General features: G+C 36.9%; 1 protein-coding gene across 1 annotated transcript; it reads right to left on the reverse strand.

The window, feature by feature from the left end:
- Positions 1-3,146: 3,146 nt before the first annotated feature.
- Positions 3,147-115,180, reverse strand: MAN2A1 (mannosidase alpha class 2A member 1; the record flags this gene model as incomplete). The annotated part of the gene is made up of 22 exons (XM_079548795.1): positions 3,147-3,299; positions 4,175-4,285; positions 9,657-9,851; positions 22,858-22,991; positions 25,476-25,617; positions 26,721-26,854; positions 29,938-30,052; positions 38,138-38,260; positions 38,374-38,610; positions 39,740-39,905; positions 58,746-58,813; positions 61,806-61,920; positions 62,694-62,879; positions 70,274-70,476; positions 72,522-72,699; positions 78,278-78,464; positions 80,436-80,609; positions 83,250-83,377; positions 84,913-85,084; positions 95,287-95,431; positions 102,740-103,000; positions 115,046-115,180. 22 exons carry the CDS (start codon positions 115,178-115,180, stop codon positions 3,147-3,149), a joined length of 3,462 nt encoding a protein of 1,153 aa, XP_079404921.1.
- Between the last annotated feature and the right edge of the window lie 28,999 nt (positions 115,181-144,179).

Raw genomic sequence — 144,179 nt, forward strand, 5'->3', positions numbered from 1 at the left:
TTAATTTCACTGTTTTTTCTAATGGAGTATTTATTTACAAGAACAGCTTTCATTCCATTACTCTCAAATGCTGTAAGTAGTAATAAAATTAATTCAAATTAAACAAAAAATCAGTAATTTTACACTTTATTTTAAATCAGTGCAAGGTTTCTTTTTTGAAGAAAGACATAACCATCACTTTCCTATCTCTTGTAGTAACATGTTTAGATTTCTGAATTTAGTCTCAGCATCTTTCATCAGCAGTGCATCTCAGTACATATAATCCTAATTCTCAAACGCTATTGATGTATGAAACTCCTTACAGTAAACTATGATTACGTTTTGTTTTTAAACTAGTTATTGCTAAGCCATTAAGAACACTGCACACATCTCACAATAACATTATCTTTTATTAGAGATCTTATTTTACATATCCCCATAAGATATAAAACCTTCAAAGAGAAAATATCAAAAACCTTCAATTTAAATCAGTTTGTTTCAGACAACATGAGTAAGTAAAAACAAAGACATTTAAAAGGAATGTAAAAAAAAAAAATCAGTACAGGTATTACTAGTATGGAAAGTAATTACAAGATTTAAATCTTTTAATTTTTTTTTATTCAGCATTGTCTTTAAAACCATCCTGGATGAAAGAAAGGATGTTTGGTTTTCTTAACCAGTAGTTTTACAACCAGCAGTTACAAAATAGAAAAAAACACAAGCTGAAAGGTGAACATGCAGGGAAAAAAACTTCACTGGAATCTCATAGCAAAAAACGTAGTGTGAGGTGATACTGTGAACTGTTGGAAAAAAGAAATTAATAGTCACATTCTGAACCAATTAACATAAAATTTATTTTCAGACTTCAGAGTTTTGACTTAGTTACAGATTTTGGGAATGTCTGAATTCCAGACTGAAGGCTGTTCTGTTGCGACACAAAAAGCAATGCAAAATAAGAGAACAATGACTACATCTCCTGGTTAAGAAAGACACAGGCATCATGATTGTACAGCTGATAACGAAAGGTACAAAGCTATTTTATCTTTTGGAAGCAATTCCAATGGTAAAATACTTCAAAACATTATTGCATCAAAATTTTACCCTTCTGCTTCACAAAACTTGAAATATTTTGAAAGCTCTCTTGCACAGAACAAACAAAAGTCTCTGAAGCATTTTAATTCTAACGATGCAATAAAATAAACATTATGAGAACCTTCTGCTGGCGAGTCTACTGAGCTCTGACTTCCAACAACAACAGAAGTATTTTCAATTACTATAGCTCAGAAAAACTTACAGTACACGTTTATTGCATGAAAACATCAATTTCAGGGATCTGTCTGATTCTTTCATTTGTGGTTAGTGGTTCTTATATTATTGACATAACTTGCACCACATCCTGCTAAGTACATCCACTAACTACAGAATATACAGGAGATTGAATCAAATAGGGCAAATCTATGCAACCCTGATGGAGACCTAACCCATGACAATGCACAACATTTTCTTTTAAGATAGCCTGTAGCTACAAGATATCATCTAATAAATCGTGGATCATAATGATGGTATTAAACACAGTAGGTATTATTAGAGTTAGAAAATAGCACACCTTTTTACCAGTTACAATGACTTTCCATGCAATAGTATTGAAGATAAGCAACGAAGTTTGAAAGGCATAAACGAGATGGAAAAGGTAAGAAGATATACGAAGATTAGTAATTGGGTAACACTCAAGTGTGTGTTTACGTGTGTTAACTGTAAACAGTAGCTCTACTTAGGGAGTATTTCTCACACTTGAATGGCTTCAGCACTAAATATGAATTAGTTAATATGTGGAAATAAAGCTAAAAGTAAGACTCCATTCTTCAGTAATGTGAACATGTGAACACTGGCGATGTAACTGAGGTTACAAGCTTGAAAAATTATGCTTAAAATATAGGCACATGATTCTGAATGCACAGGTCACAGAGTCTGCGACAGGCAAGCACACGTTTTGATGGGTTTGCAAACTATGTCTTGCTTACTATCAACTTTCTGCGTCGAACTGCAATTTCCTTGAAAGCAGCTGAATTTAGATTTTACAGTGATTTTTGTCTGTTTCATACTATGACATCATATTAATACATTCAAATAGTTGCTCGGAATAAGATAGTACAAACTTGGTGCAGGAGGACATAGATCAGAGTGTGGCCAGCATTGTCAAACAGGAGATACACAGCTTAAGTATTATATAAACTACTTTTCCCCAAAAAGCATTAACATAGACACCAAAATTTTAACGAGACATATCAAAAAATAAGGCACATTTATCTTGATATGGTAATCTTGAAATAGAAAACTCACTTCAGAGCACATTGATATCTAAATGAGTTTTATAAAAAATCTTGTAATCATGATAAGCATGGACATTTCTCATCATGTATAATGGAATAATTGCACATATCCCAGTGTGTCAAGTAACAAAAAGGGAATTTTATTAAATGATTCCATTGCAAAATTATTTCGTAGGTTCATGTTTTCCTATTTACATAATTCAGGTGAATGGCAGATGTATTAAAATCTACCATCACTTGTCACAAGTACTGCAGGCTTTCATTTTACCACAATTAAAGATCCCCTTTTCGTTGAGTAAATTGAAATTAATTGTGGAATAATTTGACATTATTGTCATTGATATAAATGATTGCAAATTTTTGGAAATCAGCTAGTAACAAGTACATTTTATTGTGTTTTGTTTCAAAGTTGAATCAGGGCTTTCTACACTGAATTATTTATACATAAATTTATCAGCAATCCGCAAAGAAAGCTGCTTAAAACCCAATCCCCTTCTTATGAAAATTAAAACACCAGAAACATAATTAGCATTTGACCTGAGATTTAATCTGTTGAGAGGTTAACATCCTTATAAATTTCTTCACTTGTTGCACTAATGTGTTAACTTATACTGATGTTGGTATTTTATGGAAAAAAAAAAAAAAAAAAAAAAAAAGTTGCTTGCAACATGGCTTTTCACTGTGTTGGTAAAAAAAAAAAAATAATAATTAGACAATGCATGTTTTTCTCACAGTATCCAGAAGCTGGAATAACAATAATGTGCTTCTTATTGCACGCAAAATTTTGAGGAGATACTTGCAGATTCCTCTTCTCTATCTGAGTATTACATCCAGACTTCATCTTAGTCGAATCCGGAATGTATTTATCTCCATAGAACTCATATTTATTTCACTTATATTTCTGGCATCTGGAGGTGAATGCATCAAAGATAAAGATGCAGGTGTAAGACTTTCCACATGGAATTTGTTAAAGAGTTTATGCACCTTTACCTGCAGAAAAAGAATAAATAAATTAGAAAATACATTAAGTACCTTAAACTTTACTTCAATTTTATCTCCAAAATGCCAGGCAAATACCTTCACAATTATCAGCGCAACAATTGTTGCACCAAAATTACTGACTATTTCTCTAACACCCCAAACTCTATACACTTGATTCAATCTTTTCAGGTAGAGTTTGCTTGCCATATTTCAAAGCAAGTAAGGTAAACCAGAATATTTAAAACATGATCAGAAATACTTGGATTAAAATTCTCCTTGTATCTAAAAAGAAAAAAATATATATCAATTTTTCAACAAATAACTTAAATCTGTTTCAAGATTTGCTGTAAAAAATTTTAGAGATTCTAGAAATTATTATCCAGCCTACTGCCCATGGTATCATTTACAACAAAGATGCATGATGTACACATGATTGCATTTGCAAAACATTCAGATATCTGTATGCTTTATATACTTTAATAAGGAAGTTTTCAAAGTACCAGTCACATGACTTGTAGATAAGTTTAAAAAAACTATTCAAAAGAAAACACTTCAGAATTTTTAAAATAACTCTCTTTGGTAAAGTTGCTCATACTATACCATTCAAAAAGTGTTTGAGAAATACTGCTGTTATATCAAAACTGCACTTGCAGGAAGTCAGTAAGACTAAATTTGATCTAAAAGTTAACTTGCAGATGCTTACATGGTAATTTCCATGCAGCAGTAGCACCACATCCTTACTAAGTGGAAAGTAGATTTCAAGATAAAGTTAGCTATAATTCTGTATTTCTCAAGAAATATCGATTTACACTTCAACAATAATTTACTTTTTTACTGTTATTACAGTACTTGCACAGTAAAACATCCGTAGAATATCAGCATACCTTTCCCTGAGTGGTGGAACAGAGCAGACCCACATCTTTGTTTGAAAACCTACAGTCAAATCCCTTCCTGTGAAGAATCAGAGCAGCTTCATCAGACGGCTCAGTATCTGTCTGCAAACAAACCAGAAGTTACTCAGAAAGTTGCAGAGCCAACAAGACATTTTAAGACCTTGTAAGAGATTGTCATTACCTTAAAATGAGGGAACCACTCACACCTTAAATAATGTTCAGCCTGAACTGAACGCGTTTCTTTTATTGTCTATAAGATTAAACATAAAAATGACTAAATAGCATAGTGATTTTACATACACAGATACTATCAAATGTGAATTTAAGTGGTGAACAAAAAAATTCAGAGCTCAATAAATTCACATGCACAAGAAGACTCAGAATTTAAGTGTATCTATCATAGTTTTACTAATGGGCTTCCCAGGAAAATTATATGGCAAAAACAGAAGAAATCAGAAAGCATATTACAATATGTAAAAGTAATTACAATAGGTAGCTTTAAATACTGTAACTATGTTGTAGCAAATTTTCCTTTTGCAAATCTGCCCCATAAAATCTCACATGGCTTAGAAGTTGTGTGAAACCACACACTAGCATACAAATATTAAACAATTACAGATAAGACATGTGGTGCTCTTGAGCCTCAATAGGCATCACAGAGTAATCCAAAATCTCAAATTTCTGATTTGGGATAAATTTCTAAAATCATTTAGGACAAACAGTCACATAAATACTTGAAGTCAGAATCTTGTTTTGACACGTATTTTTCAGGAAACAGTCATATCCTAGAGAACGGAAAGCTTCCCAGATTGGGAAACTTTTCGTAAATACAGTAAGGCATAACAAAAATATGAACTGTACAGTAAGAGTAACAAATGAAATTCTACTTCTCATTATTGATGCAGATGCAGGCACACTATCTTCACAGCACCCGCAAGTGGCTGCGATGAGTTTTCCCACATGCCACAGGCCGTTTGTTGTATCACTATACTTACCTGTCATTTATTTTCTATCACGTAATTTATTTCATTGTACGTATTTTCTATTTTAGTTCTCCAGCCCTTCATTTTATTAAATATTTAATAAAGTGGTGTAAGTTTTTTTGTTTGTTATTTAAAACCTTGTTTAACTTGAATTGGGCACTGACATTTTTTCCCAGTGATCTCTCTCATAGTCACATTCATTTTTGTTACTTCAATAAGATCTGTTGCCTTGGAGAAGCCTAAGTCAACAAGCGTTAGCCATTTTGTGAAGCTTTATCTCTCTGAGGTGCAACAAACAAGCAGTATCAATAGATTAGGTGTTCAGATCCATATGAAGTTTCTTCTGATAGTGTAGATCTTGGAACAATATCTTCGACAAGTTTCTTTGAAATACAGCATGATATAACTTCACAGTACTACGAATTCAGTTTTAAATGTAATTCAGATAATAAAATGGTAAATTCAGGTTTTTTTTAAGCAAGTTCTCCCTTTAGAACAACAAAAATGTACCCAACAGTACGTGGACCTGAAATATGATAATTTGCAGTAAGATGTTAACGTGTAAAAATGCTGCATAGTTTACAAAACCAAAGCACATCTCAGTTTGAGAAGATCTGCATGAATAACACAGCTTTTAACCACCTAAAATCATACTGTTAATTAATGAAAGATATCCATGGTAAAACGATTTAAACAGGTTTAGTACACCTACTTAATATCTATGGTGGCTGAAAAAGTTCTTACATTGTTTATTGAAACAGCAGCTCCATTTCCAAGATTAAATTAATAATAATGATGCATCAAGATTATTTTCAGTTTCCAACTATGTAATACTTTGTCAGCCACATGGAAAAGTGCTGCACTTAAAAGTAGACATTTTCATGCACACAAAATGTTACTGTCTGAACATCAGATTAGAGATGTATTAAAATTCATACTAAAAAAGCCTGACTTTTGATGGGGTTAACTGATGTTAAGAATGACAAGATAGTAAGAAAGTATCAAAACTTTATCTTCAGTAGAATTATCTTGTAGTCACCTGCATAACAAATACCGTATAACTGACAGTATGAAAATTTCACTTCTTAAGTTTTTAAAATTAAATATTACCTTAATTAAGATTCAAAATGTTTAAAACATAAAGGTAATTAATGGTGCCTTTGGGAAGAGAGCTTTGATAACATAGTACTCATGATTTTACACTTTCTAGGACTTACTATGCACAGAGCATCCATAATCCATTACTAAAAGAGGTGTAAGACTGAGCAAGCTGCCACAGTTTTCACATATACTTTATCTATTCTTATATCAACTAAGGGAATGTATGAGCAAAAATGAACATAACTTATGTCACATATACCCTCTAAATATAGCTATGCTTCCTCTACAAAAACCTGTAACAAATTTCTCAATGTCTAGAAAACATAAACATCCTTAATCTTGCACAACAAAAAGCATTTATATTTGGTATAAGGGGACAAATGCACTCAGTTTTTAAAATCTCAATGTCCTGTCCTGTAGGCAAAATCTTTGCCAAACAAGATATATGGTGTTAGGCTCCTGCATGATGGGATTACACTCAATGGCATTTTTCCCCCCACAGGGGAGGAGAGTTTAAAGCGAAGAATTTCCCTTTTTCTCATTTACGTTTTGATGTATTTTCATGAATTCTAATTTCTACCTTAAATCTTAAATATATATATATTAATCTAGTACCCTTTTATGTGAAATTGTTATGATATCATTTCTTGAAATTCTGCTCCTTGTTTAACAATCAGCACAACAAAGAAAAGGTGATGCGTATTAGTAAATGACTCTTAGTGGAAAGATATGGAGGTACTCCATGACACATCCTGACCCACTCCCAAGACAATATCAAGCTGACTGCCCACTGCTTCTGTTTCATGTGGGCATGAGCAATACAGGCAGGAGCAATGAGAGAATTAATCAAGAGCTACAGAAACATAGGAACAATGGTAAGGGACTCAGGAGCATCTGCTGTTTTCTTGTCAGTCCTTTCAGTCAAAAGGAAAGAAGGACCAGTACTCTTTAATAACCTTATTAGTGACACAGATTGTGGGATTGAATGCAGCCAGAGCAAGTTTGCTGATGACACCAACCTAAGTGGTGTGATTGATGCAGCAGAAGGAAAAGATGTCATCCAAAGACATTTTGATATGAAAGATGGGCTCTTTTGAGCCTTAAAGATACCTAAAGATACCTTCCATGCACAGATGATTCTACGATTCTAGGATCTTTGAGGTTCCTTACAGCCAAGGCCATCCTAAGATCCTACGACATGATTTTACTACACCACTTGGACACCCACAAATCTAAGATTCTAGATGGGATCCATGTAAGGGGGCAAAAAGAGCTGTCACAAGTACCTGCCAAGCCACTTTCAAAAGCGTACCAGCAGTCTCAGTAAGTGGGGAGTTCCCAGAAGATTACAGGTTGCCAAAGTGATGGGCATCTACAGGAACGGCAGGAAGGAGAAATAGGGGATTAACTGGCCTGTCATTGTGATCTTGGAACCAGGGAAGGTCATGGAGCAGACCATCTAAAGTGCTGTCATATGGCATGTGCAGGACAACCAGCTGAACAAAGCCAAACAGCACGAGCTTACGAAAGGCAGGTTCTGCCTGACCAATCTCCTTCTATGAGAAGATGATCTGCTTAGTGGACGAGGGAAAAGTTGTGGGTGTAGCTTACATGGACCTCAGCAAAGCATTTGATACACAGCTTTCTCCTGGAGAGACTGGATGCAGATGCTCCGTCTGCTGGGTAAAGAACAGGCTGGATGGCCAGGCCCAAAGGGTTGTTGTGAATGGGGTTAAATCTGGCTGGCAGCGTGTCACAAGTGCCATTCCTAAGGACTCAGTATTGGCACCGGCTTTGTTTAATACCTTCATCAACCATCCTGTCATTGTTGGGGAGTGGGTGAATCCCCAGCGAGTTTGCCAATGACACCAAGTTGGGCGGCAGTGTTCACCTGTTTGAGGGTGGAAAGGCTCTACACAAGGATCTGGATAGGCTGAGGTTAATGAACTGCATCCAATTTTACGGCATTCTACAAGGCTAACCATTGTGCGCAGCAACTGGCTGTCCAACTTCGCCCGGGTGATAAGGAACAGGACTCAATGAAATGGCCTAAGCTTGCATCATGGAAGGTTTTGACTGGATATCAGGATGAATTTCTTCCCACAAAAAGTGCTTAGGTGCTGCAAGAGGCTGCCCAGAGAAGTGGTGGAGTTGCCATTCTTGGAGGTGTTCAAGAAACATGTGGATCCGGCACTGAGGGACGTGCTTTAGCAGTGGACTTGTGATGTTAGGTGGATAATTGGGTTTGATGATGGCATGGGCCTTTTCCTACGTCAATGATTTTATGACACTTTTTGCAAATTTTTTGTAAAACGTTCAAAAAAAAAAAAAAAGAAAAAGGAAAGAATCACCTACCCACGATCAAGAAAACTGCTTATACATTATCCTACTGCCACTTCTCATTAGGACTTAGGAAGTGCTAGTTAATACACCTCACACTGAGAATCCTAAACAGATGGCATTTCTTTTAAAAAAGCAAGCGTTAGTTGAAGATGCTTTAGAAATATCTCCTTCTGCATGATGTCATATGGCATGGAATACCCCTCTGGTCAGTTTAAGTCAGCTTTCCTGATTCTGTCTCCTCCCAGCCCTTTATTAGTATGAGCTGAGAAACTGGAATGATCTTGGCTCTGTACAACACTGCTTAGCAATAATTATTAACATCAGTGTGCTATCAACATTGTTTTTCTCCTGGAACCAAACCTTATACCAGACACTCTGGTAGAAGTGTCTCTGGTAGAAGAACACAATTCTGTCCCAGCTGAAATTCAGACACTGCCTGGGTTTTCTTTTTAAAACATACCAGAGAACAGTTTCACAAGAAGCCTGGATGGTAGGTAGATATTAGTATAATTAAAAAAGGTCTTGTACTGAAGTCTAAGAATAGTGTAAGAATTTATTCCAGTGGGTGTTAAGATGTGGTAGATTTTCATCAGGTCCACCAAACAGAATCAGGCTTTTTTAAAAGCAAAAACTAGTATACTCAGAGCAAGGTTTACTGAACTGAAATTTAATTCTTAATACAGAAGAGGCTGAAGTATTTGATCTAAGAAACCTTTCTTTGCTCAAACTGCGATCAAATCCATGAAAATACATGCTCTCCAGAGATAGAATAAAGTACTGTGCATTTTAGTACATTGTGAAATAGTAGTTCTTCTATTTCACAATCCTTCATGACCACTGTGTAATCACAGTTCTTGCAGAATTAACAAAAACAAATCATTACAATGTAGTAATAATATATAGAATGTATCAAATACATTATATAATGTATGAAATACATGTATAATACATACAATGTATGAAATTCATAAGCTACTTTCCTAAAGTAAAGCACTTGATTGGACTATATTAATAAGACTGCTGATTAAAAAGCTGCTTGATCTTACCTTTGATTGGACTGTCCTCAGATTAACTATATTCATATCGCAAGGCATAGATGACATGAGTGGAGAAAAAGTATTCAGCATCTCTGGGACACCTGAATCTGCATTTGTCGTCATTGGAATTACAGGATGATTTAAGAAAGAAGACGTCATATGGCTAAGAAGTGAGGGAAAACTGACTGATGCTTTCTCTTCATTCTGTAAAACATAGGAGAAAACAGTTATAGAATCAAGTTACTATACCAATGTCTGAACTTCTAAACCCATTTGCCTTACTAATGATTCCACTAATTTAAGAGGAACTCTTACCCTACAGAATGTCCATTCAATGACTTTTGGAAACTTCTGATCACCTGCAAGTTGCCTTTAGTGGTAGTAGGAGATCCTTCTCATTTACAGATCATTACTATGTCTTTTAAAAGAGTAATCAGATATCTCCTTTTATACCATTATGCAGCTTCTCATGTTAGCAAATTGCTCTCAGTTATTCAATATTTACCTGAATACTGAAACCAAAATACTCTTTTGCAGACTTCCTTTCCTCTATTTCTTATTTTTTCACACTGTGTTCAGATTCACTTGAATCCTATCTCTCACTTTATTTTTATATCTAATATCTTAAAACTGTTTTCTGGAGGAACTTGCAATCTTTGTCTTGATCTATAATGCAGCTTACTTTCAGTGGTTTTATTTCAACACTACGCCAGCAGGAACTGAAGGGAATCCTTGCCTGGCTTTTACTGAACAGTTCTTTGAGTGCTTTTTACACGGCTGCAGAAACTGTATCACAAACACTGAAATGAGTAAGTCCTCATATTCACACCAGCTACTTAAAGCTTTATAAGAATCTGAAAAAGAAACCTAAAAAGTCAATTTCATTCAGTCAAGGAAACACATGAAAACTTATTCTTGCTCTCACTTTTCTTTGTATTCTTCATCACATAAAATTCCTACTTTTTAAAACAGGTGACTTTTAGTGAAGACTTTGCAAAAAGTTTACAGCCTCTTAATCTTTGCCATTTTAAATTTGCATTTTAAGATAGGCTGAAACCATTAAATTAAAAAATAAACAGGAATGCTTAAAGCGAAGGAGATTATCTATCAGTTCATAATGGACAACCATAATAGTAATTCCTATTCTGGAGTGTGCATACATATTAATTTTTTACCTTTGCAGAAGCATTAAATACATCTGACAGTGTAGCAATAGAAAAAATGCCAGAGCTGACTTGATGCAAGTTGATAATTTCTGTTTTGTTGGTGGTTCTTTTCATAGCAATGACTAACAGCAATTTGCTTGTTTGGTAGCTACTAAGCATTGAGGTTAATCTTTTTATGGATGTATGATGGTCCCCAAAATTGCATTCCATAAATTGAAAAAGTTAATAGTTGTAAAGGAGTTCTCCCATGTGCATCATTGCGTTTATCTTCATCTGCTATTTTACTGCATGCTTAATCAGTCTGAAGTCCTTCTGTGATTCTACAGTTACCTTCATTTTGTAAATTATTTTATACAGTTCAGCATCACTGGCAATTTTTTTTAATGTTATTTTCCACTTTTTTGATTAAAATATGAGCAGACTTGCTCAAAATACAATTAAACCTAACAGAAGCCTTCTGTTCAAGTGACTGAATGAACTCCTAAACCCACAAAAAAATATAAACATCTGTGTTTTTTTCAAGTTAAAGAGCACTGTTTGACCTCAAAACAAATGCTGGCTGTTTACTTTTTTCCCCATGCATGTGCTGAAGTCAGTTACAACACTTTATCATCAGTTTTCTTACTATTCTTCAATCATCTTTTTTTTTTTTCTGTAAAAGAACCTGCTTAGCTGTGTCAGACAACTTTAAAAGTAGCATCCTTAAATATCATAAAAATGCCACGTGAATTAGTCAAATAATAAATTCGTCCTAATTCCAGCCGCAACACTGGAGGGCAGGAGAAGACAAAAGCACTGTCCAGCAATCACAGTTGTTTGAGATTAGTTTTTCGTATGCATTTTTTTACTTCAGGCTTGCATACTCCAAAGCATTTCACAACACAGACTTTGCTAGAACTCAAGTTCTTCCATTTCTTCCCCTGGTTTTGACCACTGCCAAACATACACTATAAACACATCAAAGTAAGAGCTGTACGCCTGTTTTTTTCCCCATGTTTTATCTATATGCAAATTTTCACTGTAAGACATCCCACATAGTTGGAGAAGAGCCACAATTCATTACCGAAACAGTACCTGATAACTCATTCAATCAACTAGTACTTTATGAATGGAACTACCGTGCTGAGGTCATCTGACATGTACAGAAGTGAGAATTTACAGAATGCTTCTGTTCCATGTATAGAAAAATACATACCAGACAAGTGTGACATCCGTGAGTTAAAACCTCTCCTAAATCTTCTAAATGTGGAAAATAGGGAAATAACAGGAGACAAATTTGTGTACTGGTTGACTTGAGAGTAATAAAGGGCTCACTGTATAAATATCTGGTGAATTCTGAGCCATGTCTAGGAAAGGTTGACCCTCATGAGGGCTGACAGGTCTAGATATACTGGAGCATTGGACAGTTACTGGTGGCACGAACTTCCACAGAAGTTAAATGCCTGGTGCTGCACCTGGGATAGAGCAATGTGAGATAAAAGCACTCGTGGGAGACAAGTGACTTGAGAGCAACTCAGCAGGAAAGGTCCTGGGGGTGCTGCTAACAGCAGCTCAGCATAAGCAGCAGTGTGCCCTGGCAGTCAGAAAGGAAATACCACATAATGGATTAAACATAGCACAGCCAGCTGGGCAAAAGAAGAGATTCTCCATTGTGCTTAGTGATGCTGCAGCCTCACCTTTAATACTGTGCCGGGCTGCAAAATATGAAAAGTACAAAAATGGTTCTTGAAAGTATCCAGAGGAGCAAAGTTGGTACAGGGCTGGCAGGCATCCCCTGTGAGGAAAGGCTGAGGACACTGGGCTGTCTAGCCTGGAGAAGAGGAGGCCAAGTGCTGATTTCACTATTCTTGGCAGCTTTCTGAGGAGGGGAAGCAGAGGAAGGAGATGGGCTTTGCTCCTGGAAGCTTACAGCAGGACATGCAGGAATGGCACAAAGCAGAGCCAGAGAAGGGTCAGACTGAGAACTGAAACAATTTCTTTATCATGAGGGTGATCAACCTCTGGACCACTCTTCCTAGAGAGGCAGCAGATGTCCCATACCTATCAGTGATAAGGAGGCATTTGCACAATGCCCTTGATAACATGGTTTTAACTAACTTCTGATAGAGCAAATTCTCAGCTACACTACTTTTCAATATAGCTATGCATTTTTGCCAGAAATGAACACAAGCCTGTTCAGCAAGGATCAATGAATGTCAACAGACGCCATTATTTCCACATGGAGGAATTCAATGACCCACCTTTGCTTCACACACACTTCCATGTCAGACACCATACTGCCAGACTTCCTCTGCTGCCATCTGTCACATAGCAACAATATAACAAAATATTGGTGGTCAGGTTTAACTTTTACTGCCATACCACCAACATCTGCCTCTGACATCGTGGGCAAACATAATAAAACAGGAAGCATTACTTTCAGAGCAGCCCTTGTAAATTTTAAAAAAGAAGGTATTTTTTACTGTAAAGATGCAGTAAAATCAGTCTCAGTTGAGAAACCAGAAGAGATGAAAGTAAAGACACTGAAAACTTTCAAGAAGAATATAGGCTGGAGAGAACCATTTACTGTCATGGACAAAGTAGTCAGGGAACTCTGATCAGAAACACAAAGAGTGGCTCTTAACCTCCTAGATTATTGAAGTAACTGAAGATTGCAGGAAAATGACCTTGAGGGACTCTGGCAAATGCAGAATCAGAGCTGAATCAATTTCACTCATCTTTGCTCCTGAAGTGTTTAGATGTTTTATCACAGTCAGAAACATTCAACTTGAGCATTATCAACATTCAAACTTTTAAAAGCTGCACTAAGATGGAGATTTTATGACGCATCTTGTGTTCCCATATCTGGGACGTCAATCTGCACTAACAGAACAGCTGCAGTCAACAGAATGGAGAGTAAAGCAAGTGTCAAAACCTGCCAGAAGACTAAATAAAGGAAAGGGGTTTTATGAACATCACCAAGTTTGCTGTTACAAAAATTCCAGAAGGAACACCTCAAAGCCCAATTCCCTCCCCTATAAGCATTACATTCACAAAAGGATTGGAATTGCCTTCCCTTCTTAATCAAATGATATAACATTTAAATAGGACTCTGTAGAAATACAAAGAAGGGAAGGCTTTTTTCCTGTAAACAGAGCAGATTTGTAAGAACAGTTACTCTGCATAAACATTTGCTGTGTGTGTAGTTTCCAGCAGTACTCTGCTGATGCCATGTCAGGTTGGACGTGAAGAAAAATTTCTGCTGAGAAAGAACACTGAGGTATTGGAACAGCCTGACCAAAGAGTGGCAGTCACTGTCCCTGGAAGTTTTCAAGAAAGCGGCAGATCTTGCACTAAGTGACATGGTCTAGAGCGGCCATAAGCATGGGTTGATGGCTGGACTAGATGATCTTACTGGCCTTTCCAATCTCACCGATTCTAGAAGATACTGTCCCACAGATTCCATCTAATCAAAGTACTGTTCTCTCAGAACTGACATTGTTTCCTCAACTTCAGTGAAACAATGTTCAACAGTCAAAGTTTGGAACTGAGCTCCACTGGCAGCTTTGTAAACATTAGATATTGGCAAGATTCTGACAAATGCCACTGATACAGCTGGCTTAATTGCTTCTAATCAAACTAAATACTGCTTTTTAGAACTACCTTGTAGCACGTTCACATACAATTATCTGATTGGAAACAATCGCTCTGAAATTTAACCCTGCAATGATTTTACAAAGATGTACACAAATCCTCATATTGGTTCTTTCTTTGTCATCAGAAGTAAGTTGGATAATTCTGAATTCTCAGATTCATTGGAAAAACAAAACAACAACAACAACTACTACAACAACAACATAACAATAAAGCAAAACAGACTCCAATATAACACTATGTTACAGTGTGCAACAAATCCTAAAGATGGCCTCATCTCTAGCATGCGCCCTTATAGCATACAAGAGCTATTCTATCAATAAAAGAAGAATGGAACACATTAAGAAAAGTCTCAAACACTTTTCTGTTAAGAGTTTGAATCGAGGAACTGGGGTCTTTAATTAGAGGGGAAAAAAACACTAATTAAACTCTTCAGAAATCACTTAGTAATTGAATGGAAGAATGAACAGAATAGAATACAGTAAAACTGAAACAGCTGATAATTGGACTTCAAACTGAGCTAAAAGAGAAACAATTAACTTTTCAAAAGGCAAGTAATCTTAAATTTCCTATGCAAAAAATTAAGGAAAGCAAGCCAGGGCAGACAGAATATCAAATCACAAATCTTGATTATTCAGTTTTCCCTTAGATACTTCTCTACGAAGAACAGCGCAAATGTGGAAAGATATTTCCACACAAATAAAAACTCTAAAACTACACCAGCATCCACACAATCTGACTGAGCTGCTGAAATGTGGATAGTGATTTGGATCTCAGTGCATTCCAATAAAATCTAGAAAGAAATAGAATTCTGTGCCTGCAAAATGAAGGAATGCAGAAAAAACTTGTACTATTCCTGAAAGGAAATACCCCTTCACTTCTTTTCACGTTGTGTGAAGAAACAAATTTTATTAACTTTCATAGACTATGAAAATTCACTGGCAGCAGAAGAATGTTCCTGAGCTGGAAAATACAATCTGTGAAGTAAAAAGACTCTTCAGAGCATTTCTAGTTACAAAACAAAGACAGGCAATGCTATTAAATATTTCTCCATCATAACCTAGCAACGGACAGAAACTGAGATGGTCAGCTAAAGAATCTAAGGCTTCTCAAAGAAAAACGAGGAAAGAAAAATTTGTTTTTCTGTGAAATTCAAAGACTAACAATCTGTTTCTGGTCAGCTGAGATACTGCCTCTATGTAGGAAACTATACGGGTGATATCATAATAACATGTTTATAGGCATAATGACAGACAATATCATTGACTGTATCAATATGGCAAAAATCCATGACAGTTAAGTACTCTGCTTTATCTTTAAAATACATACATTACAAAGCAAAAAAAAAAAAAACACAACCTTGAATCCTTACCTACGTAAAGTGTTCTCCATTTGAAAAGTGTCTGTAAACTGGAAGAATGAAAAGATTATGCAAACTTCCTACACATTGCCCTGTAGCTCCCAACTTTGTATGAAAATTCAGATTTTCTTTGGAACTGATTTTATTTGAATTCATTACTCAAGCACTAACCTGTTTCATCTTTACAGTAGGCTATACATGCAAGATGGCCTGGATGTAAAAATCTGATGCACTTTCTTTAAACTTATACAAAATTGCACAAAAAAAAAAGATCATGTCAAGTTCTGATTTCACTAGAAGTCATTCAGATATGGATGTACAGCTTTCCTTTCCTTTCCATCTCTGTCTAGAACTACAATTTACTGTGCCTATAAAAACTAGTGTTTTTGAGAAGGCAATAAGAATATTACATGGAGTTTACACTGATAGTGGAACAAACAGCAATTAGACACTAATCCAGACTAGATAAAAGGATCTTGCATGTTTACATACTTACACCGATCTTCCTTCTGAAGTAATTACATTATTCACAGTTTTGAATTATCCATTTGTGAAAAGCATATTCAGATCTTCCTCAGCCTACAATGAATCTCCAAACTTTCATCTACTTCAAAAGCAGGAAGTAACAGAAAAAACTTTTTTTCTTCTGAGATGAATAACCCCTTTTCAGTGACAAAGAGTACTGGCCATATTTGGCGAATGCAACCACACATTGAAGAAAACACTGTCCATCACTTCTAGCAGTTTTCACCCTTGCCAGTGGTAGTACAGATACACTACAATTGAGTAAAAATCAGACAAGGAGATAAGACCTTCCTTGATTTTGGAACGGTTAAGATCTTGAGATTAAGATTGCTCTTCAGCTGAGCAATATGCAAATACTTATAAAAGAACAGGTCATCTAGATTGAATTATGCTCTTAGAAAAATCTGGATAAACTGCCATCACAAGTATCAGCCAGGAACTTGACTTCTGAACACGAAGCTGTCCTGAAATCTTATGAAGCCTCTGAACAAGGATACTAATGCAGATTATTTTCTGCTATAGTAAAGCACTATGTCTTTCCTGAAATCTTGGGGGACAAAAATTCTTGCTTAATTTAGTAACATGTTTCAAGACTTTTTAAGGATCATGCTAGGTCTTTACCTGTGAGAATGGAATATTTTCACTATATTTACTTGGAGGGTACACTAAAAATACAAGCTGAAAGGGGTCCCTGAAGATTCATTATAAATGACACAAAAATTATGAGGGTCTGTTAGGTACCCATGAGGGTACTTTGTCCTCAGGAAATTTATTTTTCCCAAGCCATTAGAGTCAAACTTGCTGGTCTCTAAGACCACTCTTATCCTAGTTCAAAAGACTGCTATGGTCCTGTTTTCCCACTCCAAGCAGAAGCAAGGCCTGTACCCTCAACAGGCACACACAAACACACCACTTACTTGGCTAGCCACACAAATGAAAACAGAGCCTTCAACAGAACCCACAGAGCACTCAAACATAAACAGAATAGACCTGACTTGATCCTACAGCTGATGAGGCCTAGAGTTCACTGGTGAAACATCATCACTGTATTAACTTAATATCCACTGATGCTCAATAGTGTGGACTTTAAGTCTGTCTGATATCCAGGCTTGAATCTTAGGCTTCTTAACCACTCACTATATAGAGACTTTACATCGTTTCTGGTACAAGCTCCTTACACATCAGCTTCAAGTTTGCTAGCAGTTCACATGCACACACAGAATAAGGGTCTTCCCACTACCTGGCAGCTAGTACTGTTGGTTTTTTTCTCTTAGTCTCATGGTCTTTTTCTCCATCACTTAACCAGTAGATCCCTTACTTGTTCCTTAGACTGATCTGAAACTGTCTAACTGTTCTCATAGGCTCAGAGTAAATGATGCACTCACACAGAAATAGGATTGTCTGTAGCAACCAAGCACGCACCCTTTTATTCCCCTTTTCCATCTAATTCCTGTGAAGAACACAGTTCTTCCCCTCCCCAAATCCCTCAAGTCTGGCATACTTACAGGCAATCACCTCCTTAGTCTTAATAAAGTGATTTCTGCTGAATCATGCTGTTGAAATTCACACCAGTAAGAAACTAAGTGACCTTCAGCGGTCTCAAGAGTAGCCAATTCAGTGTTCCACATTACTCCCTAACTAGGTTCCTGGGGTTGCTGTCATTTTTTGCTGGTCCCTTGATCACTGTAAGGTCCTCGTGTTTAATTAATCTTTAGTCAGATGCCATAATGTCAATCACATTCTATAAACGGATTATTTGCCGAACAGCTACAAAAGAGCAAAAAAATGACCAGAAGCATACTATAACTCTTAGTGGTTGACAAGTATGAAGTCATCCATAACGCTGCACAAAAAGTATTATAACACACATTTTGAGCAATGAAAGAATTTTATACTTCATTCATAGTCTCTCCCTCCAATTTGATATATTTTATATTACTCTTAATGTTTGTGTTTTCCAGTAATGGTGCAAGAGTAAGAAGAATTGACTTAATATCCAAAGAATTAATGCATGCCAGAGATGTGGAAGGGACACTGTGCAAGATACTGCTTCCAGTTGACTGGGATGAACTTCTGCTGTCCCAGAGGATGACAGAACACAAATCAGAAATTTTCTGGAGTTGTGCTATGATGAGGAAGTAGCTTGCCAAAGTGATTATGATGACGATGATTATGATTATGATTATGAGAAGAATAATATAGATCAGTATGTACTATTTTTATCTCCAGTGAAGCTATCTGCACCAGAAATTTGCTGCTGATGGGAATTTCTTCATGTTGATAGAAACTACCTGTTCCACCTGCAAACAGATCATACCATTAGGATTTATATTACTTGAGAATATAAGGAAAAGAAGCCTGACTTACAGCATCTCTCTTTCCTTAACAAAGAACTCTGTTCTACCATAAGAACTTGGAGAGCAAATGACCTGGTCATCCTAGAACATGACATACGGCAAAGTTTAGATTTCAAATTGCACCAACTCAGAGTAACCTTCAAAGAGACATACTTTCCTACTTTGGCCAATTACATTGGCTAGGAATGGAGAAACGAAGCTTTAATACTAAACATACTATTGAAATAAAATACTATCTTTTTGAAAAGAATTGGCAGACGAGTATATACGAAAGAAGATAAATGAAACAACCCAAGAAAATAATATAATTCACTGCAGATGTGTTCATACTGTCATAGTTTTACAATTTTTGTTACTGGTATTTCACATCATAAAATCAGGGAGTTAAAGAATTAATGCTCCAGTTCTGTGGATTGTCAATATTTCCAGGTAACTGGTTCTTAGAAGAGAACTACGTATCCCAGAAGACTTTTACTGTTTTGTTTCCGTTTTCCATTTAGAAGGAAAGATAAAACTGCATCATGAGACTGTCCCTTCTTTTACTGCTCGCCTCTGTAATATGTGCTTCCTAGCTGTCACGCCTTCAGTGTCAGAGTAAGGCCTTTGGTTTTGAACACTCTCTCTCTCATTTTATTTACCAGCTTCATTTCCAATTATATTGTATGACACTGTGTTATCTTGCATTCCACTGTCATACTTAGTAAATTAGTTTTCTCTATTAGCCACTGTTTTTATTTTTAGGCCCATCTCCTTACCTTTTCCCCTTTTTCCCTTCCTCCTCTCCCATGGTGTAGGTCTGTGGGTCCCTCTGCTCCATTAGTTATGGAACTGGGACAAAGCGGCCCAAAACCATTCACAATTACACTTGCTAAAGTATGCTAATGAATAGCAGGGTACAGTAAACAGCTACTACATGAAGTATGTACATGCATTACAGATAGGCACTTCATATAAGAGGCAAATACAACTCAATAATCAGACAAATGGTTATATAATCAGGCATATATTTTCAGAGAAAGTGGTACTGACCATAAGAAAAAAGAACAGCTGTATGTGATGGAGAAAAAAGGAGTTTGATTATATGACTGCCACATATTTGTGATTTTATTAACAGCCTGTAAAACTGTTTCTCTAAAAACCTTCCCCAAATCATAGCAGATTTTTGAGCTACTGGCTCTTTGCTTGAAACTACACTATAAACCCACTTATAAAAGCTGAACAAGTCAAGCTAAGGTACAAAATACCAACATGAAGAAGAACATGTCTGCTTAGAATAGCATCTTTTTCTCCAACAATACAATTGATGAAATAAATATATTACTTCTTCATACAAATTATGTGCCATTCCCATTCTTATACTAATATAAAACATTGAGGCTTGGAAATAAAAAGGCACTAAGGTTTATTTTTAATGAATTTTATAATAAGTATAAGATAAAGGCTATGTTTTCAAAAATAAAGCAGCATTTAGTATTTTGACAGACAGGTACTAATAATTGTGCTCTGTGTCATTTTCAGATAACATAATGATCCCTTTAAAAACAAAATGCATTTGATTCTTCCTGAACAATCTGAGGAAAAGAGGAATGAATATGAGAAGAAAAAAGTCAGAAAGATGTGCAGAGCCAATCAATGCTTGCAAGGACAAAATGAGCATAAGCAGAAAGTTACATCTAGGAGAAAGTGTATCTAGAATTTGTATCAAAGCATATTAATAACACCAACAGAGGGCTCAGAGACAAAGTTAGTAGTAAATCAGATGAATGTAATTGAAAGTGGAATGGGATTTGTCCAGCTCTTGCTATGTACACAGCTTACTTAATGTACAACACTATCAGTTAATACATTTTTTGTAGTATCCAAATTCAGGGCACAGGGCAAAATCACTTAAACTAACCTGACGCCAATTGCATGGAGGTGGTATCAGCATGAATATCTATTACTGGTGAGATGAGCTAAAATTCAACAGACAACATCCAGGAAACACTAGGATTAGGCTACAGCAACTACATTAACGTGATGCACATTTATTTCAGTTCATCTTAAAAAAATTTAATATCCCACACTTCAATTGCATTCCTTCTCCCAAGTAGAGTTTCACAAAGAGCAGAAAGACTCCTACTCCTAAGAACTTTTTTTGAGAAGAGACAGAATTAAATTGGAAACCACTTTAGGAAAAGCCTGTACTGACATAGATGTCAAGTAATCAAAAATCTCTCCTTCCTTCCACTGTTCCTTAAGTAAATAACAAGACAGGTCTTGACAACAAAATTAAGGTCAGTGTATGAGTCACACAGTGCATCCCATCACATACATAAACTACATATAATTTCTCCATAATCTCTTCTGACAGGGCTATTATTAAATGATTCTAACAACCACCTCCTGAGTAACAATGCAGTAAAAATGTATTTGTATATTTTAGAAAACATTGAGACAGGGGAGTACTCCCCCTTCCTTATTTCAAGGCATCTGAAAGTTACAAGAATCAGAAAACGTAACAGATGTTTGAAAATTTTCAAGAATCAGAAAGCTAAAATACTAATGAGGAATTCCAGATCTAACATCAGAAAGATGCAGTTCTGAGTTCAAACTGATGGTCAATCACTATTAACAACCCACTAAATATAAAATAACCCATGTTATTTTGCAGAGCAGTCTGTGTGTGCATACACTAGTTTTCTTTTAGAGGAAAAGTATCAAAGAAGCTCCCTTACAAGTATGCAACAGGTGTGTTACAATGATTAGTCCTTTGAATCATTTTTAAGCCTCTTCTGATATAGAAGTAGATCTGTTTTGAGCAAGGTCAGGACAGTAAGACTTCCGGAGGTACCTATGAAAATATTTTATGATTCTGTGGAAAATAGCTGAACTGCACACAGTGCAGATGCAAGCACCATGGCACTACTGGCACGCTAGTCCGGTAGTCCCCTAATATTACTTGATATATAAAAATTGTTTTCTGTGTCCAGTAATTGTATTTTACTTGCTTCACATTTCAATTTAATTATTTTAATTCAATAATTAATTTACTTAATATTATTACTCTGGGTACTAAAAAGTTTATTGAAGCAGCATAGATCTCTCTGCAGGTCTCTTCTTGCCAAGATGGTAACAACTACTGCTGTCAAAGCTACGTTTCCAGCACTTCAGTGGATCAGCTATTTCCAAACCACACTGGTAACTGTTAGTGTACTACCTACGTTACACAGGATGAGGAACTAGAAAATTATAGCGATATGTGCAACCTGAAAAAAATGTCAATCATGTTGGAAATTAGCTCTAGGCTTGATATTATCAACCTCTCACAGTGCTTGGTGGTATCTACCATAAAGCAGAATTTATTTCCATTTATCTGCATATTAATTAGCACTTCAGTACACAACTACTCATCTTAAGCCATGTGACAACTTCAAAATCTACTCAGTGCTGTCATCATGATTCTACTGTCTCAGTACAAAAATGTACTTTTCATTTTATCCTTTTCTAATTGTAGAAAGGAGAAAAATGGAAAGAACAGTTAACTGAAAAGATTAATATATAAAACACTAAAACAAGATGTACAAGAAAAAAAAGGGGTTTTTTTGTTTCTATTTTCCCAAAACCACAGTGAGCTGAGGAGACTTACTTCTAGATCTAAATATTTCTTGTTAAATTTTATTTCCCAAGAAATTTAAGTTCAGTTTTGTTCCACCCATTCATTCCAAATTATTTTTCACCACTGTTCCAGTTTCATTAAACTTTGATAAGAAAAAGTCTCACTAACTACCAACCTCCTTATGAAGCTTCACGGAAAGATAGAAATAAAAGGTAATTCATATTTGAAGAAACATTCACAACAGTACCTCAGTGATGCACTGAAGTATAAAGTGAACTGTTTAAACTGACTTGCTAGTAACGCAATAAATATACATACAATCTCCAAAACATATAAAACACTTATCACCTCTTATCCAGGTGACAGATAAGGGAGGAAGGCAAGGGTAAGAAAGGAGGTATTTCTGTGATAAATTGTTGAAGATGTAGAGCTTACGGTGAAAATGTGCAAGCAATCTCAGAAAACTCCGTAGAGAAGCTCATTTAAAGTCTTTACTAAACTCACCACTTTCACAACAGAAATAAAAATTCATATCTTAACCAGACAGAAAAATCCAGGCAGTAATTCCTACCACATCTGTCCCATGCCTTCTTTCAAGCAGAAGTCGGAAGACATTAGCTGTAATCTTGTTATCTTGGACACCTTGTCCAAGGCCACGGTTGTCATCCTGCATGAGTCGACGATCCATGATTACTTCCAATTGGCCTGAAAATACAATGTAAAAATTGTAGTGGTAACAGAAGTATGATAGGTTTCTATTAAATGTAGAAAAATATTCTGAAGTATAAATTATAAAAATCACAATTTCTCTTGTTCATATGGAGGATTAATAGCAGATTCAAATTGTTAGGACTGATAATAAGAATACTCTATGATTTTGGCTGTAATCTTCCAAAATTTTAGTGTATAATCCAGTAGAAGGTTTAGTGAAATTTTTAACATAGTTCTCCGCACTGAAATTTCGCATGAAAAACTGTTAACCAGTTCTTGCAACAAATATCAAGAGAAGGATCACCTCAAGTAGCTGCAGAGAGATCCTTTCTATTGGAACATCAGCTAACGCATTGTAAAATGTTTCATCTAATGCTACACAAAACACTGCACTTCTTTTTTTTTAAATTGTTTTAAAGAAAAAGCAGGTAGGCAATACTAATAGTAAATACCATAATATAAACACTTTTTTCACTTGAGGGAAAAAGGAAAATACCAGATGAAAACTAAGTATAAATATCTGAGTTTATACACTGAACTATAGCACTGCCATTGAGAATACCTCTTTTCTCATGATGTTAAATCATAAATACCCTTATGGAAGATAAGTTTATTTGTACATTTGTAACTCCAGAGGGAATGCAGCTCAGGGTATGTAATCGAGGTTATTATACATCTCCTATCTTCCTAAATACTGGTTCCTCCTTTCCCTCAAAAAAATAGCCCAACAAAAGATCAAAAGCAACAGATTTTGTGTACCCAGATCAGAATTTAGATGGAAATTTATAAAAAAACATCATACTTAGAACTGTGAAATAAAGCTAGGATTGTAACTCAATTTAGTAAGTTTTCATAGATTGCAGTATGAACATGGGTTGAAAGACAAATGTAGCATGTCTCTGAAAAAAGCTAGAACCACAGTAAGAGAACAAATACATGATAAATTTTCATTAAAGTCTTCAAAGAATGCTTAGGATATTAAGATCTGAAATGATACAAACAAGTTTCCAGCATTCTTTAAGAAGCTAGGAGGTGACAGGTGACAAAATGCAGCTCATAATTTATAAGGTGATTGTGTACATAACACACAGAACATGTACAGAACATAAAAACAAAATAATCAGCACTGCTTAAGTCAGGTAAAAACCATCTCAAAATTGGGTTGAATAAAAATGATGCTAAAACCTCTGGCTTAAAATGGAATTAGAAGTATTTTGTGAGGCTCCAGGACATAAGTGATTACTGCTACTCCATTAATTACCCATTAGACTGCAGGGAAGGCCATTTCGCAGTGGTAGATGTGATCTAGTTGGAGGTGGTCTTTCTTAGTGCATACAGGACAATCAACTAAATAGTGAATTAGAGCAGAACTGGATGCAACTTATATTGTGAATGATGTTCAACATCTAACATTAAAAGAAAGATTACACATCCAATCCCACAAATGGAAAGAGAGCCAGAAAAGTAGCAATAAAGACATAGCAAATGCATTTTATGGGTTTTGATCAAATCTCTTAGAAGCTGATACTGAAGACTGATAACTGTTCAGTAAGAAATCCAACTCCACACTACTGTGACCGTCTAACAGTATACGAATTAACTGTTTCATAGTAAGAAACTGCCTCTCTAACACAGGAAGAGGAAAAAAATCAGCTGTTCAGAAAAATTCAAATGGTGAGTTATGCCTTGAGACATACTGTCTGCTACTTAAGGCATCCGCTTCAATTGTAATGCTTTTGATTTTTCTTCCAGTACCCTTCAAAAAAATTGTCACAAAACACTGAGCATAGCCAAAGAACTTTCTGCTTCATTTTTGTTCTCTATTAAGGAGTCTCAAATATCCTCAGGAGAAATATGGTGAACACAGTAATTTTTTAAAACATTATTTAATGATAACAAGTGAGATGAATGCATTCATCTTCTTATAGTGGATGCAAAGTAAATATTTTATGTTGCTAACTAGCTCTTGGACCTTAGGTGACATAACAGTTTGCTAAAAACAGTCAGACAATTAAATGATTAATACCACTAAAAAGCATGGAATACATCTTCTGCTCTTTGATTTAACTGGGTTAGGGGAAAAATTTCTTACGTCCTCAACTTGATTAAACCAGTGCTCACAGAAAGACAATTTCTCCCTGATGTTTATCTGTAATACTGCATACAGCACTACCTCAACTCCCTGATTTGAAGAAAGACAGAGGACTTTTCTCTGCATCTTGCAGGCTGCATGCAATTTTGTGATGCATAGACTAAGCTAAAGCACAAATACGGGCTCTATTTCAAACAATTGAGCCTCTGAAGATTTTGTCTTCATCACCTGCTTACTTAATGGAAATATATAAAAACTCAGTCACAGCTGGAGAACCTTATTTATTTTCTTGAAATGAGTAGGTATCCTAATGTAGTAATCTCTGAATGAACTGACTATTTCAGATAACAATGGAAAGATCTTTGTAATATCTATCTCTTACTTACCATTTTTCAAGCTTGCAACACCTAGAGATTGAGCTGAATGAAGTGTCAAACGAAAACCAGAATCTTGGATATAAGTCATTGTAGTCATAGGATAGATATTTGCTTGAAGAGGCAATTTGCTCATCGTCAGTCTGGGCTGGATCTACAGTACATACACAGACTTTGATAAAATATATTTTTTATCCATTTGAATTTCAAAGACATTCTCAGACATCAATCCCATATGTGTTTTAGAAGAAATGATTGACAACCAGCACCAAAGTATCCATTCAACTGTATTATTTAGCTTTTCGGAGATTTGTGGCTAGAACTACCTATTTGGAAATGATAACTTCAATGTACTTTCAGATCAAAGAACACTTTTTCAAAACTGAAAGATTCATCAAGGGGATGTTCAAAAAAAAAAGAAAAAAGAAAAAAAAAAAAGAAAAATCAACTATAGAATGAGAGAAAATATTTTCTCCTGTAGAGAGAGCCAGCAGTGAGTAGATTCAAGATAGCAGAAAAAGCAATTGTTGGTATATAATGGGGACTTACTTAAGCACTGGAGAAATTCCTTTATGGTACATGAAAATGAATAATATTATTAAAATTACTTTCATTTTTAAATATTCACTATCTCTAGCAAAATGCAGCTCTACACACTAACAGGCAGAACAGCAGGCATGCTTTTAGTATATTCACAGTACCAACTTTTAGAAAGGAAAGGTCAGGAAAAGAAAATACACTTTCTTTCGTCTGTGTTTCGAAGTCCAAGAATAACAGTCATACTATTTCATCAGATGTATTACCAATAGTGTGTATCATTACACTCTGAAAACGCACCATCTACTTATTTCTATCACAGCATCAAATATTTGTTCTCTAGGTTATTCTCAGTAACTCTACTGGGAAGTGCGCTTATACTTAGTGTAAGACCAAAGGCCCAAAGCAAATAGGTGAGGGAGAAAAGGCACACAAGATACTAGAAGAACAGCAGAAAGGCTTATTGTGTGTTGCTGTATTAAACTTCTTGTTTTCTAAAGGATACAGAAGTATAGTTAATGAACATTGCAATTTGAAAGAAAACAATTGCTACATCATCTCATCTAAACCAATTTTATAGTAGGGATACACTCTAAAAGTCTTTTCTCTTTTAAGTGATAAAGTTGACTGTAACATGAGCATTTGATTAATATGATTCATTCTTTAAAATTAGTTGAAAACTGAGACCTTAGCCTTTTAGAATTAGTAGAGAATAATTACCTGATATCCATTAAGATCAGTATAGAATCTATTTTGACTGTTTATGTCAGATGAAATTCTCATTGCAAGCTCACGATTATATTCTCCTCTGATATCCACAATATTGGAAACCTCAAGAGACTGGCCTTCCAAACCTAAACGAAAAAAGACGCTTGTCAAAAAACTTAAAATTTTTAAAAGCTATTGCCAGGTATAAGAATTCCAGTGATCACAGAATGTGATACAGTTTTCCTCTACTATTTTTACTTTCATATCTAAATAGGCATTTTAAGTCAGGTCAGTTATGTACTACGTGATACAGAAATGCTTCTAATTCAGTACTCATTAAATAGTCAGTGTGAAACCTTGAACAGAAACAGAACTTGAACAATTAGAATATTCATGATAAGAATCAGTGCAGGTTCTGATAAATCAATAGAAAATACCATGCAACTTTCAATTGTAATAGCTAATATGTTGGAAAAAGGATCGTTCACAGCATCTTGATTGTTTTCTGTTTTAAGCAAAACAAAGAGAATCTTCTAAGGAAAGTGAAAGACAGAAACAAACACTGATATGCTGACAATCAGGATGCAAATCTTTGCTAACGGGTAACAGTAGCCCATTTTATTAAAGGGAAAATTAACTATCTGAACATGCAGACAGATGCTCAATAAGATTTTCCCAGTGTCGTATGCTGAAAGTTGCACACCTCTTCCAAAATCTGACTTTCAAACAGCTTAAGATCACACTTCCTGTAGTTTAGCAGAACTAGGAGCTAAAAAAGGAATGTGCCAAACAGAACAGAAAAATTTCTCTTGACACTCAAGAGATTATACTGTGCTTGCCTGAAAGGTTGTAAACAGAGAATAGTAGAAAGTGACTGATTACTTCAGTCCTTTAGAATTTGAAGATTTAAAACCCTAGCTACTGAATTCTTCCTTTTTTTCAACTGCTGACCGTATGTTAATTCATTCATGGGCAACATCAACATGGTTTGGGTTCCTAAGCAGTCAAATCTTATGCAAAAGGGCAAAACATGTTCACAACAAAATTCCTAGGTTCTTAAGCACACAGAGGTTAGTACAATCTCTTCCTTCCTACCTATATATTTTCCAGTACAGACCGCAATTTTATTTGAGAGTATGTTCCCCAGATAGGTCGTTACTTTAGCAAATTCTTAAACACCCTGAAATTTTCAAGAATAGAATGCTGAATGTGTCTGCATCTTTCAGTTTCTATGTTCTGTGTGTAAAAAAATATAGTCAGGTTTTTGATTTTGCTAGCTGAGATGAGTATTAAAGTCTGTATTTGTTTCCTCATCTTTCTTTCTTAAAACCTGAACTTCACCTTCATTCGTACCAGCAGCTGTTAAAAAGCTAACATTTATCAATGGTGATTATATCACAGTACTAACTGAAAAGTATTTGGTTTTAGGTAAATGTATTTTCCCAGGCCTAGTGTGTGCAAGATGGATCCATATGCTCCACTCTGTTTGATTTTAATCATGGCTTTTTCAAATATTTTGCAATAAGACCATTAAACCACGGACAATGAACAAAGACACAAGATTGCAGCTTACAATTTTAAAATGAATATAGCATGAATTACAGTTAGTTCTCCCACAGTTCATAATTTGAGCTAGTGTGAAAATACAATTATGGAACGTAATAAAATATAAGTAGCCTGATGAAAAAAAAACAAAGTTACACTGATAGCAACGACAGATGCTAATGGAAAGAAAATAAACCATTTAAATTAAAACTTAGAACTTCTGTCAAACTGAATTAGCCAACAGCACCCCTTTCCAAGTAGGTAATTATACTAGGATTACCACGTCTATTTAAAAAGACGAGGGCTTACACACAGGTGCATGTGTATATTTCTGTCCACCTGCTTTTTTACTTCATATATTTACAGAGACTTTAAGATACCTTCCTTAAATAAAGCAATACTACGTAAATAGTTTTCCTTACCAAGCCAATAAAACTGACTTCACTACAACAATGATGTAAAGTCAAAAGGCCATTTCATATGAAGAAATCCACATTAAAAACACATAACAAAAGTAAAGTGAAACTGTATTTAAAAAGTTGTAATCTTTCCTTGTAACAGCTGGAAATATAGTACAGGACATCAATACAATGACTGGATAGGTAATGACATAATTACTGGAAACAGTGTTAGGAATCTCAAATTGCCAAAAAAACAACAACAAAAAAAACTGTAACTAATTAGTGCAGTCTAGATGAGAGAAAAACTTAGGCATTAGGAAATGGCTAGCAAGATTTTCATTGACAGCTCATTTCTTGTGAACTGTGAAAGTGTAACAGTTCCAGCAGGTACTAACGTATTAAAGAAAAAGGAATATTATAAAGAAATGTTATTCCAAAACAACCTCATTCAACACACAAAAGTGATTCATTCAGGTATTTTCTCTCCCCTTTACTACCTTAAACAACCTTTTTATGCAGTTTTCCTTCTTGCTTGACAGTTTAGTTTACTAAAATCCACATATCAAAATAACCTCCTTCAAGCATTTTCAGCAATTCAGTACATTTAGACTAGAGTGTCTTCATCCCTTGACCCTTTTTACATATTGATCATGTAAAATTATCTTGTGCAATCATTTTTCTTCAGAATTTTCAACACATTACAATGTAACATCTTGGACTGTATTCATAAGAGAAGTGATCTAGAGTTTGATCTAGAATTACTCCGCTATTAATGTCAGATAAGTCACCACTCTTTGTGATTTTAGAGAAGACACTGTACCTATGGCAGTAAGTCTGAACCTATGAAGAAAATTAACATATTTTTTTAATTTTTAATCATCACCAAAATATATTATAGAGTTTTTCATTTTCATAACTTATAACTACCTATAGTACTTAGATTGCCCAACAAAGACTAGGAACCCCGTCTTGAGAATCTACCCTGTATAGATTATCTGTATTGATAATATCTATAATACTATCTATATATCTTTATAGATAATATAATATAAATAATACTATCTATATACTGAGAGATCTCCAAGAAATTTTATGTTTAAGCACGTTAGCTTAACGACTAGGAAAAGGCTCACAAAAGGATCATATTCATTGCACTGTACCCAGTTAAGAATTCAATCTGAATGTTTTTGTAACAGGCCAGAAGTTTTATTCACACACAAGACCAGAGTGTTGAAAAACACCAAAAAAAATTCAGTGAGAGAGATCGAGTTTACAGCTCTTACCCTGGACATTATAGAGTCGCGCGGTATGTGTCACATGGTGGAAAAAACATACAACTTCTGAGAAAATTCTTCCATGAGCAACTCTTACAGTAGGTGGATCTGTAAAAATATAAGGCTGAAAAAAAAAAAAAAAAAAAAGGCAAAATTATTTAATTATTTTAAAAATTTGCATAAAATGGTGTGCATAATTTAATTATCTCATAGCTTTTTGGGTTTTTTTTTTTGTCTTTTTTTCTATGGTTGTTTTAAATAACATATTGTGTCCTAAAAATCTGCAAAAAATTAATCATTGGTGGTCATAAATTCACCAAATTTTATTTTATTTATTTAAAATTTTAAGTTGTACTTTTCCTTTATTTGAAATTACGACAACCATCATCACAAATCTTAAAGGTATTCTACAATGATTAATGGATACAAGACCTACAAACACAGTACTATACTACTATAAAATGTACTGTACTACTATAATATCTATGAGCTTAATGATAGCAAAATTATATTTGCTCATCAGCGATCAAATACTACAGTTTCATCACCTACAGAAGATGGAGGGTTTAACTGTCTTCTGCTGGACAACAGTTTACTTTATCAGTGGTACACATCCTATAGGTTCCTTTGCACTGTCTTACAGACCTGCATGCATATCTTTCTGAGAATAGAAGGGGTAATGCAAGTCAAAAGCACCTGCAGTTGCTTTGATTGGGCAGCTCCCTGGAACTCAGGGTAGAACAGGGAAAAGGTAAGAAAAGTCAAGTTAGAGTGTGTTTCCTCTCTCAAAAACTAGCTGAATGGTTATCAAAAGAGTGCAACTACTTAGTCACATCATATGCCGAGACTCAGCTAAGCACAAGTAGTTTAAAAACAGTTGATTTCAAACTAGACTGTATATGCTATATGCTTTAAAAAAGCACAGAAATATAGGAATGCTTGGGTTGGACAGGACCTTAAAGATCATCCAGTTCCAACCCACCTGATGTGGGCACAGAGTTGCCATCCACTGGATCAGGCTGCCCAAGGTCCCATTCAATCTGGCCTTCAACACCTCCTCCAGGGATGGGGCATACACAGTTTCTCTTTACAATCTGTCCCAGTGCTTCACCACCTTCTGACTGAAGAATTTCTTCCTAATATCCAACCTGAATTTACCTTCATTTAATTTAAAACCATTCTCCCTTGTACTATCACTATGAGACCAGATAAAATCAGATCTGTTTTCACCTTATTTATAGGCCCTTTAAATACTGAAAGAGCACAACAACGTCTCTTTGGATCTATCTTCTTCAGGTAAAAAGGTAAAAATAGGCAAAAGGAAAAAAAAAGTAAAAGACAAAATGAATAAAACGAGAATTAAGCAAAAAAAAGAAAAACCAATATTTGTGAAAGTACCAGACAGAAACAGCATTAAAAACATTGTATTTAAAAAAAAAGAAAAAATATATTTGAAAAGTATTCTGATGAATGTCAATAGAAAGCCACTTTCCTTCTACATGCACACTGTTATCAGAAGACAGACAGGGTAATAACTCAAAAGATCAAAAGTATCTTGAGGAAGACAAAAAAAATCACAAGTACATATATATCCATATACAACATGACTCAGAAGAATAATTACAGGTAGATACAGTGCAACATGCTCCTTTGTATATTCACAGAGAAGATTTCATGAAGTACTGCATAAAAAAGAATGCGGAAGAGACTCTCAAAGACTTTCCAGTCACACATTTATCGTTAAAGCTTTAGGAAAAACAAACAAAAAACAACAACAAAAAAACAAGTGTTTAACAAAAATACTGCCAGAGTTTCAAGAAGCAATTCTGCAGCTATCAACTATAGTAATGCTTCATACAACAATCTTGTAGAGGACTCACAGTTTCTCACACTCTGGTAACATATATTATTTCATGAAGAAAGTATTCTTTCCCTATGTTCAACTAAAACCAACATTTTATACAGTTAAGCAGTACAGAAACCCTTATGAGGAAACAAAGCTATTCAACAATTGATATGAGAAAATGCTAGGCAAATTCCAAAGTGTCTTAGTCTGTCAGTACAACAGACCAGATGTCATGAAGAATACATTTGCTAGATCAGTAATAAAGCAGGAGTTAAGTATCAAAGGGGTAAGAAAGCCAGGTGAATTAGTATACTATGATAACAAATGTCTGAAGATCAGGCCTTAGCTAAGAGTATGAGCTAGGTTTTGGATTCTCTTGTCTTGATGAAAAACTGACAAGATCAGCCACTGGAAACTGTGTATCTCCTATTCCCTTTGCAGAAGAGATTGATATCTGTGTTTACCTATCACACAAGCAGAAAAGCCCGACTCATATAAGCTGTGACTACTTCCTCCTAAAACATGTGTTTAGATTAAAACATCATAGAGGAAGAGCATTACTGACAGGAAGGTGGAATAACTAAACGTTCCCAAATCCTCCATGGTGATTAGGGCATGAAGATCCTCAGTTTGGCAAAAAGCCAAGAGAACCACCAGAAAACGAGCTTGAGAAATGTGAGGTCTTCAGGTCAAGCAAATAACCTTACCAATTACTGCAGAGGAGAACACTGATCACATACGCAGCAGTCTGCTGTATACATTCTGTTAGCAAAGTAATACTTAACTTATGGCCTTATTTCTCTGTTTGAAAGAACATTTCTCAGTAGGGCCTATCCCTCCAGCCCTGCAATTTATCTAAAAACAAAACAGTAAAATGAAGAGATGCTATTTGTAGTAAGTCTGTGAACTTACTAAAAGTAGATTTTTTTTTTTTTTAAATTAAAAAAAAACAACAACTGGAGGAATGTTATACCAACTAACCTGATAGCATAAAACACAATGGCAATACTGACAACTACTACCAAAATACCTTGTTCCAATACCAGTAGAAAGCTCAAGTGAGGGAACTGTTTAGCCTGAAGCTCAGGGGAGACCTTATCAATCTCTATAACTACCTAACAGGAGGTTGTGGTGAAGAAGGGTTCAGACTTTTTTCCCAAGTAACTCGTGGAACCAAAAGTTCTCAAGGATGCTTGCTGCTGACTGTTGGGGAAATTGGAAACTTGAACAAGTATGGTACTGAGGGAACAAGGAATACTCCTAATGCATACTTATCACTTAGAAAAGCACTAATCCTAGGAAGAGAATCTTAAGAGCCATCTGGAGGCACACTGCATTCAGAACCTGTAAAGACATAGTGACCAGATTTGCCGTACTGAAAATACTTCAATGAATTAGGCCTTTAAGCAGGGGAACTTTATGCACTGAATGAACAATTAGTCTAGCAGCACTGTAAATTTCCCTAGTGAGATGCACAAAAGCCTGTGAACATATCGTGACTTTGAAAAACAAAGATATATTTGATCTGAAGATTTGAGATGCAAAAATAGGTCTCTTGCTGTTCAGACACTTTCTAAATGAAGGGAACAAACAGCTATAGAACTATTTTCAAAACTCATGTACAGTTTCAAAACTTCATTTCTTAAACAGTTAAAAAGAATAGTTGCCATAATACCCAATTCCCTCAGCTTCCCTGGTATCAGCTTCATTGTCCAAGGCTCAGCAGCCTTCTGTGACAGGTTTTGTTTAGCCATGTTTTTAAAAATGGGATAACAGAATCATGGGTCGATGGACTCAGAAACCATTTTTGAGTACCAATTTTCAAGAGAAATATAACAGCTTGCTTGTGGAAGATGAAAAAATGGTGAGATAGAAATTTAAAGGGAGACTATTTAGAATAGTACGTCGCCACTCCCAGCAGTATCCTAAACTACCCAGAAAGAACTCTGTGTTGAAGTGCCAATGGGAGAGGAATGACTGGATGCTTGCCTGCATATAAAAGTTTACTCGCTTTCATAGAAGTTGGCATGGAACGTTACAGCTTGAAGGCATGAGATATGGCTAGTAAGACTTCTCTGCTGAAGTAAATTCAAGTACTACTAGCCATCTACTACCAACATAAATGTAGCCTATAAATTTCTGGCACAGGACTGGTATAGCACATGACTTTCGCACCAAAAATGTCCAGAGGAAAGCTTCCCAGCAGAGACTCAATCCCTCTTGATACGCTTGAGACTTAAAGCAAGAAGTCAAAACAAAGTCAAGGAAAGTGGCTTCTTAGTAACTTATTACAATTCACATGGCAGTGCACACAAGTGTTTCAGAAAACAAATAAAATGCTATGAATGCTAAGAACTATTTTAAGAAATACATGGTACAAGAGAGACAATAGAAATTTTAATGCTTCAGAAAAACAAAAAAGCACCATATAGGACAGATCTCTAAGTGATATTTGTGATGCTTAAAGGAAATGTTTATCACCAAGGAGAGAAAAGACACTTCAAAGGGAGCTGATACTGGAGTACTGTGAGCATTCTAACTGTCCCTATGCACATTTCATTTCCTGTTATCAGGCATGCAAAAACAGGGAAAGCATTCAGAGACAAGATCTTATGCTTGAGGAATAGGCCTCTACCTGTTTCAGAGGGAAGATCTGAAGAAGGATGCAGAGCAATATTTTAAATGGACAGTCTTTCCATTCATGCAGCAGAACATCCTAATCTGGCTAATACAAATGCAGATATTGTTATCTTTTCCTTGGGCATAAAGACTAAGCAGTTAGATAATGTAGATTCATTTTACCTGACAAGTAAATGCAATAGGTAAGCCTGACAGACATAAAAAAGAATCTGTCATTAAAAAATAGCAATTTTTTAAAAACTAGTAGCAGCAGCTGCTGCTGTAAAAGCTAGAGACTATGATCAGGAAATCAAGTCCAACCAGAGACAAAGCATGGTGAAAAATTCCAGCACTAGAGATCCCGCATGATAAAAATATCTATTATTATAAATTCTGAGAGTATATAAGTATGCAAGGTACATACATATGTGCATAAGCACAGCTGCCTGAGAGAGAATCTCCCAGCTTAGGAATTATCTAAAAAGTCTATTTTATTGAAAAATTATTCTGTAAAGCAAGAAAAAGAACAATTCACATCGATCCCACAAACACTTAGCTCTGACTCTAGGAAAAACCTCTTTGTTCTGTTCCTTACTGATGTTGACCACAGCTTATGAGTAGGTAATCATAAATTGATTTGTGTTAAATACATAAAACAAAATACACTGAATAAGTTTAGCCTGTTTACAGAACAGTGATGTTTCACTGCAGATCAAACAGATGTACAGAGTTCACCATCTTTCACAAAATCACATAAGAAAAACATGTTCAATTCATAAACAGGATATGTTACTGTATATTTGTTGTGATGTGTGACAAAAACGTCCTCTCCTCCAAATCTTAGTAATACTGTCAGTCAGCAAAAATGTCAGCAGCACTGACATTTAAAAACTTAAGATACAGCCTGTATTTTCCCCATTATCTTTTGCTTCTGCTTTACTTTGCAGAAAATACATATGTGCAACATGAGCACGGTGTTATCTCTCTACAGTTGCAAGATAAGAAATTGGTTAGAATGTTGCAGACAGAGGGTTATGGTCAATGGCTACACGGCCTGGTGGAGGCTGGTAATCTTGGGACCAGCACTTTTTAACATCCTTATCAGTGACACAGACGATAGGATTGACAACACTCTCATCAAGTTTGCTGATGACATTTCACTGCACTACTTGGACATCCACAGATCTAAGACTCCAGATGGGATCCATGTAAGGATGCAAAAAGAGCTGTCACTGCCAAGCCAGTTTAAAAAACATACCAGCAGTCTCAGCTAATTGGGGAGGTCCCAGAAGATTACAGGTTGCCAAAGTGATGTGCATCTACAGGAACAGCAGGAAGGAGAAACAGGGAACAACCAGCTGAACAAAGCCAAACAGCACGAGCTTACGAAAGGCAGGTTCTGCCTGACCAATCTCCTTCTATGAGAAGATGATCTGCTTAGTGGACGAGGGAAAAGTTGTGGGTGTAGCTTACATGGACCTCAGCAAAGCATTTGATACACAGCTTTCTCCTGGAGAGACTGGATGCAGATGCTCCGTCTGCTGGGTAAAGAACAGGCTGGATGGCCAGGCCCAAAGGGTTGTTGTGAATGGGGTTAAATCTGGCTGGCAGCGTGTCACAAGTGCCATTCCTAAGGACTCAGTATTGGCACCGGCTTTGTTTAATACCTTCATCAACCATCCTGTCATTGTTGGGGAGTGGGTGAATCCCCAGCGAGTTTGCCAATGACACCAAGTTGGGCGGCAGTGTTCACCTGTTTGAGGGTGGAAAGGCTCTACACAAGGATCTGGATAGGCTGAGGTTAATGAACTGCATCCAATTTTACGGCATTCTACAAGGCTAACCATTGTGCGCAGCAACTGGCTGTCCAACTTCGCCCGGGTGATAAGGAACAGGACTCAATGAAATGGCCTAAGCTTGCATCATGGAAGGTTTTGACTGGATATCAGGATGAATTTCTTCCCACAAAAAGTGCTTAGGTGCTGCAAGAGGCTGCCCAGAGAAGTGGTGGAGTTGCCATTCTTGGAGGTGTTCAAGAAACATGTGGATCCGGCACTGAGGGACGTGCTTTAGCAGTGGACTTGTGATGTTAGGTGGATAATTGGGTTTGATGATGGCATGGGCCTTTTCCTACGTCAATGATTTTATGACACTTTTTGCAAATTTTTTGTAAAACGTTCAAAAAAAAAAAAAAAGAAAAAGGAAAGAATCACCTACCCACGATCAAGAAAACTGCTTATACATTATCCTACTGCCACTTCTCATTAGGACTCAGGAAGTGCTAGTTAATACACCTCACACTGAGAATCCTAAACAGATGGCATTTCTTTTAAGAAAGCAAGCGTTAGTTGAAGATGTTTTAGAAACTACAATAAAATCACACTGTTATTCCCAGTAGGATAATTATTGTTATTAAAATTCTAACCAAATGATCCTGCTTGTATATGGATGAAGTGGAATTTTTTAAAGAATCAAGATTTCATTTTTATTCTACAAAAATCTGAACATACCACACTTTACGTTATGTAAAAATGTAGTTCTATGCCACTGATCATGAAAATCCAGTGTGCATGTTTTTTTCTAGCTGTACTTGTATTCATGTAATACATTTCTCTACTCATGACAGCTTTTAAGCAAAAGACAAAGTAGCACTTAGAATAATATAGTCAAGAGTTTGAAAATATAGCTGATGGAAGATAAAAATTTTTTTTAAAAGTGCTTTTACATATTGTTTGGGTATTTATCAACCAAGATCTATGACATTTGGAATTCAAGATTGAGCCCTGTTGAACATAACGGATACAAACAATTATGTAAATCAAAACTTCCAATTGGCAGATCTTAAACAGAATGTTTCTGTAGATGAGACTGCTAAGGAAAAAGGAAATGAGTCTGACCAGTTCTAGAGTGATTCGTACATAATACAGCAGAATGGTTACCGCTGCGTATTTCCTATAAGGGCCAACTCAAATCTAAATTTATTTCATAAATTTAACTTTAACCTCCCCAAAAGAAAATGTGCAGAGGACATACGTTGCAAACTACCAAGCTTCTTACAGCAGTTCATTATTTTTATTATTTATTTTCTGAAATATCCCCATTCCCATTCCAAAAGTGCTACAATGGATTTCTTTTGGTTAGCTTAAAAGCACTGTAATTTCTGAATTTCCAACTAGAAAACCAGTAGGAATGTAGTTAAAATAGTGATAGGCAACTTGGCACCTTAAACAAAACAGATGCTTGGTTTGCTACTCTCTGTGTATATTCATCAGCTGAAACTTTGCATCTTAACTACTATATTAAGCTACTGCACAAATCTCATTTAAAAAGTGAGCTGGAACTCTGAGCTGGAAGCTTCTCAATCCCCACCAAGAAATCAGGAGAACTGGAAAAGTGCAAATACTGATCAATCAGTATCTCCTATACGTTTCAACGTACAAACTGAAAGTGATCTTACAGACTGAATAGTCACATCCCACTCAATTTCTTGTGAAGTCCAGCATCTTAAATTCTTTAGTGAATCAAATATTTTACAAATTTTTGCACTTTGAAATTAATGCTTTCCTTTTGTTTTTAAATCCAAATTCAAGACTGTAAAGAAGAAAGTCATACCAATAATTTCAATAACTGACATTATTATACACAGTCACACAGATATATCTCAGTGTTAGCAAAACCTATTTACATTTACAGAAGGCTTCAAATTACTACACAACTAGAATCTCAGTGCAAAGAGAAGTTTACCTTGGCGTCTCCGTCTGGTAAGAAGAGATAAGCTCCACTCTTATCACGATTACTGGTAGTTCCATACCAAGCAAACTCCACCTTCATTTGATGGTTTTTACCATCCTCTTTTGTATTTATTTTCTAAGGACAGAGAATCAAGGTTGAAATAGCTTGGCAGAGTTAAGTTTCCACAAAAAAGAACAAAAATTCTTATAAAGATAGCATACAGTGTTTTGAACTGTAATGCAACATACCTCCAGTAATCCAGATGTTCCAGAAAACCATAGTTTCATGTAAGAATTTTCTAAAATTATATTATCCACTGAATTTTGCATCTCTTTTATCTTGAAAAATCTGTCTGGCTTCTCCTGCACACTATCCCTTCCACTCATATATATATTATAGTCCGCTAAAATTGCTTCTGAATTTGGAACTTCCAAAACCTGGTAAACTCCAAGCCCCAAAGGTGGTAGATGTGCCAAGAAAGAGATCTATTGTGAACAAAGAGAAAGCCATTATAATAAAGATGAAAATATCAACTTCTTACAGTAAAGATATGCTCAAAATGACTCCTGTTGCTACAAGTAAATGAATATGAAATTATAACTGGTATTCCAAATTAAAATCTCAAATACATGAAGAATTAACAAACAAAAAGTACCTATTACTGACTTGCTTAATATCAAGATCATTTACACAATGCAATGATTTTGAATATGTGATGTGTAGTTCTGAGTAAATATGCTATTTATCATAGATGTATGTTGCAAATCAACTGAATATGAACCCTACATATAACCAAAAATGCAAGTAAAAATCCAGAAATTTGAATAGGAAATTAAGGCAACTGTCTTATATTTTGTTTCTATTCATTTAGGAATAGAAAGTCACCGAAACAGAAGAGTCACAATCGAAGCTAACCCACTCAAAACAGTTTGTTTAGAGTTTGAATTCCTGATATCTAATCTTTCCTTTTTTTTCTTTATCCTGTCTCAGAAAACAATTCAGAAAAAAATAACTTAATTATCTTTGGTATGTTTCTGCAGTGACAATAGCAACATGAAAGACAAATCATGTTTCAGATAGCCATACGATTTTTATAAGCATGGTATGCAGTCTCTTCTTTATTGCTGGCAAAAATGCTGGTAATGCTGGTGACTATGTTGAAAAAGCATGTTTTGTAGCTGAGAATTTGTTGTATTAAATAATGTTACTCTCTGTATCTGTTGTAGATTCCATAGAAAAAAATAGGAGGCATTACTGTCAGAGTAAGTAGAAGTTCAATAATTTATCAGCTTAACAAAGATTTTAATTTAAATTTTTTTTTTCCTTAGAATGACAGAATTAATGTCACTACCTACAGAAGGGAGAAATAACAATACTTAAACTTCACATTATTACATCTATTTACATTAATGTTTCACTTTATTTTACTGTGGATCTACAGTATCTGTAGATTATATATATATATATATAAAATATATAATAATATATATTTATATATATTATAAATATATATATAATTATATATATATAATATAATATATATTATATTTATATATTATATATATATATATATTTTTTTTTTTTTTTCTTTTTTTTTCACTTAAAGCAGCATACCTGATAGGCTTCATGTGATACTGTAGTTGCTCCATCCCAAACAGCACTAATCTGGACAGTAACAGGTTTTCCCAAAGGAGATAATAATTTAACTCTGGGTGAACTCACGATGACCGAAACCACTGAGAACCTCTCTTGTTCAGTAGGATTATATATCAAAAGATACCTGAAAAAATAAATTCGTCAAATTATATTTGGCAAAGAAGCCTCCCCCTTCAGGTTTAATACTACTACACATAAATTTTACATACAGAGGTTCAAAACAATGTTAGAACAACAGGTACATAGCACAACAAATAAATATGCCAAACAACCAGGAAACAATGGATATTTAACATCAATTCTTGGAAGGTTCCTTCCTTAAAGCTCTTATTTTCCAGATACAAAAACAGTTTTGAAAACACTGTACAATCAGAATAGATGACTTTCACATCTTAACTAATTCTTTATATAAATAGCTGTAAATATTAACATGTAGGTTATTTCAAGTGGATTTTTCAGGCTGAGCTGTTACAATCTTAACTACCCTTAAACATGAATATATCTGATTCAAATTCTTCAAGGAAGCTAGTTTATCTTTGGTATAAAAGAAAGTTCATAATTATTTAAATTATAATTTACCAGAATTCTCTATGAAAACTGAGTGCTTATACACTGTATGAGTGCCAAACCCCAAACCTGCCCATGGTTGGAACTAGATGATCTTTAAGGTCTCTTCCAACCTAAGTCACTGTATAATTCTACAAAATCTTGTTAGGTGAGTACTGAACAAATTATTTGTATGTAATCTTAGGCTTGCTCTTGCATTTTGGCACACCGCTTAGGTTATTAACCAAAATAATTTAACTTGAAGCTGAAAAGAGCAATTGTAAAGCTTTTTTTTTTCCTTATCGCTTCAGATATTGTTAGATACTGAAAAATAAAATGGTACCAGAACATTTGTACCTCACACATTTGTAAAACTATCATTGCATTTCTCATCTTCTCGTTACTAACCTCCAAGAGCATGCAATTTACAATTTTTCCCTGATGTTTCTATCTGTTCATTTCTGTTCATTGTCTCTGACAATAAAAAAACGTTCTTGCCAAAATTTATAATTGCTTCTTCAATACATGTGAGAACCAACAACCTTCTTAATGTTTCCACTGTAAAACAAACTTTACTTCTTCATGAAATCTTATCTTTTCTTGGATTCCACAATACTTCCGTCATAATTATGAAATCCTTCCTTCAAAATTTCTGAAGTAGACTCTCCCTGTTCTCTCTGCCATTTTATATACAAATTTCTCAGGATTTTCTGAATGGTTTTCTTTCTTTTTTCATATCTTCTCTTCCATCATTCTCTGTCATTCTATCATTCTCTTGTATCTTAACTTCAAATTCAATTATCATCTTCAAACTTTAACATCCAAGGAATAAGTTACTTATACATAGCTAAACCCTTTAAACCATTTCCTTCCCCACCTAAGTGAGCTGAGGTGGCTCTCTACACAAGCACCACAGGAAAGAGAGGTCTGCTGGCAGGTTTGATGTAATTTCAGCAAAGCTGGGCAGGCAGTGGGCAGAGAAATACTGAGGTTATACACTGGATATATTGAAATAGCAAGATTTCGGACTGAGAGACAGCAGCAAACCGTTAACAGTTAATGAGGAAGCACAAATTTTAATTCCTCATTTTGAGAGAAAGTACTTATAAGTACAATCTTCACCAAAATTTAATCCACAACTAAACTACAGATGTTATACAGGTGCACAAGGAACCTCGTCCACTCTCCTTCCACGCTGTGCTTTCATTTTGATTTATTACAATATTACTCTAATCTTAACAAATGCAGTTCTGCTCCACTGATACTGAAAATCCTTAAGAACAATGACCTGGCTACCTCTTCCCACTTCGCACTGGCTCCCTCTTTCATCTGCATCAAAATCTGTCTCTTCTTTTCAATCTCACTGTTCAACAATACCACCCTATTATTTCATAACCAGAGGGAAAGCTCAACTTCAACTTCTCAGTTGTTGAATAAACAAAAATCTGAGGCTATAATAGATTTTTTGGTACTAAGATGCTTCAAATAACCTTGTATAAATAGCTTCCCATATTAAAAAAAAAAAAAAAAAAAAAAAGTAAAAAAAATCTGTTTAACTCCTAACTTGAAGCTTCCTGTACTGAATGTATTGAATTACTGAATGTACTGAATTACTGAACTATGACTGCTGTCCAAATCAATTGTTTTCCTTTTATCTAGCCATGGTAAGCTGCCAACTAACACAAAAAGCACACTGGGACAATTTCATGTTGAGGACTCCTAGTAAATGAGACAAGAGTTAATATTATTCTAGGTGAGCTTTTGAAGTCCTTAACAACTTCTGCATGACTTTCTGACAGCCTTCTCTAGAACTGGGTAGGTTATTAATACACTCTTGTTTCACTGAAGATTTTAAACTTTAACATAATTTTTTTTATAATGGTTGTGAAATTAAAAGCCATCTAAAACAAAACTATTCTCAAGTTTAAATGTCCTAGAAGTAAGAAGATCAAAAAAGATTTAAAACAAAAAAAAAACAAAAAAAAACAAACAAACCCAAAAAGATTAGTGAAAGATTTCTTTTTTAAGTACTTTTCACATACTGTGATGGAAGAGCATAAAAATTGTCAGGAACAATACAAATCTAAACAATGCAGCACCAAAGCTCAGAGTATACCATCATTCTCATCTATCAGAACATAATAGAAATACTTTTTCTATACATGGGAAATCTTGTAAGTAAAATTCTAACCTAAATTTACAATTCATTTTCATTTACAATACTACATGACTGCATTAAATGCAAATTACCCACTACATAAATAGGAATTTTATGTGAAAACATTCCCAGCAATTTCCCATATCTTAACAACTGGCATCATATTTCATTTCATATTTTCTGGCAATCAACATATTTCATCTGACTACATGTACTGTTAGATATTTGGATAAAAAGCCTCTTGGGTCAAGTTCTTGTGTTTTACACCCTCTTGAATCAATGTATTTTAAGTGTATTATGTTCTTGTAAAGTGACGCAGCCATAAAAGGTAGTAGTGGTAGGACAGACTTTCAGTAGCAGAAATATAGGAATCTTGTCAAGACAATTTTTTTTTCCAATAACACAGAAGTATTTATACTCAATAAGTTAATAAACATTGTGCATATGTAAAAGCAGTGACAAATACAATTTGTGATATTTCCAAGGTACTATCCAAGGTTTGTTATTAAATAACAATCCACTGCAACTATTTTAAATTCTATATGAAACAAAAAAGCTACGTTTCAGTTAAGCTGTGCCACTACAGAGCACGTCATCCACAAATGCAGCCTATAACTGTTTAATATGTTAAGAGAAACAATGTGACAGTACCTAAAGGTCTTCTACTCCAGATCTGAAGACCACAATGAGAAGTTCCAAAGCAGCAAACTATTATTCAGGCTACTGCTCCTTGGAAACAGCACTGAGGAAACTAACAAACCTCCTATCTTTTGTCAAAATAAAGGCTGGAGACTGAGAAAGAGATCTTCTGGCTTCACCAGGCACAGATCTTGCCTGACCAATCTGGTGGTGTTCTATGATGGAGTGATGGCATCAGTGGACAGGGGAAGGGTGATGGATGTCATCTACCTGGATTTCTGCAAAGCCTTTGACGTGGTCCTTCACCACATCCTGCTCTCTAAATTGGAAAGGTACGGATTTGAAAGATGGACTGTTCAATGGAGTAAAAATTGGTTGGCTGGTCACAGACAAAGGGTTGGGATCAATGGTTCTGTGTCAGGGTGGAAGCCAGTCACAAGCGGTGTCCTTCAGGGGTTGGTCTTGGGACCAGTGCTCTTCAGCACCTTCATCAATGACAGACGATGGCATCGAGTGCACCCTCAGCAAGTTTGCAGATGATACCAAGCTGAGTGGTGCAATGAATACACTGGAGAGAAGGGAAGCATCCAGAGGGACCTGGACAGGCTGGAGAAGTGGGCCCATGAAAACCTTATGAGGTTCAATAAGGCCAAGTGCAAGGTGCTGCACATGGGTCAGGGCAATCCCAGGTATTTACACAGACTGAGCAAAGAACCCCTTGAGAGCAGCCCTGTGGAGAAGGACTTGGGGTCCTGGTGGACAAGAAGCTGGACATGAGCCAGCAGTGTGTGCCTGCAGCCCAGAAGGCCAGCTGTGTTCTGGGCTGCACTAAAAATGGGGTGGCCAGCAGGGAGAGGGAGGTGATTGTCCCCCTCTACTCAGCTCTTGTGAGGCCCCATCTGCAGCACTGCATCCAGGCCTGGGGCCCCCAGCACAGGAAGGACGTGGAGCTCTTGGAACAGGTCCAGAGGAGGGCACTAAGATGATCAGAGGGCTGGAGCACCTCTCCTAAGGAAAGGCTGAGGGAACTGGGATCGTTCAGCTTGGAGAAGAGAAGGCTCCGGGAAGACCTCATTGTGGCCTTCCAGTACTTGAAGGGAGCTTATAAACAGGAAGGGGAGCAGCTGTTTACGAAGGTGGACAGTGACAGGACAAGGGGGAATGGGAATGAGACAGGGGAAATTTAGATTAGATATTAGAAGCAAGATTTTCACTTGTGGGGAAAGAGGTTGGGGTGACACACTGGAACAGGTTGCCCATGGAGGCTGTGGATGCCCCATCCCTGGAGGCATTCAAGGCCAGGCTGGATGTGGCTCTGGGCAGCCTGGCCTGGTGGTTGGCGACCCTGCACATAGCAGAGGGGTTGAAACCAGGTGATCATTGTGGCCCTTTTCAACCCAGGACATTGTACGATTCTACAGTACTTTTAATGCCTACTAAAAAATTCAGAAAAAAAAATTTACTTCAAGAAACACAAGCTAAAGTGATAATCAGCATTTCATTCATTTATTCCAGAAATAAATGAATTCTGAAGTTATTTTAGGATAAACTGTACTGAAGTAAAATTAAATCATGCAATTTTTAACAAATATAACCATGGCCAATTGTTTCACAGAGAGACCATATACTCCATCTGCGCATCAAGAACAGCAGTGGAGTAAACTGCTCTCAGTTTACTCATTCTCAAAAATGAAGAACAGATGGAAACCTGAGCTCTGAATCCTTAATGGAATAAATCTCTGATGTAGAAATATTTGTAATTTCCAAAAAGCAAATTCTGCCACCTGCCTATAAGACATTTTTTGAAAGAAACACCATGAATTTTTTTGATCCTATATTTACCTGGGTCTCTGAAATCCAGAGCGAATATCTTTTATTCTTATATGCATGATTATTTTTCCTAGTTAACATACTATATGGCAATAATAAACTCTTCTCCTAAACATGTACATTCAAGTTTCGAAGAAAATTTTGAATAGTTTATTCTGTACTAAATATTTAAAATTTCACATTTGCTGCGAAATATTTTCACAATCATAGCCAACTCCAATTCCTTTTTCACATACTTAAGTAAATTATCAAGAATATACGTGAAGGAGTTTAGCTATATCTACAGGAAAAATGTGGAAAATGTAGATTTAGATTTCTTAACAACTTTAATCAGTCTTCAAAAAGTCCAGAAAACCTTTTTTTTTTTTTTTTAACCAAAAAGTTACTGTATTTAAAAACCATTAAGAATTGAACTGACTTTCTGGGTTACGGGTTACTTCATCACTGTTTTTCCAGAGCCACTCAAGTTTGCATGCATTTCTGCTATAAAGTAATAAAGGAAGAAAAATAATTATTTCAAAAAGATCAATGTTTTTTTTCCTACAACTCCATCAATTTCTAAACTGAGCTTTAAAAGTACTAAATATTTTACAGTATTTCAAGATATCTTTTAGTCCCAATCAAAACTTATTTAATAAGTGAGCTAACAGTTTCAGAGGAAATAATTCAAAATCTCATATATGAAAAATCATGAGTCCAGTCCAGTTTCAGAAGTCATTTACATCTGACTCATGTTTTGTTTCAAAAAAAATTTCACTCTGTAGGTATTATTGAAAATCTTTTCCCCATCTGCAACACGAATCTGAAATGCAGATTCTTGAAAAACACACCTTTTCCAATTTACATAACAAAAGCAATGAACTATAAGCCTCTCTCTACATATATATCTTAAACTACCATAAATACCATTTGGCTCATAATCTGCTTTTAATTGGCAAACCGAATAAAAACATAAAGAAATCAATTTATCAGATGACTTTGACTTTCAAACTTCTTAAGTCTGCAACAAAATACTGAAGGTATTTTTGCAGAGATATTCTTGGATATCTGTCCAAATTTTGTTACCTATCAAAAAATAATTTTCTTCCTAAATTATATCCAGGAAAGAAAGAAAAAACAGTAACACTCAAATACAGAATAATACAATATCAGAAAGTTGTTTCCATGTTGATTTTACTTTTCTTTCTTTTTTCTTCACAGAAAGGAAAAAAAATATTTCTGTGCCAAACTGTTTCAGCTTAACTACAGAATCACAGAATCACAAGGTTGGAAACGACCTGCAAGATCATCTGGTCCAACCACCCTCCCATTCCTATCACTACCACAAGCTACTAAACCATCTCTCGCAGCTCCTCATCCAGGCGCCTCTTGAACGCTGCCGGGGACGGCGACTCCACCACCTCCCTGGGCAGCCATTCCAGTGCCTGACCATCCTATGAGAGAAAAAGTTTCTCCTAATGTCCAACCTAAACCTCCTCTGGTACAACTTCTGGCTGTTTCCTCGGGTCCTACTATTTGCCTGGGAGAAGAGGCCAGACCCTTTTACATCACAGCCACCCTTCAGGAAGTTGTAGAGCGCAATGAGGTCTCCCCTGAGCCTCCTCTTCTCCACACTGAACAAGCCCAGCTCCCCCAGCCTCTCCTCATAAGATTTGTGCTCCAGACCCCTCACCAGTTTCGTTGCCCTTCTCTGGACACGCTCCAGGGCCTCAATGTCTTTCTTGTAGTGAGGGGCCCAAAACTGAACATAGTACTCAAGGTATGGCCTCACCAGTGCTGAGTACAGGGGATGATCACCTCCCTGCTCCTGCTGGCCACACTATTTCTAATGCAGGCCAGGATGCCGTTGGCCCTCTTGGCCACCTGGGCACACTGTTGGCTCATGTTCAGCCGAGCATCAACCAACACCACCAGGTTCTTTTCCTCTTCACAGTCATCCAGCCACTCTGCCCCAAACCTGTAGCGCTGCATGGGGTTATTATGGCTAAAGTGCAGGACCCGACACTTGGCCTTGTTAAACCTCATCCCATTCACCTCAGCCCAGCATTCCAGCTTATCTGGATCCCTCTGAAGGGCCTCCCTACCCTCAGGCAGATCGACACCACCTCCCAGCTTGGTGTCATCTGCAAACTTACTGAGGGTACACTCGATCCCTTCACCTAAGTCGTCAATGAAGATATTAAACAGGATGGGCCCCAGCACCGACCACTGGGGGACACCATTTGTAACAGGTCTCCAGCTAGACTTCACTCCATTGACCACCACCCATTGAGCACAGCCCTCCAGCCAGTTCCTTATCCAACAGAGGGTAAAACTGTCCAAGCCACGGGCTGCCAGTTTCCACAGAAGGATACTGTGAGAGACCATGTCTCATGTTAAGAGATTTAGGATATTTCCTTTATAAATGCAACTGGATATGGACACATAGGCATGGTATATATGCATCACATATAAGAGGAGAGCAGTAAAGTGACAACCCAGAATTTTCTAGTGCGTTAGGAAATATGCACTGGCATTTCTAAGCAACTAATACTGTTGATAATGTTAGTAGTTATTACTCAGCTGATCAGAAATTTATCTGTCCCCTACAATTACTCAGGCAGCTCTTTCATGAGAAGTAAAGAAACACTCCTCCTTCGTAGTAAATATATCTGTCAAGTGTGAAAATGAAGTCTGCCAGAAGGAAAAGTATTTATTCTAAGCAGGCAACTCACTATGTATTAATGTAGATTTATTTTGCATTACTTTGCAGACACATCAAGGACAGCACTTGTAAGTAGAGCCTTTCTCATTAGAACAACTAGTTCTCAACAAAACCTCTATTTCTCTAGTTGTTCTGATTGATCTAATTAAAGATTGTTTGTACAAAACAGATTAATGACATTATAGCGTACTGGTTACTGCAAAATATGCTGTTTTCTAACTCTGAAGAGTAACCTCAAGAGAAAAAAGACAAATGTATTAATAAAACCTGAATCATTAAATGGCTTGGGTTGGAAGGGATACCAAGGATCATCAAGTTCCAACCCCCTGCCACAGCAGGGCCACCTACCTCCAGATCTGATACTAGACCAGGTTGCCCAGTGCCCCATCCAACCTGGTCTTGAACACCTCCAGAGCATCCATTACCTCTCTGGGCAGCCTGTTCCAGCACCTCACCACTCTCTCAGCAAATAACTTCCCCCTGACAGCCAATCTAAACCTTCCCTCTTTGAGCTTAAGACGATTCCTTTTCTATCATCAGTATCTACCTGAGTAAAAAGCTGATTCCACTTTTTTTTTTATAATCCCCTTTTCAGTATTAGAAAGGCTGCAATGAGATCTCCTCTCAACTTTCCCTTTTCCAGGCTGAACAAACCCAGCTCCCTCAGCCTGTCTTTGTAGTGGAAATGCTCCAGCCCTCCAATTATCTTCATGGCCCTCCTCTGGACTTTCTCCAGCAGCTCCACATCTTTCCCATATTGGGTGCCCCAGACCCGGATGCAGTACTTCAGATGGGTCCCCACAAGGGCAGAGTAAAGAGGGACAATCACCTCCCTGTCCCTGCTGGCTAGCCCTCTTCTGATGGAGCCCAGGATACCATTGGTCTGGAGTTTGCTTCAGTCTGACCTCTTAAAGAGGAATTCAGCAAAACCACATGTGAGAAATGCTGCAGCTACTACTCCAGTAAATGTCCAAAACTGTCTATACTGATCTACAGGTCTATCACCCATTTTGGTGACAGATTTAAAGATTCAATTACTTCAAATTAATCACTTCTACCAAACACCTCTTCCTTTCTTCCGCTGCAATCATAATATAACTGAATGTCTTTCTAACAAACTTCGTTTGTTAAAAGTAAAGTCTCATGTTTCCAATTATTAGTCTGTTGGAGCTTAACAGATGATAGTCATAAAACACTCTGTATGGCTTCTTCAGATTATTGTTCGTTTTCCTGCTAAGCATTCCCATACATTCACTTCTTCACATTTTTAAAATCTAGATACTCCATTCTTGCTGAAGCCTTCATCATCCACAGTGTAACACAGTATTTCTACTTTATTTTACACAAAACATTTCCAGATAAATTACCCAAAAGCAAAATGGCCTTTGACACCATACAAATACTGCTCTCTGAATCTGTGATATTCTTTAATGCGTAGTCTCCTCCTGCTTCCATAATGGCTAGTTGATTAATCTACATTGTTTTTCCATGTGACATGTACTTCCATTTATCTGTTCTATTCAATTGTTTCATTACTAAACTGTTTCCAGTTTAAGAAAGTTTTAAATTCTAATTTCGTATAGATTGTTCCCAGTATGACTTCAAATTTTATATTCTATTGACATTCTATTTTATTAGCATATGATAGATATAAATGAAAGCATTTTGTGATTTTATGATCTAATCAAAATAATTCATTTATTGCTTAGTTTTGGCCTCACTCCCCCCCCCCCCAAAAAAAAAACCAAAAAAAACACAACAACCAAACAACCAAACACGCCCACCCTCTTCTGCTGGATAACAAAGGATATAACTCGAATACACACAACTATGAGTGGTCTGATAAGTTAAGCAAACAGTCTTACCATACACTGCCAGAGAAAAGACAAGTTCCTCTCTCATTCTGATAGCTTCTCAAAGCTTCCGCATTGACTGTAGCCGGTGGAGGATCTAGTAAACAAGCTTACGAGTACAGCTGAGGGAACGTGGATTATTTACCCAAAGAAGGGGAGGCTCTACAACTACGTGAAAGGAGATTGTAGCAAGGTCTATCTCTTCTCCCAAACAACGAACAATAGGAATCAACAAGGAATGACTTCAAGATGTACCAGGAAAGGTTTAGTTTGGAGAAAAGAAAAAAATGTTCACTGAAATGGTTGTGAAGCCTTGGGACAGGCTGCCCAGGGTAATAACTGAGAAGAATAGTTGAGAATCTCAAAAGGCGTTTCAAAGACGTATAGATGTGGTGCTTAGGGAACATGGTTTAGTGGCAGACTTGGCACAGTTAGATTAATTTAACAGTTGGACTTGATGATTTTAGAGGACTTACTCAACCTAAATGAATCTGTGGCCATAAAAAGCCAAAAAATATTTATCAGCTTATTTAACAAGATATGCCTCGTAATGGTGATATGCTCTATATCACATCTATCTGTGCTTCTTGTAAATTTAAGGTTTTGAATTTTAGACTATCAATACTGTTACAAGTACAACAAAAATGAATTCAGATCTCCGCTATAATTCTCATAATCCAATGAAACTCTATGAGAATGTCTTAGATATCTACAATAAAGAAAATAATACGAACAGATTTTTCTCTTCATGAAATGAAACCTGTTTTATGTTTATGATACGATCTTGCAGAAGAACTGGTAGAAACTTGAAATTTCAGACATACAATAGAATTTGAGTTGTTCTCAAAAGGCATAACAACAAGTGAAATTAGAAACCATAGTTCGTAAGTCAACTTTTCAATGCAGAATGAAACTGGTGACACGAAGAGATGCTATCCATAAATTAAGTAATATCACAGTAATTCAGTGGTGAATGAGCTAATGCAAAATTGTTAAAAGTACATTTTCTCAGAAGAAGCCTTAAAGACTGACAGTTCTGATTAACATACAAATAATTAAAAACAGTGATTCTGTGCTTAATAAAAGATTCCAAGATTCTTATCCTGATTTGTGAATACTCCATTAACGCCTTCGTATTGACAAACAAAAAGTCGTTTCTACAGTCATTAACAAGGTAAGAGAGCTCACACACCTGTCAGTTTGTCCTGCAACTATACAGATATATTTACTATACCCACAGCTCATGCAAAAGGCAAAAAATTAAGTAGGCTACAAGTATTTAATCCTCCTACTCTTTCAGAGAATGCAACCGTTGAGTGTCTTTCTAAAGAACAAACTATTGGACACCCTCAAGTAAACAGCACTTAGAATAAACACAGACCACAGCACAGTAAGAACTATAAACTTCGAGAACACACATACACACACAGAAAACCAACATGAACCTAAAACATGACTCGTAAGATTCTGTGTACCTACTACATACGCCAGATACATGTATTTCCTGTGACTTGGATGGATTCTAGTGGCACACGTTACCTAATTTGGAGCACAACACTACTCTCCAATTAAGGATAAAAGGATCAAGTCCAAAGGCACTATTTTAAATTTTTCTTTTACCACAAAGTTGTGAGGTCTGAAGTCCAAGATGGGCTTGAAGCCCCCTGACTTTTTCAGGATCAGGAAGTGCCTTCACTAAAATCCTTTCCTTGTTCTTCTTGTAGTGTAGGCTTTATAAATCTGCATTTAAAAGGGAAAAAAAGTCTGATTCAGAAGAACAGAAAGACTTAATTATGGCATATCACTTCAGACTGTGCCTTGACAGACTTGGACTAACTATAGTACTGCCTCAAAGTAACTCCAATAAAAAGGCTGAAGGGGCCAGAGCCTGGGGGAAGAAAAAAAAGAAATAGCACACAAGTATTAGAACAATCTGGAAAAGAGTGGCTTCTGCTTCCAAAACCCCTCTAGCAATCCAAGTTTTTCACTAGTATTCAGTTCTTTACTAGCATATTCCTTTATAGTGATCACTGGTTATTTGCTTTTGTTGTTTTTTGTTTGTTTGTTTGTTTTGTTGTTGTTGCAGTTTCATTTTTTAAGCTATTATTTTTGGTTTTTAGCCTATTGTTATGTCTCTCATACTGTGCATTCTTTACAGTGTTTTCTATGGAATTCAGAAAATTATTTAACATCTAATTGCAGAATTTTTCTTTTTAATATTTAATGTTAATTATTAAAGGAACTTAAGCATCAAATACAATTATCTGATAAAGATAACTTCACACTACCACTACAACCCAAACAAAAGTTGTTGAAATGCTATACATAACGCTGAAAATACTAGAACAGTTTTGAGAAGCTACAAAGATAAAATACTGGAAAGAGTATCATCTGGTTTTCTGGTCTAACTTTGCAAATGCAATTTCAAGAGACAGTAAACAAGATTACTTGTTGGTGCATCAACAGTAAGAAACTGAAATGCAATGAAAAAATAATGTTTAAATGTTTGAAATATAATTTCTTGAGCATGAACTCAGAGACATGACAGTCAAAACTGAGTTTTGAAAAATAAAGATCAATTCCACAAAGAGCTTCTGAGTGTAAATAACTGCAAATAAAAGCTGCCTTTTTCTTCTCAATAAATAATAAAATTTTTCAACAATTCTCAGTTTTTAAGATACATGCCTTACAACAAAGCAGACCCTCATCCCTTAGTTTATTTGTTTTGCTTCAGAGTTCCCAAATAAAACTTCTAACAAAATGACAGTGCTCCTTCAGGTGCCAGTTTCAAGAAGCCTATGTATAATCCACACAAACAGTAGAATACTCAATACAATAAAAATTGAAATCTCTAAAAAACTCTTGTAACATTATAGGAGTGAGAATTAAGGTGATGTTAACTCTTCCACACCTTTCATCCCCTCTCTGACTGTCAATGAAGAACTTGCCCTTTTTGGTCACAAAGGCTGCTGCACATCTTTATTCCACCTACGAAGCCCAGTGATTTTACCTGCTTTTTATTTTATCTATTTCAAAATTTCTAGGTATTTTTACCTAGACATTTATCTCATGTTGATGTCAACTGATGTTTCACAACTCTGGGTGATGTCTGAGTCACCCTGTGTCAGCTAAGTTCCTCTCTGCTTTTGCACCAGGCTGGTGTTCATAAAAATCTAAACATTTGTTGAGTCAAAATGACCTTGAGTTTATAACATATAGAGTCTGCTAATGGTAACTTCAGGTCACCTGAAATCTAGCAAACTGATCAGATAGCTGAACTCTGAGATTAGGTCTTAAATATATAAAAAAAAAATAATTAGGCTATATTAAGCTTAAGCAGTTTTACCTTAGAAACTAAAAATATAACACCTCGTATATGATCTCAAATGACTTCCTAGTTTCTGGCCTGCTTGTACTACTATGCTAAGAATACAAAAGCTTAATTAAGAGTTATTAACAGAATAAAACTCTCTTAAGGCTTCATTAAATGACCATTCATCCTTCCTACTCTCTCACAGATAACAACACAGAAGTTATAATGAGAACAAAGTTTGATTGTACTGCTATCACTACTTCATCCAATTAAAAATGAAAAGGGTACTGTTTCTTATGGGGAAGAAGAATACCTATTAACAGCATATAAACTCCTACAAATATTTTTGGCTTCATTTTAAATGCTACTGTATTCTTCCTTGTTGTCTTTAAAGATTTCCCACTCCACCACTGATAATTTTAAATATCCTTGTTTCAGCTGTCTTTCCTCCTTCCACCAAATGTTTTAATATTTAACTAGGGATACATAGGAATACATACATGTATATGTACCTTACCTCAGAACTCATGAACGTATATAGTGTAATTAAAATGTATCTGATTTGATTAAAATGTCAAATGCTGTCAGAACATTCTGTCCCTGAAAATACATTTTATAACTATTTAGACTGTAGAAACATGGGAAAAAGAGGTTAAAAAAAAAAACAATCCTCCAAAGTTAAAGTTGCCAGACGAAAGTATTAAAATACTATTCCAATCCATGGTGACCTTCTTAGCTCAGAAAGAAGCTAAGTTGTGTCGTTGCTGAAGCTTCAATCAAATGCATGACATTATGAGACTAGCTTTTCTTATTGTCAACTCATGCCAACAAGATTTCCATTTCAGTTAAATTTGTTCCTGACATCTTCTAACAAAATGCAGCAACTTACATGATGCCAAGTGAGGCTTTCTACAAGCTTTCACTTTAGTACATGCATTTTTTATCATGTATTGTACGTATTAACTCAGCTTTAATTATACAGAATGACAAAATGTTGAGAAAGCAGTGGATAGTCAGCTGAATTCATGAAGAAGCAACTAACCTGCAAAATCTTAAGCTAGAATTAAAAAAAATACTGTACGTGATAGGATGGACATAACTTATGTTCAAACCTTGTCAATTAATATCTGATAACACAGCCTGTTACCAGATACTGAAAGAAGGATAATGGCATAGATTATTTTATCTCCTCAATTTGGAAAAAAAAAAAATAATAATAAGAAATGAACCTTTCTCTCATAAACTGGATATCACTAAAATACTTGGTTCTTTAAAAGATCTTCAAAGAAATCACCGATCAGACTATAAATAGAGTATATCCTGTTCACAAACAATACCCTGCAATTCTCTCCTAGGTTAACCATTTTGTGCCGAACAATTATACTGAAAAATTCAAGCTGACACAGAGAACCAATTCAGGTATTTGGTCATGTACTGCATTAGCATGCAATCCTGTCTCCTGGAAATAAAGTAAACAAATGACTGGGAAATCTTGCCACCCATACTAATATACCCTTCAGCAACAATGTCAACCAAACTGGTGGCAAGAAGTTAATCCTCCCATGACAATCTCTTGACATTTAGAAAACACAACCTCTGGCAGACTTGCCCCAAGAAGCAAGGATTATATTTAAGAACAGCACTCTTCACAGAAGTATAAGGCAAAATCTGAACAGCACATACACAGAAACTGTCCCTAAGGCTTCTTATAGAAACTGTTAATTTCACAACAGAATAAAAGTAGTTCCAAATCTGGTTGGACATTATCTTGAGAAAGCTTTGTTTTCCAGATGGAAGCTACAGTTTTTCAAAAACCATGAAGCTTCTTTTTGTTTATACATTAAACAATCACATCAAGTCTTGCATGCAGAGCATGGCATGAATACCATCAGCTTCAGCTTTATTTGCTTATTTAAAGTAAACTGAAGGATTCTGCCATAGATTAAATAGCATCTCCTTTTGAAAAGAGGAGGTTCTAGGAGGAAAAATAACAACAATGGTTTAAACTTTACTGATTTCCTTTGAATTCCTGAGAGTCTTAATTATCCTGGATTCTCTCATTCAGTCATAAAAACAAGTCGGGAAAGGATCAAAATAAACAGGAAGCCATTTCATGAATTTCCCACAAGGAAAAGAGCAGGTGACAAATCATAGAGAGAGAGCAGCTTTTTGCTAGCCTCACACATTAAAAAAATTAAAGTAAGAGTACACACAGTTCTTTATTTTAAACTATCAAAGAAGTAACAGAAGTTTAAGCTAGCCATGGGAAGTCCATACATTTTAAACAAAACTGAAAAACAAGAAAATGATGTGCCTGCTAAGGAGAAACTAACAAAACATAAAATACATCACATGATAGACCCTAATGAAACCCCAGATCCAGCATGAGAATGTCATACAGGGTGACACTGATCCTAAAACTTTTCAGAACACATCACAGAACCTGCAAGTTTTCATACTACTGATTTTGAAAAGCCTTCCAATCAAAGCAAACTTACTTTTCGCTTCTCCTTAAACCTCCATTTTAATTCCATTGCTCAGTCTTCTTTCACTCAATGACAATATGTTTACTAAATAGACATCTTCGCTGACCATAGCATTAAAGCAGCAAAAAAGCTGTCCAAAAAACCTGTCAGTCCACTAAATCTAGAAGTATTACATTGAGTTCTAGTGTTTCTAAAAGCAACGTCAGAATTAAAAAAATGAACTGTGACACAGCTCTTTCAGTTACGTGTCGTTTCTTTTTTCTTCTATTTGCTTTTCTTCTTTCTTCTGTTCTATTATTCCCGTTGTTTAAGTGGAACAGTACTGAATTAACAGCATCAGCAAAGGTGATTACAAATCTTTTCAACTAAATTCTCATCCAAGTAACCTTGTTCATAAAACACCATTCAAATAGCCATAACTACACAAAGTATTACATAGGTAAGGGGAACAGAAGTGCTGTCAAAATTTTACTTTATTAATATCTAGCATTTAATGAATGTTTCAGAGTTTGGTGGGTTCTTTCCCCTCAGTTCATTAAGTGTTTAAAAGGGGTTTAGCTAATTCACTATGCTATAATTTCAGCACTCAAATGTTTGATCATAGGACCACTTCAGTGCTCCAAAATAGCAGTCACAGTAAAATTTTAAACGCTCCATTCAAAAAAAAAAAAACAAAAAAAAAACAAAAAAAAAACAAAGCTTTTTTTTTTGTTAGATACAGATTCAGAAAAGAGGTGGCAAAAGCAGTCTACAGACAAATGAAATGTACAGGTGAGGTGTAAAATAACACCAAATATACTAGAAGTGACACCTCCTTGGAACTAAGTCAAAAGACACTTCTCATTTACACAACTTGACGGAACTTTGTACCAGAACAATAATGACTGAAAATCAGAACTATTTCTGTTCTGTTTTTCCATGCAATCAAGTTGTACAAGCTCTTGCATGCAGTTTGTCCAACCAGGTTTCTGCCTTTACTTCTGAATTTAGCTATCACGAAAAGTGAGAAGAACTAAGAAATAAAATAAAGACTGGACAAAAAAGAGGCAAAGTATACAACCAGTTACTTTTCTGTTGAACATCAGATTTGAAATTGACAATATCGAGACTAATTAATGAGATTCGAAAGAAAAAAATCTCAGGAGCATTCTATGAAGAATCTATTTCTGTACATCTATTATATGAATCAAAATACTGTAAGAATGATCAATTGAGTATATTTTTGAGATATTTTTAAAGACCTTGACATGGAAATGCAAAACTACAGACAGCTAAATACTCAACCAATTTAAGAGAAATAATATTTCATCAGTTACACTGACCGACCAAACCTCTGTCCTCAGTAACGGCATATTATAACACTGGAAGGGCAAGAAATTTAGAGATTTTATGCTACAGACAGGGACAATAATGATAACAAAACTTCTAACTGAAAAATCAATTGTCTTAGAAATTTCATTATCTGAGTTTTAAACACAGAAATCCTCAATAATAATTTATCAATTTACATTTCAGATTGTATTGGAATAAAACAGCTCCCTAGATAAATCACACAGATAATCATAACATTCATATATATACACAATCAAAAGTTACTGTCTTATCTAACACATCACCTTTCACAACGGTAATAGTATTAATGGAGTTTCAGAATACAATCAGAGATACTAGACTAAGTTCATGTTTAAAAGCATACATATATTCCAATGAAAACCTGAACAGCAGAGGAAACATACAGTACCGTCGTATACTTAAGCATTATTCTAAAGTGCTTCAAAACAGGAAATCATTACAAAAAGGAAGCAGGTTTTCAGGCAGTAATAACAATATTACCTTGTCATTTTTCTCCTGCCATTTACAATTTTTCTTTTATTTTTTTTTAATCTCTGTATTTGATCACTCATTGCTCTGATTACAGGCTGTCTGGAAGGTGAAGGTGAATTATATGACTTCATGGCATCTTCAGAGTATTAGGAAAGTTAAAAATTTGCAAAACTATTCCAACGTCAACTTTTTCTTAGAAAGCTAAGACAAGTTCAGAGCACAACAGTAAAAGATTCCCAGGATAATATCAATTTCATAATAAAGTTTAGCATGCTTATCTTAATGTATAACTACAAATAAAAAAGGAATTACTTGAAATACTCTGATATCCAAAAGGGAAAAAAAAATACTACTTAAGCATGCTATGTAGAGAGACACATGGCACACTGGATGCAAACAAAAAACCTGCCAGGGAACAGGAGCAAGGTAGGTGAAATTTCAACATCTAAATCAAGCAGGGAAAGCAGAAGTGTTCAAATTACACTCAAATGGCAAAAACAACTTGCTTCCAGCCAAGCAGATGTTTATTACAATATCTGTAACACCCTACTAGTGAAGATTTTTAGAGAGATGTTTTGAAGAATTTGAAAAAAATTAGTTAAACAAACAGGCATCTACTTTCTTTTCTTTAGCCATTTTGGACAACAAATTTTAAATAAGCTATTTAACATCTATTCAGTTCACAGAGACCAAAATTCTTACTAAAAAAAAAAAAGTTGCAAGTTCACATGATGTTCTAGAGACAAATTCATATCAAAACTGTGCATGCATTACATGCATTTAACTTCAGAGGACTGAAGCATCCTCCTAAGGCTCACAAGGACCAAACTTAGCTCATTTTTTTCTAAGTTGGAATCTCTGAATAGCAGCAGTTATAATAGTCTGTCACCTTCATGAGTTAGGCAAGCAAGTTTTATTAGCTTGCTGCCTGCCAGAAACAGGGAAATTAGATACTAGATCAGAAAAACAATATTCACCACTTTTAAATTAAACTTAAATCTCTTGTTCTGTAAGGATAAAATAGCCTTGTATTGTTTTATGGATAAACACAGCAGCTCCCACATCCATACATCTTACTCCGTTTATTTAGATGTATTGGTCTTAATGAATGTCTAACTTATTTGAGTTTGTATACCAAATATTTACAGGGAAAGCAGCAAGAATCTTTACTACAGTGGAAACTTGGAAGTAAGAGAAAACATAGCTTCAAAACTGACTCTTTAAAGATATATATTTATACACCGTGATTTTTAGGTCTTACAAAAATTCACAGTGCAATCCAGCCAGCTGTAATCATGTTCAGTTAATATTTTGCTGCTCTCAGTTATAATTTATTAAGAATTACAATGCTGTTAAAGCATATAGTAATCAGACCATTTCACTTGCTGCAGATGAATTAGTGCAATGGGAGAAACTTCCATATACCTGAAAGAATGTTGTCCTCTTTCAAACAGATGAAATAACATCAGCATAACATGCTAAACTGCATTGTACCTTTATTTAAAAGGAAAATCAGAAAACAATGAAAGAGCAAAAAAAACTACCAGGTAGTGGAGAAAACATTTATTACCAGAAGAATCTCAGACCCTAAATAACACATGAATTATTTACCTTGGTTGCGATGTCAGCTTTATAACTGTCTTATGCGGCAAAGAATCTTGGGAAGACTGAACATCATCCTACAAGACAACATTTATAAATTAGCTTTTGAATACACTAATAAATATTAGTTATATACAATATGTATTATATATAATATACAGAGAGAGGATCTTCAGCAGAATCTGTTGGGATAAAACAAGAGAAAATATTTTCAAACTTAAGGAGGGTAGATCTAGTTTAGACATAAGGAAAAAGACTTTTACAGTGAGGGAGGTGAGACTGGGTTAGGCCCTGAGCTACCTGATGTAGCACTGGATGTTCCCGTTCATTGCAGAAGAGCTAGACCAGATGACTAAATGACTTTCAACTTTAAAGATTCTATGATTCTGTGATTCTGTGATACAAGATTACACAAACTTTATGAAGTACAAAGATATGCTAGCCATACCATAATTAGAACCCTGACTTAGCATATTACACAGAAAGACATCTTCTCAAAAGGTGATTCGTAATTATTATGGTTTAGACACAGAATCAGTGAAGATTTTGGACTCTTTAAGACTGACAAAGAAGCCTTTACTTTAAAGAATTCAGTGAGAAATCTTTGTTCTGTTATTGTCTGTTATTATAATTAACCACTGTCATATTGTAAGTCAATTTTTTCATTCTTGTATGCCAGATGTTATTATCACCAACCTCCTTCAAACTCTGCAAACAGCTATATAATACTAAGTTTCTATTTACTCACAGAAGTCCTATAATCCTCTATTTTTGTCACACAGACTTCAGTCTTCTGACAGATCTTGTCATAAATAAATCTTCAAAAATAGTTTAGGGGTTTGGTTTTGATTTTTATACAACAAATTTCAAGAATCGCTTCACAGTATACATAAATTCCTGTTTTTCAATAGTTTCTCTTTTCTCTAATAACAGCTTCAAAGAAATTAGTAGTGATGAGATATTGCTGTAACTATTGCCTTAGTTTTTAAGCAAGAAAACAGCTATCAGTACTGTTTCATTTGCATTGGTTCATACAATTTTGACAGCTACAAAAATTGCAACTGAAGTAAAAAGCTCCCAGTTCCAGAGAATACTTCAGAAAACACCCTTAATTTTTTTTTTTTTTTTAATCAAACTATTGCCACATATATGAAAGCTTTTTTTCTGCACCCAATTAAACATATATACAGGACTGGTCCAATCAATTGTAAGGGCTGTTCGAAAACCACTGCCTCCTACTATATTATGATGGCCCACAATGTCAGAGGTCAAAGTGAATGTTGGTGACACAGGAGTAGGAGAATGAACCTTCCCAAAAATATTCTATTACGTTTTGTTGCTGTGTGACAAATTGTGGCAGAGGGGCAGTTTGACAAAATGCTTCTGGCATGGAAACAGGTGTGTCACTGAATTTCTCCATCTGGGAAAAAAAAAAAAAAAAGGCACCCAATGACATTCACCAGTGCTCACTGGACATTTATGGAAATTAAATAGTGGATGTGAGCACAGTGAGATGGTGGGTGATTCATTTCAGTAGTGATGATAGCAAAAGCAGGTCACTTCCACTGGTGCATTTTTACGACCACAACAACCACAACACGCAGGCTCTTGATCATGGCTGACCAAAAAGCTAATGGTGGTGTCTGTACTTAAAGGGCAAAAAGCTAGACTTGAGTCAGCAGTGTGATCTTGCAGACCACACGCCAAGTGTATGCTGTACTACAGCAGAAGACAGGTGACCAGCAAGACAAAGGAGGATATTTTTCTTCAACTTTATCCTTGTAAGGACCCAGCTGGAGCACTGCATCCAAGTGTGGGTTCCCATCACAGGAAACAGTGGAGCTTTTGGAGAGGGTGCAGAGGAGGGCCACAAGGATGGTCCAAGGGCTGGAGCACTTCTTCTATGAAGACAGACTGAAGGGACTGGGCTTGTTCAGCCTGGAAGAGAGAAGGCTGCAGGAAGATTTCACTGCAGCTTCCAATATTTAAAGGGAGTTCAGAAATATGAGGGAAATCAACTTTTTACGTGGCAAGATAGTGACAGGACAAGGGGGGATAGTTCTAAACTAAAGGAAAGGAGATTTAGATTAGATGTGAGGGGGAAGTTTTTTACTGAGAGAGTGGTGAACCGTAGAGAAGTTGCACCATCCCTGGAGGTGTTTAAGGCCATGTTGGATGGGCCCTGGGCAATGTGATGTAGTACTTATCTAGAGGTTGGCAACCCTGCCTATGGCAGGGGGAGTTGGAACTTTACTATTGTTGAGGTCTATTCCAACCCAAGCCATCCTATGATTCTATGAAATATCCACAGAAGTATGGGTATATTAAGCTTACGACATGCTGGAGACATATACAATATATAGTATACTATATATACATATATACATTAACAAATTAAAGTACCTCATTTCAATCTAATGCAGATGTAACAATTCCTAAGATTATATAGCCATAAAAGTGGACAAGTTGTGTTTGGAAAGGGGAAAAATTAAGAATACCGAAAGTAAATAATATTAGCAAGTGCCCTTCTTTAGGGCATTCTTGTAAAGTGAGTCTCAAAATGATGTATGGACATCCACTGCTAACTTCAGTAGATTCTTGTTTACAGTGAGCTCAGCTGACGAAAAAAGCACAAGGCTTGTCTAGACTTTGTCCTGAAAATCTGGTTTATACTTCTATTCAAGATAGAAAATATTGTAAGAAAAAAAATAAATAAACCAGCTGTGTCAAATTACAAGACTGCATACCACCATACAGTCATGCATTCTATCTATACTCCTGAAATTATCAATAAATGCAACTTGTAAGAAAATATAAATACTCAATTTAATTGTGTCATTCACAACGTGGAACATAATAAGCCCAATTATTTAAGTTGTGAACTTCTTTTCAGCTTCAACAGCTGAAGTTTTCACCTTTTATTTTCCAACATCTTCAGTATGAACAGTGGTAAGAAGTGGGTTCTTGAACAATTAATAGCAGCAAATTTCAATCTGATCTTTCCCAGACCACTCAACTGTATTGAAAAGAGTACTCATTTTTTAGAGAAAATGAAGAAATATAGCTTACCATTTTAAGGAATGGAGTTGATATATCATAATTATAAGCACCTTTATCCTTCAAGATAAGAATATGAGCAGAGTCAATTATCACTTTCTTCAAGTTCATTAGAGAATGGAAAAGCCTGTTAAAATTTTTGAAGTAGCATTAGTTTTCAGAAATTGTTTTCTGTCATTTATGCTAAATTTGATTATATTCCTAATTTGCATCCTGAAAACATAATTTCCATTCCACTATTATACCACAAAATGTATGCCCCTAACATACCACTATTTCATAAAACGTTAGTCTTAGGGAATTTTGTGTTTTATATGTTTCATTTCCGATATCTGAAGACTGGCCTGAAAAGTTGTTCTGAGTAAAGATTGTATTTAAGCAGGATTAAAGAAACCACCAGGAAGACAAAAATAATTCTTTTAAATGATTATCATCGCTTCCACTTTCTCAACTGATACAAAGTTTAAAGATTCTTAAATATACAGCTATGTGATTTTAATTGTAATTTTATCTCATTGTGCTCATTGCACTAATTTATATGTTTTACTCTGTTTTTATAGATAAATCAATACTTTTTTGAAATTTAAGAATATTCCCTATGAACTCAGTAGGTTCAAAGATTATCTTAAAGGCAACTTAAATAGTAATTAATAATCAATTTAAGAGACATGCTGAACCATCAACCAACAATCAATCAAATTCAGTAATGATTTATATTCCAACAGGCAACAATTCTCCTATACAATAAAATGCAGACATTACTGTAACTGATAATATCACACTTTTAGAACTGGGCATTTTGCAAACTGCAGTAAACTCATGCCTGCTTAAAACAAACCTTTTTGTAAAAAAAAGCAATAGCAAAATGAGATTTAAGTGTATACATCTATATTAAATTACCTAGTGCCATAATCCACAACTACCCAATCCTTTGATGTTCCTGTAATAGCATCATGATGCTGAAAGAGTCCAAGGTTCCTCCTTGCTTCTGTCAGCAATTTATAGTTATTCACTGAAGGAAATACACTCATCTTATTGTATTTATAGGACTGTACCAAAGCCAAGGAGTAAAGGATCTCAGCTGCTCTGAAATAGTAGACAAAAATAAAATATTTTTAAAGGTTTAAAAAGCAAAATGCAAGACACGTTTTACCTGAGCAATAAACTTGCACTGACAAGTCTTTAATCATATCTGGTTCCATGAGATCTTGAAATGTTAATCTAGTACTTTTCAGCCTGCTGCTAGCTTCAAACAGTTAAAAATCTCGACTGCACATCATCGTCAACTAGCTTCACATCTTGTGAGCTTTCTGCAATGCTTGTCAGTGACAGAAAATATTTATAGATTAAAATTATATCACTATAACATAGCATAAGAAATGTGAGATATACAGATCAGATCTTCAAATAAATACACTAGAGATAGACTGTCTTACGGGAGATATACGGGTTTTTATTTCAAAAAGCAACTATTTATAAAATAACATTGTCTTAAGTATACTAATCTGTACATTCTACATATACACATGTACATATATATTCATGTGCGTGTAAATACAGGTATTTTTTCAAATTACACAGAATCTACAGATTAGTATATACATATGTATATATTTATATGTGTATGTACATATTTTTATATGTATATGTATATTTGTGTGTGTGTATATAAATACAGTTACTTTCAAATTACTAAAATTATAAAATAACAAAAGATAGAATACTTACATATATATAAGTATATACACTTTTACTTATAAGTATTCTATCTTTTGAAATTTAAGTAACTTATCTAAAAGAGTTACATAATACATCCACACTAAATTGTCATTTGATATGTTGGAACTCTGGATACAAAACACAGGTAAGATTAAACACAGTGAGAAGCCTTTCTATCCAATTTCTTATGCTAAAGCTTCTGACACTAAATCATTATCATTAGGTTTCAACAAATTTCAGAAGAGTATGAATTATTTTACAAAAATACTGCAATTGCCAGTCATCCTGAATACCTAACAAAGATGCCTGCAAAATATTTTGGATATCATCTGTTAACTTTTTCTTATCTCCTTTTCCTACAATATTAGGGTACTGTTTTTAAAAATGAATTTCCTCACAGTTAAAGGAAACCAAGAAGTTACATACTACTAGTGTGAAGTGCAAAAAAAAAAAAAAAAAAGGCAAAATGTCACGCTATTGATACAAATGTAAAACCCTGAATAAACTCTGTTTGAAAGATTTATCTTTCTTTTTAATTGACTTAGCCACTTCCTCTAGAAGGAACACTTGGAACTTCTTTGCCTTTCAGAAAAATATGTGATTCTGTTTTACAGATCTAACACTTAGATCAGTCTTTTAGATACAGATTTTTCCTTTCAGATCTTAGTGTTATTTTAAACAGTAGAATGGTTCAGTGGTCTAAGAAGAAAGATACCCAGAAGAGAAACCAATAGTAACATTCTAGTTTAAAAATCTTTAACTTAGAAGCAAGAAGTTACACCTTTTAAAAATCTCCCTATGAAAGTCATATAAAGCCTTAATATTTCTCACTTCTATTTCAAACCACAGCATATTGGAAGCACGACTAAGAGAGTTACTTAAAAATTACCCATTTGTAGTCATTTCATTCTGTAATTCTACTTGACAGAACACTGAATAAACGAAGTATTACTTGACTGATTTCTCAAAGATTATACCCATTATAGCTTTAGGTCTACTCTCTATGTAACCTAAATAAATAAAAGTAAATGATTTCACCAAGAGCTTCTGAACTCTGAAGATGTGCCCTTTTCTAGCCATCTGTACAAGCATTCATACATCTTGTTCTTACATGTCATACACAGAGGCTATAGAAGGATGAATATCTTTTCAGGTACAAAAGCCAACATGCTTTGGTTAAATTCTTAAAAACAAAAGTTTAGATTCACCTGTATATTTAGCAGCTTTTGCAGGTGTTGAAGTTAACTTACACTCGTACATGGGTAAATATTTTAATGGTGTAAAGTTGTAAATATCAAATATAAACTTGAAAGCAATTCATACAAAACAGCAACATAACTACTGAAAAGCAAAGATGAATAAAGCAGATGCAATAACATGTTTGAGAAGAATAAAGCTATGATAAAGCTAAAATGAAATTAAATCCTTAATCCATCATAACAAACATGAATCTCAGGCAATGAATTTTGCCCACTACCAGTGTTAAACAAGGCTGTTTTCACTTAAAGGGAAAGATACTTATGATAGATTAGTTCTCATTAGCTTATAATTTATAATGAAATTACACTAAAAAATAAAATGTTCCTAATAAAATCATATTTTTGTATTTTAAGTGCCTTACAAATTCCCTCTTTGTAAGCTCCTAAAATTCTTAGGTTTTTGTTTGTTTGTTTGTTACAAAAGCACAACACTTGCAACATTTCAAGTTCTGATGAAATGTTCAGAAAAGCTTAAAAGGGCTACCTTTTAGCACATAAAAAAAATATTTTTTACATAAATGAAGATTAAAATTAGACATTTTATGCTTGATCCGTTTTTTATTAGACCACACAAACATTTCAGATCTCAGAAGGTATTTTACTTGAATTAAGCTGTCAAATACCCAAACAGTACTTTTATTCCATCTGCCAGAACTGAATTTTCACAGCCTTTGTAAGTATTCTAATATGAAAATATCAAGTCACAATTTCACCTGTATATTGCACCTGGGTATAAAAAATTATAATACAATTTTGTATTTCAATTTCCTACATTTTCAATAAAAACAATATGTTAATATTTAAGATTTCTGTAAACGACTAGTTTTGACATATTTTAGCCTGTACACTTAGTATGTCCCATTTCAAAAGCTGAGAAATTGCTATGTTCTTCTAGAATTTGAATTTTAAGAAAAACTACCTCCAACTTGAAAAGAGTAAAACACGAAAGCTCAAATCAACAGTTAGTTACATTTTTATTTCAGCATCTATTCTAGACGTTCAACTGTGCAGCAAGCTACAGATTACTAAGAGATGTTAGCAAAATATATTTTTAAAAAAGTTGAGCATAATGAAGATTAAATCTACTGTTTAAAACTACTCTGCAAGATCTAAAATAATTATCTGACAAGTGCAAATGGAGACTTCTGACCTGATTTGCTTCCCCAAGTCTTCATTTCTCACAATGCAATAACATACAGAAAATGACTTACAGAGGTTGACAATTTTTCATGGTAGAAAGAGATAATTACTGAAACTGATATCATCCAATCTGAATAATATGTCTAAGCTTTTTTCACAGAAGGCAGCAGATGGATTGAGTAATTATTTTCTCTCAAAACATTTGCCTGAACTACAGACATTTAACTACAAACAAATATTAAGCTTTTTTGTTCATCAAAAACAAAAAAAGCATGGCAGGAAAGGTATTGCAGTGAACAATATAAAAGGTCCAGTTTGAACTATTCCCAGCTCTCTTCACCTTCTTCATTTTATCTAGTAAGTAAAAGTGAACTAATAAGCATCTGTTAAGTTCAACAGGCTTTGACCGCAGGACCCAGTAATAAGACTAGCGAATCTATGCTGTAAAGCCACTCTCTCAGAATGGCTGACATTTCACAGTCTAGCATCAGATAGCAACATACTATTTCCAAGAAGGATAAGAATGTGGAAGGGACTATAATTTGGGGTCCCATAGCACCTACTATACTGGTAGGGCTACAGAAAGAAGGATGCCAACAGCCATCTGGTAATAGCTCACCAAAGAAAAGCAAACTGGCATATAGATCTATAGCATTAAATCCAATTAAAGTACTAACATACAAAAATATGATTACTTGATATAAATCACTGGAACACCGAGCTTTTGTGGATCTAGAAAATGCAACCATGGGGATAAGCAGCAAAGAATTGAAAATATACAGAAAGCTTCCGGAATATAACAATATTTAGGATCACACAATAAAGTAAATTGTTTTTGTATATATGTACACATATACACATACACCCTAAGATTGACTAAAACATGAGAACTTTAACAAAAGAAAGGCAATTTGTATGCCTTTCAACAATATTCATATAAATTATCAATGAAGTAGAAAATAATATTCATATTAGTTATCAATGAAGTAGAACTTATCTGCTTTACAACACTTTTCAAAATACTTGACAAATAGTTAAACTATCAACATAGCAACACTGCAACACACAAAGATATTTTTTCCAACTCAAGCCTGGCATAAAAATGCTTTCGTACAACTAAGCTCATAATTTTTAAATTATGACTTGTATCAATTTCCTATTTTGCTACATTGCTAGCAATATTGTAGTCTGCAAACCTGTACAGAATTCTTTTTTCCTGAATGTTTATACAGTTAAGGAAAGAGAAGCAGTAATTTCAAGAAAAAAAACAAGGAGAGCTTTTTGTTTTATACTTTTCAATCTCAGACTTTAAGGCTATATACCTCTAAAGTTCAGCGTACATGTATCAAAAGGTGTGCAAGACCATCTACTGGGATGTGAGATTTTCTTTTCTAACATTAGTAAATCAATTATTTAATAATAAATATTAATAAATTGTTAATAAGAATACTACTTTAATCACTACTTACACACAACTTAAAAATATAACTTATCTCAAACCTTCTTTTACTTCTGTGCATGTTTTACTGTTGCCAAGGCCTTCTTGAAGGATACCTACGCACAGCTTGCAGGGCCTGGTCTCAAAGCACATAACCCAGGCTCTGCAGTGTGGAAGAAGCTGGAGCTAGTGGGCCTTACCAAAGTGCTCACATAACACCAAGACTCCAACACAGCACGAGCAGGGACAAGGTCAAATAAAGGTCAGGACTTTGGGGCACTCTGTCTAGTCAATCACCACAGAAGCTTGCTGAAGACTCCTGAACTTGATGAACACCAAACGAAGCACCGAACAAAGTCAGAGCAACTAAGTTATACAAAAGTGAGCATACACATTTACCTTTGTTGACCTTCCACACCTGGACCACAAAACTAAAATGATGGCTGGGCAGTGATACACACAGACAATTAGGTAGACACACAGACAGATATACACACAAATCTGGTAATAGGGATGCGAAGTGTGTCTTGTGAGGAGAGGCTGAGGACACTGGGCTGTCCAGTTTGGTAAAGAACAGGCCGAGAAGTGACCTCACTGCTCTCTGCAGCAACCTGAGAAGGGAAAGCACAGGTAGATGCTGGGCTCTGCTCCTGGGAATTGATGTCAAGATGGAAACAGCACAGAGCTGCACTGCCAGGAGGTGTCAGACTCTGCATTAAAAAAATGTATTTACCATGCAGGTAGTCAACTACTGGAAGAAGCTTCCTAGAGAGACAGTTGATGCTCCATGCCTCTCAGTGTTCAGGAGACATTTGGACAATGCCTTCAGTCGTTCTACTGTGCTTTAAGTTTTGGTTAGACCTGAACAGTCAGGCAGTTTGACCTGATGATTACTGCAGATCTTTTGCAACTGAACTATTCCATAATTTTTAAATGAACAAACTTATAGAGGGGAAGGAGAGAGAGGAAGGTAATAATTTATTTTATTTTTTTACAGCTGGAGTGGCATGATGAAAAAGTTTTGAAGACCTTTATTACCTCTGACCATCCCATTATGCTACTGTTTTTCAGAAACCTTACCCGGATATCTCAATTTCAAATTGCCTCTTCTCAGTAAGTTCATTTAATCAAGTGTAACTATTTTCTGATAATAAAATTAAGACTGCAAACACTCTTAAAATCACTGGTACATAGAAAAAAAAAGAAAATCCCAGATAAGTAGAGCTAAAATAGAAATCTAATTATACCGTGAACACTCCTTGCTAGCACATCACATCCTACTAAAATTGTTGCGATTCACGTCCTTACATTTCAACAAGACTGTTTCAGTTTTGAAAAATGAGTCCGTAAAGAGATAAAAAGATATTTTCAATGAAAAAAAAAAAAAAAAAAGTGCAAGAAAACATTTTGAAAAGCAGCATAAAGAATGAAATGCTTCCACAGCAGGAAAACGCGGAACAGCCGGTGGATCAGGTACACAGTTGCTACATAACACAATAAGAAAATACTAAGCCAACACTGAAAACATTTCAGCACTGAGACAATATGAAATATGAAACATAAAAAAGAGCATCATTTTAATGAGCTTTAGGTATATGCATTGATAATTTTCCAAAACCAAAACACTACAGACATAACTTCATCATCTTTATTATAAAATTTTTACACTGTCCTTCTAAGGAAACTTCTTGCTTTTTACCATTCCTTACAACTTTGTCTTATTTTCCTCCTCTTTGCTGACTGTCTTTGGTTTCCTTCATCAATACTTGGAAATCCGTGAAAGTTCTTAACTTCTTCCTATTCACTGCAATACCTCAAAAAATTTTGAAGTTTTATCGCATCTTCTCTTCCTAAACACCTTTTTAAGTTTCAGGCCCTCAAATTTCTTAGGTCTTGCTCTTGCTTCCACTTCTTCATAATTTTTCCTCAGCTCTGTTACTCTACATTCTTTGAATTCAAACAGAAAGCTAAAAAAACCAAGTTAATTACAAGATGAACAGAACTTACAGATCACGTACAAGATGTATCTCAAGTCTGTGAAGTCTACACTTTATCCAATTTCAGATTTTCTGAAATCCTATATATTACCTTTCTTGCTCCCTCCACCACTGCCATTGCAACACAAGAATATGTGATCAGAAATACTGTAAGGATCATTCATCATTCTACATATTTTCTATAGCCCAAAAGGTCTGATCTGCAAAAGAGGCTGCATTCCAACACCTGTACTTCAAAAGTCCCTTCAAAGACAACAAAAAAAATCCTTTGAGAAAGCATCATTTTAAGAGTCATCCTTGGAAACAGGGTCCCCAAGTTTTGCGAATAGACAAGTCACAGATTTGTATCCCATGCAAAATAGTTTCTGGAGCCATCAATACAGTTTAGTCTTTCTCAATGCATTTGATCCACAGACTTATTGATCCACATACTACAAAGGGAAACCACTTAATTACCACGTTAATAGAGCAATTTTTTTTTTTTTTTTAAAGATGTAAACACTTATCACAGCAAGGCAATCCTGACAGTCTGAGGTAACACAATGTTCTTGACTACTTTTAAACTGCCTCTGAAATCCTTCCAAAACTCTGAGGAAGGACAGATTTTACACTTATCCAGATCAAATACAGAAATAAAAAGAAATAAATCCTGCTGGATTCAGGACCTGATGGTCACTTGAATAGTAGATACGAGTAAATTACTTGTTTGGATCAAAAAAATAACACTGTATTTCTGCGGATTGATGAAATTTCAGGTATATTGACTAATCATCATTACTGGGAGACTACTCTGCCATCCTTCCTGTAACTAAATTTAAAAAACAGATTTCCAATTAGTTTTCCACCTATCCAACACACGTATTTACACATTCACCTCTCTCACATATTAAATGACATGTTATATACTTATTGGAAAGCAGTATTTACCGTAAGTAGGATTCCAAGACTCTATCCAGTCGTTTATAGAAGGGTCGTGATGTAAAATATCCACTCCAGTAGTGATGATCCCTGTCTGCATAGGTGAAAAAGTCTCCACTTAATACAGGGAAAAATGAGCTGCTGCTCCTTTCACCCAAATTACTTTCTTTGTGAAGAGCTTCAAAGTAATCCGATAAAGTTCCAAACTGGGCCTGGAAGAAAATTAAAATGACCATAGTTCCAATTTCTTTATTTAGACATATGAAGAGAATGATACACACACATTCCAGGAATATGTCAGTCTTCAAGAAGAATTATAATAGAAATCTAAGCTATAACATTTCCCTGCATGCTTTTCAGACAAGGGTAATGATTCTTTCAGAAGTTCTTCATGAATTTCATGTTCAAGAAATATGAAAAACTTTTTTTTCCATGTTAAGAATGCATTAATATCCGAAATAAAAATTAATTGTAAAAAAGGAGTGAAAGTATTCTCTTATGTAAGTCTAATATATGAGCAAATAATTTCCTCAGTATCATCTACGTTCACATCCGGACTAAACAAGAAACTGAATGTAATACACCAAAATCTAGAATCCATGTGACTGCTGTTCAGAAAATTAAAAATGAGTGTCAATAGTTTGTTGGCTTTTTTTTTAACCTACATTCAAAGAAATTGTTTATTGAGATCCATGATCAAAAGACAGCACCTACAAGCTTGAGGGCTACAAAGGCTGAAAAGATAGTACCTTGTGCAACCAATAAAATCCATTAGAATAAAAGGCATCAGAGCTCTTAAGGCAGGATGGTGAACCCTCTATATACTCTAAGTTCTTAAGAAGTTGATCATGACATTTTATTTGCCTATGAAGTTTAAGTTCACTTGGAAAGGTGCAGCGGATGGCGCAGGGTGCAAGTTCTGCTGCTAAATCTTATTCGCACACAAAAATGACACCAACATATTAAGAAAAAAAAAAAAAAGCCAAAAACTAAATAAATAAGGAGATGGAATGTAGGGTAATAGTGCTGCATCCAGACAAAGCATCTTAGATATTGATTGTTTGAATCATAAAATGGCCCAGATTGAGAAGGACCACAATGATCATCTAATACCCAAGGTATTAATTAAGGTGGGCAAGTAAGGGCTAATGAAGTAGACCACTAGAAACCATGATAGGAGACCCCTGAGCAGAACCTACAGCAGAAATGGTCCTTGAGGAACAATACCAGAGGCGGAGCCCACAGCTTTTGCACCAGGGATGAATTCACATAGCTCTGATCAGTAGGAAATGAGACAACAAAAACTCTATTGCTGTTAGTGCCCAAAGAATAATTACTTGTTCAGTCTAGTAAAGATAGTGATTGCAAGATGACCAAAGAGTATTTTCCAGGTCTATTCCCTTCCATAGTAAACATTCACATTTGTCATGTCATCCATACCTCACAGAAGACAGATGCTGACGAGCTGTCAGCTGTGAGCCCAACAAATCATCCTTCTTACACATAACACTAGTCAAGAAGCCAGCAGAAAGAGCTAATGTACTACTCAAACCTGCAGGATTAGGGTAACAGGGGAGATTTGAGAGAATTAGGGTATATACTGTACGTAAAAACTGAAAAAGAAGTGAAAAAGGTAGACCAGGTTTAAGAAGACTAAATATGGGGGGAAAAAAATAGTGCTCTCACTTCATACATAAGAAAAACCAAGATTGTGCTCCACTATCTCTTAGTCCCATGTTAAGAAGTGATGAAAATGTAACAGACTTCAGAAAGAATATACTGTAGAAGACTTTGAAGTACACAGTTTATACAGCAGAATGAAAGAATATGGATAATTTAATCTGATAATTCACTACTTCTGTAGTCAGGTTAATCACAGATTTTACTGTATTAAACAGTATTATTTTAATAGTAAAAATATGTGCAAGCAATCACCTTTCAGTTAACTTCTTTTGTTTGTTACAGCACTGTAGGACATAAAAACAAGAGGACTCAAACATAGTGACATAAGTTTCCTGAACTTCCAGTAAGAAAATCAAATCATTTCATATAACAAAGACAAACCCCGTGAGCCTTAAAATAACTAAACATGAACTCTGTGAAATAAAAAATAATCTAGTTTGAATATTACTTAGAATTTGCAAGCATGTAGTGCTACTGGGAATGTTCTGCTTCAAAACTACCAGTGTTTTACCACTGCATTTCAGAATACTGAGAGCCAGTTTTCTCCACAAACATGAGGAAGGTTTTTACTTACCTTAACATGCAATTCAGGATGAGCATTCATATAATCAAACAACTTCTGATAGTTCTGATACTGCTGATCCCATTCTGAGCTCTCAGCATACCGAAAATCATCCCCTAGTGGAGCCAGCAGAACTTTAGTACGGAAAAGCTTTGACTTCTTTCTGTATTGATCTAAAATCATCCAAGCCCTTTGAAAAAAAAATAATAATATAATTCAGAAAACAGAAGAGTAAAGATAAGTATTTGAAACAATTATCTGACATCAAGCTATGCATTGTAGTGACTCTAAAAAAGACATAATGCACTGTTTCACTTTGTAATTTGCAATTCCCTCTACTGGGGCACCACATTCAACCAACTGCACTGCCGACACTGTGCCAATTAAATCTTCCAAAAAGCATATCAAGATCTTAAACTGTAGGTTAGTCTGCATCAATTTGCTTCTGTGTCAGAACTCACAGTTTAAATTAGGTTTACCTGTTTTATATTTAGATAACAATCCTGATCCTTTCCAGCCCTTATTTAAAATAATAAGCAAGCTCTTCTCATCCCGTTCTGTAATTCACTCAGACACCTAAATTCATACCTCCACATCCTTGACAGACTAACTGCCCATAAATTAATCCTGGAGCAGGACTGCAAAAAAGATTTATCTTGGAAGACCGCTATTAAAAACCTCTATTCCCCTTCCTTCCTGTATTAGAGTCAAGCCTTCTTAACCTCAGTAACAACCTTAAAAAAACAAAAACCCAACACACAAAATCAACTAATCAAACAATTAAAAAAAAAAAAAGAAAAAGCAGTGAAATTCTTGTTTGGCATCTTCTCGTGTTTTCTCAAGGCAAACATGTTTCTGTCATTAAGTAGCAGATTAAGAATACTAGGAGTTACGAAGTATGAAGTCTGGGTTATTGAGAAGATCAATATCAAACTCTTCAGCTGTTTATTCTCTTTAATTAGAGATGTGGAAATAACATTATTAGGGAGCACAAATTATAGTAACATCCGCAAGAGAACAGAAGTAGGAATGAGATGAAGTTTTAAACTGAAATTAGCAGCTAATTCCGGATTCCAATGATCTTTTTCTCCCAGAATTTTAACAGGTGTTCTGCCATCATCTATTTTGAATTTGTACTCAAAACATAAACATTTAAACATTTCCGTAACAACTGAAACACCTTTGAAATCCATAAACTCATATTTGATCAACAAGTCAGTGTTTGTTCATTTTCTTATTCAATTTTATAATTGCTGAGTAAACACATCTGAATGTATAGTGATGGAAGACATCAGCACTAAACCTTCAGTTGAATAGCTACATTTCTTCCAGCATGAGACTACAAACAACTAACAACTCTGCTTCTGCCTCCCCTCTCTGTCTTTATTATAACATACTTTATAGTTCAGATTACCAAATATTTATCAATATTACCAAGTGTTAATCAATATTTTCCATGACATTCAACAGGATGCTGATTTAAATGTGAAGTCTTCCCTCTCATACAACAAATACAACAACTGACATAACAGAAAATTTGGTATTTCCACCTTATAAGAAGCCAGACTATATTTTTTCATTACACTGTTAGAAAAATATTTTAGAGCCTCTTGAAAAGTACAAGATTTCAGGAAAGGCAAGTTACTGGTGTATTTGCCTTTGGTATCTCTCCTCAACGTCTTCCTGTAGGTTTTTTTGTGCTGGTTTTTTTTTTGTTTTTTTTTTTGTTTTCCAAATTCACTGCAGAATTCATTAGTGTTACTTGCCATTACCTCAAAGTACTTTTATCTGTAGGATACCTAGCTATTTTTAGGAGAGCAGTAGGATCCAGTGCAAACTAGTTCCATTACAAAGCACCAATGAAAAATCTAATGTAGCATGTCAAGTATGTCTCCTACTAAAAATTCTGTTTCAGGAGAAATTGCTCTCTAATAACTTCCTAAATCACTCTCACAGGAAGTAGTGAGAAAGAGTCACCAAAAACCTGCAGGCAGAACTTGCAGAAGATGAAAAATACTTTCACTGAAAAAAACGGATTCAGAAAGAGTTTCACTTTCTGGTCCCTCAGCAAGATATTGGGTAGACTTTGAGATTTGTTTTATTCTACCCTTCTGAATAAAAATGGATTATGGATTAGTCATGATAAACTTTTTCTAGCCATGTATAACAGCTAAATTATAATAGAAGGCGCACCATTTTACTGGCTTCTTAAATAGTTAAAAAATCCTGTAATTATTGACAAAACACATAATGCATTTCTCAACATATCAATATATTAATAAGCCAAGTCAGTAATAACATCATCAGTGAGACCAGGGTCTCACTCTTTGCTCTATGATCTCAACTAGAAAACAAAACTATTTGGTTGATCTGCAATTTGCTATTCAGGTGAATTTGTGAAGGAGATCTTTATGCATGGTAAGTACTCCCTACTCAAGAATCAGGAATCTGAGACCAAATGCAAACACCAGTGCCACAAAAGCAGTTTAATTCTACTTGCCAGTTCCACATTGAGCAATGTCATCAATTAAAAAAGAGGAAAAAGCTGAATGACCAAAGTGGCTTCTGAGCAGCAGGGGAAGAGAAACAAAGCCCATTTTGCGTGCCTGCAGAGTACTGAGTGTGCATTTTTGCAGTTCTAATTCTTTCCTACATCTATAGATGGGAAAGAGACGTTCATTAAAGCAAGCTATGCTTCCTCAAACAAAACAATTCATTTCCATTCAAGGAGAGGAAAAAAAAAAAAGCTGTATTTTCTTTTAACTTGGGTGTAAGTTGTTTGCTCAAAAGCTAGAACTTCAACATATAGATGAGGGTACAATTGAAAGACTAGGCATGTACAATCTTTATAACCAACGCTGTTCTGAGGTGTAACTTAAAAAGGACAGGCTTTCAATTAGATGGCTCTCTCATTCCTTGCTTTAATTGCAATTAACTTCCAGGGCAACAATAAATCCAACAGCTACTAGTCCTAAGTTCTCAATCAAATATTTCTTTAGAATGCTTGTAAAGCTGTAACAGTATTGAAATCAAAAGCAAACTTATCTGAATATTTGAAATGTCTTATCAATTTAATTGCAATTCTAGCATTGATTAAAGGTCACTACTGTAAATACAGCCTCTAAATTTAATGTATCAAATACTACTTTATTCAGCTCCATGTAGTATAGATCTCCTATACTTTTTTCACTCAAGAAACAAACCAGAAATGAGAGATATGACTGTGCTACAGACCTGTGCCTTGGAAAGCTTGTGACACACAGACTTTCCAATTACTCCTGTATTTCTTCTGTCTCTTCTTCATAAAGAACTCTAAAACTTCTGTTACACAGGCCAAATCAGAGAACTTTGTTTTCCATAATATTCCAAAATTTTCATTAAATATGAATAATACTGCTAGCATTTTCTAGAAAACCAGTATTTCCTGTAGGTTAATGGAGTTATTTGAAACTACACTATTGAAGTGGAAATGCCTATGCTCTTTCTAGTGTCACAAACGTAAAGCCAGGCTCTGAAAACAAAGACGACAAGTCAGTTTCACCATTTGCCACTTGTACATACATTTGTTGCTACAAATTGAGTCACATAATCAAGATTTTTCTTTACATAACAGGGACTTAAATACACGTGAGCTTTTCCTTACTAATGATAAATACTCAGTAACTGAAAATTTTATCTGTACTCTATCATAATTATTACTCTGTCATCACCTTTCACCTTTCTACTTTCAAATAAGATTACTTTTTTCCTATCATCATTTCTAGTACTAAAACATGACAGTTGTGATATATGTAATTTTTTAATGTTACAAATGACATTTCTGATGATAATAGCTCACTTTAAGTAATCAGCACCTAGAATAAAACTTTAAAGTAACCCTGCTATTCTTAAAGCTGTCATACTCAGCAATTTGCAATAATTTTGAACACCTTCATAGACTTCTCTTGTACTCAGCTGTTATACAAGGCCTGAAGGCAGTAAATGGGACCACAGAAAACAGACTTCCTGAAAAAATAACTTTAGCATCTTCAGATTTAGTTTCAAAACAGTAAAGTAAATGGATACGTAAAACTTTGAAATTTAATTAACAGTATCAAAACAACTAGTTTTTTTTCTGAACTGGATTGCATCTGAATATTTTCAGTTTTTAAACAGAACACAGAAGATGCAGAACATAGATTCATTTAAAGTATTTACACTAGGAAAGCTAAGCCACAGATTGCCAAGTACTGTGAGGACATACCATGGGAAAATATCTCACTGTACTGCAGTTACAGAATGCTTAACTGTGCTATCCTCGCTGTCCCTTAAGTCTTCCACTGGAAGGAGACAAACTACCTTGAATTCACAAAAATTACAGTGAACCACATGCTACATAACTACTAGCTAGATTTTGTACTGAAAGCCCTTTCATATTGGAATATTCAAAATGAATACAGAAGTAGGGCAATTGGACCAATCTTAATTATAGCGTTACACAAATTTACTGTCAGAAATCAGGAAACCTCTTTCTCCATGCTGCTTTCATCAGTTATTCAGCACATACTTATCAGAATTTCCTAAATGTGGACTTGGATTCCATTTCCCTTAAGATAAACTCTCTAACAATGTTCCACATTTTCTATAGGATAAGCTTGCTTAAATACTATAAAAAACTTATGAAGTATGGTTTTGGCCCACATTAAAGTGGTTAAAACTACACAAAATAAACACAATAAAGAAACACAAAATAAAGAACAATAAAGATATCTGATAAATACACGCAGTACTACCTCTATGACGTAGCTTCTTCTGTTCTGCAAATATACTTTAGAAAGTTTCAAAGAATTTCTGCAACTAGAACCACAAACTATTATTCTGATACTGAAGGAGCTAAAACCCACTGACACCCAAAAGTCACTTACATACTTCAACTTGCATAATACTGATACTTCAGAGCTGTACCAGTGAATGCCCAGTGATACTGACAGTACAGTCCTGACCAAATACAGATCCTTAGATGCATCAAATTAGTTGAGAATTCTGACCTGTATTTACGAAAATGAAGTAAAAAAGGTAAATAGTGGAAGGGAAAGAACTTTCATTCAAAAAAGAACAACCATCAGAAAAGTTGATTCAATTCAAGATTATTTTTATAGTTCCTGCTATCAACATAAAACTTTTTCAAAGTTATTAAGTATCAAAAAAAAAAAAAAAAAAAAAGAAAGAAAAAATGTTTAAAAAAATTCTCAGAAAACAGAACAATAAACTGCAACAACTTAACAGCTTGGATTCCTGAGGAGTTCAGAACTACAGTGAAGTGTGAGCAGAGAATGGGGCAAGTATTTGAAACAGTGAGATAAACTGAAGTGACATTCTGAAAGAGTCACATTTGAACTTTTTTTTCTTTTCTTGTTTCATTATCAAATACATACAAGTTTAAGTGGATGTACCGCAGTTCATTGTCAGCAAGGCCCAAGTGAACAGGAAAACCAAAAAAATTTAGCATGCCTACAACCAGGATTTACCAGAGCTTATAAAACTTGTAAACTCACATGACAAGAAATGGAAAAGAAAAATGAAATGCGTCTTCCTTAATTATCATCTATTCTCAAACTTCACTGTCTACTACACTTTGAACTTAAGAGCAAACACTAGGTATTATTTTCCCACTACATATTTAACTTAAGAGCTACATAAACTCACCAAGCTAATCATAGTTGTGATCTTAGACCAGTGCTTCTGTCTGGTTTTGAAGTTATTTTCCTCAGAATATGAAAAAATTGTACCTGTGTTGAATGTTTCCAGAGTGAATGGCTTCAGGCGGAACTCTCCATGGACAGCTTACTCTTCCGCCAGGAAGACGTTTGAAATCAAACTGGCAGCAGATTTTTGGATCTGGACCACAAGTATGAGGAATATCATAGCTATAGAAAGGCATCATATGGCAAAGGATATCTGTACTGGATCCCAAATCTGCAATTAAATAAATAGAGCATACCTTTACTATAAATTCTTAATTTGCCAGAACGAAATCAGTTCCACTATCTCAATCCAAGACCAAGACAATTTCTTGCTTTGAATATCCGTATCTAAATTCTATGTAGAGCAGAAAGTTTTCTATGTACGCTTGATATAATAATAAAGGCTAAAAATGGATCCAACACAACTGGAATCCCAACAAAGCATGAGTGGTTTGGAAATATATGAAGAAAATGTTAGGGATTTTTCCCACTCACACGAAGCTGACTACTTCCAGAATTAGAGAAGTGAACAAAAATATTTTTGCACTTCAAGCAAACAAAAAGAAGAAACTACGCAAAAATAAATAAAATGATGCAAGAGCCTCCCTCAGAATAAATAAATAAATATGGTGTTACTCTCTTCAGCACATCTGAGTTGATGAGCTTTAACAGTATCTGGATTTCTGGAACACGTGACTTCATTACATTACCAGTATGATTCCACAGACTTTTAAAATACATTTTAGGTACTTGTAAATAGAAGTGCATATACTTCTACGTAAGGACTTGTGAATTCTTAAATTTTCCAATTAGTCAGTCCATTCTTTAAAGTTTGTCCCACTAAAACTAGAGCTGTATACAAACTTTGTCCTTCTCAAAAGAAGGTATTCCAAAATTTAATTTGAAAAAAAAAAACCTTAAGTTCTTTCAGATCTTAAATGAACCCTAAATTTGCTCATGTGGTAAAACTTCCAAATGCTGTTTACTTCAATACGCATTTTAAGCATTTTATGAATGCTGCTGATGTACCAAGGAACCTGTATATTGCCTTAAAAGGCAATTATCCACTAATATATGTATTTACTTTTCAACTACAGCTGTTATCTTCATCTCAGGTACTACATCTTCACATTATGTCAGATGAGCATGCTTTGAACTTTGATCTGCGATCTCTTTTGAAAAGCCTTCTTCTGAAATCCAAACACTACACCATTAGCATACACGTGACTTACGCATGCCATCATTTTAAACGGGCAGGTCAGTTAAGTCATCTATTAAATGAGTGGCATATACCAACATTAAAATAAAAAAAAACTCCGAATTGTTTCTAAAAGATTATTTCACAGTTTTATGTCTTCCTCAGGAGAAGTTTTCTTGCATAGCAGATTGCCTTCCTTGAGCACCTTTCTCACTGCAATTTCTGATTAACAACACACAGATACCATAAAACTTCAAAAGCGTCACTACCTTTCAATAGCAAGTATAAAACAAACTTGTTATGCTCTGTACTGACAAAATAGTGACGTATCAGTTTATTTTAAAAAAGCAGAAAGTAAACTTGATTGCATATCTTCACCGTTCAGCTTATAAGGACTTGGAACAGTATATTAAGCACCACAAAAGATTCATATGGAAAAGCACATTCATTTAAACACATATCAGTTTTCTAAGATATAATGACCACATTAATTATGAAACCTTTCAAACTGTATAACATGTAATTTATAAGAAAGCAATTACATTTATTCTAAAAGTAAAGTGTACTTTTTTTCTATAGTTGAAATTAAAATGAATTTTTGTTTAAAGTTTTTAAGTGGGAAATAGGAAAAAAAACATTAAAAAGAACATGAAACACTTTTCTCCTCCTTGTGTAAAAGACATGGGAGAAGGAAAATGAAATAAAAACACATTCAAAAGTAAAGAAACAGTATGATATGATGACCGACAGAAAAAGCGCAGCTTTCATATTTTAATCCCTTCCCTAACGTTCAGGTATTCACTTTTCCTTTTAGTTGCAAAAGGTATCCTCAAATAAAATTAATAGTCTATTGCTTTTTTAATGGAACTTCAATTTTTTTTAAACTAGACTAACTACTCCAAACAACCTGCCTGTAAAGATTTTTCAGAGTATTTATTCAAGTCATCTCCACATTGTCCCTGTATAAACAAAATATACACATTGACAGAAAGGAAAAACACATACCCCAGTTCTGTCTCCAAAAGAATTCTAGTGTCTTCTGAGTTGCAAAATATTTTTTAACTGAGTAATGAACTCTCTGTATAAGCATTTTTGAAAATCCTGCGCGTTTCAGAAGATAGGCCATTGTTGGTGAATGCCCAAAGGGATCAACTGCCCAACCAGACTTCGGTTTTACTCCTGTTGACAAGGTAAAAAGTTAAAGTGGACGAAAGAAAGATGTACCAATGTAGTTCAAATCAGACCATTAAATACAGAACATTAGAGAAAATAAAATAAAATACACAGCTGAGTACTAAGCCTCCTATAGAACACACCTTGAAATTAAATATCTAGAATTAAAACAGATAATTACTTCTGAAAAAAATCAAATATCCTAGAGGCAAGCCTGTCTGTCTAACTGCATTAAAAAAAAACTGAGATTAGTACCCTATGTTGTGGCACTATTTTCATTTTGTCTCAAACAGCTTTACATGGAAACATAATTAAACTTCCTTCTCATTTAAGTCATTTCCAGATGTTACAATTGGAAAGAAATGTTGAAAGAAAATGAACTGATGAAAACAGATGAAAACATGATGTGACTTGTTTAATTTTCAGTCAGTGTAATTTAAATAATTTTAATCTACATTTGCTTTGGGACTTTTTTTCTTTCAAAACTGAATTAATTTACTAGGCTGGCAAACATCAGAATAATAGTGGTTACTATTGCCTTTTAATTTAATTTCATACTAGCAAATAAAGAAGTTGTATCCACCTCTTGTTTAAATAATTCTTCAGTGTGGCTCCTTTCAATACATTTTTTCTTTTTACCTTCTCATTAAAAAAAAAAAAATCAAAAAACTAAAAACAAAAACAAAAACAGTGGTTTGCTGTCTACCAGGGGCCTGCATTTGAGACATCAAAAAGAACAGACCAGGTATGATAAAGCCAGGAAACTACTATTCCTTCCTGGTCTTTCAAGCTGGATCTGACAATGCTGTGAGGCAGGGGTGGGAGGGGGGTGCATGAAGACGATCAGAGGGCTGGAACATCTCTACTAAGCAGAAAGGTTGAGGAAGTTGGGATTGTTTCAGTGGGAAAAGAAAAGGCTCCAGGAAGATCTTGTTGTTATCTTCCAATACTTGAAAGGAGCTCAGAGGTAGGAGGGGGACCAACTTCTTTCACAAGTAAATAGAGATAAGACATGGGGCACAGATTCAAACTGAAGAAAAAAAAAAGGAGTTTAAGGTTTGATGCTAGGAAGAAGTTCTTTGAATATGGCAAGGCATTTACACAGGCTGCCCAGAAAAGTTATGGATGCCACCAGCCCTGGAGGTGTCCAAAGCCAAGCATGATGCATTCCTGGGCAGGCTGATCATGTGGTTGAACATCATGCAGCGCTATAGGCTTGGCCATGCAGCGCTATAGGCTTGGGGATGAGTGGCTGGATGACTGCGAAGAGGAAAGGGACCTGGGGGTGTTGGTTGATGCTCGGCTGAACACGAGCCAACAGTGTGCCCAGGTGGCCAAGAGGGCCAACGGCATCCTGGCCTGCATTAGAAATAGTGTGGCCAGCAGGAGCAGGGAGGTGATCATCCCCTGTACTCAGCACTGGTGAGGTCGCACCTCGAGTACTGTGTTCAGTTTTGGGCTCCTCACTGCAAGAAAGACATTGAGGCCCTGGAGCGTGTCCAGAGAAGGGCAACGAAACTGGTGAGGGGTCTGGAGCACAAATCTTATGAGGAGAGGCTGAGGGAGCTGGGCTTGTTCAGTGTGGAGAAGAGGAGGCTCAGGGGAGACCTCACTGCACTCTACAACTTCCTGAAGGGAGGCTGTGATGTAAAAGGGTCTGGCCTCTTCTCCCAGGCAAATAGTAGGACCCGAGGAAACAGCCAGAAGTTGTACCAGAGGAGGTTTAGGTTGGACATTAGGAGAAACTTTTTCTCTCATAGGATGGTCAGGCACTGGAATGGCTGCCCAGGGAGGTGGTGGAGTTGCCGTCCCCGGCAGCGTTCAAGAGGCGCCTGGATGAGGAGCTATGAGATGTGGTTTAGTGCTTGTGGTACTAATAGGAATGGGAGGGTGGTTGGACCAGATGATCTTGCAGGTCGTTTCCAACCTTGCGATTCTATGACTCTATGATTCTATCCTGCCCACAGCAAGGCGGGCTGGAACTAGATGATCTTTGAGGTCCCTTCCAAACCAAGCCATTCTATGATTAGATAATAGTATAACAACTTTTCAAAATAATTTAATTAAATAGGATAATGTTAAACTATCAATAAAATCACTAAATAAATAATTCCCCTGTAGAAGAGGTTATCTCTTCTTATGGAAGTAAGCCAAAAATACCTTACTCCAATAATTCCTTAAAGTTTTGAAAGTTAACGTGTTGTCTTTATTTGTTTACTTTTTTTAATGCAAACAATTTTAATATTAGAGTAAATTCAGGTTTTACAATTACTCTAAGATTATTTTTAATTATCTTACACAGAAGTCCAATTAATATACTGACTACAGAATAGACCCAAACACACAGAATAATAATTTTCAAAGAATGTGAAAACCTGTCATCATTTTCCAAAGTCCCACTTCCTAAGACCAGTAAAACATGTCAGGATAGAACATAATTTAAGTACACTTCATCTAGGAAGTTTTTTTGTTTGTTTGTTTATCTGCAAACTGCAGTTACAAATATTAGAGTCAGTCTTATGGTTTTCACTACAAAGATCTGATTTAATATTTCTGGGAAGCAGAGCAAGCAAAGCCTCTTATTTTTTAGACATATTTCTTAGAAAGTTGTATTAGTGCAGTTAACTTTTAGTTCAGTGTACATACCCAAGTTCCGTTCTAGCCATTGATGTCCTTCTATCAGTTGGTCAATTAAAGTGAAGTAATGAGAAGAAGCTTCATCAGGCATTACCCATCCTCCTGTTACTATTTCAAACTGCCCATCTTTTATTAACCTGAAAATTATGTAAACTGTGATCAAAACCTTGCATCTAGAAATACACTTTTAAAATCCATTTCTGAATATCCAATAGTTATTTATAAGGGACACAATGACAAAATCTGAATCATGCTACTTCCATCACTGGACTATACTGTTTTTAATCAAACAGTGAACAAATGAATATATGAACTCTATATTTCTTAATGTCTCTGTACAACAATAGTTACAGCTCTACTACAGCTTTTTTCTTTTCAAGTCAGGAAATAATTTCACATATTTCATGCATACATTACAAAAATGAAATAGTGTACATGTCATGGTGCTAGAGGTCAATTGAGTGAGATGCCACAATTAAAGCGCTACTAATGTCTCCCATGCTTTGTTCTTTTTATTGTTTTAGAAAGCTTAAATAAACCTTCAAAGTTTATTATGTATATAAAGGCTCCAGAATAGCTCACTCATTAAATTGCATTCCTGAAACACAAGATGATCCAGTTTCCCTATAAAGATGTCAATAATAGAATGATGCTTCCAGCATCAGATTGTCGCTATAATTTAGTCTTACTATTGTATACTAGAGTGTAAGTGTTAAAATAATCTAATACAGATAATACCAATAAAAGTATGGTAATTCATACAGCAAAAAGTTACCAGTGCAGTTTCCCTAACTGTTGCAGCAGTTTAAACTAATATCTAGTTTCCTTGAAGAAAGCACATAGTTCCTTAACATTTGCCTCTTACAGTGTTCCAATGTATTTCTTCAATCTCAAAAACGAACTCATGCATATATTCATGCATTAGAAAAATATTTTTAAAAATTATTTACATGTCATTTTCAAGATTTTCATGTTTGCATAAACTCTGCAGTTGTGAGGCTTTCATAACCCTGAAGTATACTGCACTCTATGCATCCTGAAGGAGGAGTGTGAGCAGAAGAGCATCTCAGAGGTGAGCTATCGAGAGTTGGATCCAGACTTGAAGCAAAGCACATCTTCTCACTTCAGTGCCTATGCAAATCATTTACTTTTGTATTATATTTCAACTTGTGATTTTAAAAATAAATTAGAGGAGTAAGGTTGTACAATTGAAGTGCCATGTGTATTAAAAATGCATTTAACAAGGAACAACGTCATTTCACAGCAGTGTTGTAAGTGTGTAACTGAAGGAAAAAATATATACATAAATCACTACCATGAAAGAACTTCGTAAAGAAGTTAGGCTTACAATCACAATTTAATAACAATTTGAATGATATCTTCAAGATTGGACATGGAAACTTTTAGACAATTTTTCAGTAAGTCAGTAATGAAGCTCTATTTCTCAGAGAATCATATCACATTTCTCATAACAGTTGTAATTTTTAACTGGGAAACAGTAAACAAAAAGTCAGTACTTGAGTAGTGCACTTGCTGTAGTAATTCTGCATCACAAGTAGAATGAATGTGAAGTAGAATGAACATGAAATATAAAGTTTACAATGTAGTCAATTACACATGAAGTATCAAAACATGCAATATGGAACGTAAGAAGTAGCAAAAGTATTCAAACCTTTTAACAGCATCCCTTCTCTGGCTATCTATTCCATCCCACCATTTTGAAAAGTAAGAAATTTCAGACCAAATAAATTTCCTTCGGTTGTCTTCTTGCAGTTTAATAACCATGTTATTTAAGATATGCTGTGTCTGATCTCTGAAGTAATCATCAAAAGTCTTCAGCCAACCTAAGTTTAAAAAAAAAAAAAAAAAAAGTAAAACTTAAGTTACTTTCAAAAGTCTTAGTGATCTATCTTATTCCCACTCCCTGCAAAAACTTGAGCTGAATTTTACATGCTGTAGTTAGTTTGTAGTGCTAAATTCTGAGGGCTTTTTGTTGGCTTCATGTTTTTTTTCTTGTTTTGTTTTTGGAGGGGAATTCTTCGTTTTTTACAAAGTTCAGCTGTTTTATTTTCTTGTATTAAACATGCAGATTATTAGGTATTCTACCTCCATCAGCTGAGAATATGCAAATTTTTAACTTATGTATTTTTTAAAAAAAGTAATTTAAGCAGAAATGAAGAAATGAAAGAAAGATGTAGATATCTGCAAATTCATATCCCTTGATGATTTCCATTATGTTTCCTCATCTCTCTCAACAGAAGACTATATGTTAACTGGTGTCTTCCCAGCTTGTGACTTACTCCATCATACATATCCCCATAACTGTCCTTGAATTTCTTATTTATCTAAAAATCTTACATAGCAAAATTACTAGCAACACATTATACATGGACCTTAAAGAGAAAATGAATAGAGATTACTGGTATTGCACAGCCTCAGGTGTAAAGAAGTAAAATGGAAGCAACTAAGCAGCACAAAGCCCTGCTGCACAACTCCAGCATCATTTACCAGATGTCTATCAGCAATGACTGTTAAAATGTATCAATTCAGTGATGCATATCTAATTAACCATGCATTCAGGCTTCACACTGCATAGCCTTCCATGAAAGTCCTTACCTAATACCTTATATGAGAAAGTACATTCATCTTTCACTACAAAACTTGGAAGATTTGTCTTCTTTCCATAATTGCATGGGGGGAGGGGGGAGATAAAACTGCCTACTTAACACACGAGCAGAATACTCCTACTCTTCATAACAGTTCTTGTCATGAATGCATGTGCTGCCAAAAGGGACTTGGTAGCTGAGCTTCAGTAATACACAGTAAGTACAGAAGAAAACACAAGTGATACTGCAAACCATCCCTATGGCACCTACATTTTAAGATTTTGTGGAAGTTTCCATGAGATGTGAGGACTTCATCCAGATAAATCTGACCCTAATGATTTCACGCTGATTATCAGGTTTCCCTTGGTTTTTGTTCTGTGAAGTCACTACTACATACAACAATGCCAACAATAAGCATTAAGCTGTTCTGGAATTAGTTAATACTGTTTCAAAACTGTTGGATAAATGCAAAAGATTTCAGTATAATTATAAACTCTATTTTTGTTACTACAACAATTCTAAATCAATATTCAGATTCTATTCTGCTTTATATTCACGATAATAGGTAGATGGCATCAATCTTAGGAAGAAAAACTTCAGTTTTCTACCTTGAAAAGAAAATTATAACACTCCTGAGGAAAAGAGCTAGTTCAATATCTTTAAAATAAAACACCAACAAAGAAACAAACAAACAGGATGCTTTGTATCTAGAAGAATCTCCACATCTATGTTTCTCCGTATAAACAATTTAAAGGAGAAGACTACATTTTGTTGAGAAAGTTAATTTGAGAGCTTTCCATCCAGATGTGAAATATACTTTTCCTCAAAGGTATGGAAAGCTTAATACAAAAAGCTGACAGTAAATTACAATTACACAATGGCTGAAAAAAAAAAAAAGCAAAAAAAAAAAGCAGAGAACAAGCTGAGCTTATTTTAGTTTTATGCTGGTTTTAATCAAAATGCTGCCAAAGAATTTGGCAAAAAATCACAATCTATTTCAACCAGTAATTGGTTACAGAAGCTTTTACTCAAAGAATTGTGGCTACATGATAAATAATCTTTTCCAATTTAGCTTTTAACAAACCAAATAAATACTTTATTGATACTTGCATCAAATGAATTCCATGTAGCAGGCTACAAATTCACAACTTCTTACTAGGAGTTTCTTCTGCAAGGGATAATGTTCTCGCATTAGCACAGATCTCATGCAGAATGAGGTGAAACCATTCAGATCATTTTATGTTCTTCATATGCAGAAATACGTCATCATCATAAGCCATTTTAGCATGCTTTTGTTACTTGACTACTTTGCGGAAATAAAAGGGAGCATACACTGAGTTGGTTGTCTTAAACATCATAGGAAATCTCAATAATAAACCAACATAAAGAATGACAAGGACAAATAAAGCAAATGACATAAAATTACATTTTAATGTAGGAAAAAAAAATTGTTGGAGACTTGTTTTTAATATATTTTCAGCTAAGCTACAGAGGCAGAATTAGCACTCTGAATCTTGAGGAAGTCTTAGGAAAAATTTAAGTGCTCACACAATTAGTTGCAAGCCATCAGAACATCACCTGACATGTCATTACTGTACATCTGGTAACCTGAACTTGATACATTCAGTTCTAAATAGGTAGCTCTTAAGCCCCTTACTTATGGAGACTGTCCAACTTTGCATGGAGCTGTAAACATTCTACCTAAGTATCAGAAGTTGAAGAGAATAATAAATAAATTCTCTTGCAATTGCTACCTATATGCTACTATCACCTTAAATATTAATTCACGTCTCAGTCCCTAACATTACTTAAGATTTTAGTACAATTCCAGTTCATACTTTGCTTACAAATAAGCTAAGTGTTTATTCCTAAGTTGAAAGGTTTACCAGTGTATTTGGATCACATACACACAAAAAAATCAAATACTTTGGAAAGAGTGAAGCAGCTTAAAGCTACAATTGCCAAAATTAAACAGTTACATCAGCAGTCACAATTCTCAATTTAAACTCACAGTGTGATCTTCCTCAAAATAAAATTGTAAATAAGAAAAAAATATTGTCTTTAATTTTCTTATCTACTCTTGACTTCACAACTATTTAGGGCTTTGCCAGTTACTTTCCTTTTCTGCAAGTGTATGACATAGGAATAGAGGGTGTACTGCTACACCTTGGATTGCCTCACTCGGATTTGTCCACTTAAGTGAAAAAAATTCAGCTTTCCTCACTTACCACAAATTATAATCTAGCTGTTTGGGGTTTCACTTCCTCTATCTCCATTTTTCCTAACATTCACACATTTTTTCCTGGTTGACAGAACCCAAGAGTCATGCCCCATAGTCAACGCAACTGACATTCAAAAAAAGTTCAAAAATGGTGCATGTGCTTAACTAATCATACACAGGAACAGTCAGTAATAACACAAATACTAGAAACAAAAAATCCAAAAGCTTGCTGATCCAGTAATTAAAAACAAAAGTCCTTAAAGTCTATGCATCAATTGTTTTATTCAGAGATCTCATATCATTCATGTCAAAACTAACTAAAGAAAGTAAACAAGTTTATTGCTTTGCTATTAAAAAAAAAAAAAAAGTTCGTGACAAAGACCTCAATGCTAATTTCACATAAAAAGTGCCTCTGCAATAACCACGAATAACTCCTTGGCTAAGAATGGGAAAGGAAACTTGATGAAGTATGTTGTCTTTGAGGTAAAGTTAACTGAAAAAGCTAAAGCAGTCTTAAGATTAATTCTCATTATTCTGTTTGGCATAGTATAAACCACAACATGACAGAAAGCTACCTGCAACATTTATGGTAATTCAGAACATAAGCAGAGCATGAACTTGACCCAAAGTTATTCTCCCTAGTAATACTGTTCAGGAGGAGAAATCCTTATACTAAAATGGTAAAAGAGTATTCTTATTTTCCAGTACCATTCTTCATCTTGTAAAAGATTTTTCTTCAATAAATTCCAAGAATTATTCCATACTTGCTACACACTACTTTCATAATCATAACTAACAACTTATTTGATTACCAAAAGCAAAATCTGTCATGAAATATGAGGTACTTAAAAAAAGTATAGAGAGAATAATGTGTTTGGCTTACACAACCAAGGCATATTTCTGCTGTGTGCATAACAAATCTGCTGCCCTTGTGCCTAAGATGGGACGAAAAATTATACTGATCATTAATCAAAAGCATGCTCTCTGTAACAGTACTGTCAATTTTCAGTGGAACTGTCCTGACATAAAAATGAAAAGAAAACCTCTTTACCTAAAAGCAACCTACCATCCAACATGCAACCACAGAAATACTGAGAAACCAGTAATAAAAACTGAGTTTCCTGTAGTTCAGAACATCACAAAACAAATCAAATAAACACCTAGCTCTGCAAATTCTGTTTCTATTCCTAGACTTCATCCTCCTCCACAGAGAAATATTAAGTCTTCACCATTTAGTTTGTACTGTATGATCTTTTCATAATCCCCATAGACAGTTCCCTGTTTAACATTGTGGCCGTTTATTAATGTCTAAATGAACAGAAATTATTGTATTTTAAAGCTTCCTATTGAAGACAACATGAACACGTTGATCAGTAAACTTTCCATTTCACAGTCTTACAATCTGAAACATATGCACACATATGTATTACAAAGTTCACAAGTCTCAATTCTATAATAACTAACTGAAAAAAACATCATCAAGATCACGGTCAATACAGCAATAAATGCTACAGGGGCTGGTCAGTTATCTTTGAAGTCTTTTGACTTCATGTTAGCAAGCTGCTCTGATCTTCACTGATTGCCAGTAGCTGAAACACAATTACATCCACAATTCATCCAAGGCATGAGAGGTACTCATTCTCATACCTATTTTCCCAATAATTAACGCATATATTACTATTGAAGGAAGAATCACAGAAATCTAACTTTGAAGGTCCTGGTTGTGTTCTCATGGGAGAAGGCAAGGCAAATTTATCAGAATCTAACAATACAAAGTCTTTCAGAGCATCAGACCAAGTGTCACTCCTAAAAACAGAGCTCAGAACTGAAAGCTACCTTTTCTTTCCTTAAGGATTCTGCTTCAGGGCAGTTTCTTTGCTTTTCAGCTACAGATTTCAAAGATGTAACTGGTTACGTGAAAAGCTAACGTACTCTCAGATAAGAAAATACAGTATAGGCTTCTAGTTACATCTTTACCAACCCATCCTATCTATTGGTAAATATTTTTCATGTTTACTTTTACAGTGTAGGTCCGTCGTATCTTAAAGCTTTTTCACCTGAAGGCATTTTCCTTTAATTCTCTGGGGAAAAGGAATCATGTAACCATTGTCTGATACGTAAATACAAAATACAGGAGATTTTACATCACTGTTGTAGATAAATTTTCTCTATTTCAAGTGCTTATTAGTAAGCATTTTCATACTGAAGACAATTCTACTAAAGTGCTGTTACCAAAAGCCTGGAGATTTCCTGTGATAATACTCTACCTAAAGCAAACAATAATCAGCATCCCACAATCACAGCTATAGTGATGGAAGGGACTACACATACAGGTACTGTATCTCAGTTTAACGCTATTTGATATCAGTAAAGAAATCTGACTGCGATTGAAAACATTTAGATTGTAAGCACAAGGAAATGATGATTTCTTGGTTTCCTAAGTACAGATTTTGTATTAAAGAAATGTGTCACTTAGATACTAATATTAAAGGTATTAGCCAAAACAAGACACCAGTAAGATGAAAGGTGAAAGTTATCTCCAATGTCAGCCAAGATATTGAACAGGTCCTCAGGGATGCCCTATGTAGGAAAAAAAAAAAATCACAAAAGAAAAAAGAGACAGGTCTCGTAACTTCACAGAATTACTCAAATGTTATTATATAAGAGGCAACCATACGGAGGACTTCTTTCAGAGCTGGCAGAACAAGTACCTTATAGATTTAACGACTGACTTCCTCCAAAATAAACAACTGACTGCTGGTAAAAATCCATCTCAGAAGCGAAATTCATTATGACCAACGCTTCTGTGTTTGGATGTAGGCCAGAGCACTGCTGGAGAAGGCAGGGCGGAATCAGATAAAACTTCATTAAACTGAACTTGCAGGCACACCAAAAGACATCACCATTCAGATGTAAAATTAAAGAAATGACAGACATACTGCAAGCATACTTTCAGGATAAGAAAGTTTTGTAAATGACAACACAAGAAATTAGTCAAGGAAAGGGGCTGGCAGGACCAACTCTGGCAAAGTCTGTCCTAGAATTTTAGTAATACAGGCAACTCAAAAATGTTTTTGCTTCTCTCTCGTTTGTTTTCTTTCTCCACAGACAACAAACAATCCAAACATGACAAAGAAAAACGCAGAATTCATGGGTTGAAAAAAAAATATGTACTCAGACAAAGAAAAGGATAATAATTGTGACTATGTATATACATATACACACACATATACATAAACGTATATAACAAATGATGCACAAGCAATTACTAACCATCCCCCAAACAGTGCCCAACTAGCCTTCTGAGCAGTGAAAAAGAGCAAGATGCAGTCCCACCTCCTTCAAAACTCCTGCTTTATGTCATATGGTATGGAATATCCCTTTAAGTCAGCTGCCCTAATTCTGTTCCCTCACCACTTCTTGAGCCCTTCACTGCAAATAGCCTTGGCTTTGTACAGCACTGCTTAGCTACAAACACCAATGTGTAACCAACAGTTTTTTTCTCCTAGAACCAAAAAAACAGCAGCATCTCAGATAACTCTGAAGAAAAAAATTCCATCCCAGCTGAAACTGAGACTGACACCCAGTGTCAGTGGTCATCAGGCAACAAAAAGTTGTTGGCTGTGAAAATCTACAACAGTTGCTTGCCTGATGAAAAGAGGCAGGACAGATTCTCCAATGCCACCAGCTCCAGTGCAGATACACTGTACAGTGGAATGTGGGATCACACTGTGACAAACTGTGGAGACCCTAGGGCAGAGATAGCACCACCCACAGCTGTGAGGAGCACCTAACCTGGCTAAGAAGGTGTGGGAGGGGCCAGGAGCAGCAGCATAACACACCCACAGGTATAAAGGCAGCCCTAGCAACCAGGAGCACAGTGACACTGTGCCGCAGGCACAGCACAACAGTAGGGTCTAGTGCAGCCTTTTGCTCAATGCTTTGCCCAGGCAAGCCACCAGACAGCCCGCCATCTCAATTCTGAGAGCAGCAGGGTACAACACACTATTGAAGCAAACATGGTGACCAGCTGCCACCACAGTCAGTGTGAGGAGGAAACCCAGACAGAGGGGCCACTACACTGGGTGAACACATGCACCCAGATAGATCTTCTGCAGAGTAACAGAGCTGCCCACATCCTTGATGGTGAAGAACTCCAGAATGCCAAAGTCCTGCAAAGGCCTGATGGGGATGTCACGAGTGCAAGCGTTCCCCATTTGATTGGGCTTTTTCAGCAGGCATGGGATGTGAAAACAAGAAAGAATTCTTTAGATAGATCAGTCATATGAGGCAAGGCAAAGGAGAGTGTACCCTCTGATAAATGAGAGGGGAGAACTGGCTTCAGCCGACATGTAGTTCTTTTCTTCAGCAAGTTCTTTGCCACAATCTGCATTGTGATCACGCTTCTCACACCTCTCACATCACTCAACCTCTAGGCAGGAGCCACGGGGGCAAAATTCCTCAATGTAAGACTAGAGGAAGTCTAAGTCCACCTCATGAGGCTAGACATGTACAAACTAACGACACGCATCCCAGGTTCCTGGAGTAGCTGGCTGATGTGGTTGCCAAGCCACTCTCCATCACATTTGAAAAGCCACGACTGTCAGATGAAGTCCTTGGTACTGGAAAAAGAGGAGCATCGCTCCCATTTTTAAGAAAAGGAGAAAGGAAGACCTGGGATAATATAAGCCAATGATTCTTATTACGAGCAGATCCCCCTGGACACTATATTAACTCACATGTGAGACAAGGAGCTCATCCAAGACAGCCAAACTTAGCTTCACTAAAGGGGAGCTCATGCCTGATCGATCTGGTGGCCTTCTATGATAGAGCAACAGCCCTGGTAGACAAAGGAAAAGCAATGGATGTCACCTACCTCGGCTTTCACAAGACCTTTGACATGGATCTGCAACTTCTCTTTAAGTTAGGGAGATACAGATTCAAAGGCTGGACTATGTAGATGGATGGTTGCAGTTCTCTGGAAGGCTGTGATCAACAGCTGCAAGTCCAAGTGGAGGCCAGTGATAACCGTTCCTCAAGGGTACTGGGACAGCTAACTCCTTAACATCTTTAGCATTAATGACACAGACAGTGGTCTGCCAAGTAGTGCAGCTGATATAACAGAAAGAAGGGAAGTCATCCAAAGGTATCTGGACAAGCCTGAGCAGTGGCCCACGAGGACCTCGTAAGGTTCAGCAAAGCCAAGTGCAAGCAGTTGTGCTTGAGTTATGGTAATCCCAGATATGTGTACAGACTGGGAGAAGAACTCACTGATAACAGACCTACAGAGAAGGACTTGCAGGTCCTGGTAGCCAAAAGGACACGAATCACCAGCAAACACTTGAAGCCCAAAAGGCCAACAGGATCCTGGGCTGCACCTTTTCTGCCCTAACGATGCTCCATCTGGAGTATTCCAAGCCTTTCCACAGCAGGGGAGCTGGAACTAGATGATCTTTAAGGCTTTTTCTAACCCAAGCCTTTCCATAACTCTATTATCAGTAGATATAAAGATTAAGGAAAAGAATGAAGGTCAGAAAGTTGAAGGTTAGGTCCAAAGAGACCTTCCAGAATAACAAAATAAACTGTTCAGTTCTGAATGAACTGAATGCTTCTGAATGAAGCATTGGTTGAACAGGCCAGGTAGTAGAATGAAATCATACCAACCTGATCTTACATAGAACACTGTTACAGATGGAGTGTCTAGACAACAGGTTAAAACAATAAAAATAAAGACAACGAGATTACTAAAACCTGCAGAAAAAGAACCAAGGGTTATGTTCTAAAAAAATTTACACAAGGCATAACCCTGACCTTGTCAAAAACTGCTCTGTTATGGAACTCGTATGGAGAGTACACAGAGCAGTGTACTTCAAAATAGGAAAAGGAAAGAATCTAGCATTTTAGCATTTATATCTAGTTAGGCAGTTATAAAACAGCATACTTAGCATTAGAACAGGAAAGCACCTATCTCCTGCTTAAGTCTGGAAAAGTCCATCAGAACAAGTGATCTGGAAGATAATTTTCAGTGAAAAAAGATTCTTCTCCTGACCCATGGAAAAGGGTCAAGCAAAACACTGACTCAAAATGCAGGCTCTTAGCCTTCACTGTCATATACTGCACTTGAAGAGAAATTAGTATAACTGAGCCTTTATCAAACCTCATGATGTAAATGGACACCTAAGAAGTTTTAAGCAAAGCCCTTTTAAGCTTTTACCTGTAACCCCCAACCATCAAGCTCCTTGTGCAGAGGTTATTTTTCAATCTAGCTAAAATCATCTGAGGATAGAGGTGACACTCAGCAACTAACGTCTAATGGGATCCCAATGTACTGCCTCCAGTTAGAATATGATGTTATTAGCATCATTAGAAAGAAGGGAGAAAGGTAAATTCCACAGCCCATTTTATAAAGGATTGAGAGACTTAGAAAGCTCTGCACATTCTTATAGCACAACTTCACATTCATTAGACAACTGCACAGTGTAGCTTCTGCTGGAAAAGTTTTCAGGAGCACAACTAGAGAGGAAACACACTGACACAGCTTTAAAGACAGTTCAACTAAAACATGGATCAGAGTTTGTATTGTGACTTCCTCTGAGTAACTTTACAGTACACTATTTTAGCTATTATAACTGGATAACAGTCTCTCCAGATTATAGCTTTCATTTTGCTTTATTCCTGAGCATCTAGTGTATTCAAAGTCACTTACATTCAAATTACCTGTCTTACTTCAGTCAGATTTTACTTTAAATTCAGACTTCATATTATCCCAGTATAGTTTTCCTAGGCTAAGGAACAGAGACAGTTGAATAGGGGAAGTTTTAATGGCAAGTTTGAGGTTTTTGACTGTGCAACATCTTCCATCTTTAGCAGTGGCTGAGGATTTAATATCCAAGTTACACTAAGAAATCAAAATAAAAATGATATTTGATGCACCAATGAATAAACTGTGTTTATCAGCAACATAAACACAGAAAATCACCATTACCTTCTAATAACAGCACTCAAGTTCTAACCCCAGTTAATGTACGCAAATAACGTCTCTTGTAACAAGCTGTCCCTTGAAGTCAACAGCATTAATATTATATTTCTGTTTGACTGTTTTGCTGAACAGTCAAGTAATAATGTAGCGTGCCTCAAAAACACTCAGATTATAACAGAAATGATAGTATGCATCTTACTTAATTCAAAAGCCCCTACGTGCCGAAACAGAAAGTACTACCTGGGTCATTATGCGAGTGAGGCACAACAAAAACTTGAAGTGGTTCACTGTCCCATTCATTTTCATTGTAGGTAATATCAAATCCTTGTTTCCAAACTCCACCATCTGGATTATCGAAAGGAAGAATGTCATAGACATCCAACATCTAAAAAGGGATAAATATAAAACAGAAATTCATTAAAAAAAAATTCTATTAAACCGAAGCTGTCTTCTTTAAAAACCAGCAGTAATATTGGGTCAGCCTGTTTATTACAAAGGGAGAGATTAATTATAAGATGAAGCTCCTTACACACATCCAAAATTTGCTTCGTATTTTTGAATTATGTAAGCAGTTTTAGATAAAGATATCATTTAACATTTTTCCCCCCCAAAATCAAACAAAAACTACCTTTTAAATTCATCTTTAAAATCTAAATAGAATTAGATGCATTTTCACAATAAGTATGCAAACAAACAAAAAAAACCCTGCAAAACTAGCTAGCTTAAAGTCTTCCTCAACTTGAAAGCAATTCACAATGTATCTGTAACAACAGGTTTCATTCCATGAAGTTCTTTCCAGACCTGTACACTTAGGTGATAACTCAAGACAAAAAAAATACTTTCAGAAGGTAAGGATTCTAACAATTTCAGTTTAATTTCACAGCAGGTATAGCGGAGCAAACTATGGATATGTTAATTTGAATTGCATAATATTAGGCTCAAAACATGAACAATATAGAACTTCAAGTTGCCATCTTATACCATCCCAAAAAGAACAAGACACCTATTTTAAATTATGCTACGACAGTGTTGACAGAAATTATAAGTGCATAAAAAGTTGTGGTTTTTTTCTGTCGTGGTTTTCCTCAGCATACAGATTTCATGATATTTACAATTGTGCGAGAAGATGAGAAATGAACCAGCATGGAAGATAAAAATTACATTTTCCTATTCAAGGAAGAACTTCAATCTCAGAACAAAACTGCGAAACTGTGTAAAGGAAGATATAGACCTGTTGGAGTGCGTCCAGAGAAAGACCACAAAAATGATCCACAGAATGGAACATCTCTCCTACGAGGACAGACTGAGAGAGCTGGGGCTGGTCAGCCTGGAGAAGAAAAGGCTCCAAGGTGACCTGATAGTGACCTTTCAGTATCTAGAGGGGAGCTACAAGAAAGAAGGGGACAGAGTCTTTAGCAGGGTCTGTGGTGTCAGAACAGGAAATGGTTTCAAGCTCAAAGAAGGCAGATTTAGAAGGAAAAATTCAGTGAAGATGGTGTGGCACCGGAACAGGTCGCCCATTGATGTGGTTGGTGCCCCATCCCTGGAGACTTTCAAGGTGAGGCTGGATATAGCCCTGGGCAACCTGATCTAGCTGTGGTGTCCCTGATCATTGAAAGGGAATTGGACTACATGGCCTTCAGAGGTACCTTCCAACTCTTAAGGATTCTATGATTCTAAGATCATTAAGACTGCAATTATTCTAGCATATTTTTAATGTGGCCTTGGTACTTGAAGGTGTTGTGCAAAAACGTTCATACAAAAAATTTCCTGCCTTGATGACAGGATATGCTCATACCTGGCCCTGATGCAGGGTTTACAAATACAGAAGACAAACAGAAGTTTCCTTCAAGCAGAGCAGATCTCTTTAAAGAAGGTGGAAGCGAAGGATTGAGAGGAAAAGCATTTCAGCTGGCAGGAGGATGGATGAAGAGTAAGTGGAAGACATGAGGAAGTTAGTAAAGCAGAAACTATTTTGGGATAAAAGAAATGGAAATGTGGGATTCAATGAGAACTAGAAATATGTGCAGTAGCATCAGACCTTTGTAATGCCAGAGAAAGATAATACAGGTAAAAATGTTATCCTAACAAGAGTAAGGTAAAGTTACTCAGGTAAAGTTCCAACACAGTAAGGCATTTTGATTTAGTATCCACCTAGAAACACAAGATCCTGCATGAAGTCATCTCAGGCCTTTCACTGGAAGCTGTTTTTTCCTACATAATACAGTGTTTGTGATTGCCAATGTAAACATACTGCTCAATCACACATCATAATGCTGCACTTACAGCAGCTAAAAGTAAGAGTTATTCCAAGATGAATCACAATGAAAGAATTTCCAGTTTCTAAAAGCTTTAGAGATTGGGGATTTGAACCACAAGTATGTATAAACTGCCAAAAAAATCCTCATTACACCGGATATTTTTACCTGACTACACCATAAGACAACAATAAAGCAGTAACTATAAGAAAGTCAAAACCTTGATAGTTAACACAGCAGCTCTGTTATTAAGCAGTTTCTTCTATATGCCAGTGTTGAAAATAGTGATTAGCTACCCCAAGCCAACCTTCAGCCAGTTCCTTTAAATTCCAAAATTGCTGCTTCAGCTTCCATCAAACTACGTTTTTTGTTTTTGCCTTTGGTTTTCAGAACATAGGCTTTTTAGAAATCTGTATTCAGCATTCTCAAAACATAGATTAGATTCATCTATTTCTTATCTGTTTATTTGCACAGTTGAAGCACATAACTGATCCAACACCCAAACTTCTTTCCCCTTTCATTTTATTCAGTATCTGGCAAACACATGCATTTTAGAAGTTATATTCTAATATACTCAAGTCAGTCAAGAATTAAAAAGAGGAAAAAAAGCAATTTTTAACTAATTTTTGGTTTACATACAAATCAAGCCAGAGGCTTAGTTGGGCCCAAAACAAATGTCAGCTGTGTGAAATTTACTCACCAAGAAATAGACAAAATTGAAAACAGCAGTCAAGAAGGAGTTTTATTCTTTTAGTAGACTTCTACACCTGTTCCAACAACTCACGTTAAAACAACTGCTTTTTGTGACTGAGCTAAGAAGAAAAATTAACAGCAAAAAACACAGCATTTGGAATTGTCAGTTTTCATGTGCTTTCAGAAAAAAAAAAAAAAAGCCACTGAATTTTACCTCTGCCTGAGAGAACAATCTAAGAGAAAGGCATACATTCAGGAAAAATACAATTTAAATACATACCGTACAAACTGTTTTCAGGACAAAGATTGTGCATGCACATAAACACAATTTGGAATATAAGCCATCATAAACCTAGAACTAGCAGGGCATCAGCTGGGCTTTGACTAAACATCTGAGTTGCATGAGATGACCTCCCATCACAGCTGTGCCAGAATTACTTCCACCTTTGAACAACACTGTTTAACAGAAAATACAGGTGCAATAGTAGCACGCACATTTTGTTTTGCCAGTTCAAGGAGAACAAGGAAGGTTTATATGGATATTAGGCTAAAAACATTTCCTTGCTTTTCTAGGATTTGATTTTCAAGAACTATGATTCTTCTATGAAATGCATCCTTCATAGAAAATGAAGTGCATACTCTGCAAATTTGCTGGTTACTGATAATACACCTTAAGACTGAAAAATACTTTTGAAGTATCAAGCATAAAAATATATTTATTTAAAAAGCAATAACTCATGGAGGCACACACATTCCTATGGAGTCTTTCTCATGTGCAATGCCTGAATTTCACATAAAGGTTTCTGCGTTCTGCAGGATTCGTACAGTCCACAATACACTCAACATATAATAATAACATATATTAACATATACAGATTAGATAAAAAGGGATTTGACACTATGCTCACATGGTTCAAGATCTGGGAACTGCAACTCAGGAACAGATGTTGGAGTTTCTCTGAAATAACTGTCTCAAGGACCTGGGGTGCTATCTAGAGAGGTCTGCTTCCTGCAAGGGGTCCAGATGCAGGCTGTTACAGAGCTCTAAGTTTGCTCAGCCCCCTAACTACTACACCCTGTTGCAGGACAAAGTGATCTTTGCCTGCAGAATGGCTCCCATGGTAGGGAGAGCTTTCTGATAGGAATGCTGGGTAAGAGAGAGAGTTGTCAGCAGATCTGTGAGGAAGGAAATAACTGACAAGGTTAACAAGCAAAGGGCCTACGGTGAGACAAAGCAAGATGGCTCCAAAATGAAGGAATACAAGCTCCTGAGGAAAGACAGACCAGAAAGACAAAGAAGGGGAATTACTCATTACGTGAGAAAGCTCAAGTGCATGGAGTTCTGTCTACATACTGACAAAGGAGCCAACTGAGAGATTGTCCATAAGGATAGAAAAGATAGTTTGGATGGCATTGCAGTGGGTGACTGGCATAGGCTACCTGACAAGGAGATCAGCAGATAGGGCCATCTGCAGAGAGATGAAAGCACCATCAAGTTTGCAGGCCTGGTTTGCAAGAACCAGGGGCAGCTCACCCGTGCCAATTACCAACACAGCAAGGCAGAAACAAACAGGAAGTTCCTGGAGTGCCTCCATCACAATCTGTAATGAGAGGTACTCTGCTCAATCTCACCCATGCAAACAAGGAGGGGCTTTTGGGGGATGGTCAAACACAGCCGTGGAGATGTGAGAGTTCAATGTCATGAGAAATGTAAAAAAAAAGAACATAAGACCTGACTACAAAAGAGCTGACCTCAGTCTCTTTGCTCAACAGATAATGCCCTGAAGAGAAAAAGGATCCAAAAACACTGGTTAATATTCAAGAATCACCTATTCTAAGCTTAAGAGCTCAACAAACGAGAAGTCAAGCAAAAATGCCCTGATTGAGTTCATGATCTTAAGGAATATGGTCAAGGGAAAGAATCAAGAGCCTGAACTTCATGGTCCAGACGAGGGCCATGAAGATGATCAGTGGGCTGAAACATTTCCCCTGCAAAGAGAGTCGGAGGAAGCTGGGCTTGTTCAGCCTGCAGAAGAGAAGGCTCCAGAGAGACTTCACTACTTCCTTCCAGTACTTGAAGGGAGCTTCTAACAGGAGGCAGACCAAATTTTACACTGTCTGACAGTGACAAGGCAAGAGCAGTGGCTTTCAACTACAAAGGATAGAAGTTATGCTAGATGTTACATACAAATTCTTTAGTTACAGGATGGTAAGGCACTGAAACATATTACCCAGAGAAGTTGTAGATATGCAAACTAAAGAAATAAAAACACAGTTCATGCCTATTCAGGCCACTTTTCCCTTTAAAAAAAACAAACAAACAAAAAAAAACCAAAAAACCCTCATGCTCAGTTTTAAACAGAGCAACATTACTATGCACAATATTAGATGGTTCAATGGTTGAAGGGGACAAAGAGGACATACCTCAGAATAAGTTAAGTTCTCAGGTGAATGTTATTTTCAGCAGCCAGCTCTATTACACCACAAAGTAGTAAGGGTGTTGCAAGTAATTAAGTGCATCATTTCTTGTTTCACAATTTTCCCATTAAAATCATTCTTCACCAATACTATCCAAGAACTTTTTGGTTCTCGTGTTATTAGTACACTGTTTCCTCCAGTTTACACAAAGAAAATAAACCTCTTGGAATAACAAAACCTTGTAATATTTCTCATTGAAATACTAGAGGTTTTTAATCCAAATTTGAATCTGTTCTCCTAATGGCCTCTCCATTACGGATAACTATAATGGATTCCCATAATTTATTCAGTGAAGCATCTTCTGCGTTCATTCTCTATAGCAATTATTATCCCAACATTAAATTTCACCTATGTTCTCTCGTTTCTTTCTATTCTCTCATTTCTTTGCCATATATTCTCTTTAAAGACAAACACAGAAGAATAAAGGTCCAATCTACAGTTTTAAGTTAATATTTATGAACAGCAGATAATTAACACTCATAAGCTGTTTAAAAATTGAAAATTAAAAAAAAAAATGTTCTTCAATAATCTGCTCAGAATTTCTTACTCTGTAAAAATCTAGATGAAAATAAATAAACTGAGGTTGCAGAGTATATCATCTTAGGTGAGTCATTAAACGGTACAGCCATTTAAAAACAGTAACTTACATTAGTTAACTCAGATTAATTGGTGCTAACACCAGGATTTTGGATTCTATAACTGAAATGCACATCAGACTAGCACAACGAAAAATTGTATATAAAGCAGTATTAAAATTACTTAATAATAGATTGCTGATAACCCCATGACTATAAGGTAACGATACACTGAATTCTCCACCTGTGTAAGAAAGAATCCAGGAACAGCATGGAGAACATTTCCTGCTACTTATACACACATGTATTATAGACTTAGAAGTGAGTAAAACCATCATAAACCAAATCACGTAAGTAGCTCCAGAAGTAACTCTCCTGTTTATTTCCACGGAAGCTACAACAGATACAAAGAGCACAGCAATACTATTTGATAGAACAAACTCTCTGCTACAAAACACTCACTTTCTAACCATAAGTTAACAGGTCATTTAGTTTAAGCCAAAACATTTTGCCTCAAAATTCACAACATTCATATTCACTTTAACTTATTTCTAATGCACCTAGAAAAATTTAATATGAAAAAGGACTGTGTGAGGAATAACCTGTTAACAATCCACTGTCTTGAAAACAAGTTAAGGCTAATGCCTAAGTCTTAACATGCAATACAAACACAAAAAGTTACATATCACTACCCTTAAAAATCTTATCTCTGTGAGAGACATATTAAGGAAATGCCTATCCCTGAAGAGCTGAGAGGTGTTATAAATGATAAATCAGAGGTTACAATTGTTCAGATGTGTAAACTTATTCATCGTAAATCCACTGTCTTTTGCCTACAATAGAAACACTTTCACTTGTAGAATGAGAGAAAGCTGGAATTCAAAATTTAATCTTTGTGTTAGAGTACTATGAATATTTATAGCACTCCCACAAGAATCTCAAAAACCGTACAGATCACAAACTTCACACAGTATTCTTAGCACTCCTGAAACACTGCATTAAAACTGAATACATAAGAGTCAATGAACTCACAGGCAGCATCAGAAAGTGAAATAAACTCAGCTTGAAAAATTTGCCTTTTAGAAACTCCATCCTGACCAGTTCATGCCAGTCGGCAGGGGATATGTTTCTCCTTTCCAAGGAAAGTGTCTGTACAAACTGGAGATGCCCAAGAATACCAAAACATACAAGTAATATTCAAAATAGAGCACAATACTGGAAATTGTTACAAATGATCAACTGTTAATCAAGCTTCGTCTTCTTTTCAAGATCCATCTACACATATATAACTAAAACGTAAAACCTGTTTAAATACAGATTAATATTCCCAGATTATTCTACATCAGCTTTACAAGATTTTCAGGAAATAGGAATGAATCTGAGAGCCTCTAAGAACTTCTGAGGATACTGCACAACAAAAACCAGTGATTGATTCTGGATCGTTTGCTTTTAAGAACTTTAAAGCACTCTGACATGCTGGGTCATCATAATCATATTTTGTTTCTAGACAGTTTAGAGAAGGTAGAAGGGAAGGTTCATAACATTTTCTGTTAAACACATCAACAGTCAGTTGAACAGTTCTATTACATCTTAGGTAAGAGGCTAAGTTGCAGGCTTTTATCAGTACATAGATGTTTTCAGAATTATAAGAGGTAATGGCAGCTAGGAGAAGAAAGACATTCTGCTTACCTGCACATCTGAACTATGACTTCCGCTTTTCAAAGCAAACAAACAATCCTCGGAATCAACTGAAAGCAGAGTGGGAGTGGAAGGAAAGAGCTCCGACTGGGATCCTTGACTGAAGTTGATAGCCACTGGATTTTTTTGACCATCTTTTACTGATTCACTCAGATTGATCACAGAATCTCGTATGTTTGAAATAATCTCATTATTTTCCGCCAAAAGGCGTTCAAGATGATCTATTTTTTCTTGCAATATTGAAAGCTGGCCCTGTATAAAGAAGAATGCAAATTTAATTAATTCTCAGACTACTCTTGATATTTTTCTTGTCAATTTCACAGTAATAACATTATCACAAAAATATTCTGTATTTTATATAAAGACAAAATAAAGCAGAAATCAAACCAACACAAGAAAAGTACACTCAGAACATGAAAAAATAGCAAAAGAGATGTGAAAATATTCCTGAGAAGTCATGTTGTTTCAAGTACCAGATATGCAAAAATCAAATTTTTCAAGTCTATCAAAGATGTTAAAAAAAAAAAAATAAAATTCATTTGCCACTACATCAGAACACCGAAGGGAAAGCCATTTTTTTTACAGTCATTGCATGATGGAATTAACAAGACATAAATACATTTTATGTTTTTCCCTCTACAACTGAAATGTTTCAATAAATATTTTTTATTTTCAGTGAAATGTGGAGAGAAATTAACAGAAGCACAAAAAAAGATCTCCTTAACTGCTGAATATTCTAATAATCAGTATAATCAGACAATCAATACTGTTCTGTAAAAGACAGTTCAAGCCAATGGCATCTGCACTTAGAATACCATATTCAGTTGCTGGAGAACAGGATTCCATAGATGATTCTAGTGAGCACCACCAACGGAAGGATAGAGGATAACATCAACGCACTGAAAAAAGTCAAGAGAGCTCAAAAGTAACCTGGAAGGACAGGTGCAGACCTACAGCACAAAGCAAATTATGGCATTTAATTAGCATACTGTTGGAGACAGCACAAAAGAGGAAGGAATGGTACTGCTCTTTGATGTACTAGCCACCCATTCCAAATCACTTTGGGTATGCTTTTTTTTCTTTTTCCAAACAATGAATGTGTTAGCTTTTCCACAGCCACAAGATGCCATGCCACCTAACACGTTTTTAAGGTTATTTAATCTTAAAAAAAGTTTCTTTCCTTCCTCAGAAAGATTTCAACTTAACAATAACAGAAGATAAAACTGAATTGAGTGGTTTTTTTTCTATTTTTAAAGTTGAGGACAGACCCCAAAATATACAGTGTCTGACACTGTTTCATCAAGACATTGAAACTGCAACAAAATCTGCCGATTCAAGTGTTCATGTTTCACCCATTACACAAAATACAAATAACAGTCATGCAGTAGACAATCCTTCTGTGATCTATGCTTTTAATGACAAGTTAAACACTTTCCTATGGAAAGTAGGAAGTAGAATAGAATAGCATCAGCAATAGCTTCAGTGTATTAGACATTTTCCCCCCATGACAATCATTCACTTTAGAGCCTTCCATTTTCTGCTTAATGTACAAATTGCCTTGTTCAAAAGTCAACTAATTCCAACTTCTTAACTTAGTTTAACTTAGTTAACTTAGTTTGCAAGGGATTAAGCCTTCTTTTAAAATTGAGAAGAGCACTGTATTTTAAATTCTGCTGAGTTTCGGAAGTCTGTAGGAAAATGCATCCCCTAGAACAAGATACTAGTCATCCTCTTGAGCTCTACTAGTCACTTCTGTAATTTTATCTCCGCAGCAGTTCTTTGTAAGTATGCACAAGACAAGTTTTAGTCATTTTTAAATTTTACAGCTGGTAACTTTGTCCCCTCATTTTCCAAGCTGTGCAAAAAATGCTGATTCAGTGTTTCATTCTGTTCTTAGTTTTATGCATCCTGAAAACAGTAACAGTTTTTAAAATAACACATGTAAAACCTTATTGCTTCTCAAAAGACAAAAATGCTTCTTGACAATAGATCCATATTATGTTAACTGAGATGTAGGGCAAAGACCCTAGAATCTAAAGACAGACTGAAGTCAAATACTAGAAACTTACAAAATAAAATAAAGAACAAGAGCTCAATATGCAGATGACAGGACGCAAGAAAGAAAGGAAAAAAAAAGTGTCGTCTCATGCCCCCTAGTGGTTCAGAAAAAACAACGAGTCTTTCACAAATACTAAATATTGTAGGTACGCATTTTATAAAATCAGTATTTTCCCTTTCTGATTTATTCAAGAGAAAAAAAAAAAAAACACATGGAAAAGTTTCTACATTTAGATAACATCCTGTTATGCCACTCTGAAAGAACAGTATAAAATAATACCCATTCAGACTATAAAGGCTGCCCAACATAGCCTTTGGTGTTTAGATTCTTAAAAAGCTAAAATATAGCCATCATCTACTGTAGCTATTACCTGTTTCGTTGTGTATGATTATAGCTCAAAATTATCAAATGATTAAGCGGTGAAAATGTTACTCACACCTATCTCACTGCTATACTTTCTTCTTCTGCGACTGTAAAAACATACAACTGTTTAAAACTTATCTTCTCACTCCTGTATGTTCTAGAAATACTTTACCTATGCCTACAAGTCAAGAGCCTTACCGTGATTACCAACAGCCCACCAACTATCCAACTGTCACCGATTACACCGCTAATCTGCCTCATGTCATCTAGCTGAGTACTTTCTGATCAGTCAACAGCAGACAGAACTTTTTAAAAAATAACACTGAATGCTTGTTTAGACTCATCCTTCCATTGGCATATACTGCCAGCTTCTGGCACAAGCTTCCAGAGTCAGAGATCACGTTATATATCTTATAAGATAGACGTTTTGCTTAAATTTCTGTACTTTCAACCCTAAAATATCTGTATGTTCAAGCATTTTACAGTGTATTATATGGCAAAAATATTTTAAAACCAAGTTCCCTGCTTCTTGTATCCAAAGAAATAGTAGCTTTTTTCCCATCCATCTTCAAGTAATAATTTTATATATTATAATAAATTTCCATCAATAATTTATTTTTAAGGTGGAGAGTTCAAGTCTACCTAGAACACTGAAGAGCAGTGATTTTTATGAGAATATTAAGCACGTAATTATTTCATCTTCAGGGATAGAAATCTTTACCTAACCTCCCATGGTGGAAACAAACAACAGACATTAATTAAAGCTATCTGCTTTCTTTTCCAAAGATTATGAGATGTGTCATGTCTCTCTTACGAACATTTCAAACAGGACATTTGAAATAATTCAGCTTGAAGAGAAAAAATCAAATAATACGCTGTAGTAAAGAATATTTAACTATAGCCTCATGAAATATCCAATTTAAAACTGACAGGTAACCAAGTCTTTGTAGATTTTGAAGATATTTTCAATTTTCATTATACAATATATCAGTTACTGGATTTAACTTTAAGAAACAGCAGTATCACAAACTAAAATTGGATCCCATATTTCATTTAATATAAAAATAGAGTGTCAAGAATCCATTCTCTTGTTCATAATTTCATACAGAACCCTTACCAAAAGCTTTTTTTTTTTTTTTTCCCCTCCAGTCTACATTCACCTATTCTTCTTACTTCTTCTTACTCATTTTTAGTGGGTAGGAGTAGACAAAGTTTAAAATGTAGTATTTGATAATGAAATTACTGTAGAATTTGAGATAAACAAGAAAAACACAATAAGCCTTCAAGATAATGAAAACAACACAAATGGAATTTAGCTTCAACACTAATCAAGAAAGGTAGCTGACTTACACTGCTCCATTTGCTAGTTGCCAGTTGATTGGTATCAATTTACTAGTAAAACAGCTTAGCAACATGTTACAAGAGCACAGATAAGTCTAATTAAAAGATAAAACAGAAGATAAAACACATAGGATCTCTACTGATCACTAACATCATACTCCTAGTGTATTTTTCTAAATTAAGTTAGAAAGTTTTCCACATACTGGAAATGGAGGGTAGTTTTATTTTATTTTAATACCTAAGCAGAGATGCATTAATTTTATCTTACTCACTTGTACCTGAAATGCTGTAGTCTAAATGGCTTCATAAATACTTGACAGCAAAACATGGATTGCTGTATAATTCATAAGCCTCAGCAGATTTTGCCCAGAGTTTACAGCACTAGTTCCTCCTAGAACAGAAGCAGTTCTTTTCCAAGACTCTGAGTTACACTCAACCATACAGAAAATGGGAGATATGGTTTCTGGATAACTATTGCTCAGTCTAAACGGAGACAACTAAACACCTCTCTATGGATCTATGTACTTATTTTACATAAGGAAATGCAGTGTGAAATTACGTGAATCACTTGACTTATAAAGCCAGTCAACTACTTTTTAGTAGCATTGGAGAGAAATGAAAGAAAGACATTTTTACTACTTTCAAATATTGAAGGGCTATACAAATAAAAACTTTACTTAAATGTAAGAAAGGCAACATAGCTCTCACTTCACAGTGATGATAAATACTACTGCATGAACTCAGGATATTCTGTGATTCTATACAGAGAAGGTACCAACAAACCCAGCAGTACTGAAGCTAGGTAAAGCTGCTCTGGTAGAATGGCTCCACCCGAACATCTCATCTCTTCAGCATCCCCAGAGTTACACAGGGTTGGATTTCATTTCAGTCCAAAGTGAAGATAACCCAGATTAATCCTCCACCCATTTGGGGGGAAAAAATAAAAATCAAAAAATCAACATGCATTAGCTGCATTGAACAACCTGCTCCTACCATCGTATGAAGGAGTGACATTTCTTTGTTTCTAATCTTTTCAAGACCCAAACTTTCCAGAACAGTCTGCCTTCTCACCGTCTCCTGCTTGTCCCAGTCTATTTGCATTTGATACTGCAGTAAGGACTCTCTCCAGAAAGGAGCACACCGTTACCCAGCACAAGGAGGAAAGTCCAGTAACACAGTGAAACACTGTGCGCAAAGAAGGATCAACAAGCAAGCTGAACCACAGCCAGCAGTGTGCCACCACAGCCCAGAGGGCCAAACCCTTGGGAATATCAGGCCCAGCACTGCCAGCCAGTGAGGGAAAGGCTGTCCCACTCTACTCTGCACTGTGTAGCCTCACCTGGAGCACTGGGTGTGGGTCTGGATGCCACAATCCATGGGCATAAAAACATCAGAGCATACAAAGGAGGGCTATGAAGGTGGAGAAGGAGGGCAAGGTGTGCGAGGAGTGGCTGAAGTCCCCGGTTGTGTTCAACCCACAGCAGATACTGAACGGAGGCCACGTGGCACCTGCAGCTCCTCACAGGGAGCAGAGGGCAGCACTGAGCTCCGCGACAGGGGCTGAGGGAATGGCATGGAGCTGTGCCAGGGGAGGGGAGCTGGGGGTCAGGGAAAGGGTCTGCAGCACAGGGTGGTGGGCATGCAAGACTGAACACAAGGAAAAAAACAACAAACAGTCACAAGCACAAGTCAAGGTTTTATAGCATTTATTAAACTGAGCAGAAGACTTATTTTTATTAGCGAAAATTACCTAAATAACCTTTTTAATGATCTCACACAATGGCTTACGTTGGAAGAAACATTAAAGATCATTCCAGTTCCAAGCTCCCATGGGCAGGGTTGCCAACCACTACATCAGGCTACACCAGGGCCCCATCCAGTCCAGCCTTGAACACCTCGAGGGTGGGGCATCCACAGCTTTTCTGGGCAGCCTGTGCCAATGCCCCATCTCCCTCTGAGTACAGAATTTCCTCCTAACATCTAACCTAAATCTTTCCTGTTTCACTTTAAAGCCATTCCCCTCACGTTTTATCATTATCAGAACATGTAAAAAGCCTGTCTCTCAAAGCTTTCTTTGAGTACTAGAAGGCCACAATGAGGTGCCCCAATATCCAGGCGGAATAAGCCTAGCTCCCTCTACTTTTCTTCATAAAAGAAGTGTTCAAGCCTTCGAATCATCTTTGTGGCCTCATCTAGACATCTCTAACATCTCCATATCTTTCTTGTTTTGAGGCTCAAGCCTAGTACTCCAGACAAGTGCAGAAAAGAAAGAGACAATCACCTCCTTCTCCCTCTGGCCACCCCTCTTTTGATGCAGCCCAGGATACTAATGGCCTTCCAGGCTGCAAGCACACACTTATGGCTCTTGTCAGTTTCTTGTCTACCGGATCCCCAAGTACTCGCAGGGCCACTCACAATGAGTTCTTCTCCCCATCTGTACTCTTACCTGGGATTGCCACCACCCAAGTGCAACAGCTTGCACTTGATCTTGTTAAACCTCACTAGGGTCACGTGGGCTCACTTTTCAAGCCTGTATAGGTCTTTTTGGATAGCATTCTTTCCATCATACCAACTGCACAACTCTGCTTGGAGTTATCAGCAAAGTTTCTGAGGATGCACTCATTCCCACTGTCTATGTCACAGGTAAAGATGCTGAAGAGCACTGGTCCTGAGAAGGACCCTCTGCAGACACCACTTGTCACCAGCTTCCACCTGGACACAGAGCCATTTAACATGACCTCCTGGCTGCAGTCTTCCAAACAATTCTTTACTCACCAAATCTGAATTCATATCTCTCCAGTTCAGAGATAAAGATGTGGCACTTGACCCTGTCAAAGGCCTTGCAGAAGTCCAGGAAGATGACTTCAGTTTCTTTGTGCACCAACGCTGTCATTCCATCAGAGAAGGCTACCAGACTGGTCTGGCAAAATTTCCTGCCTTCAGAGAACTATTCTAACTGAGGTCACTGCAATATTTTTGTGAGATCATGATAAGAACATGAAGCAACAAAAGGTATGTATTTGTAGTTTAGGTAAGCCACTGATTTCACTTACCTCACTACAACATGTCTAGCAAAACTACAGCTGAGATGTGTATTTCTGGCATATCAAGTCCCTTTCAGTCCTTCACATTCTGTGATTCTGCAATTTCAAAAGCAAAAGGCATAAAGACTTGCTAACGCTGAAGGGAGCTGAGCTATGTAAAGCACAGAACAGGGGCACGGCAACCATGGAGCACAAGCTGACAATGCACTGTGCTCCTAAAGGAAACTGAGGCTAACTGAAGGCAGGCTGCCTTTCAGCAGAGGAACTACTAGTCTACCCGTAACTCCAGAGCAAAGCTCACAAGATGCCTTTGTTCAGTCCTTAGGGAAATGCCAGTGTTTCTGCCATGTATTTGGCCCCAATTTCCTCCTACTACTGCTCCAAACTGTATCATTTATACTTTAGCCAAGTGGTATTACCTTCAAGCAACTGGTAAGCACAGATGAAATAACACTGCGCAGTGCAGTAATCACTACTTGTATTTTTTCTGAAAAATACATGAAGCATCACATGGATGCTTTGAAAACAGGAAGCCAGAAGAGAAGCTTTAGTAGTAACCTCAACAGCCAGGCCTTAATCCTTTGCTGGAAGGATATAGGAAATGAAAGAACAAGCCAACTGCTTTTAGAGAACTGTATTTCATCATCTCTGTTCAAGACAATGCAGCTATAGAGCCAATAAAAGCATTTCACATACATGAGAGTATCGGAGCAAGTTTGAATCACAGAATTGTAGGGGTTGGAAGGGACCTCCAGAGATCATCGAGTCCAACCCCCAAATAATGAAATAATAAAGCACTGGGAGATTGGGAGGGGTTTATCAGAAGGAATCTGATTCAGCAAATGACTGTTTAAAAAAAAAAAAAAGAAAGAAAAAGCAGCAAAACACTAAGGATCAAAGTTGCAATATGTTTGTGTTTTCCTTCTAATAAAGTTTAAGGGAAAGACTTAAGATAAAATGGAGGAATTACTCCATCCTATTCTGGTTATCAACCAGAATTGTGGCAGATATGAGTTACAAAAACATATTTCCAGAAACATCTGTGCACACGGTGGGGACATGTCCCATAAAAGCCAAAAGCAAGCTATCTGAAAGTGGTTAGAAAAAAAAACGCTTTGTTCCAAGCTCAGAGCATCACCATCCAAGTAGTGAGAGAGGATGCTCTGTTGTGTTGCTGCTTTGACTTGCACAGGCACAAGAGTGAAGACTATATCAAGGACATATTTCTGAAGCAAAAATATTCTTGCCCCCAAATAAATCTTCCACTTAATTTAAGAAACACTGGATTTTTAATGTATTTCTTTGTCTTAAGAGTGCACCGTGCTCTCTAATGCTTAAGTCGAGCAAAATTCAGAATCAAAAAAAATACTCCACCAGCTTCTGTAAATGAACAGCTTTTAGGGATTTACTCTAGCTCATGGTAAAGTTAGTTGAGAAAATAAGCAGTTAGGCTAATGATTTTTCCTATTTGAATCTAAAATAGAAAATAATTAATATGTGCTTATTCATATTTGGTACTCATCTGCATACAGTAACACTGGATCTCCAAGTGAAGCTGTTCCACTTCAGACTTGATTTGACTGAAATTATTTAGCTGTATCAATCTCGCCCAAGAATCCCCTGTCCCTGACACTCAGTGCACAAGAGATAGCAGAGAACTAAGCACCATTCCAAAACCTCATTCCACCAGAGAGTCACAAGCTATTTCAGAGAATTCTGTTATTACAGACAGAAGCAATATACACCATGACTTTTATTTTTTGTTTTCCTTTGTAAATTCCACTAGGTGATTTACACAGTGGTAAGAGCTGAGGACTGATTCAATAATAATACAAAAATGCGTCTAAGGCTATTCCTCCACCTCAAGCTTGGCTCTGCACAATGTAGAAACATCATTCCTATCCTGAGACAGGATGCTAGAACACACAGCATCCTTGTATGTCTTGAGACAGGAAGCATCCTATTTCAAGGCAGGGCAGTAGGCATGCAAATCAGCTGTACAATTTGTCCTTCTCACTTTCAGGATCTTTCATTAGCTTTCTAAACGCAAAGAACTGATAGCTGGAGCATTTTCCTCTCCATTCACAGAGCCACAGATGTTTTCACACAGCCTTACCAAAAGGAGGTACTTCCCCCAGCAGCTTCTATTTGTTTACTTAAAGGAGTGAAGGAATGGGAAAGGTATGCAGCAGCAATTCTACTGTTACTCTCTAGAACTTATATAACTAGCATAACCATTATAGTAAAAACACTTGACTAAAATGAGAATGTTAAAATAAGTACATAGCAATGCCTGAGCTGTCTTGAGCAGGTCATTATTAACTGCTGATAAGCTCTCTAAGGAGATTTTAAGCCAAATGCTCTTCCAGAGCAGAGCATTAATGGGAAGCAGTCATGCTAACAGTACTGGAATTTGAGATCCACATCAGAGCGATACTGAGGGAAAATAAAGAAAAATAGCATGGGAGAGGAAGGAAACAACCCCTGTGGAAGAATACCAGAGTCCATGGTATAATACAGCAAGAAGAGATCCTACAGTGGCTACAAACAAGTTATGAGAGAAAGACTGAGCTTGTGATACGGCCATGTTAAGAATGATACATTCACAATAATCAGACAAGACCCATGAAGTCACATGTTGGAATCAGAAGAGAGGCAAGTCTTAATCTCTCACTGTAGGTACCTAATCTTCCCAAAATTCTCAGGGACTTCCTATTTACGGCAACATGCAGATCTTCTGATAAATAAACCATTAGTGATGACAAGGCTATAAATTATCTCATTAGTTCAAATTCTATTACAGTTCCCGTAATGCCACTTTACAATGGTGCATGGACAACATTCACTTTGAAAGTGACTACTGAAGCCAGCTTTTGCAAATTCAGCCCCTGAACAGAAGATATTATCACCACCTCCTGAGTCAGACACAGATTCTCTTTCACACAGCAGCAAAAAGCATTTTCAAGCACTTCAGTTAGAGAACATGTAAAGGCACCTGCCTAGGGATATTTATGCTTCTTGGGAGAGCTCCTCCCAAAATTATTTTGGCAATTATTTCTGTTGGCATGCTTGAGCAACTACCTGAACTCTCAAACTAGAAATCAAGCTCAGGAAGAGCAATCCTTGAGCACAACAGCAGACGCAGCTGAAAGAAGATAGGTTCACAAGCCTCAGTCTGATGGAGACTATCATGAGACCATGCAATAAGCAGCATCTGGAAGAAACTGTGGAAATGAAATCTGAATAGTAATTATCAGCATTTTACCACTGGTACTAGGTACCACATTCTCTAAGTAATGCAGATAACAGGCACTGCCAGCTAAAAAAATCCCAGCTCTAATTCTGGTCGAAATTGAAGTGTAGATAGACCCACTTATAAGCTTAGAGAGGAGGATGCTTCTACTGGTACCCACTTCTGTCCTCTGAGGTTACATAAAACACACGTCAGGAAGGGTAACCCTCAGGACATGTGAAGTCTCCTGGCAGAGCTGTAAGAAAGCTGAAACAAAGTTGAAAAACTAACACATTATCAGATCAGAAAAAGATAAAGTGAAGCTATCCAAAAAAGTCATTAAAAAAATTCAATTCCTTTTTCTAACCAGTAAGAAAAAAACTGACCTCTGTCATCATGAAAAAAATGTCCTCCTGTATCCACAGACATGCAATATGCTGCTGCCAAAGCAGCAAAATTCAAAAAAAAAAAAAAAAAGTTCAAAGCAAACCTGCTTGAAGTTTTTACATCTGTGAGTAGTTTCACTTACCATACAGAATACAGCATTCTGGAAACGCTACAGTGACATAGTCTTCCTGTAAGCTAAAACAGCATATTCTCCTCAAATATTTTTGGTAGCTTCCCTTGCCCTTCTTCATCTTCCATTTCAACTTTAAGCTGATGCATGATAGGGCTCAGAAGCATTCCAGTTTTTAAAGTTCCATCAGCATAACATATAACCTTCACAAAGGATAAAGCAGTAGGAAGGAAAAGGGTAATTATTCACCCAAAAGAAGGAGTGAAACAGTGCTGGCAGAGAATTCTGCAGTGAGAGCAACCAGCTTCAAAGGGATTTCTGTTTGGAAAAGGCAGAAAAAAGTAATCAGGGCTCAAAAGAGGGGAAGGAGGACAGACAGTAGAATGTTTTCCTCTACCAGACTCTACACCACAAGACCAATGTTACATTGTTGGAATTTCAGCTGCAAGATACTGACAATGGAAAACTGAACGTATCCAGTCGATCTCCCACATTCACTTCAGTTTTTGAAATCAAAGCATGACATAAAAAGAGATGTGCTTTCCTATTCTATTCTTTACCAGGATTAAACTCAACTAGTGATACAAAGACATGAGATGCTGTGCTAATACCAGCAGTGACTGCATCACCAAAACAGCAGTCACAGAAGCTTTTACAGGTACCACACACATCATCTTCCTGCTGGAGTTACAGAACAAGCAGATGCAGCTGCAAGTCTGGTCTGTCTTCTCCACTTCTCTCCTGTTCTCCTAGTTCCAAAAACAGCCAGTAGATGACTTCTGAACTGCAACTCCAAGAAACAGAACTGTGTCCTTTCCTATACTGAAGTTGAGGCTTTTAACTTGGCCAAAAATAAAATGGTTGTCAGCTATTATCTTTGCACTATAAGAGAAGCTAGTTACTTCATCAGAAAAATGTTACTTTTTTGGCATGCCTTCTGAGTTCCACCTGATACCTCACTGCTGTACTAGGACACTTCCAGTTGTTTAATTTCCCAAGCAGAATAAATACAAGAAAGCAAAACGAACGGTAGCTTCAATTCCCAATTTCCTGTAATTCTGGTCTACTACTGCAAGAACGTAGAACTCTTTACACACAGCAGTTCTGTTCTCCTGCACAGCATGCTGCGTGTTCTCCAAAATACTTTAATTCCTGTTGCAAATAGAGAAGCCTATTTTAACGCTACAACTACGCAGCTTTTAGCTTTCCACACATGCAGGCACGGAGACACGCTCTGTCCAACAGCCACATCGCGCGGCCGGCTGCGGGCCACCTCCGGCTCCAAACCAACGTTCAGTGACAACGGCGGCCCCAGCGAACTCGGCGTTCCCCCCAGCCCACCTGTTAACGCCGCTGAGGCTCACCCTCCAGCCCTCCTCTTTCGGTACCAGCGCCTCGGCCGCGAGCTCGGCTCGCGACGAGCCCGCGCCCCCCTCAGCCGCCCCCAGCCCCGCCGCCGCCGGAGGCAGCACCGCCCCTCCCTGCCCGCTCCGCGCTCGGCAGCGCCGCCCAGAGGCGGCACCGCGCGTCCTGCCCCGCCGGCCCACCCGCCCCGCCGCGGCCGCCGCAGCCGCCGAGGAGCGCAGCCGCGCTTCTCCGCTACCCCCGGCGTAGCGGCTCGAGGGCAGGAAACGGGCGTCCATCCCCCTTCGCTTCCCCGTCCCCTCCGCCCTCTCCCCTCGCGGTGTGAAGGGCACTCGTTCGCCCTCGCCCCGCCGCGGCCCGAAGGCGCCGCGCTCACCTTGGGGAAGGTGCCCTCCCGGCGGGGGCTTTTGGGGTGGTCGAAGTGCCCCCGGTCCAGCATCAGATAGAGGGAGAAGATCACCACACAGAACACCGCGCTGCCCAAAACCGTGAATTGCCGGCTCAGCTTCATCGCGCCGCGCTCCCGCCGCCCCGCACGGTGCAGCCGCGGGAAAGTTCTGCCCCCGCGCCGGGTGGCGGCGGCACCGCGGCAACGGCGCTCCTCCGGCGGGGCAGCCCCGAGCGCTCTTCGGAGAAGTGCGAGAAGTCGCCCCCCGCGCCAGTCACAGAGCACCGCCCGGAGCCCCGCGCCGCGGCCGGAGGCGAGCCGGCAGTTTCCGGCAGCGGATCAGGTTCGGGCTGCACCCGGCAGGGAAGTGGCGGCGGCACGCCGCGGGCCGAGCGAGCGCCGCTGCTCCCCGCTTCCTTTCCTCCTTCTCCTCCGGCCGCTCCGCTCCTCCTCGCCACCGGCAAGCGGCAGCGGAGTCTAGCCTCTCCTCCCCCGCCCCGCGGCCGGAGTGCTGCTGCTGCCGCTGCTGCTGCCGCCGAAGCACCGCGGGCCGCCGCCGCACACACGCTCCGCGCCGAAAGGAACCCCTGCCCGCCAGCACCCGGCCCCGCCACCGCCGGAGCGCCGCGCTCCGCCCCCGTGCGGGTGGGCGGTGCCGGGAGCAGGTCACGGGAGCGGCACCGCCCCCGCTCCCCGCCCCGCGGATCGGTTGGGTCGGAACGGACCGCGCCGCCCCGGGGCCCAGGGGGCGAGCGGCGGCCTCGGGGGCGGAGCTGCTGTTCCTCCGCCGCGCGGGCACCGGCCCCGCGCTGTCCGCGCCCCACCCGCAGAGGGCAGCGGTGCGGAAGACCGGAGCAGGGGGCCGTCCCCGGGGCGCCGCCTGGAGAGGACCGGGGAAGAGAGTTTTTCGTCCGAAGCCGTTGTCGACGGCAGCCCGGTGCTCGGCAGAGACTTGTCAGAACGAGGGCTGCGCGCTGTACTGACGCTGTTCCTCCCGTATAGTGTTACGCAGACGAATGGGATCGCCCCAAGTTCCAGATTGAGTCGATTTTTTCCACATTCGAACAAGCTTCAGCGGATGCACCTCGTGGCTCAGCGGTGGGGGCCCCAGCGCTGAGGGTGCCTGTCCTCCACCGCGGCCATGTTTAGTTCCTAATTTTGACTGATGTGATTTTGTGAGATTTGAAGGCGTCCGTGCCCAGCGTCTCTGTCGGAATAACGCTTTGGGGAACTAGTTGGGACACGCTGCCTGTTAATGAGAACCACGCCAGTGCTGAAAGCTCTAGCAATGCATGTGTGAGCTCTTGCCAAGCAGCTCTGATATCCCCATGATCTGAAGTCTGAAAGCCACTGGCGTTTCTTTTTTTATTATTTTTCCACAAAAATCCCACTAAAGATTTTAAAACTGTAGAAGATCTGATCAATAACACTAAGTCTTCTGAAGGATCCAAGAAAGTCAAATTTTCACTAAGTTTTTTCCGTATCGAGAACATGTTGCAGTGTCTCACAGACCCTGCAGACCCAGATCAGCTCTCCAAAGCTGTGCAACAGTGCTGGGTGGTTCTGGATGCGCAGACCCCGCAGTTCTCCTGCAGCACAGGTGGGGGTGCAATGCGCCATGGGGTGAGGGGGGGCAGGGAGCTGTTCGCCGCTTTGCGCACAGACCGCCTTTCAGTTCAGAAGGACCGTTTTGTGTAATGCCAGGGAAGACAAAAAAGGCTGAAGGGTGGAGCTGTGCAGTGGAGATAGGACAGGGGATGGACAAAAGAGTGGGGGCTATGCAGAAATGGCAAGGAGCGCTGACTAGGAACAGCTGCAAGTTTAGAGATGAGGCAGATCAGGGTGAAAGACAGCGGGGAGGGCACAGCAGTCTAACAGAGGGACAGTGCTGGTGGGTCTCTTGCAGAGTCTGGAATAAAACACGGGAGTTTTGAAACGCTTAGCATTTTGCTAAGCAAAGGACTGTATGTAACACATGGCTCTTACCTGCTCACATTTGCTCTATTCCCCCTCTAGTGGCAGACGCACACAGAACATAAATAGAAGGGCTTCTTTCTCCATTTGTCAGTTTGTTAGTGGGGGTCAGCGTCATGGTTTTATGATTTTTGATTATTGGTATTCTACATCATAACATCACGTAGTGCACTGGGAGTTAAAGAGTTAATGCTCCAGTTCTGGGTACCTGTCCCAGAAGAGCAGAAGAACTGCATACCCCAGAGGACTTTGTGTTCAGAGAAGAGAGGAAATCCCTGGCAAAGTCACAGGACTGGGCTCTCCTCCCTTCTGCCCATCCCAACCACATGTCTCGCCTCGGCATTAGAGTAAGGCCTTCAGCTTTCAGACACTCTCTCTCATTGTATTTGATTTATTACCTTCAATTCTAATTGTATTGTACTGTATTGTATTATAGTGTGCTATCTTGCATTCTGATATCTTGTTTAGTAAATCAGTTTGTTTCTCCTCAGATCGTTGCCACTGCTTTGTTTTAGGCCCATCTCTCTATCCTTTTCCCTTTATCCCTTTCTGGGGTGCAGATCCACAGGTCCCTCTGCCCCACTAGTCACAGAACCATGCCAAATCAGCCCATAAACCATTGACTGTCAGATATCGGGGGGGGAAGGAGGGACGGAAGGAGGGTGGGAGGGAGGGGGGAAAAGGGAGGGGGGAGGAGGGGGGGAGGAGGGGGGGAGGGAGAAGGAAAAAAGGAAAATATGAAAATATTGCATGGGTTTAACTTTTGTAACTCCTTTCAACTTCATGTTAATTCAGAGCCATAGAATATCCTGAGCTGGAATTGACCAACATGGATCAAGTCCAAGTCTTACAATCAGGGAGACAAATCTGTCACAGTCATCCCAGTGGTTGATCTTTCAGAGCTACATAAACAAACATAAACTGGTCAGGGGCACAGCCACAGGTTTAGCTGCCCAACTGTGACTAGGGAAGAAGTCTTTGGTGCTGCCTACTCTGCTTTCTTTTTTTACTCCAGGCTTTCATAAAACTTTTGGTATAATAGAAAGTAAGGTTGTCCTTCAAAGAAATATAGACCTAGTCAAAGCAACTCACAGAGGAAAATGCATGGCACAAATAAGTTATGAGAGTTGGGTATAGGTGAAAACCATTGTTGTGAAAAAGGCACTGTATAGTTCACAGTAAGCTTTTAATTTTTTTCAACAGATGGTAGCAGCTCAAAACATGCCTGAAAGGGGCTCTTCTGGAGTGCCCTTGGTACCCAGTAAGAAGGCAGTGCACTGAAATCAGCAGCTGAGGAGTCTCTGTACAGTATCATTTTCATGGGGAAAAAAAAATAGCCTTATTCTTAGAACTACAATAAATTCCCCAATATTCTGAATTCTGGACCCATTAAGTCCTGAAAACATTCTTCACCTCTTTTGCAGACTTGGACAAATTATTCTTCGGCTACTGCATGTCTCCTACGAATTGCAAGGGAAATGGCCCAAGAAGCAGCTTCCCTACTTCAGACATCTACATCCATGCTGAAGAGACAAGGAGGCAGACAGTGAAAACCAAGAAGAAAAGGTTGTGGCACTCAGGGGATGTGGGATCAGAGGAAGGCTGATGCTTCATCCTGGAAGTCTCACTGTAAGTAGCCTACAGTAAAAACCACAGTGCAAAGGTAATCAATAGTTCTCGTTTTCTCCAGGTTAAACATAACTGGTTAGATAAAATCACTGTCTGCTGACAAGCTTGGATGAACTGATTTGATTCTTAGTGACCTCTGACAAGGTTCAGCTTTGTTTTACTGTAGTATCAGAAATCAGCGACAAACATTAATCATTAACAAACCTTGCATTAAGAAACCTCATCATACTTTCATAGCATTTCTATAAGTATTTCTGCTTACTGCTTTTACTTCCGTATTCATGCCCAGATGAATCACTATACATGCCACAACATATTTAGCTTCAGACCAATATAGATGTGTGAGTACCACCCAGCTGGATAACTTCTGTACTTGTAATGATCACAGAATTTCAGGTAAAAAAAGTATACTCCATTCTAGGAGAGAAACTATAATTATTGCTGGTAACAGTATTGTAAAAAAAAAAAAAATCAACAACAACAAAAGTCTGTGAAAGCATTTACTGACAGAAATTTGTTTCCATACCAAGCTGATGACTTTTAAATCACGAAATTTAGAATAGCCTGTCTATTTTAAAATACTTCAGTAAGTATATCACTGTGTTTTAAAATCATCATAATTGAACTGGGCAGCAAGTAATCAAGAAATTTTGTATTTGAAAACTTCAATTGGTCTCAGGAATTTCTTAAGGAACTTAGACATTTGGCTACCTTCGCAGGTTCCCTTTCCCCCCTTTGCCACTTTTTCAGTTCCCCCCCCTCATCCCCCCATTCCCCCAGTCTTCTCTTTCTTCCTTTTTCCCTTTTCTTCCCTTTATTTATTTATTTGTTTACGTGTTTATTTATTTAAACCAATAAACTTTCACATTCCTGTCAAGCTAATTTATTTTCATTATATGTTCCCTCAGTGTCAGATCGATCACTTTTATTTAAATCCAAATGAAAAATCTACCAGAAAACAGTTCTGCAGTGCCTCATTGCCTGGTATTAGTATCATGTAGAAGTACTTGCCAGTCTTTGCATTTATTGAATATGTAAAGCTCCAGACTGCAAAAAAATCAATCAGCATTCCAATCAGTCAAGTTATTCTTCTCAAAAATATTAGTAACTGATGAGGCAAAATAAGGCATTGCTTTCAACTACATCAATTTTCTTTTCTTGCTTTTAAATACTGCATTAGATGATGTGATTAAAACAAGGACCAAAGTCATGTAAATTTTAAACAAGTGTATGTGTATTTAAACTCCTGACTTTAGAATTAGACTGCACTGGCCTAGTATAGATCTTGATACACTGCATAGCTGAGGGGATCCCTGAGGAATTAGTGAAGCCTCATCTAATTTGAGCTGAAGTATAGCTGAAAACGTATGAGTGGGGAAGTTGCTTAAACTTGTGGTTAGAACTGTAGTTCTAATACACAAACAAGAATATAGAGCAAAGGTGGGCAGTTCCATTTTGTTTGTCCTTTAAACTTTTGTAATGCAAATTTCTGCTTTTGTTTTTTTCTTCAAGATCTATTTGCAGAGAATGCATATCTTTGAGGAAATGTAATGTAATTTGTTGGCATCCTCTTGGTAACACATCTAAAGTGAATTGATGTAGAAATTTGATTCTTGCTAAGAACTTTTACATTTTACATATTGTACTTGCCTCCAACTAATTATAAACTGTATGATTTTAAATATATGTTTGCAGTTTCTGTCTTTATTTAACATTCTCTTATTTGGAGAGTAAAAAATAAAACTGAAGTAAACTGAAAACAGATAGGACTAAACAAGGCTAAATGTAAGAGTTTTGACTCTTTCAAACCTGTGTGAGGTTTTTTATTAGTCTGCCTTGACACCTGCTAATAATGGTGCACACCATTCTCACAGGTCAGATTAGAACTGTTTGTTCCCTCTCACCACATGCTGTTTGTTACTCTCTTCCAGATTTCTATGGAACATATAATTCATTTTTCCTAATGGATGACCAATTTGACCGCTAGCTGTAACAAAGCCCTTTTCTTCTGGAGAACTGAATCCACTACTTAAGCCCTACTGTAGTGAGTTGAATCAGAATAGCTGGATTTTCAGGGGCCGAGCAACAAAGTTGCTTGAATGAGGGCGCCTGATGAAATCAATAAGTTACCTTTACAGAGGAATGCGAGTGTGGATGAATGCGGATGGACCCACAAGAAACTTACTGAAGTTCTTCCACAGTAGAAATCACACAAGGACTGGTCAACACAAAAACGTAAATAACAGTAAAAATTGTTCAACAAGCTTTTTCATCAATGAGGAATTGAGTCATTAAACATTTATTTTATTTTATTTTATTTTATTTTATTTTATTTTATTTTACAAAACGAAGCAGTGCTTTCATTCTTTGCTGATTACATCAAAAGAGGGATTTCCAGCAGGTTGTGGAAGATAATTGACCATTTCTTTTCTCTTGTGAGGCCCCACCTGAAGTGCTGCATTCAAGTCAGGAATCTCTAGCATAAAGACATGGACCTGCTCAGTTTGGTCCAGGAAGGCCAGGAGAATGATTGGAAACTGAGGTAGTTGTGTTCATTCAGCCTGGAGAAGCTCCAGGGAGACCTCTTTGCTGCACACCTATTGTAGTGTCTAAAAGGGACTTTCGGGAAAGCTGGGGAGAGACTTCTTGGCAGGGAGAGCAGTGATAGAACAGGAGGCAACAGTTTTAAACTAAGAGGGCAGATTTAGGTTAAATGGTAGGAAGAAACTATTTACTACGAGCATGGTAACAGCAGGTTTCAACAAACTCAAAGAAGCAGCAAGCAGACACAATAGTTTGTGCAGAAGTGTCAGATTTCTGCTAAGAACTTCTGAAGATATCACTGGAAGTTGGAAGTTGTGAAATCTTTCTGGGGAATCCTGAGAGGAGGAACTGGAGGATGATTACTACAAACTGGAAAGGAGACCTAGGCAAGGACAACTACAGAAGAACTTAGTTTCTCCTGAGAGGAGATCCAGCTAGATACAGCTGCTGCTAACAGTCCTTGATTATGGTGGGTCAAGCACCCAGTGAGTCAGTCTTAGGCAGAGGAGTATATAAGAGCCAGGCCCAGAGTGTAGTGAACAGGCAGTGATCACAGCAATCAGATGCAGTAGTTGGCACAGTGGGGGAATGCAGGGTGTGTGAAGGTGCTGGAAGGAATCTTACTCGCTCTATTAATTTCCAGCAGCATACACTCATCAGATGCACCGTAGAGCACTTTCCCCTGTAACTTCTGAAGTTGCTGCGTTGACCTTGTCAGGCTTGTACTCAAAGAGAAACACTTTTGATTCAGGTGTATGTGTCACAGGCTGTATCAGGAGTTCTTGGGGCTTCTATATGAAGTCTGGCCTGTCAGTCAGCTATACTATGGAAAGTATGCTATTCTAGATAAAGGATGACATAGGATCAGGGAGTTGCAGGAGTAAATAACTCAACCACGTACTTTTAGAGAAGATGAGTGGGAAACATTGTACTCAAGGGGACTATTCACCTTCAGGAGATCCAATTCCTCACACCAGTGAAGTTACAGCAAAGTTTGTGTCATGTGAAATATTGACAAATTCTGAAATGTGATCACTTCATGTAAGAGGAATAAGGGGAGAAAGGCTTCTCCTCCTCCTATAGACTTGCAGTTGAGAAATGGGTCTAGTGCTGTCCAATCTGAGGAGGAAGTCAGCGTGGCTTCAGGAGAGGCAGCTGTGCTGTTTGACCCAGTGCCTTGTGAGAACATCCAAAAGAAGTGAAGAATAGTTGTGGTAATGACTTGCTGTTGCAGGGAACAGGTGGACCTATCTGCAGAACTAGTTGTAAGGAGAGATTCATTGCCTGCCAGGCGCTTGAACATGTGACATCTTCAGAAGTTTCCCTAAGCTTGTTTGCACATCAAACTGTTACCTTCTGCTCTTCTTCTATGTGGACACCAATGATACCAAGGGCAAATTGGGAAAAAAAATTGGTAAGAAATTGGACTAGATGGTCCCAAATGGTCTTTTCCAACCTTAACTATTCTGTGATTCTTGTCTTCTTCAACCCAAGCCATACTCTGATTCTACCTTAAGAATATAGATTTTGATAGTTACATTTCTTCAGACTAAACTGATTCTTTTTGCCATCCTGGATGTGCCTCAAAAATTAAAACAGCTCCCTTTTATGCTGCTCATCTCATAGATGCCCTGAAAATTAATTTCAACTGAACAAACCTGGCACTGTTCGCTAGTGAAGAGGATGAACACTGTCACCACTAGTTCTAGCACAGTCTCCAAACAAGAATGCTTTACACAGTGACTGGCTTGTTGCTCTAGGCTGTTTGATGTTGAAAGAAGTATGGCAGTCACAGTTGAAATTTCAATAGAAAGTTTTGCTTTAAATGCACATGTGCATTTTCACATGCAACATATTGCACTTAAGACAACAATAATGTAGGGGAAAAAAAAAACAAAAACATTAACGAGATGAAAATACTGCTACACATTGGAAAACACAAATAATATGCATTGTCTTGTAGAATAATTGCCTACTACCACTCCTTCATACTTTTTGTATACCAACATATTTTCATGTTTAGAGTGATTATAAAGAAAAGAAAGAGAGAGAATGAATGAATTAACAAATGAGCAAACTTGGAGTTTATTGAGTGTTGTAACATGTTGCAACTTGATAATATGACAGTGTACATCACCTACATCTTACAGAAACACAGTAGTAGGTTGCATTATTCCACTGTTTCATGTCACAATTCAGAATGAAAAAAAATTATTGTAATATTCGTATTACTCCTGTTAGAACAGCCCCACATTTTCTATGGGAGATAGGTAAATAAAGAATTTTGCAACACAGTGCCCAACATTAGAGTACTTCAGAGTTTTAGTTTGAAAGAAAAAAAGGAAAAAAAAAAAAATCTATGTGGAGAATGAAAATATGTTCTGTTGGCAGCAGGACAAATGAGACTTACTTTTGTCTGCTTTTTCTTTCATACCATGTAATAAAGGTACTGTTTTCCACAGTGGTGGCATTTATTGGTCTATCTTTCCTATGGGGAACAGGAGATAAGCTCTATGGAACTTCAGAGGAGCCTTAATTGGATGCCTGTCTTCTACCCGATTGTCCAGTTTTATTAATTTTGTAGGACTATAATTTCTTTTTTTAATCTTTGTTTCCTTGCTGTACTTAATCCATGTTTGCCAGTTTTTCTGAACATTATACAAGTGTGAGGGCAAGTAACCTTGTAATTACAGAATTTTATTTTTCCTCGACAAGCTGGCTAGAAATGGAAAAGTAGTGACATCTTTGAGAAAATATCACACTGCTATGTAAAGATTTAATAAGTGTAGTGTCCTTCACCCCCACAACACAAGATTGAAAATAATAACTAATAAAATTGTTCACTATCAGACACTTCAGCTGTCCTCAACTCCAATAGTCCTCAGTTAATTATCAAATACCATTAAATAGAAATCACTAAGTAGTTATGATAACATCCTGACACTGTATCTCAGCTTTTCTGCTGGTGGTGTTGCATTTCTCCATGCAGTGATTAATTAGCTCCTTAGCTTTTTTCATCTCTTTCTTTCTGCTGTGAGCAAAAATGTGTGAATGATGGGGAGGAAATTATCTCTCAATCTCCTCTCTGCTGGAGGCAACAGGGAGAGGATTGAATTCTATAGCTTTTTCTTCACAGCATGCTAACTGCATCACAAGTATTCACATGCTTGTCAACATGACCATGTCTGCTCCATGACCACATCGCCAATAACAGCAAGACTCTATTGGCACTCGCCATGGTGATGACAAGTGATGCAGGTGTCTCATCTGCATACAAAAGTTCACACAATCATTATATTCTTGCATTCGCAAGTCTTGTATTTAATTTGCATGTTTATGCCTGTCTTTAAGAAGGAAACATTTCAAGTCAGTAATTTCATTGAAGTTACTCTGGTTGAGATTATGAATCTTTGTTTCCATAACTATTAGGAAAATAACTATTAAGAAAACAAGTGATGTAACTTTTAAGAAATTTGTGTATATTTTGTGTTTCAAAACTTTTTATATTTTTATGCTAGAAGCAGATAGCATAGATTGCAATCTTCTTAAAGAACAGAGAAAATGGGGGTGAGGGAGCTTGTCATTTACAGTGGAAAAATGACTGAATAGAAGCATATGATCATGCCTACATAGATAATGTACAAGGTTTCTAAACCAAACAAACAGTGCCTCTACAACAGGTGGAACTGCCTGGGATGTTTGAGTGTGGGCTCAGATCTTTTCCATGAAGAAAAGTCTATTAAGATTTTTTGTTACACTACATGGTTAATTAGTCAAAATATGGTCATATGAAACAACTAGCAGTGTTGTTGATGACTGTGCTTGGTATACTGACACATGAAAATTCGGGCGTTTATGCCTGCTGTGGTTTCAGGAAATCTAGAAAACTATTGCTGCTCTTACAATGAAATTTTTTCAATGTATGTCAGTTGGCTAAGAAACATTATAACTGTGTGCCAATAAAGTGCAGAATAGTGAGAGAACTTCAACAGCTTTTGTGTAGGACAAGCTTACATGAGAACACATTGGAAGGGATTTGTGACTTGTGATGGAATTGCAGATAACCATTATATAAATATTTACACTATTGCATTTAAGTTTTATGGCAATAACACTACATCTGAGTTCTGAAGTCCCATGCAGTATTTTGGTGCTTCTGTACAACAGAATAATAAAACCATTGGATGGCCGGGGTTGAAAAGGACCACAATGATCATCCAGTTCCAACCCCCTGCTATGTGCAGGGTCACCAACCATCAGAGCAGGCTGCCCAGAGCCACATCCAGCCTGGTCTTGAATGCCTCCAGAGATGGGGCATCCACAGCCTCCTTGGGCAACCTGTTCCAGTGCTTCACCATCCTCTGAGTGGAAAAGCTTCCTCCTAATATCCAACCTAAACCTCCCCTGTCTCAGTTTAAAAGCATTCCCCCTTGTCCTATCACTATCCACCCTCATAAACAGCTGTTCCCCCTTCTGTTTATAAGCTCTCTTCAAACCGTGTGTATTATGGATTATGACTATTCTGCTGTATTTGCTTTACAATTTATATACCTTGCAGACTATGGGCACCTTTCTCTTTGCCACTAATGAAATGCACTGATGCCAAGAAAATGAATACATTATTTGTGGTTATTGGATAGGAGTATGTGATATGTAAATTAATAGCTATCTAAATCATCAATATATTTTTCTATTCTTATAATGTTTTATTAAGGGTAAATGATGCAGCAGACTATTCTCTTATCAATCTGAGTATTTTGTAGCACACAGTGTAGAGGTAATGTTGGAATTTCACTTTTTAGTTTAAAATCAAGGGTAAGTAGATAAAGTAGATTTAATCTGTTACTTCAGCTGCATGAGTACTAAATTAGAAGGGTAAATACTTGAAGATTCTTTTGTATTTAGAAAACTGAAAGATGTTAATTTCTGTCGTAAGAAACTATAAGTAATCTGCCACTATCTTATGTTGAATAATATAGCTGCAATGTTCCATATAGGTTTATCTGAATGTTGTTTTTTTTTTTTTTAATCCAGGAAGCAGGAAAGTGGTGAATCTGAAACTAGTAGTGTGATACTAGTTTTGAAGTCCTAATGGCCTAGTAAGAAGAGTCTCTCTTTTTACTGTCATCAGAGAAGTCTGCAGGGATTCTGCTTTAAAAAAATATGTCTATTAGTTAAGAAAGTATGGCCTTATTCTAGAATTGCTTTCACATTTAAGCTGAAGCAGCAAAGCCTGGCTGCGTATTATGTTTCTTGACAGAACAGTTTTATTTCCCTGCTTTTTAAGACACATTCTCCCTTTGCATTTTGCATTTAATTTCTGTGAGTGCTAATGATAACCAGTATGTTAACTGATATTTGAGGGCTAGCCTCTCCACCTCTACTTAATTTCGAAAGGGTGGTCCTTTGCTGTGTGAACTAATTATACTTTCCTGCATGAAGTTCACACAAGCAAAGGACAACAGGCCTCCTGTGTTACGTTTTAAGTCTGCCTAAGTCTGCACAGATGTTAACAGAGTCAATCTCTTTGCTTATCCAGTTCCTGAATTCTCATCACCTGTTCTGTGCTGCAGCACTAGAAACCACAACGGTATACAGACCGTGCAATCAAGCAATGAAGGAAGTTTATACCTATGAAACAAATATTAATTTGTTTTCAGGCAGATGTGTTCTGAATCTGACTGTCTGTTATTTTTTAGTAATGCGTGCGCTGACATAAGAAAGAGAACAAAGATTTATATTGGTTTAAGCTGAATATCAAACTGCACTTTAAAATGTAAAAAAAGGCACTTTAACTGGCAAACAAGCAAGGGCTAAAGGGTAAGACAATGACAAATGGAAAGCTATTGATAATTCTGTCCTTCTGACACATCCTGCCACAGCAGAGCTGAGATGTTCACTAGACAGCTTCTGCCTTTTGGGACAACTTTTCCAGGAAACAGTGTGAATTCTGAATTCAAGCTGTCATAGTTGTTGAACAGAGCAATATATTTCTGGAGTATTAGTGTTTGAAAGAAGATAGAATACATTGAAAAGCTTCCAAAATAAATTGAGGGAAGCTGAGTATTACATTGAACAACAGAACAGTTCTGACCCACACAGCATTTATGCATGTATGCAGTTTTAAAAGCAATGAAGTAATTATCCAAAAAGTATAGAACTTAGTGAAATTGAGGGAAATTACATAAACTATTTTAAAGAACTTCAGCCTAGAATGCAATTAAATATTCAAAGCACGTTTTAAAAAAATCATATTCTGATAGAAGAAATAGAAACTAGTTATTTCTCTTTCCACCTTGCAGCTGAAAGACCAGCTCCTAAGCTTGTCCCTAGGCCAGGTTTGTGAAAATGTTCTGAAACTATTCAGAAGAGACAAATAAGAAGTGATAAATGTGACAAATCTCAGGAAAATTTTCCGTTTGTCACTGTTTTTGGAGTGAGGTGTCAATAAAAATAAAAGTTTCAAATTGGATTACTACCTACTGGCAGGGATTAGGTTAACCATTAAGAGAAATGGGCATATTGAGTAATAACCTTTAATTTCGTGAAAGAAACAAGCTCTACAGCTCTTTTTATTTAATTAATAAATCAACAAATTATAACTGAACAAGAAGTACAGATCAAAACTCTTCTTTAGGTAACATATAAAAGTCTGTACAGAGCCTCTTACTGCCTTTGGCTTTATCTAGTACCCAAATGAATAAACAGCCACCAAAACATCAGTATTTCCTCAGAGGAAAAAAGAAAAAAAGAATGTAAGAGTAAACCTTTGATCCAGATTTGGCTGCAGATTGAATACAGCTGTGACCACAGCAGTTTTCAATATATTTTTTTTTTTTTATTACTCCCAAGTTCTGGCAAATAACTGTGTACATTCCTGACATAAATGATAGTAGTTTCCATCATCTTCTTTCTTTGACTTTTTTCTAATGTAAATGAGCCTGAGGGCTTAAATGTGATTCAAAGTCTAGATGAATAAAGCAGAGTGAACTTACTCAACACTTGCAGTAAACATATAAGATTTAACTAAAACACTATTTTTAATTCAATAAAATTTCAGAAAAAATTTTCAGGCTTGCAAAACAAAACTATTTTTCTGACAGGGAAAGAACTTGTCATTTCTCTAGAAATATGTACATATATAAGTGTTAGCACAGATGCAGTCAGCAAAACAATGCATAATTACTTGGCAGTTAGAAAGCTATGCATTAAAATACTGTTTAGAATAGCTTTTATGTTTATAATAGCAAGGGTAGTGCAAGAGAAATATTTCAGGGAACATCTCCAGTTTGAAAAATGAAGTTTGGATAAATAAGACTATCAGTGGTCTTTTTAAGTTAATACTTCATGACTCTTCTGTGGGTTTTCTGCATGTCAGTTAGTCTGGACCTGGTTTTGCTCAGTAGGATTAAATGTCGCAGTTACATTGCATTTCTACAGTGCTATTCCTGCTGTTATGGTTTTTTAGATATTCTGACAAGACAAATTGGAATCCTGCTACCTCCCTATTAGTAATAATGGACAATTATCTGATCTAGACAGGGAGATCTCCTTAAAAAGGTGTTTGTGAGAGACAATATTAAAGATGTAAATGCAAATGATGTTGAGAGCAAGAGTTAAATTATTGGAAATGTCTCCAAATACAGTAAAAAGGAAATCTGAGTACCTACAATGGAGAAGTGTCTGCTTCATGAATATAGACAGCTTATTTTCTTCAAAATCCTTTTTTCACCTTCTTCTCAAAATGATAGCCGTATGTGTTGTCTTGTTTGAACTTGGATATTTATTTTCATTTTAACATGGTCCTTGGTAAGAGTTGAAAATAAGATATATTTTGAGGAGATGTTTGCTGAGTAGTTATCTTCTCTTATACTGTCAAACTGGGTTGAAAAGACAGATCCTGAGTGCTCAAGGAGACCTTGCATCTTTTAGAACAACAAACTTAAATGTCAAGAGTGCACTATTGATCAAAATATCAGCAGGCTGACAACACAGCAGCCACTTGACAATAGAGAAAAAAATTACTCCTGTCCATGTTATGTAAAGTCCTTCATCAGATTTTCAGTCTTCCTAGAAGTACACCTATCATCTAGCTCTGGCAGACAATAAGAAGAAGTGCTATGAATAAACTTACTGTCAGTTGCAATTATGCTCTTCTTGGACTACTGAAAAGCAGACAGCACTCTGGCAGAAGCCAGTCTCCAACATCTTGATAACCTGACCAAACTGTCTAAGAACTAAAGCTGGACATCAATGCTAAGAAAACTGATATGTTTCTACATGAGTTCCACTACTGACACATTTCTCAGCATGCCACTACGAGTCATGACCAGAAATGCAGCAGCTCATTTCCTAGGGCTTCACTTGGCCTACTGGCTGACCAGTTGTGATTGCTTACTTTGGACACAGAGCATAACATTGGCATATCTCAGATTGCTTGAAGTCAACAAGCATATTGATTATCATGCCATCAGACCAGGAGCTAGAGTATTTCCTGTGCCTCACAAATGCTATGAAATGCAATCACACAGCAATAGGAGATGGATATGTTTCATAATAATGACTGCCCTAGGCATAAGCCATCTTCAGCCATCCTTCTCTCTTCCGGAGACATATGTCACTCTTTGCAGTGAGTCACCTGATAGTTACATTTTAGTCTGAAAATCTTGACCGTTCCCAATGCTACCATTCTGCAAATAGAATCAGTCTTTCAGTATATGAGAGACAGTTCCATTGATCAATATGGCATACATGTTACTAGCAGCAACATACATTAAAGAAGATAAATGACTCTAAAAAGAATGGAAACAGAGGGACTTGGAATTTTGCCTAAGTACTCTGACAGATTTGTCAGTGCTAGGCTATACATTACAACAATTTTAAAACTCAGAGAAGAAGATCCACAGGTTACTGTACTGTAGGTCCTCCTAGGAGATACAAAGATGTTCTTGCCCAAAGCCGTGTATCTCTTGCTATATTCCTTTTCTGCTAGGGCCTGATTAAGCTGGAAGAGATAACCAGCTCTGATTATGGTCTATTAGAAGAAGGATGCTGGCTTCATATATATATCTGCTGGTAAAACCTCCTACACAGCAAATAAATTTTTCTTAGTCTGAAGTTAATTATTCAAGCAGCATTGGAAAATGAATTTGAGAAAAAGAATATGATAATTTAGCATTCTTTGCACTTTTCACCAACAATGAAATTGGTTGATGTGAGGAGAAAGGTGTGATTTTTAGGCTGTTGACAAACACCCTACATATTTTTCATTTATTGTGCAGCGTTCCTTCTGGGATCACTTATTCGATGAACCTAAACAGGTCTTAAGTTTGCCTTCACAAAAAACGCTGCTGTTAAAACCTGATTTACATTTTACTCAATGTCTAAGAAGCTTTCTAAGGAGGTATGCATTAGCATCCATGTAATTCTAAGAGGCTGAGTTTGACTCAGCAAGACTTGCCTGTGAAAAGTGATACAGGATGAAAGTCAATACTAGTATTTAAGGTTTGGGGAGGCTGTACAGAAAAAGTTAGAAGAGAACTGTTTCACCTTTGCATTTATTGAGTAGCCACAATCCTCTACGCCTATATTTTCACTGCAACAGAATAAATCATAATTGATATGAAACTTTTGTACTTCTGAATTCTGAAAACTGCACTGTGCTTCAAAAGGTCGGCAGAAATGGCAGCCTTGCAATTCAGACTTTTGGATGTTATCCAGATACAGCAACTTTATAAGATGATAAATAATGTCCTAGCATATTGCATTGACCTGTGTTATGTCTGTATGTTTTCTAGCTTTTGCTTAATGAATTGCATTTTATCTTATCCATCTGTTTTCCTTTTTGTCCTGTTATAAAGTACCTTTTAGCAAGGGAGTAGATAATAAAAGAAAGGCCCACTCAGTACTTTATAAGTAAGATAAGTTTCCACTGATGAAATAGTGAAGCCTCAATCATATTTCATGAGTCTTAACCAAAAAAATATAGTTGTTTGGGTTGCTGATCTACTGAACATGAGAAACTTCTACAGGCATCTTGCCCACTAAATAATAAAATGAAAATGAGAAGACCTTCGTTTATGATTTTCTTTAAAACATATTCTTGCTTGCAATACTTGTAATATTGTCCACATCAAAATTGTTTTATTTAAAAATAATTTATTATGCTTAACATAAAAAATGAATACCTATCACAAGAATCTAAGCAGATAACCAACAATTCTCTACTGCTTTTATGAATTATATTACTACCAATTTCTCTAATATAACTTATGCTGCCTTCCAGTACTTACAGAGAGTTTATAAACAGGAGGAACAGCAACATTTTATACAGGCAGATGGGTGATAGGGCAAGGGGAAATTAGTCTGGAGAAGAGGAGGCTCAGACCAGACCTCATTGCACTCTACAACTTCCTGAGGGGAGGTTGTCATGAGGAGGGGTTTGGCCTCTTCTCCCAGGCAGCAAACAGGATCTGACGAAATGGCCACAAGTTGCACCAGGGGAGATTTAGTTTAGGCATAAGGAGAAACTTTTTCTCTCAGAGAGTGGTCAGGCACTGGAATGGCTGCCCAGGGAGGTGGTGGAGTCGCCGTCCCTGGCAATGTTCAAGAGGCGTCTGGATGAGGAGCTGTGAGATATGGTTTAGTGCTTGTGGTAGCAGTGGTAATGGGAGGATGGTTGGACTGGATGATCTTCAGGTCGTTTCCAATCTTGTGATTCTATGATTCTATGAAATGGTAAAAGAGGGGAAATTTAGATTAGACGTTAAGAGGTTCCTCTAGGCTGAATGAACCAAGAAACTTCAGCTGCTCCTCACACATTTTGCTGTCAAGACTTCTTGCTATCTTTGGGCGCTCTCTAATATTTTTTATGACCATGTATTGTGGCATCCAAACCCACACCCAGTGCTCTAGGTGAGGCTACGCAGTGCAGAGTAGAATGGAACAACCTTTCCCTCACCAGCTGGCAGTGCTGGGCCAGGGTACGGTTGTCCCTTTGGTCTGCCACAGCACTCTACTGGCTCAGTTCCAGTTTGCCATCAGCCAGAGCACCAAGATCCCTTTCCACAGGGCTGCTTTCCAGCCTCTTCTCCCCCTGTCCATGCACATAGCCATGGCAGATACTGCCTACCCTCTGTGAGTCTGCATGGCCTTGATCAACAACCGTGTTCTGTGTGCTGGCTTCAAATGGGCTGAGTGGCATAAAACATAACTAATAAGTAAGAATGTATAGAATCTTCTCAAAAAACGTGCCACTGTCCAGTCACCTTCTAGCAGCATCAGATGCCTGAGCCATTTTCCATAAAGAGCAGGCACAGCGAATGAGCATAAGGAGTGTCACAGCTCCAGCTGAGCCCTATCTGTTATATTTGTCCATGCTCTACACCTCTCTTCCACCAGTGTTTGCCACAGCTTGTACTCAGGAGGAAGAGCTGGATCTATTAGTGTGGGCTGGAATATTTCCTGTCCTGGGAAATACTGGGCTATCCTATCTTTACACTGCCATTTGCCGTGGCAGTTTTGTGAGTGTTGCAATGCAGCTAAGTCTTCGTCATCAAGCACTAAAAGGGCAGGAAGACCAAGTTTTTTTGCAGCTGCTGAAGAGACTAATCAAGTGTGATTGCATCCAAAATGGTTCATTCTTCACTAATGAAGATTTATTTTTTATAATTTGAATTTCACTTCATATTTGTGCCATTTTCTTTTATTTTCTAGTTTAAATTAGCATTTATTTTGTGTAGTATTAATGACCAAAAAATAGAATAAAAACAATCAAATATTTCTTTAAATTTTATGGTAAAATAATTTTTAAGCAAGTGTAAAGATAGAAGTGAGTAAGATGAGTCACATCAAAATGAAAATTCATTGCAATTAAAATTTTAATTTTACTGACAAAATATGCTATTGTCTCTCAGTACTCTGTAACAGTACCTACTAACTGTATTTATTTACTATTATTTTATCTTCATTCTATGGGAGAGTGGCACCAAACTTCTTTAGACTGAATTCTTCCATTTTTGTACAAAACCTTCCGCTATATTTAGAAAAACGTTTCAGTGTTTTTGAAGGTATATCAAAATTAATCTTTGATCTATCTCCCTTTCTCAGTATTTGTAATAAAATTGTGAAGCTATTTTCTCTTGATCATTCTCCACCTTTCCCTGAAAACATAAAGCTACCAATAAACCAGGATCCAATACTGAATGTCTCAGTGCATCGTGCGCTAACACCACTTGAAGATCCATTCTATGTATGTTTGCCTATTTGTCTTATTTCTTCTTATTATTCTACCAAATAAGAGTATGCACGGTAAAGAAAATGAAGCTGAGATGTATAATGAGCCCAGCAGAAATGAGTTATCCTTAAAAACTCCTCTTCTGCCTCTCCCTTCTTGTGCCTTTTATTCAGGTCTGTCTTCCTCACTCACACCTGTCCCAGCCTGCTACAGAGCTGCTACTGGGGCCCACAGGGAGCAGAGCTGGCCCTAAGCATCAGACGCCTCCACAGTAACCAGCACTCGAGCAGTTTCAGGAAGGCTGGTTAGCCAGAACATTGTTCACTCTCAGGGTGAAAAGCAATTTTTGTGAATTTTCTACATGAAGCAGCAGAGTTAACAGCCTTGCCTGCTCCTGTCCGACAGAGTTAGAGCCAATTCCCGTACTTAGAGTGAATGTGCTGGGTCAATCGCTTTCAGAATCAGGTCAAAGAACTAGTACTTCTGTAGTACTTCTGTTTGTTATCCAGCATCAGAAATCTGACAGATTAACGTGGTAGTACATTCTCACCTGTCTTTATCACTTACTTGTGAAGCAGTTAAGCGCTTAAAATTAAATCGTAGATTTGTAAGAATTTGAACTTGCCACAGGTGTAGTATAATTTGGGAAATGTGCTCTGCTTGGACTTCACAAAATACATTTTTAATCTTTTAAAAATCATGTGTTGTCTGTACTATTTGTCATGTTTTACAGTGATGAGAGATCTTTCATTGAAATGAAAATCTTTTGATACTGGCCAAACAAATGGACAGTCCCAGGAGATGGTATGAAGACTGAAACATCCTAGTTACGTGTGTCTTATAACATAAGGATAATGTTATTCTCTTTGGGATTTTTTTTTTTTTTCTTTTGTTCTTTTGAAAAAGATTTATTTTTACAGCTCTATTTCTTCAAAGAATGATTTATTTTCTTCCCTAGCTATTTTCATCACATTTCACTGCTTTCACATGAAATACCAAAATATTTAAAATATTTTCCATTAACATCAGTAGTAGCAAGAAGCCTTATTTTGTTTTTCTTCTTTTTTTTTTTTTTTTTTTTTTTTTTTTGTCTGATCAATTGAAATACAGGAGGGTTGAAATCAGATCATCTAAAAAAATCAACCACATCCAATATTTTTCAGTTTCAGCCTGCTAGTAAAACTGAAGGCTTTTATTTTTCTGCCCTTTAAGGCTAGTTTTCCAAACAGCAGAAAGACCAGATGGTATTGTTTTAACAAAGATAAGATTGTATTTCTATTTGTTTAAATTTCTGCTACCCTGCCAATTAAATTATGTAATATCTTCTGACATGGGACATTTCTCATATTTAAAAATATCTGAGTTAGATGATACCAAAGTAGATGAGCAGCTTGAAGAGAGGAAGGACAGACTGGGCTTTTCTTTCACAGATCAGCAGAAATGGATCAACTCTTTTGTCTGACTCAACATTTTAAATAATGATTTGTAATCTGGCCAACAAAGCACTGACACTTGACTCTGTGAGCAGAGATTTGTTTTTCTGCCCAGAAGTGCAAAGCTGCCAGCAGGCTGTGCAGTGCACAGGCTGGGTGTCAGTGGAAGGAGATGGGAGAGGTGTCCTACTTCCCCCCTGCCCTTTGACAGGCCAGCCTTGCTGTCCAAACATCCAGCAAATGGAGGAATGAAAAGCTGGGCTTTTTGCAGCAGGACCAATGAGCTGAAGCAGCCTCGGAGAGGGACATGATCCCTTGTGAGGCCATAAGACCTGCCTTAAATTATGGTAGCTGGCCTGTGTCACTTTGTCCTAGGACATGGAACGCCAGCTGCACAGTGGCACCGTTTCTTCATGTTTGTCAAGAGGATATGTTATCTTCAGACTTTCTTTGTCATTGGAAGTCACACATATAAATCAAATACTTTTAAATGGGTCCATTGGAGGTGCTTATCTAGTGCACAACAAAGTGAGATATGGTTCAAGCGAGGGTTCTGAAAGTTATCATACGAACAATAACAACTGCTGAGTACAGTGGCTTTCTTGTAGCCCATCAGCAATCATGATGCTTGTAAGGTCAGGAGTTCCTTAGAAATTATGGTGAGCACACTAGAAATATCCTGTCCTTCTGCTAGATTGAGCTATTTAATCATCTTTGTAAGATCAAGCCCTTTGTGGAGGTTTGAGAGCAAATCAATCTCTCAGTGCTGCTGGAAGAGGCTGTGTAGTTTCAAATGAATCCAGAAATTGCTTCATCTGGAAAAATGGAACAAAATAGATACCTAAGCTCCTCCATTCCATGTTTTCTGTTCGTGCCTTTCTTTAATGTTGTATGTGGGACATGATTTTGACCCACGTTCTTCATGTGTTTTCAGAACAACTGCAGAGACCAGAAAACAAGCATGTGAAACTGCACAAGTCTTAATTACCACCAATCTCTTCTACAGTGTCTGTTTATTCCAAGTTCTGAACCTTCTATTGTTTTAGTCCATATAAACTAGGATTGTTTTGAGAACCCTTTTTGTTTCATTATCTTACAAGTCTCCATGCTAAGCTGAACGAGACACTTCATCAGCCTCCAAGCGTAATCCATCTGATAATTTTTGAACAGCTGGGTCTCTCTGTTTTACCTGTCTAGCCCAGTTTAGCATTATCAGCAAACCTAGGTATATTTGATATCACATACTACCTTCAAGGTCAGTTGTGTCCATAAAGAAACCTACAATAAAAGAATAATAATAAGATAGAATAAAAGCAATGAAATTCACTTATAGCTGAAAAGTACCTTGCATGTCCTACAAAAAAGAAGTAAAATACAGTACCTTATAAAGCTGCTCAAGTGCCTCTTTGTGGCACTTAACTTAAAAAGGGCATGTGGTATGTTTCAGTCTTGTTTGTGGTAGTCCTTACTCTTATTTTTGTCTTTCATGTCTCTGGAAAGCCATGTTTTCATAACAGAACACTGCTGGGAGAACTTGACTATATAGCTTTTTTATGATGACATCTAAGAGGTCCAATTTAAAAAAAATAAAACAATACCATATCCTCCTCTTTGCTGTATTTCTTTTCCTTTTCCTGCATGGTAGACCTGAAAGGAAAAAGTAGTGGAAATTAGCCAAGCTGCAGAGAGAAGAAATCAAAATGAAAGAACATTCAGGGAGATAAATGTTCTTAAAGATGAATACATTTTCATCTTGAAGAATGGATCCCAAATTGAGCCATGTTTCTATGCAAAAAAGAAACCCTTCAGGAAGGGATAGGTGTCCAGAGAAATAGCTGTAAGAGTGCACTCCTGAAGTGACTGTCCTGCTTGTTTTATACAAAACTTAATCTGAGTGCACTCTTCAGAAAAAAATATATGTGTGTGTGTGTGCAAAAGTATTCCTCAGTGAGAATTAATTTTAAGCCCAAGCACCTTTCAAAAGATTTTCACACAATTTCTTTTAAAATATATATCATAAACAAGCAAAGAATCAAGTTAAACCTGAACTTAATTGTCCAACTTTTGACTTGATTCCTTTTTAAAAAATATTTATGATGATTGAAAATGAACTTAAGCACACTGCTTCTTGCAGAGCATATTATTTTCTATAATGTCTCTGTGCCAGATGATATTTATGACTGCTGTCGCTCAGTTTTCTGTCTTCCAGTGTACCTCACAGCTGCACCCTTGCAGCAGCTTTTTTTTTCTCCTCAGCTCGAGCCATCACAGGGGTAAGTGGCCTTGCTTTGAGATCAGCGAGATTGGCAAGAGCTCATTCAGCTTGTATTGTGATTTTTGGTGACTACGATGATGCTCTTAAGCACAGAAACAAGTGCCTTAATGAAATACAGATAGACATTTTTCACTAAATTGGAAAGATAATTAAAGTATTCAAGCACAACAGTGCTACATTTATTTTCCCCCTTCAGGAATTTGTAATGAGTGTTCATTAATAAATTACTGCCTAGTGGTACACGAACAGATGTGCCAATGTGGACTGCTATATCTGCATAGAATATACTCACATTCTGCACAGATCTCAAAATCTGCATTAGTACATCCCTGTTCAGATCTGAAGCTTTTTTTTCACGTCGGGTGTTCAGACTGTGTCACTGTTTCTATTATTTTCCAAATACTGTAATCAAGTCTCTGGGCTTGTCATTTTCTTGGCTTTCATAGTTTTAATTAAGTGAAGTAACTACTGTAGCCCACCACTACAGCTCTTTCTAATGGATCATTTTCACCGTACTCCACCTTGCATTTGGGGAGTGCCCTCTGCTATAACCTTCCTGTTTGTCTTTGCTCTTTCCTAAAATTAAGCTCATAAAAAATCCGTGCTGTTGCCTCCCCAGAATAATAGAGAACTGTAAATGATTATTCAACTTGATTTTCTCTTCTCTCTGTGGGGTGGACAGAAGAGAGGATTTAAGCCTTAATACGTTATGTAGTGAGATACAAAACAAACAAACAAAACAAACAAGAAACCCCACACTGAATTAGCTGTTTGACTACAGAAGTAAATATATATAAATTTGTAAGTTTCTGTGAGCATGTGCGATAGCACTTCTTTCTGGGTGGAATTCTAAAGAATTAAAAATAGAAGAAATAACTTCCCAATATGCAGTTCAGACCCAAGTACTACTTTGTACTAGTGAACCGTAGTTTTTATATCTTTTCTGAAACCCAAAATAATCTACAATTAAATGTTTTATTTAATAATTAAAAGTATTACAAATACATTTTCATTGCCTGTGGAAATAAAGGAATGTTTATATTAAATGAGACTCACCCTGGTTGTTTGGTCTTGTTGTTTTATCCCATTCTGCAGCCAAATTCTAAAGTACACAGATTATTTTTTTTTTTAATCCAACAAGTGAGTGCATTCATTGTTTGAATTTATTTTTGTACATCTTTGCTACTAAATGGTAGTACTTGCTCTGAGTCCAATAGATAGAATAGATAGTTACATTTGAAAGGTAACGTCCTGAAAATTTTAAAGCTTTTATATATATAGCTCCTTTTCTTGCACAGAAACAGCATGAAAAGTAGTAAGGGACATAAGTTTTGCAGGCATTGTTCCACAAAAATTTACTCCTGATATTAGCACTGTATAATGCATTTCTCAGACTGTTAGCAAGATGGCAACTACTTACCCATGTTTCTTAACCTCCCTTAAAATTATATCCTAAAAATACCTTACAATTATCTAATATTCGTATCTTAAATCAGCAGTTGTTGCTCCAAGATAGCCATTAAACAGATGTGCAATAAACATTAACCTATGCAACAATTTTCTTCTGTACTCTCCAATTACTCAAATTATTTTTATTGATTTTTTTAAATTATTCTGCTTGTTCTTACATGTGGTAATTTGTTGAATCAATTTTGGTTTAATTTCCTATTAAAGCCACATAAATCTTCTATGTGCCTCTTTGCCTTAGCAATATTGACTCTGTGCAAACAATTCAGGGGCTTTATACATTTTTCAATATTCATCAGTTTAAATACGATGCAATTTTTTGCTTTGGATATGAATTTCTGAGACCTGAAATTTAGTTGAAAACCTATTTAAGATTCAGGATATTTTTTTCATTTCAAGTATTGATGCAACTGATTTAGGCACTTGAACAAATGAGGAAGCATGAAGTTCACTGTTCTCAGAATATTGGATGTCATGCTTCTGTTGTTCTTGCATGCTAAATTTAATCTCAGTAGAAAAACAGTGAGAAAGCCATTCTTTTGCATCCTCTTAACTTTACAGTGGAGTGCTGTTAATCTTTCATCTTGATGGATGACAAAAAGTCTGGCTAAACTGCTTTAGTTCTCAAACACAGTCTATTGCTTGATCCCACAAATTTCAGGCTTCTTACTATCCCTCATAAATTCCACGTTATTTTCTTTTGCTTGTAAGTCTGTCCTCCATGGCAAGTTCTATGAAGACAGAAGTAGCATACTCTGTAGGCTGATAGAGCCGTAAGAACTACATGAACAAATTTGTTCATTTTCCCATGGATTTCCATAATCTGTAGGTTCTTACAGAAGACATGTAAAGACGTATCTCCTTGTTACATGTAAAGATAGGTTGTGGAAATTCCTAGAGTTTGACCATCATGAGCATGGTATATAAAGTGACGTTGAACTTGAAAGCAGCCTGTGCTTTCTAAATCATTTTCTCTAAGAAGACCATGAGCTGGTTTGCAATCTTACATTGGTGGCATCCATCCTTCAATGGACCATAAAAACAGCGAGTGACTCCTTGTTCTTTCACTGAGCTTGTGCCCTGACATCAGTATGCTTCAGTGCATACAGTGAGAAAGCAGAACTGCATTCAGACATATCAGGATTGATTCTGCTTCGTACAGCTTTCTGATTCTCTGAAACTTTCCTTTGATTTTTTGTAAGTTATTACTTATCCTCTGCGGCTTCCTTTGAAGATCATAGAATATCAGCGATAATAAGAAGTGGTTGAGTATGAAATCTCAAGAAAAAAACGACCTTTCATAGTTGAAGTGCTAGTCCTGACTTCACAGAGATGTAAAAATTTAATTGATGATTTTGATGGCTCAAGAAAGATAAGACATTTCTCTAACTGTATCTGAATTTCCCTGAATTATATCTAAATAAAGGTGAAAACTGATTTAAAAGATATAAAGAATTCATAAACTTATTAATAAAAAGATCATTATGAGCTACAATTATTTTTGTGCTTTTTTTTTCCCCATTTTCTGAGTGCTTAAAACCTTCCAAGTGCTATGTAAAAAACTGATATTCAGATACTTCATTTTCCTGAACTATACAGCCTCTCCAAAGGATGTAGAAAGTTCTACCTGTGTGAAGACTAGCATTTTTGAAAACGGAAAACTTTTCTAATTTACATTTCAAAAACAAGGGATTTATTTTAAATAGCTAATGCTTTTAACTATTAAGGATTTTTTGAATTACTGATTAAATTCATGGAAAGTTTTATTCTGCATGATATTGTGTTGAAGCAAGTCCTACAAGCTGAAGTTCGTGTTGCATGAAGGAGGTCTTTCAAGCATTTTTTCTGTAAGTCTGAAAACTGAGCACATAAACCAACCTTTCTTTTTCTACCTTTTAAATATGTGCAGTCCCACATTCTTTGTCATGACAGGTTGTTTCCAGATCTTCCATATCCCTGTGATCTTTCATTCACAAAATGGCTGAAGTTGGCAGGAAGCTCTGGATCCAATTGGCCCAGCCCCTGCTCCAGCAGGGACACCCAGAGCAGGGAGGTCAGAACAACATTCAAGTGGCTTTTGGAGATCCCTAGGTGGATCCTCCTCCCCCAAGAGCCACAATCTCCCTGGGTAGCCTATGCCAGTGCTCCATTACATACATGACACAGAAGTGCTTCCTGGTGCTCAAAGGAAAACTCCTGTGTCCAAGTTTGTCACCACTGCATCTTGTCCTGGCCCTGGACATTGCTGAACAAAGCCTGGCTCCATCCTCTTTGTACCTTTCTTAAGGCATTTATAAACAGTGATGAGGTTCTCCCCGAGCCTTTCTTATTCCGGGCTGAACAACTTCATCTCTCTTAGCCTCTCCTCACAGGGGACATGCTCAGGTTCCTCATCCAGAGATGATAATCTCTGTGGCCCTCTGTTGAAGTCTTTTCAAGCCTATCTATATCGTTCTTGTACTGGTGGCACAGAACTGCACAGAGTACACAATGCTGAATGGAGTGGATTCATAGAATCATCGAATCGCCTGCCTTGGAAGGGACCTCAAGGATCATCAGGTCCCATCCAGTCTGGCCTTGAACACCTCCAGGGACGGGGCATCCACAACCTCTCTGGGCAGCCTGTTCCAGAACCTCACCACTCTCATAGTAAAGAACTTCCCCCTGACATCCAACCTAAATCTTCCCTCCCTCAACTTAAAACCATTTCCCCTTGTCCTGCCATTATCTACCCAGTTGAGTCCTGTCCTGTTTCTAGGCTCTCTTCAGGTACTGGAAGGCTGCAATGAGGTCACCCCACAGCCTTCTCTTCTCCAGGCTGAACAAGCCCAGCCCCCTCACCCTGTTTTCATAGCGGAGATGCTCCAGCCCTCTGATCACCTTTGTGGTCCTCCTCTGGACCCTCTCTAACAGCTGTCTTTTTTATACTGGGGGCCCCAGACCTGGACACAGTACTCCAGATGGGGCCTCACGAGAACAGAGTAGAAAGTGAAATCACCTGCCTGTCCCTGCTGGCCACCACTCATTTGATGGAGCCCAGGATACCATTTGCTTTCTGAGCTGTAAGAGCATATTGCTGGCTTATGTTCAGTTTTTTATCCACAAGGACTCCCAGGTCCTTCTCTGCAGGGTTAATCTCAAGGACTGCTCCTCTCAGTCTATATATATCCCTGCGATTCTCTAGTCCAAGTGCAAAACATTGCACTTTGTTGAGTTGAACCTCATTATTTTCACCCTGGCCCACTTTTCAAGTCTGTTGAGGTCCCTCTGAATGGCATTCCATCCTTCCATTGTGTTAACCCCACCACTCAGCTTGGTGTCATCAGCAAACTTGCTGAGGGTGCACTCAATTCCATCACTGATGTCATTGATAAAGATGTAAAACAGCATCGGTCCCATGATAGTCCCCTGGGATAATGCTCATTACCGGCCTCCATCTGGACATAGCAGCATTGATCATCACCATTTGTCTGCAGCCTTCCAACCAGTTCCCTATCCACTCGGTGCTCCACCCTTCAAGTCCACATCTCTCCAGTTTGGAGATAAGGATGTGGTGGGGGACCATATCAAAGACCCTGCACAATTTCAGTAAATGACACTGATCACCCTCCCTTTGTCCACCGATGCAGTCACTCCATCATAGAAGCCCACCAGATTGGTTAAGCATGACCTTCCCCTGGTGAAGCCGTACTGGCTGTCTCAGATCACATGCTCGTTCCTCATGTGACTTAGCATGTCATCCAGGAGGATCTGCTCCATGATCTTCCCAGGCACAAAAGGGAGACTCACCAGTCTGTAGTTCCCTGGGTCCTCCCTCTTCCTTTTATAAATGGGAGCGACATGCCCTTTTTCCACTCACCAGGGAACTCATCTTTTCAGGGAATTCCAGTAGTAGTGTGAGGTGTGGCTTCTCTGTACCAAGTTGTGTTGATTCTTCCTCAATTTGTTGTATACATCCACACAGCAATTTTATTCTTCAGATATATTTTCGATCGTTTGTCTCATACATGTACTGTGGGTTAGGTCTATAGCTCACCAGCTCTCTGCTAGAATCTTATAGTTTGCAGAACATTAACTATCTTCCAGTCCTCCAGTGCACAGGCAGTTTTAATCAAGATTCTACACTTACATGTCTGGCAAATCCTTGTGTCCCTATCAAACCTGATGAGTGAATACAATCTGGTCCTAGTAGTTGGTTATTGTTCAGTTTAGTCCATTTTTCCTATATGTAGGTGTATATGCATGTGTGTTCTGTAATGTCATCTACAAGCCCAATGCCTATTGCTAGTTTTGCCTCCCTGAAGTTTCTCAGCTTCAGTTATGACCTGTCTTGTGTTCTCATCTTAAATTTAAGAGTAATCACAATCCTTTCCTTTTTTTTTTTCTTCTTTTAATCCATTATTGGATTATTAAATCCATTTGCCATTCAGGCATGCAAGCTTAATGTTTCCTACAGGAAGTTTTCTACTGTTTTCTTTTGTTTTGTATTTGTGGTCACTGGTGTTTGCACTGTATCTTCATTATGGACTTTCTAGTTTCTATCTTGCAAAAACTTTTCTATTTTCTCTTAATAAGTCTTATTTTTATGTTATTTTGTCACTTTGAAAAAAAAATGTAAAATTTTTTGCCTATGTAGATTCTGCAGTGGAATTAAGTTCAAAAATCCTATAATCATTGCAGCTGCATAAACAATGTTTTGCATGCTGCTCAGGACAAGCTGAGGTGTCGATGGGTGACGTTCCCCATCTAACTCTTCTGCAAAGCAGTTGTTTGTTGCATCTAAGGATTCAGCCTCAGCTTCATAATCTGATAGGCCATCCATCCAAACTACAAGGGGTAATTGCAATCTGCTGTTTCCCTTGTGTATGTTGGCCACCCAGACTCTTTGCTGTCACTCAGGATGTCACTCAGGATTGTCACGTCCTCATTTCCACACTACTTTTTGGAAGGCTTATCAAGACCTATGAGATGGACTGATGCCAGATTGTTGGCAGCAGGATAGCCTAGGTGCAGCTATAGGAGCTGCCAGTAGATGTTTTCACAGTACTACTTACTGTTGTCTGTTAAATTTAAACAGAATAAATGTGCTTTTGACGGGACAAGGAGCAGATAAATGAGAGGGTAAACAGTGTAGAACAGGAGTAATTTTCTGTCAAACAGTACCTACTGTGCTGACATTCATGGACTACTTTGATCACATACTCTTAAGATAGTTATTTTCAAGAGGCACATAACACCGGGACTGTCTGGTTTCTACCGTGACTACTTTATGACTAAATATGTCCATGCTAATTTATATTTCCCTGTTTCATTATTAACCACATTTATAGAAACCCCAACGTTCCCAAGGAGGACACAATTTTTAGAAGCATTAGCAACCATGTACCTGTTTCCTCACAGCAAGTCTGCAGCTGGCTAGCAAAGTTTCAATTCTTAGTCAGATTGTCAACTCGGCCTATTTCAGAAAGGATGTCTTTTAATTCCTGGAGCTAAAGAATTAGTGCACTGTAAATTAATTAGTCACTTTCATATGTCTTGGTATATGATGTTCACATTAAGAATGTA

Source organism: Tetrao urogallus (genome assembly GCF_951394365.1).
Source record: "Tetrao urogallus genome assembly, chromosome: Z".
NCBI lineage: Eukaryota > Metazoa > Chordata > Aves > Galliformes > Phasianidae > Tetrao > Tetrao urogallus.